The sequence below is a fragment of the Electrona antarctica genome, assembly GCF_951216825.1.
Source record: "Electrona antarctica genome assembly, chromosome: 16".
Lineage (NCBI taxonomy): Eukaryota > Metazoa > Chordata > Actinopteri > Myctophiformes > Myctophidae > Electrona > Electrona antarctica.
The window spans coordinates 40,929,730-41,073,908 of NC_136797.1; the positions used below are offsets into that span (position 1 = coordinate 40,929,730).

The 144,179-nt window shown below is 44.0% G+C and overlaps 2 protein-coding genes across 2 annotated transcripts; both read right to left on the bottom strand.

Annotated features, from left to right (window-relative positions):
- Window positions 1-25,907: 25,907 nt before the first annotated feature.
- ctif (CBP80/20-dependent translation initiation factor) lies at window positions 25,908-99,749 on the bottom strand. Its single transcript, XM_079524196.1, has 14 exons — window positions 99,668-99,749; window positions 82,941-83,128; window positions 79,367-79,438; window positions 77,932-78,060; window positions 77,676-77,758; window positions 75,241-75,345; window positions 73,042-73,120; window positions 55,532-55,608; window positions 43,273-43,858; window positions 41,110-41,274; window positions 39,992-40,126; window positions 33,949-34,104; window positions 28,128-28,181; window positions 25,908-26,699 (listed from the first exon to the last, which is right to left on the bottom strand). Exons 2-14 carry the CDS (start codon window positions 83,115-83,117, stop codon window positions 26,475-26,477), a joined length of 2,043 nt encoding a protein of 680 aa, XP_079380322.1. The 5' UTR covers window positions 83,118-83,128; window positions 99,668-99,749; the 3' UTR covers window positions 25,908-26,474.
- A 4,916-nt stretch (window positions 99,750-104,665) lies between these two features.
- On the bottom strand, window positions 104,666-106,534 carry setd3 (SET domain containing 3, actin histidine methyltransferase; the record flags this gene model as incomplete). Its single annotated transcript, XM_079524079.1, has 1 exon — window positions 104,666-106,534. One exon carries the CDS (start codon window positions 106,532-106,534, stop codon window positions 104,666-104,668), a length of 1,869 nt encoding a protein of 622 aa, XP_079380205.1.
- Between the last annotated feature and the right edge of the window lie 37,645 nt (window positions 106,535-144,179).

The following is a 144,179-nucleotide window of genomic DNA, read 5'->3' on the forward strand; positions in this document are numbered from 1 at the left end:
GCTGATATATTGCACTTTTGTCTCATCCGGTTAAGGAAATAGGTAGCTGATATATTGCACTTTTACCTTAGCGCTAGGTATACTCTTGGTTGCTTGTTTTTGCAGAAAATGCACTAAAGACTTCTGGTGATTAGTAGTTTTTGTTCCCTACCTATGTTGAATACACTTATTGTAAGTCGCTTTGGATAAAAGCGTCTGCTAAATGACTGTAATGTAATGTAATGTAATGCTCTTCCAGTCTCAGACCTCACTCAGACCTTTACTGCATTGCTGTATGCTTGTTGGATGAATGTTGTGTAGTGTCATGGCCGCCCCAATGCATTTCCAATGGGAGTCACATGGTTTGACACAACATTTATGTTGTATGAGGGGGAGGGGCACAGTCGAAACACAGCCGAAAGCCATACAACAGCTTGTAGTCCAAAATGTGGACTACAAACCATGTGACTTCCATTGGAAATGCATTGGGGCGGCCATGACACTACACAACATTCATCCAACAAGCATACAGCAATGCAGTAAAGGTCTGAGTGAGGCCTCAGACAGGTCATCAGTCAATAGAGGCTATCACACCCAGACTGCTGAAATTGTCCCCAGAGGTGCCGTTTCAACAGGTCAGCAAATCACAGAGGAAACTATACTGTTATCACTGCGCTATTTGTGCCATATGCTTGCAAAGCGGCTGGACAACATGTTGATCTACCACTACTAGCGACCTAGCAGTAGCGACCTAGTAGGTCTTATTAGTGACCTAGTCGTGATTGGCTGCCTCCTAAGCCAATGGGAGAATTACCCATAAAACCCATAGTCTGAACGTTGCAACGTGAAGCCATGAGCTGATAACATTTTCGAAATAATGAACAGATCAGGGGCATTTCAAACAGTGTCAGCAGCAAGTCAGAGCACACAATAATATAATTTATTCAGCATTAACCACTGAGCCACTGAGCCAACTTGGGGACCCAACGCAAGGACAACACAAGAGACGGTCTCGGCCACACAGCCAACTCAAGGTACGGCCACGGAGCCGACTTGGGGACCCAACGCAGCTCCTCCAAGGAAAACAAACAAATTAACGGAGCTGAACGTGAATCCCCCCCACCGCCCACCCCTTTTTTTCCCCTCACTGTATATGTTTCTTTTCCCTTTTTACCTCCTTTATGATGAATTCCTGTTCTGTCTATAGAAGTGTCTATTTGTACGTCTCTAAATGTTTTGATGATTTGAACATGGTGGACCCTATTGGAAACAAGTGTAATGCTTAATTGGGTCGTCCACTCACAGTTAACAGCCTTTGTATTGAGTTTGTGCTTGAAATGTACTGTAATTCTGCAAACTGTTAATAAATTCTTCAATCAATCAATCAAAACCAATACTTGTAATGTAATTTATTTAATAGATAACAAGTACTTCAATCACAAATCTGCTTCACACAGACACTTGACATATCGTCTCTGTCGGGTGGAAACCTCATATGCCCTGAAAACTGTAACATTTCAGGATTCAAATTTGAAAGCATCAAATGTGGCAGATGTACCGAGCTCAAAACGCAGCACGAAGCCTCGCATTTTGAGCTCGTCGATCTGCTACTTTTGATGCTTTCGTGTGATCCTATAGTACGATCAAGTAGGACGTCAATTTCCAATTGTTTTTTTTTAAAAGGTTAAAATATGGAGATTTATCGGTTTCTGCCCGACAGCGACAATATGTTTCCTGTGTACAGATGGTGTAGTACGCAATTGAATCTCAGGTTTATAAACAAAATCTAATTTGTCATGTTCGCGCTGGCCGTGGAACACATGCCACCACTTAATGACGCTCCACACCAGATGGGGACGCTTACTATCATCATGTCTCTGCTTCACATGTCCTATACTCACTACCTCAGCTAGTCTAGCGGGTCACCTTGGAAATGAGGAAAGCTGCACTTGATGTCAACTGGTCTAAGAGCGTTTAAAACAGAGGACAGAGCCATTTCTACGGACAGGACAGTGCTCAAGGTCAGTAGTGGGAAAAGTACACAATTGTTTTACTTAAGTAAAAGTATCAATAATGTAATGTTGAACTAGTCCTTTACAAGTAAAAGTGTGGTATTCAAAATGTACTTGAGTAAAAGTACAAAAGTATTGGCTTCAAAATGTACATAAAGTACGAAAAGTAGAAAGTACTCACTATGCAGAATGTCCCATTTCAAGTTTTCAAATGTATAAAAATCATTTGAAAAATATTTTCAAATGGCCGAAATGTAAAGTAGTACTAGTAGTAGTACTGAAGTGCTGAAGTGGTTAATGTATATTTTGTAATAATCAGAATTGTACAGTACTTAAGCAAATGTACTTAGTTACTTTCCACCACTGTCGAGATGTGATCGAGGACTTCGAAAATCTCTGTGCCTGGTGTCTCAGACTAGTCAGACTCCTCATCAATCACTGATAGATCCAGAATTCCACTACAGTGGGCTCACTGCCTCGACAGAACAGGATCTGAATGTCCGGAGGGAGGGCACTCGCCTGGAATGCCTTCTTGTATGGGATGATAGGAGAGACTTCAAGAGAAGGCTGCTCGTGGCTACAGTAGAATCAGTGTGCTGAGACATGGACACTCACATCACAGCAGGAAAAGGCCCTGGGTGGCATCTATGGCAGTGGCTCATGGGGTAGAGTGGCCGGTAGCACGGCCGGATGGGAAAACCGTGTGGTTGTGTCAGTTCGATCCCGGGCTATCCCGCCGTGGATAAAAGCGCTTTATAAATGCACCATTTACACAACAATGTTACGAATGGCACATGATGTGACGTGGGCGGCCCACATCAGAGACGTGGATCACTACAGAGTGGAACATGCAGTAACTGCGCAAAGACTATTACTGGTAAAAGGTTTAAAAGTGTTTCAATTCAGCCAAATGGGCTATATAGATATTACACTCAATGTTCCCTCTAATTTTTTTCCGGTCTGAGCAAACACTCAAACCTCCTGAGCAGACATCAGCAACTACTGAGCAATCATCACCTTGACACCAACTATCCAAACGTTAGATAATGCGAAGTGAGCGCCCCTCACTTCACACAGGTGTGATTCTTTTTTCCCAAATGGATTTTGGTATACGAGTGAATCAATGAAAGTTACATAAGGTTGCGCAAGTTACAACATTTTTATTTTATATCAAGGTGGTAGGCTAGCAATTTTAGGAATATTCAGTTAGTATATCAGTGGTTCTCAACCTTTTCAGGCTGTGACCCCCCAAAGTAATCTTTGAATTGGGGACCCCCCACCCAGACAAGCAACAGAATGGTTCCACAGATAAATATTGTGAAAATATGGGGGGACCCACAGGTTGAGAACGACTGTTATATGAATACTCAATTGTGCATTACATGGGGGGGCATGAGAAAACGTAAAAACTTTATTGGGACACACACACACACACACACACACACACACACACACACACACACACACACACACACACACACACACACACACACACACACACACACACACACACACACACTAAGACGAGTTTGTTGGTGTGCATTTGGCCATGTGCGCGCGCGCGCACGGGCGCACCTTAGGGGGAACATTGATTACACTAATCGTATGTGTTCTTGAGGCATTTGTTTATCCCCGTAAATCGTCAGTGTGTCCAAAAATGTAGTTACTGCACTCCGGCTTTGTGAGGAAGTACAGAGACCTATACTGTACTGCAGTTCACGCACAAGGTCAGAGAGAGAAGGATGCATCAGACACCCAGAACTGATGGCAAGCAAACTGACGTGATGAGGGGAGAGAGGTGAGGCACCTATACATACGCACAGCGTTAATAACGGAGCTAGCAACACCGCAGAGCTCCGGGACCTAATGCTGGATAGGAGGGAGTTGGAGAGACAGCGATACAGGAGTCCAGAGTTGTGAGTCTGGTTGTCTTCCTGAGGGATCAGGCAGATTTAGCTATAACTGAATGTAGAAACATTTGCTTTTTGTTGTCTGTGCTTTCTCTCTCCCTCTCTCGGTTCTTGTGTCTCCACTTCACCTAACATAGCATCTTTCTCTCAGCTCTAAATCCAGTCTTCACCACCACCCCCCTCCTATAAGCCTTTGTTTTCCCCTCTAACCTCATAACTACGTGAAACCCGACCTCTGCCAAGAAGCATCTCTAAACTCATCAGCAACTTTCTAACACGAGCAAAATACTCCCAAAGCTGTCCGAGTATCATTCTCCTAAATTCTCCTATATGATGGCGCCGGCACCAATTAAGACAGGATTACGCATCACCCGGGCGCCTGTTATTACATTGGGTTCGCATCTGATACAGCAATCAGAAGGTTAACATTATTCTGAGAAACATTTCAATCGTTGGCAAAACCCTAAATCAGTCTATCATGATTTTTGTTTGTCTTTTTTTTTTCATTAGGATGTACGATTCAATTCGAGGTGGCAGTGCTGCAGAGATCTCAGATTTGATTATCCGATTTTAAACTAAAGTGTTGGATAAGATGTGACGCTATTGCATCCTAGACGAGCTATTATCTTCTAACAAGCACTATAGGCTAGTCATTGGCGTCATGCCTATTAGACCTGAAGCTTTAAAACACAAAGGAGACTCTTTGTGTCTCCTATAGAGAGATATGGGCATGGTAGGGGCGGAGCATGCCAAAGAAGGACTTGTTCCGGGCGCCATGTTGTTTAAGACAGTAATAATAATAATAATAATAAAATGTATTTATATAGCACCTTTCATACATAAATGTAGCTCAAAGTGCTTTACAGAGCAGAAAAGATAATAAAAACAAAAGCAAGAAAAAACAGCATTAAAACAGGCATGCAGTTAAAACAATAGGACAATAACGCAGTGTCAAATCAGGCAAAGGCAGTGGTACAAAGATAAGAACAGATATTTTAAAACTCAACTAAAAGCAAGAGTAAAAAGGTGAGTCTTAAGCTGTGTCTTAAAAATGTCTATAGAGGGTGCAGTAAAAGTACAGTACAGTTAGCGGTCTGATCATTGCGTGTGTGTGTGCCATCATACTCATGTGAGCACAGGACAGGTAAAGAGCCTAGCCTACATGTGTTTGGGGATGTTGTTAAGTTATTTCGTCAGCTGACACCCAAGCCATACAGCGTGTATTTGATATCTCCGACACACAGACACACTGCCCTCTCGGCCAACAGCTATAACAACAAACTAGAAAGATGCACAGATCTGCATTAAAAGAGGTCAAAGATAGTAGAGATGGAAGATCGTGTACACAGTCCGAGTTAGTTGCTTGATCGACATGAAGCATAGGACTATAGAACGTCGCAGTCCCGCCCCCTACCCTGGACCAGGAAATGATTCTCCGTTCATTTTCCTCATAGACATTTCAGAAAGTATTTATTTAAAGACGTTTACGCCGCGGACAAAGCCAACTCGAGTCGTGACAAATCATGACAACAAACACAATTTTTTGGGCCGAACAAATAATTAGAAAGAAGAAAAAAACGGGAGGTTACAACACTTTTTTTGTTGTTTTTCTTCTTTGTAATTATTTGTTTGGTCCAAAATATTGTTTGAGTTGTCATGAGTTGTCACGACTCGAGTTGGCTTTGTCCGCGGCGTAACCGTCTTTAAATAAATACTTTAAGAAATGTCTATGGGATAAATGCATTGAGATTCATTTCCTGGTCCAGGGTAGGGGGCGGGACTGCGACGCTCTATACAGCTTGACGTTTGCAAACAACATGACGCTGAAGGTGGGCTCTACATCAGGGGTTCTCAACCCGTGGGTCGCGACCCCTCGGGGGGTCGCCAAATTATTTTAGGGGGTCCCCAAATTATTTTCCAAAAAAAAAAAAAAAAAACGATTTTTCAAAAATAGCAGACCTACAAGCTCGTAGCGCGCCACTCGGTGGCGCGCTATGAGCTTGTAGATCTGCTATTTTTCAATGGCTAAATTATAACAATGCTTAAAACACCAAAAGGGGTTCCCGCCCAAAATGGTTTAAGGTTATTGTAGCAGTCAATTTATATTGGGGGTCGGGAGGGGGCGGGGCGGGGGTCCCGAGACATTGCCAAAGCATTTCCGGGGGTCCCCGGCCAAAAACGTTGAGAACCCCTGCTCTACATCACTATGTCTCGTCACTGCGCTCGTTCTCTAGACCGGAAACACAGCCGGTCATCAAAGTATTGGCTTAGGAATCTGCCTCCATGAATTCAAGTCTTCATGGGTTGTGTTAATTGATGGAAAAGAAGTCCTTTTTTGGGCGGGCTATTCCATTAATGCTCCGTTATGTGACAAATAACCGTTCTACATACAAGCTTGTGGATCGGTTATTTTTGGCACGGGACACGTCCTATGACAGAATACAAATCAAAGGTGATCTGTCAGTCAGTTTACTAACAGACTGAATGAGTGAACAGCTTCCAGCGTGCATGTTGCCTCTTGCAGCAGGTACATTACAGTACTGTATACTGTATGTATGGTCGCTGTTGGGTGGAAAACCTTGTATGTCCAGACACCTTACTTTTCAGAAGAAATGAACCTGTGTTCCAAATCCATCAGATACAGTTATTAAAGGGGAAAACCACCCATTTTCAACATTTTACTATGTCATTAATATACCTTAGAGCTGTTTGTGTGGAAATAATAAAAAAGTTCCCCCATTCTGTGTTTCCTAGAACTGTAATTATGGGGGGAAAAAAAGTGTTTCACCATGTTAATGATTTTTTTCAGACCTCTAGTTCTAGGAAACACAGAATGGGGGGACTTTTTTTATTATTTCCACACAACAGCTGTAAAGTACATTAATGACATAGTAAAATGTTGAAAATGAGTGGAATGCCCCTTTAACCTATTACGTCTACAAATGCCTTCTAAACCAGTTAGTTCAGTTCTTTGAAGCTTTTTCAAAAATGTTCAAAAATGGCAGAAGTACAAGCTTGGCAGCACGTAACTTCACCAACGTTCTACATCTGCTACTTTTGAACATTTTACACCGATTTTTTGTTGTTGTTGAAAAATACATTTTTCAAAAATGTTCAAAAATAGAAGTTCGTGGCGCACTGTCGAGCTTACATGTGCAAAAATCAAAAATAACAGATGCTTTCCCGGTTTTAATGGTATTAATTAGCCACAACAAGCTCTGTGAATACCTTTCATTGGCATTCATTCATCAAAGCCAAACACACACTTAAGCACTTCCCGCTTAACAAAACAACAAAAAAGCAAGTTTTCCTACTGTTGCACGACGCCATGTTTACTTTACAAAATAAAAACATAAAAAGTAGACATTCCGAGATACGAGTTTTCTGCCCGACAACAACAGCGACGATGTGTGCTGGCATGGATGTGTCGGCTGATCCCCTGGCCCTGCTGTAACAACACGGGCACTAGTGGGCAGGTTCTGACACCTGCATGTTAATTCTAACACCTTGCTGTTTCCTTTGGCTTTGAGTCGGGGTGCTAAGACAAACTGTAGAGGTATTAAGCCTGGCAATCACTCCTCACACCCTCACCTTATGCTCTGAGTGAGCTCACACTAGCGCGGGCCGCTAAAGCAAAAGGCTATACGAGTTGGTTTCCAGTGGAAGTCAGTCAGCCACGACGTGAAGCTACAAAAGTGCTGACACACCTGTCGCCACACAGTGGTGTAAAGTAACTAAGTAAATGTACTCCATAAATGTGCTTGCAGATCTACTATTTTAACTACTTTTGCATGATACCGGTGTAACAAAGTGTAAACTAACGCTTCACTGTATGTGGTTAATCAATTTGTTGATACATGAAAAAATCATTTGAAAAAATACTGTACATGCTTCTCGATTATTCAATTGAATAATCCCAAAGAACACAATAATCTAAACTCCCCATCTCAATGGATCCATTGTCACCTCTCCTCCTCACTCTCCTGTATCAGCCTCCGCTCCTCCTGACTCTCCTGTATCAGCCTCCGCTCCTCCTGACTCTCCTGTATCAGCCTCCGCTCCTCCTGACTCTCCTGTATCAGCCTCCTCTCCTCCTGTATCAGCCTCCGCTCCTCCTGACTCTCCTGTATCAGCCTCCTCTCCTCCTGACTCTCCTGTATCAGCCTCCTCTCCTCCTGACTCTCCTGTATCAGCCTCCGCTCCTCCTGACTCTCCTGTATCAGCCTCCTCTCCTCCTGACTCTCCTGTATCAGCCTCCGCTCCTCCTGACTCTCCTGTATCAGCCTCCTCTCCTCCTGACTCTCCTGTATCAGCCTCCTCTCCTCCTGACTCTCCTGTATCAGCCTTCTCTCCTACTGACTCTCCTGTATCAGCCTCCGCTCCTCCTGACTCTCCTGTATCAGCCTCCTCTCCTCCTGACTCTCCTGTATCAGCCTCCTCTCCTCCTGACTCTCCTGTATCAGCCTTCTCTCCTACTGACTCTCCTGTATCAGCCTCCTCTCCTCCTGACTCTCCTGTATCAGCCTCCTCTCGCACTTATCACGACACCCACACATTCCTATATCTGCCTGTATATCTCACATCCAGAATACCCTCACTTGATCAATCAATAGCATAAAAGCATTAGAAGCAGGCAGAATGCATGACAGAGGAGATGGGAGCCATCATGGTCATGTTCCACATGCAATCAATCAATAACTCTAATCAATTTGTCTGGGATGATGATGAGGATTCTAGTCTGATCCCTTGTTGACACAACTATAGCACAGCATAAATGTCAATAATGCACACATCAATTCAGAATTCCAGCACGCAATCAATTATGATATTCCTTATGTTGATTTGTTTGTCGATTGGTTTCCCAGTCCTATATTGACAAAAGGTGATGGACAAAGTATATACTCAAGTCAGTACTCAAGTATTCAAAAGTACAAATTACGATGGTATATTTTCAGGAGGCGCCATGTTATATTCATTTCCATTTTCTATATAGCCGATCTACAAGATCACAATGCGCCACGCTGACCAAGGTAAAATTTGATTTAAAGTTGCAACAACAAAAATAATCTCTTATGGGGGTCCAACCACAGTAATTTGGGGGTCCTTGAGGTGAAAATGTTGGATAGGCTTAGGACACAATATTATACTGCAGCTCTCCTCACAAGCACCACATAATCATAATGTCACCATTGTGACGTGTGGTGTCGTTTGTCCCCAGTGTCTCTGAAGGAGAGAGAGAGAGAGAGACGGGCAGACAGAGACAGACGGAGAGAAAGGCCGTCTGAATGAATGCTTCTTTGTCCACATGCCTCGTGTCTGAAGTGCAGCCATAGAGCCACTCACACTCCTCCAACGCACGCACGCACGCACGCACGCACGCACGCACGCACGCACGCACGCTCTGCATGGAAACCTTGTATGTCCAAAACCGTTCCTTTATTATTATTCTTTTTTAAAACATTTTAACATAGTGAAAATAGACGATCTATAAGATTATAGAGCTGCTATATTCACCACTACTCTTGTATGATGAAGAAGTAGGGCATTAAAGACATACAAAGATGAAATACGGACATACAAGGTTTCTGCGCGACAGCAACGATGCGTACTTTCCAAAACAAGGTCAAAGATTTTGTCTGTCTTGTTGCAAAAGCGTTGGAAAAGAAAATGAAATTTGGGGGGAAATTAACTTGCTTTGTGCTATTGAATGGCTATGAACACACAGAAATAAATAATCCCACTAAAGACTATGTCTGCTAGCCATATTTGCTAGATAGAGAGAGAGACCGGGAAGGATTTCATGAATTTGAATATTAAGGAATTTAAGATAGGATGTATGCATGCTTCTGAATGGCTGGATATACTCTTGGCCTTGTAGGTCGGTAATTGTTTTATTCAGTACCGCATCAACAATAGAGCCTTCAGCGTTGGAATGCAAAAATCTGGGAAATGACGCCAAGAGCAACATCCCGTCACCCGTGGACAGACAGGCCCGGGTACCCGGGGGGGGGGGGGGGGGGGGGGGGCTTACACCAACTTCACCAAGTGACTGCAAAAGCCTGAAAATAATTGCTCCTATTTATTTAAAAGGGCTTTCTACAAAGCTACCCACCCTAGCTTGCTTGCATTGTGTATACAGTATATATAACTATTCACTAACAGCCCATTTCTGTGGTTTCGTAAGCCAATTATTTCAAGTTGCAATGTGACATAGCTCTGTTCACAAGGCTGATTCAAGCCATATTTTGCTGATTTCTCCTGGTAAAATCCACTCCAATTCCACTCCCAGGGGCAAAAACATCATCTCCCTGTCCCCCACAGCTAGATACGGAAAGAGAAGGAAATGTACTGTACCGTATGCACTGACAGAAAGACCAAGTACAGACAGAGAGAGACAGATGGAAAATGTACACGGCCACTAGTATGAGGGACAGACAGTAAGGGGGGGGGGGGGGGGGGGACATGTGATATTGAAGGGAAAGAAAAACTTCCCACACATCTCGGCTTTCCTCTGTGTGAGAGTGTTTGTCAGATTTCACTTTCTTCCCATAAAAGACAAAAGCGTTCAGAGCAATTAAAGGTGTCAGAATTCTGCACAGAAACACACTTCACCATCATTCACACGACAGACAGACAGACAGACAGACAGACAGAACATTGGTTCCTTTAATTTGGCTCTCTGTCTTTGTTTGGGAAGAAGGAGACACTTGAAACTCCAGGTCAAAACCGAGACCCGGTGAGAAACAACCAAAACATGTTTTCTTTCCCATGTTTGTTATGACGCGGCTCTGAGTGTGGCCACAACAAATAAGTGACACTCCAGGGTGTTAATCAAATACATTGCTAGTGTCCCAGCAATTTCATCATACAAGAGTGTTGCACAAAAGGTAATGAAAAAAGCAGATCACAACGCATCGCATTATGTTGCGAGTGTGTAGATCAGCTATTTTCACTATTTTATAAACATAAAACAATTTCTGTGGCATTCCTAAGACAATAGTGATGTGGCCGTCGCCGGTCATTAAACTATTTGCTCGGGAATGAGACAAAAACTAAACATCTCCATGAATTCAAGACTTCATGGGGTGTGTTGATAGTAAATAAGTATTTTTTTGGGTGAACTATTCCTATAAGTGTTGGTCAACATGCTTGTTGACTTCACCAAGCAGTGTGTCCGTGTGCGAGTGTCGAGCGAGAAAAATGTGAAGGAGAATATCGTCTCTGTCGGGTGGAAACCTCATATGTCCAAAACTGCTACTTTTCAGGATTCAGGATACTCTAAACGGACATAGGGATGCACATACATAGATACATACGTAGGGACGGACATTGCTGGGCATTGGAGTGGCTGCACCACTCAAAAAAAAAGAAGTTTAAATATGGAGATAAGAGGTTTCTGGCCGCCAACAATGGGGAATTGGAGAGAGAAAAGGTGCAGGGGAAACGGTGAAACAACAAAAACATGACTGATTGACGCTTCACTGCGTCATTGGAGCGCTGGAAAAAAAGTTGAAGGCAGCTCAACTACTTTTTTTTTGTAGCTATTATGTGCTTCGATCGTGCTTGACCTACAGTACATAGATACAGTGTGTATTTAAGAGACTAAAAGGATGATTTGGTAAAAAGGATGATTTGGTATAAAGGATGATTTGGTATAAAGGATGATTTGGTATAAAGGATGAAAAAAGGATGATTTGGTAAAGGATGATTTGGTAAAAAGGATGATTTGGTATAAAGGATGATTTGGTATAAAGGATGATTTGGTATAAAGGATGATTTGGTATAAAGGATGAAAAAAGGATGATTTGGTAAAGGATGATTTGGTAAAAAGGATGATTTGGTATAAAGGATGATTTTGTAAAAAGGATGAAAAAAGGATGATTTGGTAAAAAAAAAGGATGATTTGGTATAAACTTAAGGGATAATGGTGGTACCCGGAGAGCCAGATATTTTCTGAGGTGGTACTTTGTGAAAAAAGGTTGAGAACCAATGCCAAATCATCCTTTTTACCAAATCATCCTTTTTTTCATCCTTTTTACCAAATCATCCTTTTTAGCAAATCATCCTTTTTTCATCCTTTTCATCCAACGTCTGGCTTTAAGAAATTACATCAGCAGCCAAGTCTATGAACCCTTTTAATGTTTGTTTAGAGAATTTTGATTAGTAGCAGACAAGTCTATGGACTTTGTTTAGAGTATTAATTAAAGGAGTGAGGTGCCCCTCACTTCACACGAGTGTGATTGTTTTTTAATCAAACATCTTTTAAAAGTTTGAACAATTTTTATTAGAATTTTTGGATTTGTTTAACACAGAGCCTGTACTTATGGGGGTGCTTCATGGCCACAAAACAATTTCAAATGGGGGTCTGCAGCAACCATAGATTAATTTGGGGGTCCTTGGCATGGAAAACCTTGAGAAACACTACATAATTACATGGTATTTTAACTAGAGAGATGTCTGTTACCTACTTACAAGTTCAAAAATGTCAGGGTAACCCAGCCGCCACCTGCAAAAAGTGATTTTGTTTAGTTATTTCCTAATGCTTCGACACACACACACACACACACACAGAGCCGGATTTACCTTGCTGAGGGCCCCCGGGCTGGAGCAAATTTGAGGGCCCCCCTTGGGGCGCGCGGCGAAGCCGTGCGTCCCGCGATTAGGCCGAGCGGCGCAGCCGCGAGGCCGAAAAAATTTTGGGCTATTTTGTTTTCATTTTGGGGTACCCAGGCCCCTAAAAAGAGAGGCAGGCAGGCAGAAGCTCTCAATGGTTTAACCATAATACAACTAAATACAATAACAATACACACATTTCACTTGAATTGGATTTCACTTTACAATTTTATAATTAAAAAAAAAAAAAAAACGGTAAGTCCGGCTCTGCACACACACACACACACACACACACACACACACACACACACACACACACACACACACACACACACACACACACACACACACACACACACACACACACACACACACACACACACACACACACACACACACACACACACACACACACACACACACACACACACACAAACACACAAACTTTCCTAAATAGAGGATTTCTAGGGAAAGTCAGACCCTGAGCTGCAGTCCGAGAGGAAACTAGAAAGTCCTATTCCTGCTTCCTGGACTGGCAGCGCAGGAAATGATGTCACGACCTGCTGACTTCCTGAATTAACTGTTTCACTGGTTGCTTTCTCCAGCTGCATGGTGTGGGGGGGTGGGACTTGCTGAGTCAGGCTCTACTACTGTAGAACGGTGAATTAACTGTAAATTAACTCAAGGATACATGCGACAAAACAACGGAAGAACAGAATTAATACTTGTATTAATTATTAAGTTAAATTCAGTGAATAGCTCCGACTCACCAGCTAGCTCCCTTAGAGGATTGGTTCTCAAAGCGTGGTGTGGGGAACCCCCAAGGGGTTGTTTTTTAGGTGTGTGTGTGTGTGTGTGGGGGGGGGGGGGGGGGGGGGGGGGCTCCTGGGGTTTCATTTTTTATTTCTTTTAACACAAATCTTCTCTTCTGGGGTCCCCTGGCAGGCTGACACAGGACATATTCAGATGGCAGGCTGCGTCAAATACCATTTGGGGGTCCTTGGCAGGAAAATGTTTGCGAACTATAACTGATTTAAAAGGTCCAGATAGAACACACATAGCTGTTGCAGTGCAGTAGGGCCTGGCTGGCTGAGCAGCAGCAGTGTGTAAGTGTGTGTGTGTGTGTGTGTGTGTGTGCGCGCTCGCTCGCTGCAGTGTTCTCACCCCGCCAGTGCCAGCAGAAACACTCCCGCTGCCAACCACAACACACACACACACACACACACACACACACACACACACACACACACACACACACACACACACACACACACACACACACACACACACACACACACACACACACACACACACACACACACACACACACACACACACACACACACACACACACACACACACACACACACACACACACACACACACACACACACACACACACACACACACACACACACACACAGGAGAGGAAAGGGCAGGTAGAGGAAAAACACAGAGAGAGAGAGAGACTTGAGTGTTTGTGTTGTAGCATACAGAGTTGAATGGAAGCAAGAATCAGAATTTATTCATGTGTGTAGGAAGACATTGTAGACGACAGTTATGTGTCACAGACTGTTCTATCAGGCAGAAACCTTGTGTACAAGTACCCTACTCCATACTTCAACTTTTTCATGTCGTCGTCCCCAGTAAATTAATGGCCTACTTTGCTACAAGCTCACAGTGTGTCACATTGATAAATGTCGACAAATCTTCTCCTATATAGAGGTCCCTGTCACAGAATCTTTTCAAATGCCGGCCCCGCAGCCAAATACAATCCATTTGGGAGTTCCTTGACATGAAAACGTTTGAGAGCCACTGCCCTCTATAGCTAGCCAACAGTTGTACCAACAGGAGCCTCTCTGAGCAGCTCATCTTATCTCTAGACTGTGACGCAGGAGGATGAACCCAGACCAGCCAGCAGTGTGTCTGTCATTCACTGTAGTTGAAACACATGTACACAATCACACGCGCACGCAGTACGCACGCACTCACGCACACACAACCATGCAACTAGTCGACTAGTGGCAGTAGTCGAGGATTTACAAAATATATTTTGATTACCATTTACAGTATATATCTTAAACAATTTTAGTAATGAGGACAAATTACATGTATGGCGCAGAAATTTGAGGACAGAAAATGACCATGCATGGTGCCAAAATTGGCCGGAGCTGCGATTGGCTGAGCATGGCATAACGGGTGTGCCACAGGGTCACAGACGGGTATGGATCACCAAGCGGGTATGGACTACAGCAGGGGTTTCTCAACGTTTTTGGCCGGGGACCCCCGGAAATGCTTTGGCAATGTCTCGGGACCCCCGCCCCGCCCCCTCCCGACCCCCAATATAAATTGACTGCTACAATAACCTTAAACCATTTTGGGCGGGAACCCCTTTTGGTGTTTTAAGCATTGTTATAATTTAGCTATTTAAAAATAGCAGATCTACAAGCTCATAGCGCGCCACCGAGTGGCGCGCTACGAGCTTGTAGGTCTGCTATTTTTGAAAAATCGTGATTTAAAAAAACAAAAACAATCTTTTTTATTTATTTTTAATAATTTGGGGACCCCCTAAAATAATTTGGCGACCCCCCGAGGGGTCGCGACCCACGGGTTGAGAACCCCATGGACTACAGCAGATATTCAACTGTGGCCCTGAAACAATTGTTCCACTTTAATACGTCCACAGTTCTCAAAGGATGTTGTGCCTTCAGTGTGACGCTCACGCAGCAGACATAACATAACACTGACTGCACATACACCCACGTTTGTCTCGTCTACAGTATCTCACATGTTCTTCATGACAACTGTGTAAATGGATGGGGAAAAAAATCACACCCGTGTGAAGTGAGGGGCGCTCTTATCATAATTACAACATCGAGGAGGGAATTCGGTATAGCTTGGAGCAGTTATGTTACTTTATTCAATAATTAGGTGATGTAATGATGATGTAAAGCAAACATTTAATCCTCTTTATTGTTAATGGCATTTAATGTTTGTGTTAGGGACAAGATGACGTCAATTTTCCCTTCATTGTCAATGGCGTTTTTTAAAACAAACATTGAACTAAACACAAACATTAAACCTGTATATAAAAAAATCACACCCGTGTGAACTGAGTGGTGCAACTACACATTTAGATTGATTATAAGGTTTTTTTTAGATCACTCTGACGTGATGTCGGTGATGTCAGTGACGTCACATACTAACCATAGCAACCATGCTCACCCATACAGGCACAAACACACACGGGTACTAACAAAGCCAGATTGATTATAAGGTTTTTTTAGATCACTCTGACGTGATGTCGGTGATGTCAGTGACGTCACATACTAACCATAGCAACCATGCTCACCCATACAGGCACAAACACACACGGGTACTAACAAAGCCAGTTGTTGGAGTGGTTTGCACCACTCAATAAGATAGGTGTCCACGACTAGTCGACTACCCTGTGCTAGTAGTAGCAGCACACTAGCCTGGACACGAGACAAATCTGCCAAAGGAGTCTGGCACTCAGTTTTCGTTCACCCCAGAGTTGTGGGTGACCAATCAGAGCCCACTATTCAAAGGGAGACTTTTTTGCTGTGACGTTGGAAGCTGTTTAGAACCGCCCCTTGGAAATAAATCTCCCACACCGAAGTCCCAGACGAATGTCTACGCAGTGATAGTAGTCTGGCCATGCCAGGCTAGCAGCACACGCACGCATCCACCAACACATGCACAATGCAGACACAATCGTAATTAAGCCTAATTTGTTGCACTACGTCTGCCGTTTGCAGTTTTAAGACCAGTGTCGAAATGGAACCATTTATACACTCTCAGACCCCTTTTCCCACCTATATTGAACCATATGGAACTAGTACAGAGTGTTTCCACTGAAAATGAACTGGTTCTGAACCGTACAAGAACTGGAACCAAAAAATGGCCTCCGGTTCCGTGAAAGCACCAAGGTTCCAAGAATCTAGAACGGAACCAGTTCTAGAAGCACACCAGACACCCACCAGTGCACCTGACGTCTTTAGTGTTGCTATAGGGCTGTGAGAGCTTCCACCTAACGACCGACCACGGTTGCCCAACGGGGCGAGTGTCACCGTGACGACGAGCGTGGCCCTAGTACTAGTAGTAGTTGCTAGGCAACCTCAACTTCCGTGACAAAATAGTCTGGAAGTTTGCGGAGAGAGGAAGAGATGGGAGAGGAGAGGAGAGAGGGGGGGGGTGGGCAGTAGACAAGAATGTGAATCAGTTTCCCCCTTGAGAAGCACCAAAAGAATACAAAATTAATACAAAGCCACACCACTCTCTCCTCCTTCTCTGAAGTTCTCTCACTCTGTCCCCTGCTCTCTCTACCCCTCCCTCTCTCTCTCTCTCTCCCCACCTCTCTACTTTTAACGGAGCGACCGAGCGAGACTCCCACGCGTGCCACGCAGCCTTTGATGTGTGCGGTTGGCGTGCTGCGCGAGGAGGCGCGGTCCCGGTGCGTGTGTAAACACACGGCACATAAAAGAGCTTTGCAGCACACACACACGCAGGGCGCGCTGCATGCACGTGCTTCCTGCTACAAGCTAGCCTACTGCCTTGTCTGTGTGTATGCTCCTCTCTACCTTATGTCAGTGGTTTCCAAACGTTTTTAGCCCATGACCCAAAAAGAGAAACGCTAAAATTTGTAGACTTTGGTCAGGCCTTGATGGCGTCGTGATGGCTGATTTTACACATGGCCGAGCTACTATTGCAGATCTGCTATTGTCTTCTCTTTTAGTTCTTCTGGATCTCTTCTCCACTAGTACCTCAATAACAAATAGTCTAGTTTTTATTCATTGACAAAATTGAAAATATATTTTAGTCTTAGTCATCATAGCTTAGTATTTATTTAGTTTTCATAAGGTGAAAAAAAGGTAGTCGGCGAACATTTTTCGTCATACGAAATGAACACTGGTGTGTCTTCGTCCCCCACACTACCCCCGTCTGTGGGTTATCATCAAGGCCAGCTGAGCTGCAGTCTGCTTTTGTGTGACGCACACAATGGATAACACTGGCCTGATAGGTCACGACACACACACCCCCCTCCCCCCCCCACACACACACACACACAAGTTTAAAAAAATATAACAGTGCTGTCTCGCGCTTCACTTAGCATTTATTTCTCGCACCTTTCAGAACTAGAGCTTTTACTATGCCGTTTCGCTGTAACTTACTTGAGATCAGTGAAAATAAGGGTCTTTCCTTCCCATCGCTGCAGTTGTTGAGGTTAAATAAAGGTTGAATGAATGAATAAATCCTTCTCCCTCTCTCCACGGTCTGTCTCTCTCTGTCTGCTTGGTGTTTTAAGCATTATGTTATAATTTAGCTATTGAAAAATAGCAGATCTACAAGCTCATAGCGCGCCACCGAGTGGCGCGCTACGAGCTTGTAGGTCTGCTATTTTTGAAAAATCGTGAAAATATATATATATTTTTTTTTCAAAAATAATTTGGCGACCCCCCGAGGGGTCGCGACCCACGGGTTGAGAACCCCTGATGTAGGCTAATCACAAGGGGGAAGATTGGACATGAAACAAAATCAGTGGTGGAAAAAGTACTCACATGTTTTACTTAAGTAAAGGTATCAACTGCAATGCAGAAGTACTCTGTTACAAGTAGTAAAAGTCCGGAATTCAAAATGTAGCCTAACGTAGTACAAAAGTATTGGCATCAAAATGTACTTAAAGTACAAGAAGTAGAAAGTACTCATTATACAGAATGTCTCTTTTCAAGTTTTCAAATTGATATTTTTTGTTGTTGAAAATAGCAGATCTACAAGCTCAACTCACAATGCGTCGCTATGCGTGAAGTACAAATACCTCAAAATTGTACTTAAAGTACAGTACAGTACAGTAAAGTAAATCTTATTTACTTTCCACCACTAGGCTAATCACAAAGTGGTCGGAATAAGACGACAATTAATACGTTCTGCGTCTCATACCATCTCTCTCTGCAGTGTTGATTTCGCCGACTAAAAGTTATGATGAAAAATGTCCGTCGACTAGCTTTTTTTCATGAAAAGTAAACTAAACAAAAAACTAAGATGACTAAAACTATAGATTAAAAAAATATTTCAACAAATAAAAACTAGACTAAAACGTTAGGGAGGGACTAGTGGAGAAGAGATCCAGTAGAACTAAAAGACATACAAGTCATTGTGGTTGCATGCTGAAAATAGCAGATCTACAAGCTCACAGCACGACGCGTTGTGAGCTTTGGATATTTTCAGCATGCAATCAAGTGTAAAATCAGCCATTAAGACGTCATCAAGGCCTGCCAAAACACATTTTAGTCGACTAAAGTGGGGTGGGGGTTTAGCTTGGATATAAAGGACGTTTACATGAAGGTTTCCAGGGACTGGAGGGGAGCCCCAGGGTGAGGAGATAAAGCCCCAGCACCCTGCTCTCCTCCTGGGAGGGCCCCGCTGCCGGGGTGCCCCAGGCGGAGGGCAGGGTTCCTAACAATGGCAGGACAAGGACATCCTAGAACAGCTGTATGGGCACAAAGGCAATCTCTCTCTCATATCGTTGCTGTCGGGCAGAAAGCTCGTAAATGAACGCCCTTCTCACACTGCAGTGTCACACAAAAGCATCAAAAGTAGCAGATCTGCAAGCTCGAAACGTTTGGAGCTTGTAGATCTGCTAATTTTGAATTCGAGTCAGTTTGGACATATTAGGTTTCCACCCGACAGACGATATACACACGCGCACACGAGATGTGACTGCATCCCACAAATGGGTCCCGACCCAGTGGGTTAAGGCACATCACCTTTAGAGGAGTGTGTGTGTGTGCGCGCACACACACAACATACAAATGTTCTGTACATATTACATAATCATGTGCTAAGATTAGTTCTATAGGTTCAGAGTAGAGATGGATTGAAGACAGTAGCAACAACGCAGTTTATGTCCTCGTCAATTTTAGTATACATGATATTAAAACCACAATCAACTGTCTGTATGTATTCATGAAAATAAAAACAAACCGAGAACACATCCACACATTTATCTGTCATTTTCTCCACCCCCCGTTAGGATTATTTATTTTCCAATTGCTTAGAAAAACAAAGCAAACAAGAGCTCACAGACAACCCTCCTGCAAATCTACAGCTTGTCTTTGTGTGGACTGGATCCTCCCGGATTTCATATATTCATGAAAATATGCTAATGAAGGCGTGCCGCATTCAAACTTCGCACTTGACCCGGGCTACGGGGTCAGAGGTCGCACTGGATGGGGGTCCAGTGTGGTACGAGTTAAGGGGGGGTCCTACACCCAAAGCAAGCCTCTCTTTGCATAATGGAATTGGCCGATAGATAGGCGTGTCTTTTCTGTATGAACTAAAACATGGCAATACCCACTCACACGTTTACCGGCAAGCTAGGCATCACTAAAGTTTCAGTTGATTTCAAAAGGTGGTTTAAGTGACATTTTGTTGGGTTAAAACCAAAAGTGCTTTGTTAAAAACATATAGCTCTATATTGTGATTGTAATCATTGCTATTGTGTTCAGCAACGGCTGTCTCTCCCCGTCTCTCTCCAGCTCTTTACTTAAACATGATAAAATGCATTTTTATCAGGAGATGGTACCCATTCATCAGCTCCCAAGTTCTAGTGTTTCAGTTCCAATTTTGTCTGCTCTTTTCTTCGTGTCATCAATTCCAATTTCAGAGCTGGAGACACCCTGCTACTTAACAAACACCCAATGATTACTATCAAAATATAGATCTATTAAACACTTATTTTAACCAAAACATATCAGGTACGGCACCTTTAAATTGGTGAGTATATATACTGTATATGCATATATGTCACCATTTGAGCTAAAATTCATAGAAACCTAGAGATAAAAACAAAGCAAAACAAATATTATAATAACACAATGGAATCATAACCTCATTAGGCAGTTTGCCATCCAACAAAAACAAAAGAGGTTCAATGTCAACGTTCAAACACAGCCCAATATTCATGTAACTATTCCTTCAGGGCGTGTTCAACTACACAGGATCCTGGATTCTTGATACAAGATAAGAGAAAATTATAATTACAAATAATACATTAAAAACTGCCCAGAGAGAATCAATGGGAAAACTAAATATAATTCATATGCATGTGTCGTGTTTGTGTGTGGCGTGTCACAGTGTGATTGGAAAACCAGTCAGATTGAAGGTGCACTCGTTTTCACCGACAGAGGCGCGCCGCCTGAAGGTGACTTGAGCTGCGAGAGGCACCGCCGCACAGAGCGAGCTCAGGCAAGCGAGTCGCCGTGCCGAGGGTTGCGACGTCGCCTTCAGTAGACTCAGCGCCTTCCGAATTATGTACCCGAGAGGGACAGAATCGGAAGTCATCGTCCCCCCACACCCATCCCCCTAGTCTCGGTACGTCCAAGACGTCATTTCTTTTTTTGGAGCGGGGGAGGTCAACTCGAAGAAAACGTGCACTCCTTCAATCAGACTGGGTTTTCCAATCGTACAGTAACATTATGCATGTACACGGCAAAACCCTCAGTGTTTCCGAGTGTACAAATGGAACCAAATGTGACCAGATTTGACTGAGAGACTGCCATCGCGCAAATTCCAGCTTTTCACCAGGAGAATAATTTTTTTTTTCAAAAAATGGGTTTATAGCACAGGCAGACTCACATACTAGAGCATGTCTGAAATAAGTGTCAGAGCTGAAATCGACATGTAAATATGAAATAAATGCTTAAACATGTAGCTAGGTGTAATGTTAGAGACCACAGAAGTGAACATTTCAAGCCTGTTTTCTCAACTCGCTGTTTTCTACAAGACATTACTCTATAAGCCATATCTCCAAAACTGGTGGGTCAAACTGAACAACCAATATGTCAATTTGAAGCTATGATTCCCATGCTTTCATACGACATGAAAAAACGAAAATTCAAAAAAATCCAATGGCAGTCCCTCAGTCAAATTTAGTCACAAATGGACTCGAGTCGTAAGGGTCCATTTGTACACTCAGTTAACGCTGATGATTTTACTGCGCGAGAATGTGTGGGATGACCCCTCCCCCCCCCTCCAAGCAATTTAAAGGCATTATAGTATGCAACTGTGCCCTGTTTTACAAAACAGTAAAGATGTTGTAATGTTCTTTCCCTCTGGTCTATACTGTAGTGTGGTGGTGATTACTGTACTCTGGTCTATACTGGAGTAGTGTGGTGGTGATTACTGTACATGCAGGAACACACTGTCCTCTCGCTGTACTTTGGCGCTTGTTTTGGTAGACGGGGACGTTTTAGGCAACCAAAACAATCCAAAACACAGCATGTTTCTGCAGGCAAAATATATATATATATATATATATACAGTTTTGTTATGTAAATACAGGGGAAAGTTACATGCTATGCCTTTAACATAAGATAATGCCTGATAGGAGTCCCGATTCCTTAGACCAAAATGGTACAACGGCCACTCTTTCGGAAGTTCGTGAAGGCCACCTTTTCTACAGCCACACAATCCAATATCTAAACTAAACAGCCCTCTGTGTTGCATGAGGCCCTTTCCTACATAACCGCCCTCTCAATCCTTTTTTTGTTTTCCTTTTTAAACACTCGCAAATATACTGCAACTGCATGATGGATTAGACACGGAACTCATTCACAAACGGTACAGGATTGATTGGCTTGTACATCGGTATCATAGCACACACGTCAAATTAGCAGCTCAGCCAGAATGACGCTTCCGACTTGCGCTCCGCCGCACGGCGGTGGCCCCAGCCGAAAACAACCCATTTACAAAGGTTTACAAATCAACCGTTTTCGGCAAGCGTCGCCATCATGCGGCGAAGTAGAAATCGGGGCTTGAGAATCACACAGGAGTAGCTAATAATGCTCATAATTATTATAACAAGTCCTCAAATATACACAGGTTAATGCTTTTTCAGTTCTCCCCCTAAAAACAAAGCAAAAAACAAAAAATGGGTTATACGGTCAAAAAACAAAAAGACTTGCAAAATGTCCACTGCAAGGAATGGCTTGAATAGAGAGAGAACAACTTGGGGAGAAGCGTTTCACTGTGTCTTGTGGGCCATGCTTTTTTTCTTCTTTTTAGCATTTCTTTTTTTTTGCTGGATTTTTTTGTTTGTTTTCCAGTGAGCACAGTGTCAAAGAGTACGTTCTCAGCCAGCCCTCCCCAAAAAACAAGGATGCTCGTACAAATATGGGTAGTTTAGACAAGGCCACTAATCTCTCACACGTCAAAAACCTTCGCTACCGCATGTTTCTCACAACCAAGGTTTTTCCTTTTGAAATTCTATCTCACAACCACCGTTTCAACTTTCAATACGATCTTTTCTTTTTGCCTTCTTTTCTTTGTGTGTGTGTATTTCCAACTTTCAAAAAGCAGAAAGCCTCATAACAGTGCAAAACAAATCAATTCTGTGCAATAAGGCCTACTTCTAGAATATCTCATACGTACTTTTTTTGTAAATCTTATAAAGATGAGTTTCACACATAATCATAGTAACACGTTGACAATAGAAACAATACATGATTTAAAAAAGAATATAATAATACAATAGATAATGAAGATAAAAGCGTGGACAAAGCACGGAGGAAATTAAATGCCTCCCCAAACCCCACCGTAGCTAATGAACAAAAACAAGGAATCCCCCAGAGAGCTGTGTGTGTGTGTACTGTATTTGTTATACTTGTGAGGACCAAATGTCCCCATGAGTATAGTAGAAACAAAGCAGACATGAGGAAAATTGACCTGGTCCATGAGACATACCAGAAATGGTTTGTTTTCTGGTTTAAAAAAATATCGTATTTTATTAAGATGAACAATTAGGAAAAGATTAAGGCCGGGTTAGGATTTAGGTTATTTATTTTTTCATTTAGGTTAGGTTTAGGGGTCGGGATTAGGAGTTTTCCCTATTTTATATTTAGTTGTGTGGCGATGTCACTGGGGCTATTTTCAGCCATTTTCAATGTTGATGTCCTCAAAACATGCGAGTGTAGAGTAAAAGGTCGAAGAGTTTGTCGGCTAAATGATTGATAGTTAAGGACTCTTACCGGCCAGTAACTCTGAAACTGTACAAATGGAACCAAATGTTGTACACTCTCAGGAGTTATGGGGGTAGCACACTGGGCTCCTTGAAATTAAAAAGGTTGAAAAATCACTGGATTAGATGACACACTGGGTGGGGCGTTAACAGGAGTGTGTCGTCCCATGGGGGGCTCCAGTCGCCATCTGTCACCCTTCCCCTGCCAGCCAGAAGCCCCCCAGCCCAGCCCAGCCAGCGAAGGCCAGACCAGCCATGGCCGGGCCTACAGGCCCTCCTATACTGTCTCAGTCCCACACAAAGGACTCCGTGCTGGGGGGAGGAGGACGGGAGGACAAAGGCTGCTCTGGAGCTCAAGGCCCTGGCAAGCGGGGGACCCTTTGACCTGCTCCGTGGCCCTGGGAGGGCAGCCCCATGTCTGCTCTCTCTTTTATCAGCCACACAGACGGGACCCCCAAGGGCCTGGATGGAGAGAGAGGGAGAGAGACACAGGCTGGACGAGGGGACAGAGCGAGGAGCGCGGGGGGGGGGGGGGGGGGGGGGGGGTTGTCAGATGAACACAAAGGGACAGACTGACGCGGAACACCCCCATCCCTTCATCTTTGAGGGAAAGATCTCCCTCTCCTCCCTACGGACATGCTGACCTCCGTCCCCTCCCCGTCTCCCACGCATGTCGTGACCCCGCTGTCGTCTGCATAGCCCCCCCCCCCCCCCCCTTTCTGTCCCGTCTCCTCACTACCCACACAGTCACTGTGTGGTCAAGGGTGCCCCTACTGGCCATGGGTGAAGAGTGTCTGTTCTTTGAAAATGTCTGTTTGATAGTTTTAAAAGCCTCTATGCAGATAACCACCGATATACAGGTAAATCACACATCCACGTATTGATGATCTTTGTGCATTGATTATTTAAGATGTTGTTTTAGTTTTAAATTCTTATTTATTTTGAAGAAGGCTTATTTCATTAGACCGAGGCAATAAGACGACATCTCATTGTGGGATTTTATTTTATTTTATAAAAGCTATTTAAATAAAATGTTTTACACTAATAGTGTTTACGTATGTTGTTGTGCGTATTTGCATTTAACTTTTTGTTTACGCCAAGAACACACCAATTCAAATAAAAGTTTCTTCGAAATGTAATAAATGATTGAATCTGGAATCTCAGAGCAGTGAACCCATGTACTGTACGTGTAATAAGCGTCACCGTGGCATATCGTGTATTGCACTTTTATCTTTAATCTTGTGGAAAGGGTAAGGTTTCATGTGAGACGAACCACATTTTTTAAGGTGACTCCCAGCATCTTTACTGATGGGGTGACGGGATGTTTCCTTACCCTGAGGTGTTTATACATCACACTCCATGCGTTACGGGGGTCTGTGTTCAAATGCCTAGCAAACTGGAGGTCCTTGAAAAAAGAAAAGTAAAAAAAAAGAAAAAAAAAAAGCTTGAGAACCACTGCTCTAGGAAGCTCCGTTAGTCCGTTCCTATGCGGTAGTGGTGGTGGAGGCGGGCTTTCTGTGGTAGTCCTGGCTGGCCAGGGCCCTCTATAGAGCGTTGCAGTGCAGTCCCGCCCCCTCGAGAGACCCGGAAAAGAAATCGCCGTTCATTTTCCTCATAGACTTTTCAAAAAGTATGTATTTAAAGACGTTTACGCCGCGGACAAAGCCAACTCTTGTCGGACAAATCATGACAATAAACACAATGTTTTGGGCCAAACAAAGAATTAGAAAGTAGAAAAAAACGGCAGGTTACAACACTTTTTTTGTCGTTTTTCTTCTTTGTAATTATTTGTTTGGTCCAAAATATTGTGTTTGTAGTCATGATTTGTCACGCTTATAAGGTCTTTAAATAAATACGTTTCGAAATGTCTATGGGAAAAATGCATTGGGAATTATTTCCTGGGCCTGGCGTCGTCATGAAAGGGGGAGGGACTGCGACGCTCTATAGAGGGTCTATGAACAGCAGCCATTTTGGAGAGAAATTGGGCGCCTTCCACACTTCCTTCACAGGTGTTACCGATGATACTAATTAAGGCTCTGTTCCATTCTGGTCTGCTATTATTGTGCATGTTCGCTCACTGGAAACACTCTGCTACACCAGTGGGCCTCAAAGTGTCCTTGCGTGGGTTCCAAATGGCCCTGTACAGTACAGGGCCATTTGCTGTTACTCCATCCATCGGAGTACAGGCTGTACTCCGAGTCAAAAAAATCATACACAATCAACTGAGATGGCAGATTCAAAGTGGAAAGAGATGCGCATTCTCCAAAAAACAAATCATGCAAGGAGTCTTCTAAAACAATTCCTGGACTGGAGTTATGTTTTGAAATCTTCTCATAAAACAATATCGACCTACCTACTACTCTATGGACTTTTTATGGCTGAATTCTATGAAACCTCTTCTATAAAGTAACATTCCTAGAACATTCCACATGGCCTTTGCATGCAGTACTTATCAGCAAGAGTGTACATGTTACCAAAAAGATCCTGTATGTACCAAGGGTGAGCCAGAAAATAGCAGCCAGGAGAATGACACTAGCAGGACAACTGCCAGTCAGCAAATTGGTGCTGTGGAAACCAACACATGGGCATCGATCAAGAGGACATCTTAACAGTAACATACGTGGATGTACTCAAGAACGATGCAGGAGCGCAAAGCACCAACGAACTGGGCCAGATGTATGGAGAACCGAGATGACTAGAAGACGACCTAGAGAGAGCCTTTAACTGAAAACGGATCACTCAAGCGTGCTTGGAACCAAATGGTTCCATTTGTACACTTTCAGAGTTATGGGGGTCCTTGAAATTAAAACGTACACTAAATGGAACAGAGTCTTAATAAGGAAGCAGAGAAGGGCCACCATATTCTCTCCAATGCGGCTGCTGAGCACAGAGCCTATTGGGGGGGGGGGGGGTCCATGGTTGGCCCTATGCGGTGGGTTTGGTGAGCTTCTGGATGGTGCGGTTGTAGTACTGCGTGGTGAGGGCCTCCAGCGGGGTCCAGCGGTGCGCATGCAGCTCGATGACCTCCATGAGGAGCGAGCGGGTCAGCTGGGACTCGGCGGGACACAGCATCTTGTCGCGGGCCGCCGCCAGCAGCTCCGTCATCATCTCCGGGAGCTGCTCCTCCAGAAGACGCCCCGTGCTCTGCAACTGGAAGAAGAAACCGATTTATCCCGTTAGGACCCGAAGGTCGATTCTACAAATGCCTTCTAAATGACTAGTTCTCAAACCTTTTCGTAATTCTAAAGTATTCAACATTTTTCAAACACTTTTTCAAGATTTTTCAAAACATTTTTTCAAGATTTTTCAAAACATTTTCAAAAATAGCAGACGGACAAGCTCGCAGCGTGGACATGAGGATACTGTAAGCACCGCACCTGCTTGAGTAGCCCTCATTTGTCTGCATGGTGATTCTTGTCATGTGTGATGTTATTTGTATTGTTTTGTTCCATTATGTTGTGATTATATTGTACTCAGGGCATCCTTGAAGGTCTTCCCTGAGTAAATAAAGGTCAATAAAATACATTTTCTTAAAACTTTCCAGAAAAAGGGAAAAGGACCAAAATGAGAAATGTAAAATGGATTAATTTGAATTAACTTTAAATGTCTCCTATGAGTAAGTACCTATAGTTCTTTTCATTGCTTTTATACATACAGTAATATGTTTCGTGTACAGTATATACACAATCTAGTTATTTTAATTGTCTATGCTGCATGAAATGTGCAGCATACAAAACATGATTGACTTATACATGTAACAGATGTACCGACGAGACGAGTCATCCCAATGACGTTGAACTGTGAACACGTTGGGTGTGTGATTGTAGCGACACAATCATGTGGACAACGTCAGCATGGCTGACACCCCGTCTGTCACCGTCAGATAGACTGTAGACGCGCGCCAGGGCTGTCACCATTATGACATTTTACTTGACGTTTAATTGTCGCTCAAATAACTGCGACGAGCGATTTGTGTTTCCGTCGCTGAACATTATTGTAACATTGAAAATAATTGTGGTTATGTAATAATTGTGCCTTGGCCATCAGTGTGGTACGTGCGTGTACACTGCCTGCATGTGCAACCAATATGGCGAGTCAATGGTCGCATACAGTATGTATAGTAAGGGAAGAGGAGCTGTTTGCTGACATCTGCCATGTTTTTCCTCTAATCCGTCGAGGGAGGTGACATTAATGTTTAACGGCAGCACAGATGATGGGTTTGGAAGAGATCCAGACCCATGTGTCTGTCTGGCGTATGTAGTACTGTATGTGTCGGATCACAACATGTTATTTCGAATTTTAGATAGCATATTTTGTTTTGTTTTTAAAGATAGATGCTAGAATAGGGACTAGGGAATAAGGACCTGGCATCCCAAATTTGGGCACTATAGGCAAAACATTTGTATTATCTTCCTTTCAAAAGCAGTGAAAATAGCCAATCTGAAGGCTCACAGGGGTAAATATGTGGCAAACAAAACAAGAAATGTGGAGATACAAGGTTTCTGCCTTTTTGATAATGAAATAGATTATGACTAATATAAGTGATATTAAATCATAATGACGTGTGTGCGTCCATACCTCAGATGAACAGCAGATGACCGCGTCTTCCTTCACATCTGTGGACTCCAACAGCTGCAAGTTGACAAGAAAGGACACCATTTTAAAACGACAGATTACACAAGGCGACAGACGGAACCCAAACCAAACCTTGTATCTCACTTTTGTCCCGTAAACGAATGCCCTACATCATCATACGATGAGTGTCGGGGGGGGGGGGGGGGGGGGGGGGGGGAGTGGTGAAAATGGTTGTAAAACTTTGAAATTGCAAGGTGTCCCCTGAACTCTGACAGTATACAAATGGAACCAAATGGACCCGTTGTATACCGTCAAGAGTTACACACCTGTAAAGGGTTCATTTCCCTGGAATCCACTTTAGCCGATCTACAAGCTTGTCGATTGGCTATTTTCACTACCTTAAAATATATTATTTTTTACAGTAATAAGGAACGGTTTCGGACATGCACGATTTCCATCCGACAACGACATCATAACGGTCCTAACACGGTGCGTGAATAAAGCTAATAAGCTTCGGAAGATGTTTTATTGAAACACATTTGAATGGATGCCACATGAACAGGATTAGACACATGACTAATGCTGCTAATCCTTATGATAAATATTATTTTCCTGCAAGACATCAAACTGGCATGAAGGCAGCACGCCAGGCGTTCGGCCAGGGGAAAGAGCTAATCAGCAAGCATTTAAACCCTTCCTTAATTCTGTATGAGCAGTGTTTACACGCACGCACTCACCCCAAGCTTCTGTATGAGCAGTGTTTACACGCACACACTCACCCCAAGCTTCTGTATGAGCAGTGTTTACACGCACGCACTCACCCCAAGCTTCTGTATGAGCAGTGTTTACACGCACGCACTCACCCCAAGCTTCTGTATGAGCAGTGTTTACACGCACGCACTCACCCCAAGCTTCTGTATGAGCAGTGTTTACACGCACGCACACCCCAAGCCCTAAAACCTAAACTCTAATCATAACCTCTAAATGTCGAATGTTAGCCCAAAATCGAACCCGAATCTTTTTATAATTCTATGTATAACGGCCCAAATCTATTTTCCTTATAGGACCAGGAAAATGGTCCTCACAATCTCCATTTCAGAAATTCTACTAGACTTGTTGGGACATTTGGCCCTCAGAAATACAAGTAAAAGTACACGCACACACGCACTCACGCACAAGACTCAAACAGCCAAGTTGTTCGTACCTACTCACTTCCCTGGATGCTGGTGTGCCAGATAAACACAGGACTAAATAATACACGGCTTTGCCAGAAAGGAAAACCCCATTCCCCTGTAGAACAGGTTTAGTCTTCATCATTGTTTCTCAGAGCGCTGCTCTGCCAAACCTAACAAGCATTGGAAAACATGCGGTGGATTTCATATTTTTTTGCAACGCTTGCGTGTTGTGATGTGGTTCCAAAAATGCAGAAATGCTCAATGCACGTCCAAAACCCTATGCCTGGACATGAATTGACTCTATAAACGATGTACCAGATCGGCATGGTACAGCATTGACTCTTTCATCCCCATTTTGGGCAAATTTTAGAAAGAAAATAAAAATGTGCGAAAATATCCAATCTACAAGCTCACAACGAGTCACATATGTGACGCGTTGTGAGCTTGTAGATTGGATATTTTTTGTTATTCTTTTCCAATAAGGCCCACACTTCAATAAAGGAGCACATCACCCATTTTCAACTCATCTTCATATAACTGATCCTCACTATAATGTTCTGTTCTGCGTACCAGTGACATTATTTTTTGCCAGGTGCTTGAAAAGCGCCTGGACTACATTTACATCCACCACTACTGACAACGTAAAGACGACTTTAGTGGCGACTTTAGTGACGACCAATTCCTGATTGACTGCCTCCTAGCGACCTTACTAGCGACCTAGTCATGATTGGCTGCCTCCTAAGCCAATGATAGTCGGAACGGCATAAAAACCCATACTCATACACCGCAACACAACTTATGAGTCATTCTTGTTTTACGAGCAATAACTTCCGTTTATATAACTAATAAAATCAAATATAAAAAAGGATGTAATCTTGTTTGAATTTGAAATGACCAAACCTGCCTACCAATGATGTCACTGGTAGGCAGGTTTCTTAACTGTCCACAGCCCTCCGCCGAGACGCAGACAGAAATAGTACTACCATGAGCATTATTGTGGAACAGTATATGAAGATAGGTTGACAATGGGTGAAGTGGCCCTACTGTAAGTGGTTAAAAGCAGACATGCTGTACACCAACTAAAGCATGCTAAATATCATCTCCAGTCCAGTGCAAAATCTGTCGTCCGCTCCAGTGTTGATTTTGACAGCACATTTTGATTTAGTTTTAGTCATAGTCTTTTGGATAAAATTCAAACTCATGTCGGGACTACTCTGGGGGTCCCGACCCACAGGTTGAGAACCACTGCATTATAGGAGACCAGAAATCCCACATTAATCCTAATCACTGCTGTTCACCAGGCAACAACAAAAAAGGTAGAATCTAAAAATGGTGACGTTTCATTTGAATGGTGACTAATGTCTTCAATGCGATTGACATGGATTTTCTCAATTAAAATCAAGCTCATCTAGAAATTGCCCTAATCTTAATGCAAGCTTAATGTTTTGGACCATGTTGATGTGGAGATGTCTGTTTTTATCTAGAAGCTAAAGAACATGATTCAAATGGTAACATTATATGGGCAGTTTCATAGCAACAGCACGAACAGATGTAGTGTTAGTGTTTGTGTTAAGGCTAATGAATGTGTTGGGATTGTGTGTGTGGGCAGGGAACAACAAATGAGCGGATCGCAGTTGAAGAAGCCCAGTTACAGACAATGACAGTACTATTACTGTAAATGTTAAAGTGAACATTCTTAACTCAAATCTTTGCTTCTGGGGTCCCCGGAACAAACTAAATATTTTGAGATGTGGATCGGTGGCCAAATACATATATCATTTTGAGGGTCTTTGACATGAAAAGGTTTGAGCACCACTGATATAGCATCACACGTTTTTGAGAAAACCGTTACCTTTTAGAAGACATTTGGAGAATGGTCTAAAGAAAGAAAGGTAGGTGCGCTTCCTCTGGGTGCTGTCCTAAGTTTAGGCAGTGGGTACTCAGCTATAAATATAACTTCAATCATGAACCATCAAAGTGGAAAAAGCGGCACTCCAAAATAAAAGATGCAAGACTGGCTCAGATGCCGTTTCTCATTTTATTGAGAACGCAATCAGCCTTTCTCAAATCAGCCTTTCTCAATCAGCCTTTCTCAATCAGCCTTTCTCAATCAGCCTTTCTCAATCAGCCTTTCTCAATCAGCCTTTCTCAAATCAGCCTTTCTCAATCAGCCTTTCTCAATCAGCCTTTCTCAAAGCAAATGAAAAAGAAGAATTTCTAGAATCGTCCTCAGCTCTTAATAGGTTAATGACAATCTCCTGGTTAGCCGCATTTAAAAGATTACATTAAAAAGAAAAAAGAGGAAGGCACTGTACTAATGCTTAGTTACAGTTTTTGATCACTATATTAATTAGGATAACTAAATGAAATGCTAATTCACCATTATAATCGAATAAAATTGAGGTAATCGACAGTGGATTGCCTCAATCAAGTGTGTGTGTGTGTGTGCAACTGTGTGAATTTCTGTTAGATACAAGTACAGAGTGTGTGTGTGTGTGTGTGTGTGGGGGGGGGGGGGGGGTGGTGTGAGCCAACTTGGCAGAGACGTAGGCACAGGTGGTAAAAACTTCATGGCACGTGGCCTCCGGCGTTAACGATTATCATCACCTCTATAAATGATATTTCAACCACGGTCTGATTTTCTCTGCTCACTCACTGTGCCGTCTCCCTGTCTCCTCTCCTGCTCCCGTTTCCTGTGGCTCAGGTAAATACATTAGCCACTGTAACTCCACTCTGCTGCGCAGAGAAACCTAACTATTTAATTTAACACCAAAGACAGTACAAATGGACCCGTAATTGGTTCCATTTGAACTCTCTTCGGTGGTAAATTCTTTTTTCCAAAGCTCGTCTTCTCTAATAATCTCATCTGTCGGAAACATTGTATATTTTGTGGATATCGTCGCTGTCGGGTAGAAACCTTGCATCTCCAATGTTTTATGTTGTTTTTTTTCCGTAAATGAATGCCCTACTTCGTCATAAAAGAGTCATTTAAATAGTGAAAATGGCAAATAGTAACCTACTGTACACATGTAAACAGAGCTGCTACTTTTACACACATGGCTTGTTTTGTATACCATTTAAATCGTTTTGAGAAAAAACGCTGTCATTTTTACCAAAATGACTGCAAAAGATCGATGCAGTTTGTTTCAAAAAGCTTTATACCTTCTATATAACATGTGACATACTGTAGCGCCTTTGAATTGAAAATAGCAGATCTACAAGCTCGTTTGTAGATCTGCTATTTTCACTATTTTCAAATGCTTTTAAAGATAATTATAAAAAAGGAACTGTTTTGGACAGTGGACATACAAGGTTTCCACCCGAGTGCGAGTGACAACAGATGGGAACCGAACAGAGAGTCCGGTGCTTTACCGTCTGACTGTCTGTCTGTCTGTCTGTCTGTCTGGACCACCACCCACTGCGGTATCAAAACGTCTAGACTGGCTTTGACCAAAAAGAAGGAAGCGTGTTTCTTTTAAAAAAGGGAAGTGAGCCGGGTCATTGTGGTTTCAGGTTTCAGGTTCATCTGTCCGACATCTGTACGCGGCGAGTAGAAAGGGAACCGGTTTGTAGGTGGAGAGGATCCCCATACTGAAGGCTTTGAAGATTTTTTGATATACTAAAGAGAAGTGAGTATACAGCACTAAACGTCAACTTAAAAAAACCACAAACCAAACGATGAACTCTGAACTTGGCACGTACTGTAGATGATCGTGTAGATCAGAGGTTTTACTGAAATGAAGCGTTCACACTGGCAGATACAAAGCTACGGTTTCCCCATCCATTGTCGATGGAAGCCAGCGACATGAAGATGCAGTACAAAGACACAGCTGACGTTTGGAGCTGCTACAATGGCCAATGGCTGACCAGTTTTTATAGTGTATTTGTTGATTACTTTTGATGCAGTAATAGTCTTTACTTTACCGTCGTCCCAAAATCATGTGGGGACGACCCACAGCTTGAGAACCACTGACTAGAGTCTAGTGTGTGTGTGTGTGTGTGTGTGTGTGTGTGTGTGTGAGAGAGACTTTCGGACATTGTGAACACCAAACTCTCGTAGGCAGGTGTAGTAGTGTACTGTAGGTGTGTGTGTATGATATTCTTGTGACATCGAGAACACCAACCTCTCGCAGGCAGGTGTAGCTGTGTGTGACTTTGGGACATTGAGAACACCAACCTCTCGCAGGCAGGTGTAGCTGTGTGTGACTTTGGGACATTGAGAACACCAACCTCTCATAGGCAGGTGTAGCTGTGTGTGACTTTGGGACATTGAGAACACCAACCTCGCGTAGGCAGGTGTAGCTGTGTGTGACTTTGGGACATTGTGACATCGAGAACACCAACCTCGCGTAGGCAGGTGTAGCTGTGTGTGACTTTGGGACATTGTGACATCGAGAACACCAACCTCGCGTAGGCAGGTGTAGCTGTGTGTGACTTTGGGACATTGTGACATCGAGAACACCAACCTCTCGTAGGCAGGTGTAGCTGTGTGTGACTTTGGGACACTGTGACATTGAGAACACCAACCTCTCGCAGGCAGGTGTAGCTGTGTGTGACTTTGGGACACTGTGACATCGAGAACACCAACCTCTCGTAGGCAGGTGTAGCTGTGTGTGACTTTGGGACACTGTGACATTGAGAACACCAACCTCTCGTAGGCAGGTGTAGATGGGACAGACCAGCACCCTGAAGGGCTCTCCTGCGATGCTCCTCATGGTCCCAAACACCTCACACAGGAAGGTGATGAAGCCCAGCCACCTCTCCACGTCACGCTGCTGCAGCTGCTCCCGACAAGAGAAGTCCTTCTGTTGGGGGGAACGAAATGCACAGGCTCAGTCTGTGTCTGTGTCTGTGTCTGTGTGTCTGTGTCTGTGTCTGTGTGTCTGTGTGTGTGTGTGTGTGTGTGTGTGTGTGTGAGAGAGAGGAGATGGTGTGTACGTACGTGCAAAATGAGTAACAAAGTATGGATTGAATGTGTTTTGGGATAGATGTGATTTACAGAAAACAGCTTTTGTCATTATGCAATGTTTGACTTGTACAGTAAGCGGCTTGGATCTACAAGCTCATAGACGTTGTGAGCTTGTAGATTGGCTATTTCTGTCATTTCATTTTGTTTATTTCTTGTCTATAGAGCGTCGCAGTCCCGCCCCTTACCATGGACCAGGAAATGAATCCCAATGCATTTTTCCCATAGACATTTCGTAAAGTATTTATTTAAAGACCTTTTAAGCGTCGTACGAAGCCAACTCGAGTCGTGACAAATCACACAATATTTTGGACCAAACAAATAATTACATAGAAGAAAAACAACAAAAAAGTGTTGTAACCTGCCATTTTTTTCTTCTTTCTAATTATTTTTTCGGCCCCAAAAATTGTGTTTGTTGTCATGATTTGTCACGACTCGAGTTGGCTTTGTCCGCGGCGTAAACGACTTTAAATAAATACTTTCTGAAATGTCTATGAGGAAAATGAACAGAGAATCATTTCCTGGTCCATGGTAGAGGGCGGGACTGCGACGCTCTATAATGACATGCTCAAAATAAGAACGCCAGGTTCAAAGTACTACTTCACTTAGACAATACATATCATCGCTGTCATGCGGAAACCTTGGATTTCATCATATTAGAGTGTCGCACGAATGTAGTGAAAACAGAGGATCTACAAGCTCACAATGCGCCTTATAGGATATTTTCACTATATGAATTAATTTAGTTTTTTAATAATAAAAAAGGAACGGTTTTGGACATACAAGGTTTCCAACAGGGCACGCGCACGCACGCACGCACGCACGCGCGCGCACACACACGCACGCACACACGCACACACACACACACACACACAAAATAGAGCCCAGTGAGGTTGTAACACTGGGGTGAGAAGCATCACACACACTTCTTACAGGGAAACTTCACAGGCCTCACACACACATTCAAAACAGACAACCGCCGTACTTGACAACCGGATGACAACTGCGCACGCACACACGCACAGGCAGAGACAGAGAGAGGTAATGATCTGTTTAGCGGATCATTACCAGAAGCAAAGACAAAATGGGATTGAAAAATGTGAAGGATATCCCATAGCCTGCAGGAACATAACCGTGACAACCGAGTCCTGAAGTAACCACCAAACTCTGCAGAACTCAAAAACTATATTTAAGTTACATTTGTGAAAGTGGAAAAACAGGCTTCGTCACTGTCGTATGGCAATGGTGAATGCCTGTGTGTTAGTTTACATCGGATGGTGAAACCACTGAGGAGAAAAACGTATTCGGACAGACAGAGATTCCTTCATATGATAGGATAGATAGGATGAATGTTGAATTGTAAACTTTCTCTTCTGTTAGACCTGCTGTACAGCACCTCCCAAACAATACGCAGGGGGTCAGGGTCTAATCCCCCCCCCCCCCCAGAGGGATAGGAGGGGTCTGGGTAACAAAATGCATCTTTAATGAATCCCACTTCTGCTGACATAAAGGTTTCACACATTGACAGCATTCACACTGGATGTCAAGAGGAATCAGGGGACGTTCATTCATCCCACTGGGAGGAGAGAGAACGCAAGACAGAACAGGTAGAGTGTGGCTGACCACACTCAAATCCATATAGCGTTAGTTAGGACAAAATATCGGCCATTCTTTTTATTTTTGGTATAGTATCGGCAACTATGCAAATATGAGAACAATTACAGCAGAAAGGGAAGGCGGTGAAAGGGTTAAAGTGTGGCAATGCAGCAGGTGGGTTAACATTTGAAGTCTGCGTGTCATCAGAAGGAAACCAGCGGCATTGTGTGTGTGTGTGTGCGTGCTAGGGCATTAAGAAACTAGTCGACTAGTTTACTAGTCGACTAGTAAATCCACTAGTCGACCTTGCTGGTACTAGTCGACTAGTTGATAAGAAAAAAAAAAAAAAAAAAAGTTCATTTTTTATTTTATTTTTTCCCCGATTTTGTAGGCCTCAATATCAGGTAGATTATAGTTATAGGTCCTCATTCACAACGGCGTTTACGCTCATAACGTTACGTAACGTGAGCGGAGCGTGAGCGGACAGGCATTTACGTGGATTCCCACATTACGTGGGAATTCATGAAGTTGAACGTGAACTTGACGGTGACGTTGTTTGGTCGGAAACTCCGCTATAAGCTGCGCCAGCTCAGAGGGTCGTGTACTGCTTGCGTAGATTTATTCAGAAGGCTTTAGTCTTCATGCTGACTCAATTAAAAGTCCCCAAACCTCAGATAAAATATGTAGGCATGTGTCAACATTGGTCAGCACATAAAAAAAATGATAGCTTATATAAAAGCCAAGTATCACTTGTATGCCTAAATGCAAGCATTCTAGAGGCAGGTTAGCCTAGAGTCCCATACAGAAACTGCCCCTGCAAGCCCGACACCTTTTTATTTATTTATTAGGATATTTCTATCATGCGCGATTGCGCTGCTCACTTGACAGCTTTCTACTCGCAGTGCAACGCGTTGTGAGCTTGTAGATCGGCTCTCGCGGACTCGCGCTGCATGTTAAAAAACAAACTCACAATTATTATAAGAACATACACTTATCTGCATTCTGCACTGTACGAATCCAACGTTGTTTAGTGTAGTAATGCCTGCAGTAGGCCTATTGAAATTGTTTTGTTACGGAGCTCCTTTGAGTCACACTGTCGGTGTGTGTGTGTGGACAGTCCAATCTGGGTGAAATTCACATTGGAAAATGAATATAACGGCGAGACTGGCCCGGACAGAACAGATTATTTCTATGGTTCACAGACATGCCGGTCTGACAGACAGACAGCAGTCACGAGGGCTAATTAGCCCTATACAAATATAGAAGTCCACATTATTGCATCAGCGCGTGCAATTCGGCCAGTCATAGTTTTAAGCCAGTGCACCTTAATGAATTATAATATGGGGAACTTATAGCTAGGCTGTAGGCTACTACATTGATCTCATCATGAGATCAATCAAGTTTGGTGCCAAATGTCCCGTGAATCATTTTAATATGACGACATCATGAAATGAACCTGCACTTAGATCTGACAAAGAGGAGGCTACCCGCCGTATATGGTTGAAAATTTAAATAGCTATAGGCCTATGCCTACGTGTCCATGATCAGAACAAATCCATTCTCCACATGGCATTCAGACAGATGACAGTGAGATGATATTAATCTATTCCCCGCATGAATCAATGCAGCTCTGATAAAAATATCGGATATATGTTTTACCTCTGCAAAGGTGTGAGTGAGAAATTGTTCAATAGAAAAGAAAAGGCTTTATAATATAATTGCCAAGTATAGGCTAGCTTGCTGCCTTGGTCCCGAACTTAAATAAATAAATGGCCAAGCTGCATTTTATACGGTAAGTCAGCTTGCCATTGCTGTAGCGGTGCAGACTCGAGCAGCGTTCACCGTTTTGTAAGCTTGGGAAAATGATTTATATAGTTTAATGGTAGGCTATAGACAATATAAAGAATCACGCACAAATGTAATGGTATATGGATGTAAAAAAAAAAGAGACTGCAGGTGGTGGTCGTCGCTCCGGCGCTTGACATGGTCAGATCATTTTCTTTTAATTTCCTGTCCTTTGATGGATTGAGTGTCAGTTTGTACAGTTTGTATGGTAGGCCTATAGTGGTATACTTTATACAATGGTGCAAAAACTTGTTTGTGGTCCTGTGGAATTATGAAATTAATAGAGGGCTATATTCATGATATATCTGCACAGCACTGACTGACCGCGGCAGTATAGCCTAATTTCTTTCCAGCAATCATTTTTATTTTAATTTGTGAAGCCACTATACTGGAAAATATCATTATTTTGTTGCATTCCGTCAGGAGGACCTCTATTTCGTTTGAGCTGTAAGGCCTATAGTTCTTTTTTGTTTTTTTTACTGCTGTCTGCTGAGTCATGCTTGCCGCCTTTTATGGTGTGAAATGGGGCGTGGATCAATGCAAATGAAGTTATCCGCTGATTTTCCGATCATTTGGCACCCGCTCGCATTCACCTGCGTACCTCACAACATACACCTGCGTACCTGTGGTACACACCGCTCTTTGAATTGCACGGCAAAACAACGTTGCGTGATCGGACGGAATTTCCCGCATCTGTTTACGCTTCCGTTACGCTTCCGTTACACTCTGGTGTATTTCTCCTTTGTGAATGAGGACCATAGTCACCAATATACACAGTTTTTAAATGTACAAATATTTTTTTTTTTAAACATAAAAGGTGGTTTAACAACTAGTCGACTAGTCGACTAGTAAACTAGGCAACTAGTCAACTAGTAAAAATGACTAGAAGTGAATGCCCTAGTGCGTGCGTGCGCGCGTGTGTGTGTGGGGCATAGCTGGAGGCCATCGATATTGTCCTTTTCTTTTTGCTGAGGTTTGCGTGATCTGCGCAAAAGGACAGTTAACCCATTTTGGGCGGGAACCCCTTTTGGTGTTTTAAACATTATGTTATAATTTAGCTATTGAAAAATAGCAGATCTACAAGCTCATAGCGCGCCACCGAGTGGCGCGCTACGAGCTTGTAGGTCTGCTATTTTTGAAAAATCGTGATAATATTTATTTCAGAAAACTGGAGGATTTAGAAGGATTTTGTAAAATTTTGAGGTCAGGCCTAAATGGGTCAAATGATAAGGGACAATATCGGTGGCACCCAACTGTATGTGTGCGTGTGCGTGTGTGTGTGTGTGCGTGCGTGTGTGTGTGTGGGGCATAGCTATCTATCTGGCATTTAGAAAAGAAGTGAGGGATGAGGGGATAAAGGAAGGGAGGTACTGAAGGGAGCGACGGAGGCACTGATCCATGCCACTCTGGGTGAGGAGCTGGGAGCAGGATGGGAGCAGGAGGTGGAGGAGAGATGGCAGATTTACAGTCGGACACGCAATCAGTGTCACGCACCGTCACCCGTCCTGACGGCGCGTGACACTGATAAATATAAATCAGGGCTAAAGGGCAGCTGTGGTGCTTGAGTCCGTGTTTTCATGACCGATTTGTGACTGGAACTTACCGGTATACCTTAACCCATTAAGACCTGCTGAGGTCGCTTCTACAAAATGCCCCTTTTCAAACACCTTCAAGATTTTTCAAAAATGTCCAATAGCAGATGCACAAGCTCGCAGCGTGGCACAAAGTGATCTACAAGCTCACAACTAACAAGGCCTCCCGTGTGGCATTTTCCAAGCCCAGTTTTGAAATAAGTCTAGTCAGTGTCTCTCAAGCCACCGTTCCAGGGCTTCTTCATTAACCCACTGACATTTAAAAAGCCACACACACACACACACACACACACACACACACACACACACACACACACACACACACACACACACACACACACACACACACACACACACACACACACACACACACACACACACACACACACACACACACACACACACACACACACACACACACACACACACACACACACACACACACACACACACACACACACACACACACACACACACACACACACAGCCGCATGCATGAATGCATTTAAGCACGTGCACGTGCGTTATGGCTTTTTCTGAAGATTTATTGAACATTAACCACTTTTCAACCCGGTGTTGTTGTTTTGTGCATGTACTTAAATCCAACTCACATTTTCAAAAAATGAAAAAATGAAAACAGCAGCTCTGCTTGTAAGCCCCCACCACCACCCTGTGTCCCATGATGCATCTCACCTGCAGCATGTTGAGGAGCAGGGACCTGAACTTGGTGCCGTCCACCATGAAGAGCGCCATCTTGTCGCAGAGCCGGGCGGCGGTGGCGGCGAAGCTCCGGTCCGACACAGCTTTGGAGTAGATGGTACCGACCACCTGCACAGAGAAATGGAGTAGATCAGTAGCAGTATACAAATGGAACCAAACGGACCCGATATATACTGTCGGAGTTACAGACTTCTAAGGGTCAGTTTGGAAGCCCCTCAAGGACCACCGAGAGTCCCTGGACCTGCACTTTGAGAACCACTCGAGTAGATGGTGCTGACCACCTGCACGGGTCAAAGCTCACATGAAATCTTTACAACGGACACCACTGCCCCTCACACACTGACACCAGGGCTGTAAATAAGCAATTAACGCAATAAAGTGTGATGTTGTGTTAGCCATACAGGGCACAGGCCCATACCAGTTGAATGTTGCGCTGATAAGAGCAATGGTCACCGAAGTATGGCCGTGCTGGCGAGCAGCACCCAGGTCCACTGTGATACCTGTGTTCAGGAGGTAGGGGGTCTATGACCACTTCCTGGTTTAAAAAACCCCCCTGAAGTGAACAGATCCACTTCCGGGTTGCACCATTGAACTTCAACACAGTGTGTGTGGGAGAAGTTCCAAGGCAATCTGACAAAACCGCAAGGAGGACGGAATAGCTCAACGTAAAGTGGCTAAAATGAGTGTGTGATGCCGTATGAACACATTTTCCTGAGGACCCCCTGGAATGACATGACAATTTAGGCATTTAGCAGACACTCTTAATCCAGAGCGATTTATAGTAAGCAAGAACACATGATAATAAAAAAGACCCTACCCAAAACCCTAACCGCACGCTGTAGGCACAGTGATATTCTATGACTGATTACACCTCAAAATCAATGATTACATCGCTGTACCCACACTGTACGTCATTTGTTGTTCATATATTTGAACGGGTAAGGACTATTACGCCTGTAAGGTCATCGAGGCTAGGGCAAGTGCTGCGGTAAGTGCTACAGGCTAAGATGGAGTCTGAAGAGGTGGGTTTTCAGACTATGGCGGAAGACAAGATGAGATAACATGACGGCTGGGAGGGGGGACGGACGCACCTCGGACAGGGTCTCCTCGGACTGCGCCTCCCCCTGCGCCTCCTCCATGAAGGAGGCCAGCTGGCGCTCCACGCCGCTGCCGTTGCTCCGCATGATGTTCAGCAGCTCCACCAGCCGGTCCATGCGCTGGGGCGCCGCGCTGGCCCGCTCCGCACCCGCCTCCTCCTGACCCAGAGAGAGATAGAGTTAGAGAGAGAGAGAGTGAGTGAGTGAGTGAGTGAGTGAGTGAGTGAGTGAGTGAGTGAGTGAGTGAGTGAGTGAGTGAGTGAGTGAGTGAGTGAGTGAGTGACAGACAGACAGACAGACAGACAGACAGACAGACCTAACGTCAGCGCAGCGACACGCCCCCGACGCTCGTACGTTCCCTTCCGTTCTATGCATGGAACAGTAGCCAAGATGGCACGGCCCCTGTCACAGAGAAGCCAGACTGGAGTGGAGAGAAGCGATCGCGTACGCGAGTTACAGTCTGCGCGGTGCGTTTTTATGAATGAAGACCCAGCTACAATCGGATCCGTGTGGAGAAGAGAAACCTAAGAAGTCAATCCTTGGGGCGTTTTCCACTGTCCGTGTGCCTGTCTTGTCGTCGATCAGCAACGGAGCTGCTCTCTCACTGACTGGTATCTGCCCCCCCACCCCCCCATACATGCTCATACACACAGTCACACACAAACACCCTGTTGCCTCGTTCTAATCACCCCGGTACAGGCCATGGGATTTAATTTGTTTTCTTTTGGGTCTAACAGAGGTATTCATTCATTGACTGACATTTTTTGTACTGGGTACTGAATATATATATATATATTAGTGTCTGTGGACGCTACTACTGTCTGTGGTTCCTGGGAAACTTGACTGGATTTTGGGTGTGGGCTGGAATCGTCAATACAAACAAATCAAACTGAGTTCTTCTGTGTGAATTTACTGATTTACTGTTGTATTGAGTGAAGGTTTGCTTTTTGGGTAACCTATCCCTGGCTATATGGTTTACAGGTTCATGTGGTACGGCTATATCCATGTAAAACCATTGTAAGGTTGACAATTTGGTCCAAAGTGGACCAAATTGTGTTAGGCATTTGCCTAACTGGCACCCCAAAACAGAGTAACATCAAGTCAAACTGTTACATTAGAAGCTCACAACGAGTCACCTTGTGATGCGTTGTGAACTTGTAAACCCGTCTATTTTTGGCGAGGTTTGGTGGTCCGTCTCCGTCATATTAAATTAAAAAAAAATATATATATATATATATAGTGCCTTTATCCAAGGCGCTTTACAGAGATTATGCATTACATTCACCCGTTCACACACCAATGCCGGAGGAAAACATGCAAGGCACCAACGTGCACATCGGGAGCGATTAGGGGTTCAGAGTCTTGCTCAAGGACACTTCGACACAAACTCGGGGGGAGCCCGGGTTTGAACTGGGAACCCTGCGGTTCCCATCCGGTCACTCTACCCCTTATCCATTGCCGCCCCCTGGACTTGCGGCTCCCACTTTGGGAACGTTGTTCTGTTCTAGTTTGAGAACCACATGCCCTACTAGGTCAGCTGGGGGGCCAGAATTACCAAATCCAACCTGGTGGTTTAAGGGTTTGCAGTGAGAAGTGAGGAAGCTAACAGCAGGTGGCTAGCTAACTTAACACACCAAGATGAAAACATCAAAGACGCTTCAGCTACTTTAGCTCCTCCGTGGGAACACCTCTACCCTCTTCATGCTAAAATACACAATCTGTGTGTGCGTGCATGCGTGCGTGTGTGTGAATAGTAACACAATGAACAAAGCAAAGATTAATGTTTGATGATCTGAGTCTGCATGTCTGCTGTGGGTGTGACTGAACATAATTCAGTGGAAATGCATATTTTCACGACTACTAAGACGTGTGTGTTGGTTGTACGCAAAAATAGCCGAACTACAAGCTCACAACATGACGCAGCGCGTCGCTTTACGAGCTTGTAGATCGGCTGTTTTGGGTGCCCGACATCGGCAACGCAACTAAACCCAGGCTTTAGATTTGAGGATTTAAAAAAAAAACGGCATTTATAAAATGTCGTTTTTTTGATGTCCTCACAACTACAGTAATATAAAATGTGTGTACAGTACTGTGTGTGTGTGTGTGCGCTGACTGCAGTAATGCAGACTGACTCGCAGTAAGCAGCTTTCCTCCTACCTTGTCCTTTAGCCTGCCTCTCAGCCTCTCCTTGGAGGACTGCAGCAGGCTGATTTGGGGCCGGTCCAGCTGGCTCTCGCCCGCCTCCCTGTTCCATGGCGGGCTGGTGGCGACACACTCCTTCCACTCCGTCGATGCGGACGTGGGCGACTCGCCGGGACCCCTGACGCCGCCGCCGCCGCCGCCTCTAGGCTCCCGCGGAGGCGATGGGCCGGGGTCCTTGACATTCTCGCCGGTCTCTTTGGTGGTTCTGGGGGTTAGTCCTTTGTCACCAGTGAGGTGCGTCTGTCCGTGGTGACCCTGTCCTTTCTGGCTGTGGTGCCAGGTGCGGCGGTTCTGGCTGTAGCCGTGGTGCGGCGGCGGGCCCCCCTGGCGCCCCCCGCCACCACGAGGGGGCCGTCCGCTGCCGTTGTTCCGGCTGTCTCCTGGTTGCTCCGGTGAGTTCTGCTGCTGTTGTTGTGGGGACAGCTGTTGGTCCCTCTGCTGCTGCAGTGATGGTTGCTGTTGTTGTTGTTGTTGTTGACTCTGGTTCTTGCCTCCATCTCCTCCGCCGCTCTGCGTTCGTTGTTGTTGTTGTTGTTGTCTCCTGGAATGAGAGTGGGTTTTGTTTAGCCATGCGGTCGAGTGGCACTCCATGGCGTGCCCTCTCTCTCTCTCTCTCTCCCCCCTAGCACACTCTGCTCTGAACACAGACATATGGGTTTTGCGCTCCTTCTCTACCTCTCTTCCTGCCCCAGACCATTTCCGAGACAAGCTAGGAGTTAGATGTTGTTATTTCACTAACATACTAATATTAAACATTAACAAATACCAATATCATGGATATTTCCACAGTGGTAGTACTCTGCTATTATACTCCATTACGCTCCAGAAGTACCTTTTGCACCCAGAAAAGGCAATAGACCACGTACACAGTATGTGGTACAGCAGCAAGGAAAACCAGTCCAATCTCAAAACCACATCGCACCAACTTTAAGTTAAAGTATTGTTAATTTATAAAGGAGAGAAAGGTTTAGTCTCATGCCATAGCAAAGTATGGAAATTGAATAACTATTTCTTAACCCGGTCGATGCCAAACTTTGCACACACACTCCCTGTATGCCAACGATGAACCTCTGCCCCACATTTTCCAGAACGGCCTGTTATAGCGCCACCATGAGGCAGCTTTTCACATTTTTCCCTAAAACTGCACCGATCTGCGTGAAACGTTGCATGCACACTCCCTAGAGGCCAAGGACAAACCTTTGACCTGTATTTTCCGCATCTGCCTTTTATAGCGCCACCAGGAGGCCGACTTTTGTAAAACACATTTTTTGATATTACTCCTCCAGATTCTGTCCAAAAATCTCACAAATCGTTACACAGTATCTCTATGGTCATGTGCTCAAGTTGGATCTGTCCGATATTTCATATTCCATCCTAATTGGCTATAATTGGCTTTCAGTTTGCAAGAATGCCCCGTTTTGAACAAAAGCCTCAAATCATGAACGCAGCATGCAATTTACGTGAAATCTTTCACACATTTTCTTACTAGGCTGAGGAATATATCCCACCCTTTTCACATTGGCCTGTTATAGCGCCACCAACAGGTTGATTTTTGCAAAACACATTTTTGGAACAAAATGCCTCAAATCATCCAATTGCCATCAAAGGCGTATGAAGAAATGGCAATCGGTACACATGATCTCTGTAGTCATGTGATCAAGACGAGTCTGTTGGATTTCTCAGATTGTACACTGATTGGCTAAGATTGCCTTCCAAAGTTTTCAGGAGTGGCCCGTTTTGTACAAAATGCTGCACATGTCCTGCTCATCCAGAATTCTATCCTTAGAGATGCTATGAGTGATCTGGCTCTGCATTTCCTCAACAAAATGAAGAAAATTATTGCAAAAACAAATAAAAAAAAACATCCCCCCAAACATTTTGCCAAACATCACACACACTCCTATCATCCTGGTGGAGACCTGTGCCCGGAAGGGCACTTTTTCTAGTTTCCCCTCGTATACCCACATGCACGCCAACGGGCACAACGGGTAGGGTACCATAACAGCGGGTACAAGGAGTTCCCTGACATAACAGGATACAATGGGTATTGCAACCGGAGGGGCACGTGTTGCCAACAAGCATTCAGTTAGTTTATAATAAAATATTGAAGAAATATGGAGATACAAGGTTTGTTCCAGACAGAGAGAATGGTTTATTATAGCGTTGCCATCGGGCAGAAACCTTGTGTGTTTACAAAATAATAACAAACTCAGATCATGTTTTTTTTCTCAGATCCGATTCCGATCCCGTGATTTTGAGTATCTGCCGATACCAATTTTTCCAGATCCGATATTTATTTTTATAGAACACTTATGCCATATCAAAAACAGTACAATATCCAGTCTAATATCATGCTATGGATATAATATTGATACTATTCGTCATAGAAAATGTCCCCTGGCCTGGGCCGTGGCTCAGCGGTCCAGGCACCTTGGCTGGTAATCCAGTCTGGCAGTGTGCCGCGGGTTCGACTCCCGATCCCGACGGCCTTTACTGCATGTCACCCCCCCATCTCTCTCCCCATTTCCTGTCAGCCTACTGTCTGTCCCTCCATAAAAAATATAAAATAAAGGCGAAAGCCACACAAAAAAAAAACATTTAAAAAAAAAAAAAGAAAATGTCCCCTACGTGTCTTTACAGCACAAGGCGCTGAGGAGGGTCTTTCGCACTGCTGAGAACATCCCTAGGGTGTGAGCTGCCTAGTCTGGAGGACGTCCGCCTCAATAAATCCCTGGGGATCGATAAAGACCCCACAGAAAGCGTACAAAAGAGTGAAGGGATACAGGATCCTCAAAGCGCACACTAAGGAACAGTTTGTTTGTTTTTTTCACAGGACATCAGACGGTTACATAACAGCTAAAAGTGACTGGGCAATAACTCTCTGTACTTTGCACTATGCACTTTCTTTGACTGATAATCTTGCCCTGCTGTGTTGGTTTTAGGTCATTTTATCATGATTTTTATTATGTTTTGATTGGAGCGTCCGAGCGCAAGTATATATAATCTTTTTTTTTACATGTATGTACCTAAACAGTGCATCTAAGTGACAAGAAAAAAAATCTGAATCTATTCTTTGTCAATGTTTCATGCATCATGTGCCAGCTATTGTCAAACAATGTGAAAATAGCATATCTACAAGTTCAAAGGCTTGTGAGCTTGTAGATCTGCTATTTTCATTATTATTCTGAGCTTTTTGAATCTTGCTAGACTACCCCATAACGAATTGAAACAAAAAAAAAAAAGAAAAAAAAAAAAACTAGAAAACTAACAAATTAAAATGTAAGCGTGACAGAAGTCAAAAGCACATAAAAACTAATAAAAATGGTAGCCTTGATTAAAGAAGGTGGAGGCTGAAGTGGAAAGGTGAAAATAAAAACTAAATGGATTGAACACACAAGAGACCACTTTGCTCAGAGAAGGAAGGCCAACGTTCTGCAATTTGTCACCTTCTGAAAAAGTCCTTTCTTTGAGTGAAACTTTAAAGAAAAAGTGATGTAAGTCATGCATTTGAATTAATACATAGCCTTGTGAAATAACACTGTGTGGCACTACTTTTCTAAAGGTAGATTACCGGTAGGAACAAAACTAAAAATGTAAAATGTTCCTTAGGCCAGGGGTTCTCAACCCGTGGGTCGCGACCCCTCGGGGGGTCGCCAAATTATTTTAGGGGGTCCCCAAAAAAATATATAAGCTCGTAGCGCGCCACTCGGTGGCGCGCTATGAGCTTGTAGATCTGCTATTTTTAAATAGCTAAATTATAACAATGCTTAAAACACCAAAAGGGGTTCCCGCCCAAAATGGTTTAAGGTTATTGTAGCAGTCAATTTATATTGGGGGTCGGGAGGGGGCGGGGCGGGGGTCCCGAGACATTGCCAAAGCATTTCCGGGGGTCCCCGGCCAAAAACGTTGAGAACCCCTGCCTTAGGCCACATAGAGCTGAGGTAATCGTCATATCCAAGATCACAAATCAAAGCTCACTGGTGGGCTTTAGAGATATTGGGTGTGGACAGTGGCGTATCCAGGAATTACGTTTTGGCCAGGCAAGATATGTTAATTGTTGTCTCCCCGCGCACAATCGTAGCACTAAAGGTTTTCAAAGAGATATACCTGCCAGACGAGTGGGATACAAAGGCTGAAAGGCATGCATTTACATTCCAATGGGTGATTGAGGGTCGCACTCTACCGCAACGGCCAATCAGCTGTCCATTAATAGTTCTCAGGTCTTGTTTTTGTCCTTTTTTTTTCTCATTGTATGGATTTTGGCCAGGTCAGAAATGGATTTGGACAGGCGGACGCCTGCCCTCGCCTTATTGTAGATACGCCTCTGATTTCTCGAGACAAAGGGTTCCAAAACCTTTCAGTCCGTGATCCCCCCCAAAAAATAATCATACCGTTATTTGAACTGGGGAACACCCCACCCCGACAAGCACGTGGAATTGTAGGCATTACATTTAGTTTGACTGTTCCACAGATAGTGAAAATAGCCGAACTACAAGCTCACAACGCTCACAACAAAGAGTCTCCTTTGTGTCTCCATAGGGAACCACCGCTGGTCATCAAATTATTGGCTTAGGAATGTGACAAGTATGAATCCAAGTCTCCATGGGTTAAAAAAAACTGTCATTTTGGGGGTGAAGTACTTTTTATAATTTTGAACCCAGAATTTTGTAACCCATTTTCACCCCTGTGTCAATTATCTAATGTGATCCTGGGCTCTACACACCCTCCACTAACCGTCCCCATATATGGGGGACATGGGGAGAGCAACGGACTTGAACTCATGCTTCTGTACTCCTTTAACTTGGGGAGAATGGTCCGGTTGGGTGTTTTAGAGACACTCTTGGTCTTGTTCTTACTCAGCTCTTTTGAGGAGTGGCCTGAGGGAGGAATTGTGGTAGAATTATACCTTGTATTGTTATGTTGTTCACCTTTTTTTTTACCCCATCTGATATCATGTATTAAAGCAAAACCACCACCACCATCTTGACAAGAGAAACCAAATGGTTGTACTTCCAATACGTTTGCAGTCGTACTGGTTTGTATGTTACTGTTCCCAGGCCTGCACGGACCACCTGTTTTCCACTGACCTGGCTGAGACTTGCCGTTTCCCCCCGGGGCCGGTGGGCAGCACTACGGTCAGATGGTCCCGGCTGAGATGACCACTCGCTCTACAACAAGCAGAAGAGGAGGGCCATCCCACCATGCGAGATACAATGGGATGGATGGAAAAAAAAGAACATGGCGGAGCAGAAAAAAACACGACGGAAGCCGAAGGAGGTTGAAAAACAATTACGAGGAGGAGATCAAAAAAGAGAAGACGGCAGAGGAGGGAACAGGAAGGAGGAACAAGCAAATCAAAAGGAGAGGAGCAGAGAGAAAAAAACAAAACATAAAAACTCAATCTAGCAGTTCAGCAGCTACACAATCCATTCTACATGCATGGGTCTACAACAGTGGTTCTCAGACTGGGTCCAGGAACTCTTAGGGTGGGTTCCAAATGGACCCTAGGGATGGGACGATAATCGCCAATAAAACGCTCGCAATAATCGTATTACAGAGATTTGACTTTGTTAAATAGGATAAATTAGCTTTTGTTGAGCTGCAAATTCAGTACCACTTAAACCCTCTATACTAGACCTGTAAAGAGTGCATTTGGTGCACTCTTATTTCAATCTACACAAATTCATCAAAAAGAGCAGATCTACAAGCTCACGCATTGTGAGCTTGTAGATCAGCTTTTTTTTGTGACAACGTTCTTCCCAGAATAGGTTTGTTCAAGTGGTTAAACAAAAGCTTTAAGCATATTTTGATTATCGCGATAATATGGTTCATCGCAAATACTTTTGCCACAATAATCGTGACACTTTTCATATGGTCCAATCCCTAATGGAGCCTCACTGGTCTGTAACTCTGAGAGTACAAATGGAGTTCATACTCTCTCACAGTCATGGAGATCCTTGATGTTAAAACGTCTGAGAACCACCGATCTACAAGAGTGAAGAATGCCATGGCAACTAAAACAGTGAAATGACTGGACGGCTGTAACCATGGGACGGGAAAGGACGGTGGTGATTGGTGTAACCATGGGACGGGAAAGGACGGTGGTGATTGGTGGACGGCTGTAACCATGGGACGGGAAAGGACGGTGGTGATTGGTGGACAGATGTAACCATGGGACGGGAAAGGACGGTGGTGATTGGTGGACGGCTGTAACCATGGGACGGGAAAGGACGGTGGTGATTGGTGGACAGATGTAACCATGGGACGGGAAAGGACGGTGGTGATTGGTGGACGGCTGTAACCATGGGACGGGAAAGGACGGTGGTGATTGGTGGACAGATGTAACCATGGGACGGGAAAGGACGGTGGTGATTGGTGTAACCATGGGAGGGGAAAGGAAGGTGGTGATTGGTGGACAGATGTAACCATGGGACGGAAAGGACAGTGGTGATTGGTGGCTGTCGTGATGGATGGGACGGACACCCACCTGAAATTCGCTGTCCCGAGTTGACCATTTTTGGGCCGCAGACACATTTACCCATTGTAGATCTGCTATATATATATATATATATAATCATAATGTATGCAAAAGTGTGAACTAAACGTGTATTGAAGTCATGTTGCCCAGCAATAACATCTGCTATGTGGAGCAGCAATCACAGTACAGTAGGAAGAGACTTTGAAAAAGGTTCAAATGATCAATTCACTCTTTATTTTATCACCAGTTCTTTGAAATGGTTTCTTTATCCTGTACATCTGTTCACTCTGACACACACACACACACACACACACACACACACACACACACACACACACACACACACACACACACACACACACACACACACACACACACACACACACACACACACACACACACACACACACACACACACACACACACACACACACACACACACACACACACACACACACACACACACACACACACACACACACACACTTTTGTGGCCCAAAGTGCCAAGCATGTATACTGTAGATCTGATATTTTCCGCAAGCAACCAACTGTAAAATCTGTCATTACGACGCCATCAAGGCCCACCAAAATACATTTATGTTGACAAAAACAACTGTAGATTAAATCGACTAAAAACACATATTTAGTTGACTTCAGACGACTAAAATATGACTAAAAGAAAATTACATTTTATTCAAAAGTCTATGACCAAAACTAAACCAAAATGTGTGGTCACAACACAACACTGTTTCTGGCCCTGATCTTCCTCTCTCTCTATCTCAATGTCTCTGTGCCTTGCGGCATGAAGGACTCGTCAACCTCTGTGTGTGCCTCTCCCTGGAGTACGGACGGAGACAGGAGGTTCTATAGGCTTCCCTGAGACATATTGTTACTGTGGAAAAGCAAACCGCAAGAACACAACTGCAGCAGCAGTCTGTTATAGCCTGGGATGCTCGCTGGGGCTGATGTTTGCTGATGTTTATAGCCTGGTGGGACAACACCATCAAAGCACACACATTGTTCTTTTGGACTACGGAGGGGAACCCGGAACGGAATCTTTGAACTTAAGAGTCCAAGCCGCTTCTTTTCAGTTTTCACCTGACAGAGGGGAGTTTCCCCCGGTAGGACACGCGTGGAAAGAACGTAAAAAGAACGTTATTCCTACCAGTTCCTTTCCCCTCCATCAGGCGCCCCTGCTGGCCAGGGGGAGGCAGTATAAAGACCAGGATTACTGCATGTTTTTTATGAGGGTACCTACCCTAGGGGACACGGGGAGAACATGCAAACTCCACACAGACCCAACCCCACCTAGGGTATGGGCACTGATGAGGAGAGAACACGCCCCCGGCACCCACAGCGTCCCCTGCAGGAAACGAACCCAGGACCTTCTAGCTGTGAGGCGACAGTGCTACCGACCGCACCACCGTGCCCCAAAACACCACAGTTAAAGATGGAGTGCCACAATTTTTGTATTTTTCAAGTTTTTCATGTGTCTATGAGGTGACAGTACTTCATTAGACACCCTGGAGTCGTTTTATGTGCAATGGTGTATTAACTTTGTATTTAGGGTTTCTTCCTGGAGGCTGAACCCTTGACAGTCAAACGGGCCAATGAAATAAACAGTAATATAGTGACATCACACTATCAGCCCATCCCCTAACCCCTTCCCCTTTATCATACAACTACAGCTGTGGGTGCGGCTTCAGTTCAGGTGGATCACCAGTCACCACCCATCACCTCCCATCAGGCAAACCAGGCATACTTAATGAACTGGTGGGCGTGCCCACATAAAAGCATGATTTTAACAAATACTGTACACTTTTTGGAAAAAGTTCCTCCTCCTTATATTATAATAATACCTGATGATCATGTTTTAGGGTGGAAAACAAATCGTGGCTCCATCTTTAAAGCGAAACTCCAAATTAGGTTTTGAAAACCTTATCTGAAAGCCAGCTACAGTATATGAAGCTATACATCTCGTATGGAAACAAACCCTGAACCTGTATACTTTACGGTTTGCTTGGTTCTTGTGAGCCAGAAGGACAGGTTGCACTCCTGCAGGGTCAGGAGGAGGACCAGAGGTGGAGGGAACAGGCACACAGTGGCCAGGAGTTTGGAGATGGAAAAGTCCCCGCTAGTTGGCTAAACCTTTAGCGATATTTCACACGTCGTCGCTACTAGTCGGACAGGAAACCTTGCATGTCCAAACCCGTCGGTGCGTTCCTATATGGATCCAATGTGGTTATCATTTAGTCACAAGCTCTTAATACCTTTCATTGGTTCAGGATTTATTAAAAAGAAAAAAATCACACCTGTGTGAAGTGAGGGGCGCTATATATATATACACACATCCTTTATGACGTAATTATCAGACAAAACAAACATTAAACTCGTCTTGTCAATGGCGTTTTCAATGTTTGTTTAAGGAAAAACAAACATTAAACCTGTATATAGGAGAGGCTAGCGCTCCTCAAAAACACACCTGCTGTCCTGATTTGGGGCATGTCATTATAGCTGAATATTTTCAGAAATGTTGATTAAAAACAATCACACCCGTGTGAAGTGAGGGGCGCTAACATATTAAAGTCTAACTCATGCTGTATATAGGATGGGCTAGCGCCCCTCAAAAATAATAATAATACGTTTTTTAAAAAATTGTGAAAACAGCAGAGATCCAGATCAGATATTTTTGCTACTATTCCGTGACACTAGCATTCACTAAGGCATTCATTTATATAAAAGATGAAAATATGAAATATGTCGATACAAGGTTTCTGCCCGGCGGCCACAATTTCACACATGCATGCACACCTTCTCGCAAACATGGACATATAGGCGCACAGACGTGCGCACGGCGCACACGCGCCGTGCGCACAGAACATACAGTAGGTCAACCCAAGCAGCTGAGAAGTTGCCCTTAACCACTTCAACCCCAACACCCCCTATTCTGGAGGCAACAAAAATAGCCTATATCTAAAAGCCGATCTTATAGATTGGCTATTTTGGGGCGCCGAGATTTGGTGTATGTAGAGTGAACCAGTGTACCAAGTATGGTTACAACTCAGATCTGTTTCACTGAGAAGAGGTTTTTGTTAAAGGAATCATTCGATCATCATGCGATGCGACGCAACGTGAACTTGTAGATCTGCAATTTTCAAGATATTTGTATAGATTTGAAAACTTGAAATGCCACATTTCATTTTTTTTTGTATCCTTCATTTACCCAGGGTAGTAGCTGAGCACAAGTGCTCATTTTCAGCAACACCCTGCACATAGAAACACACACACATTAAAACCTGGGAGCTGACCAGTACAACCACAGTCTTATACTGTTGGTCACTAAGCAGCTCCAGGGGGAGCAGTTGGGGGTTCAGTGCCTTGCTCAAGGGCACTTCAGCGGTGTTGGGTGAGCGATGACAATCACTTCCCCACCCAGAGTTTTCCTGCCCGTCCAGGGAATTGAACCGGCAACCTTTCGGCAACAAGGGCGCGCCTCTAACCCTTAGGCCACCGCTGCCACATTCTGCACAATGAGTACTTTCTACTTTTGGTGCATTGATACCAATACCTTTGTACTTTTACTCAAGTAAATTTTGAATTGCAGACATTTACTTGTACTTGAGTACTTCTACATTACACTATTCATACTTTTACTTAAGTAAACAAATTGAGTATTTTTTTCCCCCGACTGGTCACAGTGACGACTCAAAGCCAGGGTCTACAATAACTCATGGCATAAGGCAAAAACAAAATGTCATGACTGAAAGTTTCATGACGATGTTTGGGTATCATTCTTTATGTTGCTGCTGTTGTTTGTTGTGTAATTCTGCTGTTCTACTGTACATACAGCAAACCAGCTGAAGAAATCACAGATTATTATTATATTTCTGTTTAGAAGCATTCATCTTAAAATAACAGATAATAATAAAAATCACACCCGTGTGAACTGAGTGGTGTAAGGTCTTATATAGCCTGTCTGACGTAATGAAATCATGTCTGACGTAATGAAATCACACCCGGGTGAACAGGGTGAACATAGCAACCATGCTCATTTTTTCTGCACAGACTAACAAAGCCAGTTGTAGGAGTGGTTTACACCACTCAAAAATAATAGCTGCAACACGTTGCGAGCTTGTAGATCAGCTATTTAGGTGTGATTTTTGGTGAAATTCTATGGAATTCACATGACTGAAATGACAGAACTTTAATTCATGATAATAACTGGTCTCGTCATCAATGTTTTCCTACAGTATGTCCTTCCGTTTGATCCATCCTATGACTGGAAGCCATTGTATGTTCAAAACCCTAACGTTTCAGGATGCTTCCAATATACTTATTTAATCACAAGCTTGTTAACCCATTCAGGCCTGACGTCGAAATTTAAAAAAAAAAGTTTTCTAAATCATGACAATTTTCAGAAAGATTTGAGGCACATTTTAACGATTTTTCAAAAATAGCAGACCTACAAGTTCATAGCGCGCCACTCGGTGGCGCGCTATGAGCTTGTAGATCTGCTATTTTTCAATAGCTAAATTATAACATAATGTTTAAAACGCTAACGCTAACGTGACATGGATGCGTTCCAGGTCTCAATGGATTAATACTTTTCATGGTTTAAAAAAGGTATAGAACCCACAGACAGAAAACAGTAGAACACTGTGAAATAAATAAGGCATTCATTTACCATACAAAATAAAATAAATGTGGAAATATCGATACAAGGTTTCTGCCCCGACAGCAATGATGTAATTCTTGAACACGAAAGTCACCACCAATTATACTTCTCACTTACAAAACGGAGTCTACAAGTCTCTCTTATGGCTCAACTTCTTTTGCCTTTTCATCCACAAAGACAACCCAAATATTTTTCTTTTGTGTCTGTTACTTAGCAACCGAGGAAATATTTTCCAGTGACGTCGGGAGAAATGGCGAGAGAATGAAAGAGAGAGGTTTTCTCTTAAATATCAGGAATTTAAAATTGGCTTGAATGAAGTCACATTTGGGTTAAAACTGACATCTTTAAAGGCTTTCCAAAAGACGTTGGAAGACTTAGCCCCAGTTGTAATGGATGAAAGCTAGTGCTTTTGGGATTAGCCTCATTTGTTTCATTTTTTACACAACAAGATCTACAAATTAGGAGGAACATTATGAGCAAATAAACGTTAATTCACTAACTGGGGGAAAGAATTTCCTTTTGTGGCAACAACATAGTGAGTGCTACAAAACAAATCCTTTTTTTAGTGGAGCAGCCCCGTTAAATATGAAAAACTAGCATTCTCTGGTCCGTCTTTTTTTGCCCGTCTATGACGCAGTCTTACATTCCTGTCTTGACGTTGGCTTGGGAGAAGAGTTAAGACTCTAGGCCTGGCACTGTAGTGTCTGACATCAACATGGAAACAACATGCTCTCTCCCCGAGGTGTGTCTTTGTGCGTGCGTGCATGGATGTGTGTGTGCGCGTGCATGCTTGTATTATTATACTTGTGAGGGCCATAGCAAGTATAGCATAGTATGAGGACAAATTTTAAATTTTTCTACTATTATTTGGGGGTTAAGGTTTAAGTTAAGTCTGAAATAGCCGATCTACAAGCTCACAACACATGCTTGTTGATGGTAGTGTGCTTGAAGATCGGCTATGTTTGGGTTAGATGTTTTTTTTAAATGGTATTCACCATAGTTATCACAAGTACATTAATACAAACGTGCGCACGTGCGTGCGTGTGTGTGTGCATGCTTACCGTCGGTCATTCCTCCTGCGTCGGAAAAGCTTTTTCGTGTGTGCAATCTCAGCCTCATTAGGTAAGGGTGGAAAGGCCTGTGGAGAGGAAGTAAAGAAACAAGAGCAACACGGTTATTATTTTTTTGTGGAACAATTCAAAAGCGTATGCTGAATTTACACTTCACAAGCGCACAACCTGTCGAAGTGACGTGTTGTGAGCTTGTAGATCTGCCATTTTTACTAGTTTAGGTCACGGGGAGACATCAAATTTTGCGGTCACAGGCTAAAACGTTTGGGAGCCACTGCGTTAGGCGACACTCTAAGTGTCTTGCTCAGGGAACATCTCGACACATTGCCTTGGCCAGGAATCAAACCTCTCTACCCAACCCATTCACCTAACGTCGACCCATAACATACTGAATGGCTTTGGTTTCCACTGAGCAAAAGTGCAGATATGTGCCAACAGTATGTAAAACTGACACGTGTGACTGGAGTTGTTATTTCGCTAGAAGCACGATTCATCCATTAAACATCAGGTCTGTCAATCAAGCAGTCCACGCCTCCCCGCTCAGCATCCCACTGTTTGTTGTCTCCATGGTTACCGTACAATCGTACATACAGCATAATTTGTGTAGAGGCGTGGATGTGAGAGAGAAATGAGTGTGCGTGCGTGTGTTTTTAAGCTTCTTTACCAGGCAAAGAAAGATTAAGAACAAAGTTTCACATATTTTATAACTGCAAAGCCTCTTTAGGGAGAGGGGGCTAACAGAAAATCAACATAAAAGTCCTACTATTTGTCACACACATTGATGTATGTGAAAGTTGTTCTCCGCATTTGACCCATCTCTTGGAGCGGTAAGCCGCAGCCACGCTCGGGAATTATTTGTAGTTGATCTAACCCCCCAATGCAACTATTGATGGCGAGTGCCAAGCAGGGGGGCATTGGGTCTTTGGTATGACCCAGCCTGGGAACCGCGACCTCCCACTGTCAGGGCGGACACTAACCACAACCACTGAGCTAGTAAGATTCACGTTAAAACAATAAAAACACCACAATATACAACAATGCAATGTCATAAATTACACAACACGGTTAACACATTGAGAGCCCACGCAAAACTGCCCAAAATCACTTTCACCTAGAAAATCCATTCACATTTTTTATAATTCAGCTGACTGTGGAGACACATGCTGGAACTTTTTACTTTGAAATGTTTTATAGTTTCTGAGTTATTTAATTTAAACGCCAAATGCATTCTCAATGGCGAAAACAAACTTTGGCACCACGTGTTAAAAAAAAAAGAAAAAAAAAGTGTTTTGATTTGTCTTAATAAAAAAAAAGAAAAAAAGAAAAAAAAGAATATATATATATATATATTTTTTTTTTTCAAAGACGTCCACAGACGTCTTGGGCTACGCACGTGCGGTAATACCCAGGACGTCCACAGACGTTTTGTGCACAAAATGTGTTAAAATACACACAATAAAACGGAGCCGAATAAAAGAGCAGAATGAAACTGGGTTGAGGGACAGACTGTCTTTAAGAATGTCAAGCAGTTAGATAATAGCTGACGTAGAGATGGAAGTGGCCAGCTTTAGAGTTTTTTCATAGGTCATTCCAGTCTGTGGCTGCAGCGAATTGAAACTACCGGTACAACAAACTTAGCACAGAGAGAGAAAAAGGAGCACGTCTTTTTGGCAAAAATAAAGTGGCAGTCAGCTTGATAAAGGATGTGTGCCACAACGTGTAGGTGTAAAGAAAAAATAAGAATTCTTGCCATGCCTTAGCTACAATAAAGGCTTTTTAAAAAACCTTTTCAATATCGCAGGGGTTCGCTTTTGAGACCTTCAACAGAATCAAAAGGGGCAGATAAAGTATATAATAGAGTATTTTAGTAAGTCACAAAAGCTGTAGAAGCAAGACTGTGTGCATGTCTCTGTGTGTGGGTGTGTGGGTCTGTGTGTGTGCATGCGTGCGTGCGTGCATGCATGCGTTTGTGTGTGCGTGCGTATGCTGGGGGCTGCAGAATTCAGGGAGCGAGGGAGGGAGGGAGGAAGGGGGAGATAGAGAGTGTCACAAGGTGAAGCAGACAGCCAGCATCCATCCCAAACTGTGACAGCACACTGCAATCACCTGACTGAAGGCTGAGCTGGAGAAGGTCAGCTGAGCTCTAATCTGTCATGAACAGATTCCGAGCTGCGCTACCGAATCTGTCGGCAGGGGCATTCAGAACGTGTGTACATTGGGGTTTAGTGGGAATGAAAACATGTGGGCCAAAATCCTGTCATCCCCATTCTACTGGGATGTGCCCCCTCCTCATTCTACTGGGATGTGCCCCCTCCTCATTCTACTGGGATGTGCCCCCTCCTCATTCTACTGGGATGTGCCCCCTCCTCATTCTACTGGGATGTGCCCCCGGAGGCAAATACAAGAAACAAACAGCAGAGGACTCTTTTTGTTCCTTTTTTTGCTGACAGGTTCCCAGATTGGCTGAGCTCTGGCTGTCGGCTCACTCCAGAGGTGAACAGAACAACCACCAGTGACCGATCAACCGGGCCTGGCAACAACAGTCTGCAGAGGTTACTACAGCTCACTGCTTCTCAAAGTTCCTTGGGTCCTTGTGAGGGGGGGGGGGGGGGGGTACCCGTGTCCCTTTTATGTCCATTTATGGAGATCTCTGTATTCTTCGGTTTAATTTTACTCTCATATACTACAGTATATGAAAACCCTAATGTCATCACAATATACCAATACTATTGGAATGTCTATTATGGTCATATTTGTCGGATCGGTTGTCCTGGACAACTGGATATCCGAACGTAACCTAACTTAAACGGCTGTGTTGTCTCTGGCACCTGAAATTCCCTTCACAGGATCAATAAAGGTCCTGTTCCACCACGTCGACTTAATAAAGAGCAATTTTTGCAAGGTCCAGACAGCATGCAGGACCTAGCACAGTAAACATACACCCACACACAGTGATGTAAATAGGTTTTCAATGTAATGAGTCAGGGATGGTCTTTTAGATGTCCCTTTTTATGAGTCCCACTTCAACGACGTTATGAGTCATATTTTACCATTTTTACAAATTGCATGGTTACAATGTGGTCATATTAGCTTCCCGTTGACTTAGCTGTTAGCGCGGCAGAAAGAATGCCTCGTCTCTCCTAAGGGGGTGGGGGGGTTCAGAGTAAAAGCGGCCATGGCTTTCCGGAACCCCAGAGCTCCCATTTTGAAGGAATTCCGGGAATTATTGTGTTAACTATAAACTGCATTTTGGGATGCAAAATGCACCCCATTTTAATCTCTGCACACATATGCAGAAGCAAGTTGATCTATGATCACACATACAGTAATACAGTATATATTAGGAGAAGAAGGAGGTAGTGGTAGGGCTGCCACGGTTACAAATTGAAGTCGACGATTAATTGTCACACAAATCATTGCGATTTAATTGTGTTTTTTGTTTTTGTCATTGAACATTGGAACGTTACAATTTGCATTTTTTGTTTGGAAACTGATGATTATGCAAAAATAATTGTGACAGGGCTAGGCAGAGGAGAGGGGTGACAGACAGACACAGAAAGACAGAGAGAGAAGGGCGTACTGTATGTTTTTAAGGGGCCAAGCCCTTAGAGACTTTAATCCCTTATTGTATGTGTTTCTTCTCCCTTCTTCTGCCAAAAATAGCAGTTCTGGCATAACCATTCGGTTTTCGCTTGGCTTGGCAATATGGTTGAGGGCTATGCCAAACGGTGAGGACACGAAGCCCATTGGCCAAAGGGTGGTGCTATAGCACTCAATTGCAAATGCAAACTTTTAACGGGCATAGCTCATGAACCACTTGACCGTCAGCAATACAACTTCAATACACATATGCGTCTCCTCATGCCAACAACTTTCTGCAGCCAGCCAGCGGGTGTTGTTGAGCAGCCTGCACCGCTCAGTTCACACGGGTGTGATTTTTCTTATTGCTTGGCCCCGTCTTATCGCTATATTGTTAGCATTGTTTTCCTGTAGATTATCAGTAGCTGTAATTCTGCCTCAGATGGTTATCATCAGCAGACAATCTATGACTGCTACTGTACATGTCTGCACACGCACGTCTGCACACACAATCTATATTTCTCTCTCAAAATAGCAACCTTTCTGCGAGTCTGCTCTTCGAGAGTCTGATCTGATCAGCACAGCTGATTTTAGGTGTGCCGTCATGCTCGTTTGAAGCATGCTGTGCTGTCATGCTCGTTTGAAGCACGGGTAGATAGCTATTTCAACCAATCAGACTGCTCCGTTGGAACTACCTGTTGTATAATAAAGTACAAAACATACAGACTTACTTCAAAAATAGCACTTATGCAAGCCCTCACAAACTGCTTGACTGTGCACAGCATGCTATAATGCCAAGTTCTGCTAATCCCAAAGCTATAGCGTTTGATTCACTGTATAACGTTTGGTGTTGGTGCCATCTGCTCCTCTGATGCACAGCAGTGCTTGTACTGCATCGTCTGTACATTGTCTAGATCAGGGGTTCTCAACCCGTGGGTCGCGACCCCTCGGGGGGGGTCGCCAAATTATTTTAGGGGGTCCCCAAATTATTTAAAAAAAAAAGAAAAAAAAAAGATTTTTTTTAAATTTTTATTTTCACGATTTTTCAAAAATAGCAGACCTACAAGTTCATAGCGCGCCACTCGGTGGCGCGCTATGAGCTTGTAGATCTGCTATTTTTCAATAGCTAAATTATAACAATGCTTAAAACACCAAAAGGGGTTCCCGCCCAAAATGGTTTAAGGTTATTGTAGCAGTCAATTTATATTGGGGGTCGGGAGGGGGCGGGGCGGGGGTCCCGAGACATTGCCTAAGCATTTCCGGGGGTCCCCGGCCAAAAACGTTGAGAACCCCTGGTCTAGATGCTGCTATACGCTGTTCAGTTGGACACCCTCTACTGCCGAAAAAACTAAACCGTAATCCAAAGAGAAAACAATAGTTTTGTTGTTAAGCGTTTTCCTCGCTACAGAAGCACATTAGGGCATTTAGACCTGAAGCGCGTTCTAAATCCTACGTTTTCAGAAAAACTTTATTTACTGGTCTTGGTCTTCCTTTCTTTTTGTTTATCCCACAATTTTGTAACCCATTTTCCCCAGTTTTTCACCCGGTGCCAACGCCTAAACTGTAATCATGGGCACTACTCTCCCTCTGCCAACCTGGGGAGAGCCCAGAACTGAGCTCATGCTTCCTTGAGGAGTGAGCAGGCCGCTTCTTATCACCTGACAGGGGGAGTTTCCCCAGTAGGACATAGCAGTGGAAGGAACATGTTATTCCAACCAGTTCCTTTCCCCTCCATCAGGCACCACGGCTGACCAGGTACTGTATAGAGTATACAGTATAGTATAGAGACCAGGATTACTGCATGTTTTTTGTGAGGGTACCTACCCTAGTAGCCTCGTTCCCAGCCTTAAGGGCCTTTCAAACAGGAAGCGAGGAACGCACATGTTGCCTGGATCAATGAGAGGTCTGCTACAGGTCTTCTCAAGAGGGGCGCGACAACACAAGCGTAAAAAAAAAGCTAAACCGAATCCAGGTCTGGTGAGTCGTGGGCGTGTGCACGAAACGAGCACGCACGCAACAAATTCACAGGACCGCGCTCACGTAAATACGCTTGTGTTGTCGCACCGCCACTGCTCCGCCCAAAAACACAGGTCTCATTGTTAATCAACTATAGGCACGTTAAATCGCTTCACATTTGAAAGGCCCTTTACTCATCTGCGAAGAGAAAAGCCTGGTCACGACCTAAGGCAGAGAGTCGGGCCTTCCGTAAGATGTATTTCCCCTGGTTACGATATTTTTCGACCAATCACAACACTTTTGTGATTTACAAACAGATTTGTAAAGCATCAACGCTCGATTTCCTTGAGCGATACTTCCGGTAAAATCCAGCACTTCCGTTTATGCACTCAACAGTGTAGGCCAAGCCTTGCCCAGGACAATGCCTTGGCCAATCCCACCTAGGGTATGGGCGGTTGGGCGCTAGCCGATTCCCCGGCGGGAATCAACCCCGCTACCTTCTAGCTGTGAGGCGACAGCGCTGCCGACTACACCACCATGCTCCCCGCTTGCCCGGTCTTAACACATTCAGGTTTGTTTCCGGCACAGAGTGCAGAGTGCCGTGCTAAGAGCTTGTAGATCTGCTATTTTTTTTTAATCATGAAAATGTGGCACAAATCTTTGAATATATATATTCTTTCAGAGCGAACATTTCTAACATGTTTTCAGATGGGGGTCCGCAGCCAAATACAGATAATTCTGGGGATCCTTGACATGAAAAAGGTTGAGAACCACTGATATACAGGATTTAGAAGACATTTTTTAGATTCGGCCTCAGGTCTAAATGCGTTAAAAGTTAACAGCTTATAGTAATAGTGTACTAAACAGAAGAACCCACATTTGTCCATGCCAAGGACAGCCCTGATAGATCAATGAGGAGATAGTGTGCACATCTTTGGTACCCGTTAGGTAGGCAAAGTGCTCGATGACCAGGCAGAGATCATAGAGAAGTTAAACTATCTGGATTGTAAGTTTAATGAAAAGGTTTCTGGCACAGGATACAATCCTCTTCACCAGACTCAAAAAACAAACTATATAAATTAAAATAAATTGTGACGTCCACAACCACATAATCCCACATACATATAAATCCCACATTTTCATCCTTCTTGTTTTTTTTGTTTTTGTTTTTACAGTTTAAAAAAAAAAGAAGCTAAAAGTAAGCTTAATCCATTGAGACCTGGAACGCATCCATGTCACGTTAGCGTTTAACCACATTAACCATTAACCCATTTTGGGGCGGGAACCCCTTTTGGTGTTTTAAACATTGTTATAATTTAGCTATTGAAAAATAGCAGATCTACAAGCTCATAGCGCGCCACCGAGTGGCGCGCTATGAACTTGTAGGTCTGCTATTTTTGAAAAATCGTTAAAATGTGCCTCAAATCTTTCCGAAAATTGTCATGATTTAGAAAACTTTTTTTTTTTAATTTCGACGTCAGGCCTGAATGGGTTAAAAAAAGTAAAGTAAGCTCCCAAACAAATTCATTCAAAGTCGCGACCTTACTGTAGCTGTAGATCATTTAACTTAACCCTGAACGGCCATAGCCTCTGGCTGAGGCTCCCCTATTGCTGATGTTTAACCACCTGAACACCAGCCTCCCTATTCTGTGGGGGGGAAACATTCGCAAGGTGGATAGTCTATTTTCGACGCTCAGCGAGAGCGAAAGCATAAATCAGCCGCTAACGTGCCTAGTGATGATGTGTGGTCCTCCAGGCATGCAATGCGTGTCTCATTTTGACGTACAGAGATCAAAAGGCCAGCGCCACAGCGGAGTATCAAAGCCCTCGTACAGAGATGTCTATACCTATAGGAGACAGTGCCGTGGTAGGATCAAAGAACCAGAGAGAGAGAGAGAGAGAGAGAGAGAGAGAGAGAGCGAGGGGGGCTCCGGTAGTCTGTCGTCGCTGTCGGGCAGAAACCTTGTATCTCCACATTTCAACGATTCATGTTTTTGTTTTGTGAATTAATGCCCTATACTTCCTCATAGTACAGTGTCTCACAAAAGTAGCCAAAATAGCCAATCTACTTGTAGATTGTTTTTTTGTTTGTTTTTTAGATTATTTCCACACGACATCGCAGTGGCAACATGATCACAGGGCAGTTTCTGGAGCAGTAGGTTGCAGATGAGTAGTGTGCGTGCGTGCGTGCGTGCTTGCGTGCGTGCGTGCGTGCGTGCGTGCGTGCGTGCGTGCCAAGCCCCCAGTAAGGCTATCCAACGTTGAAGATGCCACTACCTACTGGCGAAATGAGGAATTGCAGCACTTTAACGGAGGTGGACGGACGTCACGTGCGTAAGCCCGGACCTAGGCTAGGCTAAACTTCCGCTCGCTCGAGCCATTGAGTTATAATTATACTTCCGGCAGTCTTCCGTGTGCTTCAAAACGCCACTGAGCAACTTCCACTGAAATGAATATCGGGGGGGGGGGGGGGGGGGGGGGGGGTCTCTATCCTTTATAGCTCTATGGTGCGTGCGTGCGTTCAAACACTGCTTGTGAAAGACAGCGAGAGAAGAGGTTCACCACACTGTAGTTTATAATACTACACTGACAGTCTGCTCATCTGCTCTATAGGACAGGGGTTCTCAACCCGTGGGTCGCGACCCCTTGGGGGGGGGGGGTCGCCAAATTATTTTAGGGGGTCCCCAAATTATTTTCAAAAAAATATATATATATTTTCACGATTTTTCAAAAATAGCAGACCTACAAGCTCGTAGCGCGCCACTCGGTGGCGCGCTATGAGCTTGTAGATCTGCTATTTTTCAATAGCTAAATTATAACAATGCTTAAAACACCAAAAGGGGTTCCCGCCCAAAATGGTTTAAGGTTATTGTAGCAGTCAATTTATATTGGGGGTCGGGAGGGGGCGGGGCGGGGTGAGACATTGCCAAAGCATTTCCGGGGGTCCCCGGCCAAAAACGTTGAGAACCCCTGGCATACATTACACTTACTACAGACCAGCAGTGGTTCTCGACCTGTGGGTCGAGACCCCCAAAGGGGTCCCACACGCTTGTGAGCTTGTAGATCAAAGGACCCTTAAGCTGAGATAGAGATGAAGCAGGGACCCCCCCCCCCCCCCCCCCCCCTACATTTTGTATTAAATTGTGTTGCCGATTAAACTTTTTCATAGATGTCATAGATAGCTTCATATCAATAATAATAATAAGTCTCTCTTTCTCCGTCTCTCTCTCGCACTAACTAAACAACTTAAACTTGGGAAGAAAAGAAAAGCGGTTGCCTAGTAACAGCAGTACAATTATAGTTTTCTCTCCCAGCGGTATGTGACGCAGTGTGAAGCACAGTGCAACAGTTTGGAGGATGATTGGAACTACTTCTGATAGTTTGGCTATTCTTAGCACTGCTAGTCAGTGGTTGGAAAGTGACTAAGTTCTACCTCACTACATCTCAGATCGTATTGGATGTAGGGTTCATCGTCCGGGGAGTTTGAAGGTGCACTAGGCAGCACTGGTGGAAAAGGCACTTTAAATAAAAGTACTGGAATGCAGAAAAACTCAATTCAAATGTACTAAAGTACAAAAGTTTTGGCATCAAAATGTACAAAAAGTCCCAAAAGTGAAAGTAGTCATTATGCAGAATGTCCCGTTTCAGGTTTTCAAATCGCAATCTGGGAAAAGAATCCGAGATAAATGCTTTTTTGTAAATCTATTTACATTGAGACGGAGGCAGACTTTTCACGTCCGGTTCATTTCTGGGTTTATCACACTCCTCGCAACCTAGAGCAGGGGTTCTCAACGTTTTTGGCCGGGGACCCCCGGAAATGCTTTGGCAATGTCTCGGGACCCCCGCCCCGCCCCCTCCCGACCCCCAATATAAATTGACTGCTACAATAACCTTAAACCATTTTGGGCGGGAACCCCTTTTGGTGTTTTAAGCATTGTTATAATTTAGCTATTGAAAAATAGCAGATCTACAAGCTCATAGCGCGCCACCGAGTGGCGCGCTACGAGCTTGTAGGTCTGCTATTTTTGAAAAATCGTGAAAATATATATATATATTTTTTTTTTAATAATTTGGGGACCCCCTAAAATAATTTGGCGACCCCCCGAGGGGTCGCGACCCACGGGTTGAGAACCCCTGACCTAGAGCCATTCATATATTGGCAAAGTAGCGCAATCTAACGTAATCAATGAAAACACTGACATGATGAGTATACTCGTCAATGACAGTGAACCGTTGGATTTCAAATGACGAGTAGCTAGGTGTAATGTTAACACCGCGATCATTTATTGAAAAATTAGGATCTAATTCACGCCAGCATTTTTTTAATTTGAGCTCTTATTTTGAAAAGCCGCCATTTCCGGTCCACAACCGGTAGTCCTACGTTAGGAGTTTTCACACAGCTGGGTGGGCCTTGTTTACAATGTGAAACCAGGCCGGAGCTCCGGAGAGCTCTAGATTGTCAGCTCTGTGCCGTCAAAGAAACGCTGTTTTGACCAAAAATGCCATCTGGGACAAGGAATAGGAGTTACAGGCGATTGAAAGAAATGGATAGAATGGATGCTTATGGCGACGACGATCTAAGATGGGCGATCCAGTGCTGCGCTAACAACACAGCTAGCTAACCGGCTAACGTGAGTAGCATTTTGGCTCGAGCAATCGAACGCGCTATAAAAGCTCAATTGCCGAAGGCCGTCGGCAATGGCGTTAAGCGTCAGTATCAAAATTAGGCTTCAATTGACTTTAATCGTCGGCAATGGCGCGGAGGGTGTTAAGAGGCCACAGAAGTGAACCTTTCAAGCCCGTTTTCTCAACTCGTTTTCTGCAAGACATTACTCTATAAGCCATATCTCCAAAACTGGTTGGTCAAACTGAACAACCAATGTCAATTTGAAGCTATGATTCCCTGCTTTCATACGACATGAAAAAACGAAAATTCAAAAAAGTCCAATAGCAGTTCCTCAGTCAAACCCAACAACCTTCCAGCTGTGAGGCGACAGCGCTACAGACTACGCCACCGTGCCACGCACACGCAGAATTAGACACCAACGGACCGACATGTGGAAACAGACGCTGCTCCCGTCCTTGCTTAGGCTTGCTTAGGGTTTGAGGAAGGTTGTCGGTCTAATGACAGTCGGACCAATAGTATGTCTAAACTAAAGCATGTACCAGCCGCCGGGACTTTTACTTGTAACAAGAGTTATTCCCACATTGAGGTATTGATACTTTTACTGTAAGTACTTCTTCCACCACTTGCCAGAGAGCAGAATCCTAAGGAGTCGTAGGGCTCAGAGACAATAGCAGGAAGGAAGTAGCTACAGGTCACCTCGACCCCGCTGGACATTGTCCCGCTGCCCGCCAATCCCCCCCCCCCCCCCCCCCCCCGGCCCCCGCTGTGACACGACAGGGATATGGATGGATGGCGGAGAGAGAGAGAGAGAGAGAGAGAGAGAGAGAGAGAGAGAGAGACAGAAGCGGACATGAGGTAGTTAAGTACAACATAATATAATACAACGGGAAATAAATCTCAACCGTGATGGATCTCCTGTGACGTGCACATGAGAATGGGCGCGCGTGTGTGTGTGTGTGGTGGGGGGGGGGGGGCCTATATTTTTTCCTACATTTAAAAAAATGTAAAAAAAAAATAGCAGATCTACAAGCTAACAACAAGGTAGATCTGCGCTTATGATCTACAAGTGCTATTTCACTAGTTTGGGTCCTGGGCAAATATCTAGTTTCTCTTTTGGGTCTTGAGCTAAAAAGTTTGGGACATATATATGACATATCTACGACATATGACTCCACATTTGGGAAAGGCTTCAGCCCAATCAAAGCCAATAGTTAAATATTAAAAAAATATTTAAAACGTATTTGGACACACACACACACAAGCCTATGACACATGTCTTGGAATACAGCAAGAATGTCACTCAGCAGCGTGCGTCTCTGATAGCCATATTCGTTCACACGACGGTGGTCAAGACTAGGCTTAGTCTCTGTATATGGTGGCATAGACAGTACAACAGGGTCAGTAAAACACCTCGCAAGTCCTTCTGCCTCATCCTCTGGACACTCCAAGGTGTCGAGAGTTCGAAACCCTCCAACAACTGTCTGTGGACATGTCCCAGGCTGGACCATCAGAGAAAACAGAGCCAGCAGTCTCACACCACCGCCCGGTGACAAAGCGTACTACTGTACCTACTGTACCTACTGACAATGTGCACAACAACTTTGCAGCTGATCGGTCCAGTGAGATTAGCTCTGTACAAACAGACAAAATTACAGACTGCTAGCTCCCTGCAGAGCCAGGCCGTCAAAAAATAGACGGTGAGAAAAGTGGTAGAAAATAAAATTCAATTAGAGAGGTGAAGAAGAGGCAAGGTACGATTAGTGCACTGGTTCCCAAACAGTGGGTCGGGCAGCACCCATTTGTGGGTCGCGGACACGGTTGGGTCCCTTTATTTTTTATTTCCTAAATTTTGTTTTTAATCATTATTATTTCAAAACAACAAACAAAATACAGAAGTTTATAATTAATTTCATGAATTACAAACAAACTCAATGCTATTTTTCAGTAATTTCATGGAGAAATAAAAGAAAAATCAAAGAAATTCCATAAATTAGAAAACAATTTTTTCTTTAAAAATAGCCGATCGTGACGTGTTGTGAGCTTGTAGATTGGGTCCCGGGGAGACATCATATCTCTCTTCTGGGTCACAGGCTAAAACGTTTGGGAACCTGTGGATTAGCGCACAGATCGGAGGGAGGAAGCAGGTCTCGAGTGTGGGACACGGACACAGCATAAACCCTATTAGGGGGCAGTTCTCAAGAGGGAAACCCCAAAAAGCCTTGGGCTCCGCCCAGCCCCCTCCACCAGCAGAGTGCTGCTGTGGAGCACGTAGGCTTGGAGACAAAGGGGCCAAGCCGTCTGAACCGTCTGGCCTCCAGACTCCAGCGTTCTTCCTCTTTCGGTTTGATTTAACCACTGATCACAAGATGGGATGTTCATTCTCTCTCCCCCTCGTGTTCATTGTTCAACCCCCACTTCCCTCCCCTCAACAGCACCGTGAATGGGAAATGCGGTATATAGCGCCGGTCTCTAAAGTGCCACACACACACATGAGTAATGAGTTTTTCTTCGTTTTCCTACATTTAAAATATAGGCCTACTTATATATTATTTAAAAAGATTTATGTTGAAACAACAAGGTAGATCTGCGCTTATGATCTACAAGTGCTATTTCACTAGTTTGGGTCCTGTGCAAATATCTAGTTTCTCTTTTGGGTCTTGAGCTAAAAAGTTTGGGACATATATATGACATATCTACGACATATGACTCCACATTTGGGAAAGGCTTCAGCCCAATCAAAGCCAATAGTTAAATATTAAAAAAAATATTTAAAACGTATTTACACACACACACACACACACACACACACACACACACACACACACACACACACACACACACACACACACACACACACACACACACACACACACACACACACACACACACACACACACACACACACACACACACACACACACACACACACACACACACACACACACACACACACACACACACACACCAAGCAAGGCGCCAACGTGCTCTCCCGCAGCAGTTAGGGGTTCAGTGTCTTGCTCAAGGACACGATACTGACCCAGGGGGAGCCAGCGAACTGGGAACCTTCCGATGGATCACCAAATAAAAACCCACAAATAAAAACTAGTGGAGAAGAGATCCAGTAGAACTAACAGACAAGTCATTTTATGTTTGGTTGAGCTCTGAAAATAGCTGATCAACAAGCTCACAGCATTGTGAGCTTGTAGATCGGCTATTTTCAGAATGCAACAAAGTGTCAAATGAGCCAATACGACACCGTCTAGGCCTGCCAAAATAGAATATAGCCTAAAATGTAGATTTAGTCGACTAAAACTTGACTCGGAAGTGGAGAAACATTCTTCTACCGTATATTTCCCGTTAAACCCTTTCTAGTTGAATATGCATTTTGCAGCCATTATCATAATTATATGGGAGCGCAACAGGCATGCTGGCTCTGTTGCAGAAGAAAAATAAAGTGAGAAAAAAAAAGAGAAAAGAAACAAATGGGCTGCTGATCCCTGGGGGAAACGTTGAACGTGATCAAATGCAAGCAGGAAACCTACTGAACTGAACTGGCTCCAAAATGACTTCCGCACATAGCAGCCAAGTGGCATAAATAAAGTTACTGGCTGCTGTTGCTCAGGATGTCAGCCATACAGACGTCTCGGCCTCTCTCTCTCTCTCTATGTCTCTTAGTCTCTCTCTCTCCAACACACAGAGTGGTTGCCATAATACATAACGTTCATACTGATATGATATTAGGCTGATGAGCTTGGCAGGCAGTGAGTTAGTGGGTCAAAACACTGATCGACTGAGGAAGGGAACAAGTGTGCTGTAGACAAGAGTTATTACTATTGTGTTACAGTATTATATAGTGTATTTTACAGTGCTTTATACATGTCCAATTATTATGGTTAGTATAATTATGATTGGAAATTATACATGTGATTATTGTTATTATTAGTACATGTATGATTAATCAATATTACATGAGGGGGTGGTTTTACTTCAGGCGTGCATTAATGACGTTAAACCACCCCCTCGAGTGTAATTATTATTAAAAAAAAATGAATGACAGATGTAGTCACTACGTCCACAAATGTCCCAAGAAACTAGCTAGCCTAGGCACCGAGTTTGCTGCGCTCTGGGAGAACAGAGCAGCTGAATTATTTGCTTTGATTAGGTGGAGTGGTGCTCGTTTGAACCACGGGTAGAAGGCTGTTTCAACCAATCAGATTGCTTCCTCGAAACGACCTGTTGTATAATTATTATTAATATTTCATTGTTGTCATGATTCATTATTAGTGAGCTTTTAATGACAAAGGAAGGCAAGGCTGGTCCAAGTATGGATCCATGCACACATACAGTATATGTACTGTATGTATCTGTCAGTGTATGGATTTAGTACAAATCAATGATTAGGTTTCTGGCCTGCTTTCCTTACAATAGGACACGGGGTGGAGGGTCCAGTGGAAACGGTGTGCACAAGTATTCCACAGAGGCCATTAAAGAAGCCGTTTGCACAGGTCAATCTTTCTACCGTCTTCCTACAACCTCCCAAAGTCTCAACCTCACTCACCGGGAGGAAAAGGAAACCCAGTTTCCCCTCAAAGCAGCTAGCTTTCCCAGGCAGCGCACCGGAATAGAGCATTATTATGCATGTGCGCGTGCACGCACACACAAACACAACAGTACCTTCGGCTTTTTTAATATCTATTCCTCAGTTTGTAAAGAAGACAAGACGTGTGCACGAGGGAGGGTGAGTCGGTCACCAGCTGAATTAGCTACATGAAATATAGCATCACAACCACATAATGCATTCAACCATATTTGAATAGGCTACTATTCAAAGAAGTTAGAACACTGGTGAATCGACTTGACAAGAACCACTTTGAGTATTTGAGTCTTTGAGTCACTGAAACTGGTTCATCATTTTTGTGGAGCACTGAATAGTAGGCAAATGCTCTAGTACTTACGGACTCATAGAATTATGCAATGCCTATATGTTCTGACAATGCCTTCTCACTGCAAGTACATTGCGAACCACAACAACATTTACAACATTAGTCTGGGAACTAAAATAGCTCCTGGAGGTAAGAAAATGTGCTCCTTCAATGGCAGCAGGCGTCTCAGAATTCAGTTAGGGTATTCTACCGAGTGCTGGCTATCATTCTCTCCATCATAGATTCTTTGGAGCCGTGAACCCAGAGAGATTGTCGTATTGTTCATGTGTGACTGAAGTTGTGCTCACATTCCTTCTAGTTTAGTAGGTTGGCAAACCGGTGACCTTCCGACCTCTCAGACGTCATCTCTGCCCTCTCAGTGGGCCGAGAGATGATGATGATGATGATGCCAGTGCAACATTTATGCTGTTGTTGTACGACAGCGCCACCAGTAGAAAATAGTGCAAGTATAAGCATGTCGATCGGCTATTTCCAGTGAGCGACACTTTGTATAAAGGACTATAAACACAGTTTAATATTGTACAAAAGTCAGACAGGGTGATTTATTTGTATGAGAAAAAAAGAACAGAGAGAGAGAGAGAGAGAGAGAGAGAGAGAGAGAGAGAGAGAGAGAGAGAGAGAGAGAATGACTGCGAGCGAGCACATCCATGGGCTTTGGCATTCCCAGCTTTGTGTTTGTGACCTCCGCTGGATCCCAGTACCAGCCCACATCCTATCCAAAGTACAGACCAGACGGACCCAACTGACCCCCATCTTCCATCCACCTTCTATCTGAATGAAAGGAAACAGCTCCGTTGGCTGCCAGACCATTAAAAAGGAGGAAGCCATCTTGAGTAGAGCAGCAGCTAAGGGGCCTGCTTTGGCCGAGAGATGAGGAGAGGTAAAAGAATTAACAACAGCAGCAGGCAGCGCGTCTCTGAAGCCAAGAGGGGAAGGAAGGCGGACAACGTCGCGGTTCAAGAGAAGCTGGACCCAGAAGCTTTGGAAGGAAGAGGAGAGAACACCTACGCCATCCAGGTAACCTCCAACAACCCTGACCGAGTTGCATAACAACCAGGACAAACGCAACGCTGGAGTGACAACCACACCTGACATTAGAGACTATCTGCTACAAACTTAACTATAGAGCTACTGCGTAATGACAGATTATTTTCAGAGGATTTTGCACCAATAATTCTTAAACTTGTTTTAATATCAAGGACACAGACCCCCATTTGATATGTTTGTTTATCTCTGGGAGCCCCAATCGACCCTGAAAGATAATTTACTCTGAGAGGGTACAAACTGAACCAAATTGACCCTTACAGGTTCCATTTGGTTCCATTTGTGCAGTCTCAGAGTTACAGACAAACCAGCAAGGTTTAATTTGGTTCCTATATGCCTAACTATCAATCAGTTTAGCTGGGGACCACCTGGAACACCCCAAAGGACCCCTGGGGGGGTCCCCGGAACCCACGTTGAGAACCACGGTTCTACAGAAGTCATGGACGTGGAAATACTACGACAATGAGCTCTAAGTCCAGCCTGTTGTAGGTCACAAAGACACACCAATAAAACTCATTATTTTATGTGCTATACATTCATCATCCATACACCTGAGAAATATGCCGACACCACGTTTACCTGCGACTGCTGAGCTGTACTTCAATTCCTTCTCCACATAGGGAGGGGGCAGTATGGCCCTTTCTGGCCATTCAGCATGGAACTGCAACACCTCCGTCTTACCACTAGGTGTCACCAGTGTAACACGGGTTGTATGTGTATCACAACAGCGAGCCACCAGCATAGACCCTCATAACTGTTCTACAGTTCTACACATTGGTGAGACCTTACTACTACTTACAGGGCTTAAAGCCAAAAAACATCCCAAGACTGATTTTCTTTTTTTTTGCAAATCTGCACTGATCTCATTAAATGACCCCCATGAAATCCTCAGGACTGAAATCCGTCCCCAGGACTGAGAACTTTAAGCCCTGTACTACTTACCCTACCCAACTAGTACGCACTTCATGCCTATTTTCTTGCATAATGACATTGTGTTGGGCATTGTATTATAATATAATTATATATATATATATATATATATATATATATATATATATATATATATATTCGAGGATAACACACATACATGAAATGTATGTGTAATCACTTATAACTTTTTTGTTCCTGTATTGTTTTCCTTGTGCCACAAGAGAGCGCTCTCTGAAAACAAACTGGATGATTGTGTTGATAGTTGTTCGTCTAAGAGCACTGTGCTGCCTGTCATTCCAGTCCAGATTCATGAGACATTTTTTTATACAATTACAAACGGAATAGATTACAGAATAGACTCAAATAGATTGGAGAGTATAGGTTGCGAAAGGGTAATGTTTAGGGTTTAGATTGTGACTTACCGAGTGTAGATGGGGGAGAAATCTCTCTATGTCGTTCATGTCTATGCCATCGTCGTCATCAACTTTACTTTTAATCACCCTGAGACAGACAGACAGACAGACAGACAGACAGACAGACAGACAGACAGACAGACAGACAGACAGACAGACAGACAGACAGACAGACAGACAGACAGAATTAATAGGAACATTCACTATCGACAAACACAGGCAGACGAGATCAATCAATGTCAAATAGAAAAACAAAAGACTACAGGCTGCAATCAATTGCAACGCATTAAGGGAAAGTAGAGAATGGATACTGATAAAGAAACATGGCTGATGATGCTAAATGTAACATTTAAAAACAATGAATAACAGGACCAGAGAATAGATGCTTGCTGCAGTCTGGAAACCAATACTGGTAGCAATACTGATCAATATGTCACATGCAATCGACCGTTATGCATGCATAAATATTGACTAGTCTGCAATTAGTTCTAGAATTGAACGGTGTTAAATCCATATGCTGATACTCAGAACTGTGTCATATGTAGCAACAACAAAGAGAGCTTATTGGTTGACTAAAGTAACAGCATGTTAGCGAACACATTATGAACTAGTTTGCACTGAGAAAGAATATGTTTTACCATGTTGTCTGGAAGAAGAGGTTATGTAACTTTTTACTTGGCTATTGAGAGCCTTGGCCAGAATACAGATTTATTTCAATACTTCAATTTAAACAAATGCCAAGTTGAAAAAATACTTAACTTTTTAAACTAGAAGCTCTACAAGCTCACAATGCATCATATCGCGACACTTTGTGAGCTTGTAGATCTTCCGTTCAAATAGCTGACGCATATAGGTTTAAAGTGCTCATGTGGCCTAGTCGCTTCTTTTGGGCTTGTTTTCATAGACCTGGTTGCTGGTATTTCTCTCACAAAATCTGACAACACTGAAAGCCAGTTGTGGAAAATAACTAAGTACATTTTAAGTACTGTAGTACATTTGTACTTTACTTGAGTATTTCCAATTTCCAATACTTTTACTTCAACAAGCTTGATGTGCGGCTCATAATTAAAGCGGTCGTGATCGTGGTTACAAAATGGGTGTTTTGGGTAAATTAAATAACATTCGCAGGACACGTTATTCTTCACTTCCGGTCGTCTGTTTTCGAGCGGCTTTCAAAATGATACTGTCTACCGTACACTTTACATTGCTGCCGTGTACGGGAACGTTTCCAGCCACTAGATGGCACTGATGGCGGCGAGTGAGTTAAGTAAAAAATGTGACTCCTTTTTCCACCACTGCTGAAAACGCCCACGGGGACCACCCGCTTCGAATGTTATCACCCCATAATCAAGAGAACGTTTGTGATCAGCAGCTTAGCATACAGACAGAATGTGATAATCACACATACTGGGAAACTTGGAAGTGAAACTATGGGAGCGTTTTTGTGTCCATGACGGAGGTGCGCCGTCTCTGGTGGCCTTGAGCCACGTGAGGCACCGGCGAGCGAGGCGCTAGCGGAGCGAGTCGCCGTGCCGAGCGTTGCGACGGCCACCAGAGCCGACTCAGCGCTGTTCCAGTTGCGTCCCGAGGCAGAGAATAGTAAATATTATGCCCCGACCATAGAGTTAGCCCCGACACGTCCAGCAGGGGGAGTCGTTTACCAGGCTATGTCTGCACCACCCTGTATGCATGCAGTCCGGGTGAACACAGCCAAACACCACAATATCTAGTATGCCAGTATGGCCATATTCCAACGTCCTGATAACGGTTGATTTTTGTGAATTTAATGCAGTGATAACATACAGCAGGGGTTCTCAACCTTTTTGGCCGAGGACCCCCGGAAATGCTTTGGCAACGTCTCGGGACCCCCGCCCCGCCCCCTCCCGACCCCCAATATAAATTGACTGCTACAATAACCTTAAACCATTTTGGGCGGGAACCCCTTTTGGTGTATTAAGCATTGTTATAATTTAGCTATTGAAAAATAGCAGATCTACAAGCTCATAGCGCGCCACCGAGTGGCGCGCTACGAGCTTGTAGGCTATTTTTGAAAAATCGTGAAAATAAAAATTAAAAATAAAATCTTTTTTTTCTTTTTTTTTAAAAAATAATTTGGGGACCCCCTAAAATAATTTGGCGACCCCCTGAGGGGTCACGACCCACGGGTTGAGAACCCCTGACATACAGTATGAATCCGTAAGGCCTTACCCCTCCTGGTGGATTTGTGGCAGGTGTTTGGCGGTGGCTTTGTAGTGCCTCCTGTGGAACTGGCTGAAGTCCAGCTTCTCTGGCTGCACGTCCCATCCTGCACCGCTAAACACAAGGCCACACACACACACACGCACTGTTACAATTTAGGGATTATTTAGCAGACGCTGAATCCAGAGCAGTAGTTCCCAAACTTTTAGACCGTGAACGTGCTGTCTCCCCGGGACGCAAACTAGTGAAAATAGACGATCTTAGAAGCTCACAACGCCGTTGTACATCGGCTATTTTCACTACTTCTTAAACATTTGTTTTCTAATTCATGGAATTACCGGTACTTAGAGTTCTCTTTGATTTCTTCATGAAATTACTGGGGAAAAAAATCATGAAAACAAATTCTTTGCTTTTTTTATGTTTTTTGAACCAAAATGTAGGAAACCAAAAAATGAAGGGACTAAGGACCCATAGAAAATGTGTCTGCGACCCACAGTGGGTCCCGACCCAATGTTTGGGAAACACTGCTCTAGTCTAGAGTGTGCAAATGCATAGAAATAGTTATCTAGGGGTCATAGGTAAACCAAGAACCTATCATCAGTCTAACAGTAGAATATCCAAAGAAAATCAATAATCTGTACATTGAAACTATAAACACTACATATATATATATATCTATCTATCTACATAACATGCTATCTAAATTAGGTTTTTAGATTTTGGATTTAAGCCTGCAAGGTTAGGGAAAGTGCTACGGCAAGTGCTAAGGTGGAGTCTGCAGATTACGGAGGAAGATCGGGAGTGAGTCAGCAGTTCTAACTGCAATAGTTTGGGAGGGCAGAAGCGAGAAGAGTCTTGGACGTGTCGTGTGGATCGTTGTTGCAGATGTTTTAGCAAAGGTACCGGTTCTGCCAGCTTCCCTGTGTTAGCTGATCTGAGCGAGCGGGAGGGGTTGTAGGGTTGGATGAGGCTTTGAAGATATGGGGGTGCCATACCTGATTTGTAGGTCAACATCAGTGTTTTGTACTCTGAGGGCTTTTGTACTGTGCAGGCAGTAACACACAGAGACACTGGCTTAGAGAACAGCTGATAATAACGCAAAGCCAACATGGTCATTCTGCTTTTTGTTCTGTTCCTACTTTGACACACACACACACACACACACACACACACACACACACACACACACACACACACACACACACACACACACACACACACACACACACACACACACACACACACACACACACACACACACACACACACACACACACACACACACACACACACACACACACACACACACACACACACACACACACACACACACACACACACACACACACACACACACACACACACACACGGCTAGACCAACTGGCCGAGCAATGGTGTAACTCAGTGGTTCTCAAAGTGCAAGGCACCAACCTGCTCATCGGGAGCAATTAGGGGTTCAATGTCTTGCTCAAGGACACTTCGACAATAACTATGGGGGAGCCCGGAATCGAACTGGGAACCTTCTGGTTCCCAAGCGGCCACTCTACCCCTGAGCCAATGCCGCTGCCAAAAGGTCTGTAACTCTGTTCTGTGTTGGCGCTTGCATCATCCAGCCATGAACAGCTCCAGCATCATGCGTCTGAGAGCTCATCTGCCACCGTGGCCGGAACTACAGTACGGGAGAGGCGGTGTTGCCTTGCAGCAGTTACCATGGCAACCAGTCTCAGCCTCCAGTCACTGACTCACTATTCTACACTGCCATTTTAAAAGAAACCTATAGAGTTGTACTAAAGTCAATACAGTGTTCCATTCAACGAAACGTCTAATACTAGGTCTACTACTAATAACAATATCCAGATTAATACCTATCCACATCCTAGTAACATGGCATGTTGTACATCGTCTACTGTCTTTGTCCCGGGATGTCACATCACATCCTCCAAAATATATTTCAAGAGTCTGCATTTATTTATAAAAAAATCTTGGTGCAAACATTGCCAATCATCAGCACTATGCTCTGCCAAAGTCTGACTCACGACAGCTTGTACTGAGTTGAATGGGCTTGGACCAAAATGAAAAGGCAGAATTATAATACCATGCTGGTATGCCAGCATTGACAGGACATTTGTCAATGATTGGTTTAATAGTTAGCCTGACAGTCGTTTCACTCCATTATTCAGCCTGAAAGCCCTCTCGGCGCAGCAGTTTTCTGAGATGGGGGCGTGGCCAAAGTGGGACTCTTTGGCGATTGGTTGCTGGATTATCGCGACCAGGCCGGGCCGCCGGTTAGATTTTCAACCGAGAAAACCCTGGCTTCTACAGTGTCACCATAACCATGAATGACAGTGTAGCGATTCAGGGGCTGGACCCAGGCTATTTAATAGTAAAAATAGATTAGCAGCGGACAGACAAACACACACACACACACACACTTGGGTACCTACCCGTGTGAGTCCATGGTGTTAGCAGCCCAGATGTCTGTCCCAAGGATGTCCAGTGAGCCCTCTCGATTCCGTTCCGTTCCGTTCTAGGAAACAGACAGGAGTATTATGATTAGATAAGTACATAACGGCTTCCGCCGCAATCGGTGTATGAATGTGTGTGTGAATGGGTGAATGTAATGCACAATCAATGTGTGTGTCGGGCTCTAGCCGCCTTCTCTGTACACCGTGAATAAAGATGCGTGTAAACAATATTTACCTGTACTTTGGTAGGGCCCTTGAACTGGTTGTTTCGGCCCCTGCTACCAGAGCGCGATCCAGAGCCTGGTCTAGAACCTGAGCTGGGTCTGGAGCCTGTACTTTCATTACTGCTGTGCTCCCATTCATCCTAAAGAGAGAGAAGGATAAAGAATGTCAAGGAGTAAAACAACTTGACGGTGCTCACATTCACCCTAGACTGAGTGAGCCAGGGAGAAAGACCGTCAGTGAGTAGGCCTGTCATGATCATAACAATTAAAGGAGCATTCAGTGATTTGGGTGATTTGGAAAACCACCCAGTCCGCCCCGGTAACAAAATGTGCACATGCACGCTCTACAGTGGGGGGAAGTGCAACAGGCCAACAGCATGTGCACCAATGCCCGCCCCCACTCGATCATGATTGGAGGAAGGCCCCTCTCATCCTGATTGGATGAAGGCTTTGCCACCCGCCACCACAACTGAAACTAGGGTTTTTTGACCCCAGGGGCTCACTGGGGACAGGGAGGAACTCCTTATATGGTCAGCACACTCTATAGTAGGGAGGATTATCCAGAAAAAATGAAAAAATAAGTGATATTTGAATTAAGTCAAATCACTGAATATACCTTTAAATGCATTGTTATAATTGTTAATAATGACTTAATTGTGTTTTGGGGATTCAATATTGCTAACATTTGTATAACATGCAAATCTTATAGTCAAGTCAAGTCAAATTGATTTATATAGCACATTTCATAATATAACAAGCATAGACCCTATCTATGTGCTTCAAGATAAAATAAAATAAACATCAAATGACACAAATAACACATTATGCCGGTAAGACAACCAAATATAGCTTACAAATTAAGACATAAAAATATATGCTACAAATTAAGACATTCAAATTTTAAATATAGCCAGCAAATTAAGACATGTAGACGTATAGGGCCAAACAACAGCAGTCTGTGTCCAGTTTGTTGCCTCATTAGGGCAGTGATTCTCAACTTATATCATTTCAAGGACCCCCAGTTTGACATGCATTAGGCCACGGACGGAGATTTCATATGGAGTTTTTATTTATTCTACTAGTACACTGTGCTGTGAATATAACTTGGCAGTGTATACAAATGGAACCATTAGGCTCCAGTACACACACACACACACACACACACACACACACACACACACACACACACACACACACACACACACACACACACACACACACACACACACACACACACACACACACACACACACACACACACACACACACACACACACACACACACACACACACACACACACACACACAAAGTAACACCATGCCAATGGATGCAGTGATAGTCACAGAGGAAAGCATGTGTACACACACACACACACACAAGCCTGAGGGAGGACGGTCAGTCCAGTCCAGATGCCCCCCCCCCCCCACACACACACAGTTACGTACCGGTTTGGATGAGCCACGTCCCCATGAAGATGACCAACTTCCTTCTTTTCTGTCATTGCACTCATCTGTCCACTGAGAGAGAGAGAGAGAGAGAGAGAGCAAAATATCGCTAGTGAATGTGGGTGGAGGGTATAAATGGTCTGAGGATCCCCAAGGATCCATTGGACAGTCCTAGGGGCCGATCTACAACACACCATATCAGCACCATTTCCGGCCACCACATTTTCTTTTATTTATTATTATTATTTTTTCTCCTTTTTTCAACTCTAAAATATATCTTGGCGAGAATGCGATATGCATAATAAGAGTAGGCTACTATGTTTGTTCAGGTGTGTTTACATGTTCATGTTTAGATGTTATTAATCAGGGGGGTACACAACCAGTGCGCAGGCATCAAAATGTTTTCTGCGTGGTAGATGCACGGCTCATTTGCGCACCAACAGCTGAGATAGTTATGTAGAGAAATCTGACAGGCATTCAAAAGGAACTCAAATGAGATGTTAACGTCCTGTAAGTAGACTTAGAAATAAAACTAGTGTTGACTAATCATTACATGTGGCTCTTATTTTGAAGAGGAAGTTAGTGCACATGAAGTCTGTTTCAGTTGTAAACAAGCTACTATGACCCAAAGTTACGTGCTCCTCTCATAGTGGTAGTCGTCGCTAAACCACGCGACAATCATTATAATTTACAATATAAAAACCATGCATCTTGAGGTGATTACTTTTATCTATGTTGGACGTTTGTTTTGGTTTCAGGGGTTGAGCTGCTTAACGACTACCCTGCTACAAATACACTATCTGTGATCTTTATCTTTTGCATCTGCCTGTGTGTGTGTGTGTGAAGCATAACATTGTGGCAGAGTAGAAACGTCCGTAAACTCCGTATGCACCCCAGCGAATCATCTGCCTCCATCTCACCCTGTCCTCAGCTTCTCTCATACCAACCAACTTCATGTTCTCTTTCACCCCATCCATACATCTCCTCTGGGCCTCCTGTCTGGTAGTTCCAAGCTCAGCATCCTTCTACCGATATCCCTTCTCTGAGTCAAAACCATCTCACCCTGTCCTCAGCTTCTCTCATACCAACTAACTATCCTTCTACCGATATCCCTTCCGAGTCAAAACCATCTCACCCCGTCCTCAGCTTCTCTCATACCAACTAACTATCCTTCTACCGATATCCCTTCCGAGTCAAAACCATCTCACCCTGTCCTCAGCTTCTCTCATACCAACTAACTATCCTTCTACCGATATCCCTTCCGAGTCAAAACCATCTCACCCTGTCCTCAGCTTCTCTCATACCAACTAACTATCCTTCTACCGATATCCCTTCTCTGAGTCAAAACCATCTCACCCTGTCCTCAGCTTCTCTCATACCAACTAACTATCCTTCTACCGATATCCCTTCCGAGTCAAAACCATCTCAGTCTGGCCTCTCTGACTACAGCAGCATTGTGTTTTCTCTCCGAGCTATTTAGTGAACGCACAGCTGGCACTGTCACCCCAGGGGGGTAAACTAACCCACTTACAGTTGCCCTGTGTGCATATATATAACCTTTGATTCTAAAAGGTAGGGCAACGGGAAAGGGACGAGTGTCGGAAGTAGCATTGTGTACATGCATACTGTAATGACTGTTCTTTGTACAATACTTGGTACAGGTACACTATATACATTGTAAATGTCTAGCTCTAGCGTTCGAGAACCAGCTCTAGTCTATTTGCAATGTCTAAAAGCTATTGAATCATTTTGAATTATGAAAGTGTGAGAAGTGTGAGAAGTGTGAGAACTACGGACTTAGAAGGAATTCGTAGAATCGGCCTCTAGACTTAATGGGTTAAATATGAAATTAAAAGCAAGTAAGTAGGCTTGGGAAACCCACGGTTTGTGAGCCATGGTCGCATGAAGAAGCTTGTAGCCGACGGTTTCCAAAAGGGTATAGCTTCATATGCGTATTTCGCACATCACAACTTAGGACCAAAGGCTTGAAGACATTGCAAGTGGGCGTAGGCACCCAAATATTTGGCAAATCAGTACTTTTTGCAGCGCGACGCGTTGTGTGTATTTTTGCAATTTTCAGCATGCATCCAATTTTAAAATCAGGCATTACCACGCCATCAACGCCTGCCTAAATGCAATTTCGTGGACTAAAACTAGACGAACTATAAAACATTTCAGATGACTAAGGGGGGATTCACACTATGGTCCTGGGTGCGCCTTCGGGACCACTTGGCAGATGTTGTGGTAGTGTGAATACTGCGTACCGTTCCCAGGAGCAGTTCACCCAACCGTACCCGGGACCACATGGAAGTAGTCTCGGGAGCGATTGAAGTGTACTCGGATACGGAATTACGGATCGGTGCAATGTGAAAGCATTGCATACAGTTGAATCATGAAGTGTACTCGAGTGCGGAAGAATCAAGGCCAATGTGAATCATGGCCAGCAACCGTATTCGGGAACAGTTTAGAATCAAACAGACTCAGTCCGTCTCAGTGTGAATCCCCTATAAATGACTATAATAGTGGTGGGCATATATTCATTTTTGTAATCGCGATTAATCTCATTGCAATCCTGGAGTTAATCGCGATTAAAATGGCTACCTAAATAATGACCAGAAGTAAGTCCTTGAGAACGCGTTTCTCAGGCCAGGTGGCCCATTAGACGAGACCAGGTGCCCTAATAATGGATATTAACAATACAACTAGCCTATTAATACCTTATATTTCATATTGTGAGCTTGTGGAACTGTTCACAGTGTTGCCAAGTCTAGTCATTATAAGCTACTTTGGACTTGTTTATCTGTGAAGTTTCTTTAAAATATTGGTGGTTCTTGAGATGAAAATGTTTGAGAACCACTGCTCTAAAACAACATTGGACAATGATGTTTGACAGTAAGCACTATAGTTGCTAATTTTAAACTTATTTTCTGACTTTTTCGGATTTTCTGACTTGATCTGGCCTGTTAACATTTTCATAGACCTGGTTGCTTGTTTCTCTCTCAGTCACGAAATGTGGCAACCGTCAAAGCTAGTCCTATAGAGTTTGTTTTGGTTGTGATGCATGGATGATGGCATCATGATGCTACCGCACAGACCACACAGACTACCGCGGACCCCCACGCAGACTATCGCGGACCCCCACGCAGACTATCGCGGGTCCGCACCGACCTCCGCGGGGGTCCGCGCCTCCGCGGTAGTCTGTGTGGGGGGTCCGCGGATAAGGGGGGTCCCCGCGGAGGTCAGCGCGGGGTAGTCTAGTCCATTTGTACAGATTTGTACAGTTTATTTTTAGAAAAGGGTCCTTTGGTTCCATTTGAAGTAGGCTAAGGCTACACTCGCAGTTACAGAGACCCAGCTCCCAGACCCAACTTTGAGAATAAATGAACGGCGATATTTTTTAATAATCGCGCGATATATATTGCACAGTGCATATATGACAAATAACTCAAATAAAGCACCGACATTTTTTCTTTCCAAAACAAATGTTTGAAAATGGATGGACATTTTTCAACATGGAAACGATTGACGCTCATGCAAAAAATAATTGCAATCATCTCAAATGTTTGTACAGTACCTGTGGCATCTTGCTGCCGTTGTCCTCCTCCAGCTCGCCATCGGCCTTGTCTCCCAGCAGGCCTTGCACCTGGTACTCCAGGACGTAGCTGTCGATGAAGCGCTCCAGCTCCTCGATCTCCTGGGAGCGCGAGCTGCCCGCCTCGGACGACGCAGACGCCACTGATGAGTTCTCCATGGCAACCAGCCCTGTGTGTGATGATGATGGGGGGAGAAAATACGTTAGTGAGCTGAAAACAAAGTATGACAAAGAATTGAATAAACACCCTTAAAGCTGCTATAAGCAATACTTTTTTTGTATTCAGACAGCCAGCAATGGGTAGAACGCTCCCCAAAAGAATTTGTCTCTGACACATCTAGGGGCCGCAATCTGCATTTTGGGAGCGTTCTACCCATAGTTTGCATGTGCTCCCCATAGTTCTGACCTCGATTAGTCGAATAGTCGACTAATCGATCGGAACGGGTCTCAGTCGACTGACAACCTCTCAGTCGATGTTTTTTTTTCTCACAGATTTTCTCACATTTTTTATTGTGTTTTTAAAGTTACTAAAGTATGAAGAAGTATGAAGAAAATGTGTTACACACTTTTAAAAATGATGCGAAAGTAGCAGATCTACAATCTCCCAATGCATCACGATTCACTGCCATTGTTTTATAGAATGCAATGGTAAATTATATTGAATACACACTCATACTCCATACACCATACAAACTGTAACAGCTGTAACATTATTCCATTTCTTAATATCTGACAATGTTCATTTCAAATTAAATTAATTTTAAAAATCTATATCCATTATGACAAACCATTAGTATATATATATTTAGGCTATTGTATGATCTGTCAGCGGTCAGGGATGGATTAACCCAAGCATTATATGTGAAGGGTGTGCAACAGGGCATACAGTAATTAGGCAACTAATGCTAGAAAAGCCATATGCTAGAAACGTTCTCACAATGACTGGTATATCCTAATTGTAGTTCGGGGCAGGGGGGTGTTCAGTCGACTATCAGTCGACTAACAAATCCTTAGTCGGGGACAAAAAGCCTCCCCATGTCCCCTAGGGTAGGTAGGTACCCTCACAAAAAACATGCAGTTATCCTGGTCTCTAAACTGCCACCCCCAGGTCAGCATGCAGGGCGCCTGATGGAGGGGAAAGGAACTGGTTGGAATAACGTGTTCCGTCCACACGCTACGTCCAACCGGGGAAAGTCTCCCCCCTGTCAGGTGATAAGAAGTGACCTGCTCATGCATTGAAGGAAGCATGAGCTCAGTTTGGGGCTTTCCCCAGGTTGGCAGAGGGAGAGTAACGCCCAGGATTACATTTTAGGCAATTGTGGGATTAGAAAGAAGTTAGAAAACTATAGTTAATCCTTGGCTTTGATCATGGAACCTATTAAACTATGTCAATTTTGAAATTACTCCATCCAAAATGAATTCTATAAATTACAGCACATGCTTAAAGGGGGGGGGGGGGGGTGAAAGTGATACTTTGCTGTTAAAACAAGTGTTAAATAGCTCTGTTAACCAAACGCCCGGGGTTATTTAATCCATTAAATCAGAGCGCCCAGCGATTTATAGCAGTGGAGCACATTTAGCGACGGACCAGGCGCTATCCCGGATGTAGCTGAAGTAGCTTGAGGCGATCGACAACAACGGGAGTTGTGTACAAATAAATGTAGTGGAGTAAAAGTACACATGTTTGAGCTGAAATGTAGTGAAGTAGAAGTAAACGTATTGGAAATTGCAAATACTCAAGTATTGGACCGCAAATACGTACCTCAAAATTGTACTTAAGTACAGTACTTAAGTATATGTACTTAGTATTCCACCACTGCATGTGACCCAATCACTGCCTGTTGCTGCTATAAGCTCCTTTACATCAATGCTTGATCACCAGCCATGCAAAGAGGATTTACCCCTGGAGAGCACGTAGTAGGATGGTACCTGCAGATTGCTGCCTGGGAACTCACTGGGGAGTCCTGGGATTTTATATCCTACTATACCACTGAGATAATGCTTTGTGGGTCGGACGGTTGGACGTAGAACGTGGAAGGAAAACGTTATTCAAACAGTTACTTTCCCCTCCATCAGGCACCCCGGCTGGCCAGGGGGAGGCAGTATAGAGACCAGGATTACTGCAGAAAAGGCCCTTTTGCCAACCACACCTAGGGCATGGGCACTGATGAGGAGAGAACACGCCCTAGCGCTGAGCGCTGACATCATCCCCAGCGGAAATAGAACCCAGTGCCATTTGGTGTGAGCAAACACCGTGCCCCCGATAAATAGCAACTTGAACCACATTCAGCTCCGTTTATCCGAAAACAATCGATTAACTGGTGATGCATCTCTGAAAAGCATTGTGAGCATGTAGTTCGGCTGATTTTGGCGCACAGCGAGCAAAGTATAAATCAGACTTTGTCTTGCTTTAGGCCACTGGCCCATTCTGAGGTCATGACAAGGTGCTGTATCACAATAAGTACTTTGATTATGCCTGCTTAAAAAACATAGTGTACTAATTATGTTAAGTTATTTATTGGCACACATTAGTGTTGGGTTTCCCTGCCTCTGCCTCTCTGTCTATCAATTATCATAGTTTTCCATCATTCATCCAGTCATTTGCTACTTCAACTCATGCAGTAAGTCTCGTCCCTACACAGTTTCTTGTTTTGGCCAACGGCCAATCTGCTGACTCCATCAACCTCTGTAGAAATCACCAGCAAAGCTAGGTTGTTCTCCCTACCTAGACACACATTACACATTTACTAAAAGGAACATACACCGATATAATATCTAACTAATCATTTTAGTAATTGTGTCCTCCATGGTCTCCATGGTAACGGATTGGTGTGGGTCATTTGATTGGCCCCCGCTGATCCCAGAGTTGTATTAATGCTGACTGTTTGTCAGTTCTGCTTTATGCCTGATGAAGGTCTGACGACCGAAACGTTGCAATAAAAACCAACCGAAGTGAAGACAGTGTGCGGGATTCTCTTTTTTCTACCTAGTAATTGTGTCCTCAAAATGCGAGGACGGAATTGGCGCCCTTTTATGCCCATAAGAAGAGAGAAGGGGGAGAGAGAGAGAGTAGGGGGGAGAGAGGTAGGGATTGGGTATGTCATATTCCTGAACGGGAATTGGCCAGTCAACCTAAGATTTGTTCCAAAAGAGATTGCAATAGTAATCATTCATGTTTTTTTATGATCCTTAGGGTCATCCAAATAACATATTAAAACAATTGTGAATTATATAAAGTTTGGATCATGGTAAATTCAGGGTTTGAAAGTTGGGTACCATTAACATCCTATATAAGGCAACAATGTCTAATTTTAATTATGCTTTAAGTTGCATGTAATGTGCCAAACTAGGGGTTATTCATGATTCAGCATCCATTGCAAGCATTAGTTTTGCACGAAAAACACTACGCTAAAAACGGCCATAGCCGTCATCATAAATGTGATGAGGTCAGCACATTTGGGCACATTAAGGGCAAGTGGTTATGTTTTTAGCACAAGGAGTGTTTTTTGTGCAAAACTAATGCTTGCAATGGATTCAGAATCATGAGTAACCCCTTGTTTGACATGTTAAATGCTACTTAAAGCATAATTAGAATTAGACATTTTTGCCTTAGGATGTTAACATGGAGCCCGCCAGAACCGTAGCCTACGTTTTTCCATGTTTTGATCCGATCGACTCGTTAGCTGCTTCTCGTTAGCATAACAGTCAAAGTGTGACAGTGGCATTTTGAAGATGCGCGCGCAAAGCCGTGCATCCACTTGCACTCTATGTGCTGCTTTCAATGGCCTGTATCTCCAAATCGGCACAATGAATGTTTCTGGTGAAAACAAGGTTTTTCAACGGCCGACAGCAGGTGCTGCGATACTCGCGGTCGGGTTTTCACCACCGACCGAGAGAACAACAACCGGTCAAGACACCACACACACAGCATTTTGTCATTGTAACATCCGGTTACGGATATTTGGCTCTTCAAAAAAAGGGTTGCGCGTGATAAAACCTTGACAATACGCGATAAATAGATTAATTAATCCTGGCGGGAAATGGGTTGGTACCCAACTTTCAACCCTTGAATTTACCATGATCCAACATTTATATAATTCACAATTTGTAATGTTATTTGGATGACCCTAAGGATCATAAAAACCTTGAATGATTACTATTGCAATTTATGCAATTAATTTATTTTAGATTGACTGGCCTATATGAACAGTAATCACACGCATACATATTACATACACACATGTCTTTTACCATTAGCCTTGCAATCGTAATTCATGTGACTGACTATACTGTATCTGTGTTGCTCTACATCTGGGAACATGCATATATCAATTAAAAAAATCACACCCGTGTGAACTGAGTGGTGCAAGGTCTTATATAGCCTGATCAGCTGTGGTCTGACGTAATGTCAGTGACCATGGTAACCATGCTCACCTGTGCACGGACACGTACACAGGTACACAAACATACAGACAAAGCTGGTGTACCTGTGCACGGACACGTACACAGGTACACAAACATACAGACAAAGCTGGTTGTTGGAGTGGTTTGCACCACTCAAAAAAACTGTTCACAAACCCTCACTTCACACGGGTGTGATTTTTCGTTTGTTATAGTTAGTGATTAGAAGTGCCCTTTAACCCATTTAGACCTGAGGACGCATCTGTGTCATATTATAGCTTTTAAAAGCCTGCAGACAAACTGATTGATGCAGTTTGGACAACACAATACTTATTACCACACATCATTATCACATTGCAAATGTGATATTTCAGTCAGTCTTTGTGCACATTCAGGGCACACACACACCACTCTCTATAGCTGGCCATTTGGTTTTAATCTGATCTCACATGAATAGTTTGACTCACTCACAGAGATACTGTTGTTCATGTTCGAACTAATCAATTTAATTGATTCAACAAAATGTATGTTTAGAATAGAATAATTGCTAAGAAAATAATTGAGAGTTGCAGCCCTAATATCAGGAAGTCTGCCTGCTGTCCAGCTGAAACTCAGGCCAGGTTTCAGGTTAGACAAAAACCAGAACAAACTTATTTTCCAGCAAGGCTCAAAACAGCTACAGTCCCTCTCACTTATCTCTGCCATAGCAGATACAATCAAATATTTTTTTAAAGAAAAAAAAAGAAAAAGAAAATAACTTAAATCAAATACTTTCAACCATGTTCATAGGGTAGAAGAGATTGTACAGACATTAGTGACAGTCAAATGGCGCTACAGTATAACAGCACAGGATCTTCAAGAAGCCAGTAGCACAGTGCATGTAGTGTCGTTGTAATTGATGTCAGCGTGGTTGTGATTATCTCCAGCACTCTGGCTAATGTCACAATATCACAACAGTCAGTGGTGACTGGTGATGCAGTAAAACAGCATTTCCGCTCATCATATCCCATTGTCAATAGGCCCATATCACTGCCTTTGCATTGCACATATTAACCATACAGAAATTAATTATTAATTCAGCCCTAACTGACATGACTTTTGAATATGATAATGTAATAACTGGCCCAGCCAAACACCAAGGCAATGTAGAGAAGGAAGGGGATGTGGAAAATGGACAGTGGACATTACACTAGTATTTAGGTATCTAAAGAGCAAAGAGCACTTTATTTTATTTTATATCCCACGATTTTGCAACCCATTTTTTCACCCAGTGTCAATTATCGAATGTAATCCTGGGCGCTACACACCCTCTGCCATCCTGGGGAGAGCAACGGACTGACCTCATGCTTCCTTGAGGAGTCCAAGCTCCTTCTTTTCATCTGACAGGGGGGAGTATAGTTTCCCCGGTTGGATGTAGTAGCGTGTGGAAGGAACATTCCAACTAGTTTCTTTCACCTCCATCAGGCACCCCGGCTGGCCAGGCAGTATAGAGACCAGGATTACTGCATGTTTTTTGTGAGGGGACCTACCCTAGGGGACACGTGGGAGAACATGCAAACTCCACAGAGAAAGGCCCTTTCACCAACCCCACCCAGGGAATGGGCACCGATGTGGAGGAGAGAACACAACCCCAGTGCCCACATCGTCCCAAATGGGAATCGAACCCAGGACCGTTTAGCTGTGAGACGACAGTGCCACTGTTTGACTATGCAGTAGGTATGGACTGTCTTCAGTTGGTGACAGCATGTTGACCAATTCTCGTGATGACAGCCCATACTAACCCAGTCAGAAAGACACTGTGCTATTTGAATACCTCAGCAAAAGCATAGTCTATAAACGTGCACATCGAAATACAAGAGAACTCAAAACGACATGTGATGAGACTTATTTCCCTGAACCTACCTATCAGCTGACAACGGTTGCAATCATTAAAACATATATTGTTTGTTCATAAGCTGGTCCGGCCGGCTCTCAATGACTTGAATGAAAATGGATTCCATGGAACCTCTGTCTCCAGTTTGACTCCCCGAGCATCAATGATGGCGCCATGGTGTCGATAATTTCCCTTCCCTCCTTACATAAGCCTTGCTGAGCACTGAATAAGTAGCAACTCTCTAGGGGTGGGTTCCATTTATCGATACAGAAATAATCGTATGGTATTCCTTGCCGATAAATCCAGCGCAGCAATAGTTCATTATAGACACAGAAGGCAGGAGCTTATTCATAATTATTTCTCCCTGAAACCCCCATTCCTTCGCTAATAGTTATTAATTGATATATACTCCCACTAATCAGTCTGTTTCTCATTTGCTGCAAGCTAACTCACTGTCTCACACCCACAATACAGTGGGTATTGTGGGTGTTCTAGTTCATTCTAGCTGACACAGTGGTTGTTCAGATGTCGGCGTTCAAATTCCATCCACCTCTGGCATATTTGCCGATACTGATATGACCCGATATGACAAATAAGGGCCGATACCGATACTTTTCCGATACCGTATCGGGACATCTCTAGTATCTATTTCTGTTATGGGTGATTCCGTGATAATAATGTAATGTATGGATTGTATTATGATCATGTGATATGTACTGTATCTATGTGGTATATGGAATGTATTGGAAGTTATGTTGTTCATGTAATATATTCTTCCTCCATCGGTGGGGGAATCTATGTAAAGCGCCTTGATAAAGGCACTATATAAATGCACCATTTATACTAAATGCAATAGCTTTGCAATAAATGTTTAATGGTCAATCCTGAGCTGACGGAAATGCTGTGTGTGACGCGGCTTTAAAGAAAACACATCAGCATCAGTTTCTACCCAACACATAATTACGATAGATTATGTGACAACCAGGTATAGTCTGGTGACCACCGGAGAGACGGGTGACAGCCGGAATGTAGACGGCACCCCGGGAGCAGTATGGGTTGGCACTACAGCCTGCATCCTCCGTGAGGAGGATGAGGTCTTTAGGAGGGCCATTCGAGCCGCAAGCGGAGCCTGCAGTACCACCGTTGCCCAGGTGGAGCCTGCAGAACCATTGCGGCTCAAGAAACCACCACTCCTGAATGAAGTGTCTGGTGCTGGGAGTCTGGTTCAACGTACAGGTCCTAGCTGTACTCCTGGCGAGAGCAGGATTGGACCTGGTGAGATGTAGGAGGGGCCCGGACAGGAGTCAACCCACAGAGCCTAGTCCCTCCACATGCCAGAATTGTACCTCCAGGTCCCGGCAGAGGGACTGGGAGGTACAGTGGGTCTGATCGAGGGTAGCTACTGGGACGTAAGTCGGGACTTGATCAACCCGGCTGGGTCACCCGAGTGAGGGCTATGATGTTCGCGAGACCCGAAACCCTGATGACCTTGGGATACATCACTAAGGATACGTCCCAGGTGCATCCAAGCGATGTATTTTCGTTCTGATATATATGATAAAATCTTTTGCATTTATCTTTTCAAAAGTAACATATACATACATGGGTATGGCCAAGTGGTCCAGGCGCATGCTACATATAGGCTTTGGCCTGACAGCGCGTCGCATGTTTGAGTACCGTTCATAACAACCTTTGCTGCATGTCTCAGTCTCACCCCCTTCTCCCTCTCCCCTGTCTCTCTTCACTTGATACTATCAATAAAGGCAGAAAAGCCAAAAACATATATACATATTTGTCAAAACATCGGCGGGCTAGAACTCTGCAAAACTAAATTTAGTAGGACACACGGTCATTATTCTAAAACCACACGTATCGCGATACATATCGTATCGTGGCCTCGGTATCGTGATACGTATCGATCGTGAGTTTGTAGACAATACCAAGCCCTACTCTCAGTTATCAAGCCCACTACATTATTATTACCAAATCAATATTCTCAAACAATAGACAGATTTTCAGTAATCCAACAAATGCGAGATTAGCCAAATTAAGCAATAATGCAGCACCATGTGAGTGATTCCGATGTCCTATAAGTGACCTTTAGTAGACATTGAAATAATGTCCGATGCCATTAGTAGACTATTTTTGCCGGAGGGAAACTGCTGCCAATAACTATTGACCATTTCACAAATACAACCCGTGTGTGTGCGCGCGACGCGTGCATGTGTGCGTGTGTGTGTGTGCGTGCGTGTGCGTGTGTGTGTGTGCATGTTTCAACTCAGTCAACTCAGTGTGTGTATTGGTCAACTCACTGAGCTGGACAAACCAGTAAATCCCAAGGTTTGGTCATATAAGGTCAACCTAAATGACATGATTAACAAGTGCCAATACACAGCCTCAGTTGCAAGTACAGGCATGACCCGTTATGTTGGAGATGGGACTAATATGCCCTACTATTTTTTTAGCTTAGCTTCACAAATAATAAAAAGCGTTTCACAGAGCATCAAGGATAGAAACTAAAGAAAGATTGTGTGAGAAACAATATGAGGTAATCTGCCAGAACAATCAAAGCGCCTACAAAGATAAGGATAGAAACACAAGTGTAATCAGGTAGTAAAAGCACGTCTATAAAGTATCCATCCTTGTAGCTACTGTATAAACAACCACAACAGAAGGCTACATTCATAACTTCCTCTACAACTCATCTCCAGACGAGTTGTAGAGCTCAACAGCTCTATTGTCACATCACATATCACAGGTTTATTGGTGTAAAAAAGAAAGTGGGTGAAATTAGTTTTCGTGCAAACGCCATCGTTTTTGTCATTTCCAGAAAAGGAGTCCAAAGCAAGTCCAAATTAATTTGTGTACATACAGTAAGTGATCCGGCCAGTCAGGACTCAGGAGTTTATTAGTGTATTTATTTATTGCATTTAAAGTAGGTTGTATTTTGTCAACATTTAAATGTTTTGGTTAATCACTATAATAATCAGTGTCGGTTACATTATAAAAAAGATTACATGCGAGTGTGAGGAGGGATTTCAAACAAGATGCTGAATTAGCTGATCTCAGTGTAAATGGTGTTGACATGACATATACCAGTCCAGTAGGTCTACTGTATGGTAAAGAAACTGATAAACTAGTCCCACCAACCTTTTGCAACCCACCCATAACACAGCAGTGTCAGTAAACAAGAGGAGAGTGTGACGTGAATCTAGGTCGGAGTCAGAGAACATACCAATAGAAGACACTCGCACTTTTAGTGTTGTGTACAGTATGTGTCTCACAAGCACTGTTGCATTTTGTTCAGAGGAACGTACAAAACAAAACTATAATATTGATTGACAATGTATTTGCAGAATTTGACCAAGTTCACAATAAGGAAAAACATCACTGCCGTTAATCACATGACACAATTATGTCATGTCAGTTTTTTCAGAAAATTAGTCTTATTCAATTTGGCAAAAGCCTCACTGATTTCCTCTACTAGTAGGCCTACACTTTAGCCTCAAACTTGACCTGCATGTCCATAGAATCATTAGATCTTATAAATTGTAGATATGTCCCGATACTGTATCGGGAAAAGTATCAGATCTGCCCTTATTTGTCATATCGGGTCATATCGGTATCGGTGAATATGCCAGTCTAACCACCGATCCGACACAGGGGTAAGGGGTTGACAAACTTGACACTATGGCAGGTAAATAAAATGTTGGGACATGTGGAGTTTGCTTTGGAGTTGCCCAAACTGCAAGTGCACATTTGAGTGAGGAGTCTGCTATAAACACAACACGAGATATATAGCTAGATAGCTATAAACACAACATGATGAGATCACGACACTGGTATCGGTATTCGGTATCGGTTAACACAGAAATTGAGGTATCGGGATCGGACCGGAAGCGAAAAAAGTCTATCGGGACATCCCTAATAAATTGCATTGTGGTCGTAAAAAACCTAATTACCTGGCTGAGTACTTCTGTAGTCTAGCACAGGGGTTCTGAACCCATGGGTCGCGACCCCCCGGGGGTACATAGTACACATTGTGCATACATAAACTTTCCTTAATGATTATATCTGGTTTCAGTATTTTTATTTATGATGCATTTTCTCTATTATTAAGGTTACTATAGAGGTCAATTTGTATTGGGGATGGGGAGGGGGGAGGGGTTCGCGAGACATGGCCAAAGCATTTCCGGGCGTCCCCAGCCAAAAACGTTGAGAACCCCTGGTCTAGCACTATGATGATAGTATTTTTTATAAAATCCCAGATGACGACTGCTCATTTATGAGCAGATGTCACTTGGTGTTAATGACCTGTGGAGAGAGAGGAATGCCAGGTATGCTCCCCAGACATAGCAGACACAGTAAACTCTGTCCCTGTGGAAGTGCTGCCAGGTTGGGGGGGGATGTGTGGAGGGGAAACACTGAGGGATGAAAGCACACAGGGAAGCAAGCAGACGGGAAATAAGACACACGCTGTTGTGAAGGGTCATATGACACAGCTGGGCAGAGGAAATTGGATCTAGCTCTACAGTAGAAAAGCAGCAATCTCAGCAGCAGCAGATAGAAAGTCAGGATTTACCCATTAGGAGCAGGTCATCTACTGCAGTGCTTCTCAAAGTGGGGTCCGGGGACCCCACTTTGAGGTTTGGGTGCTGCGCATCAGCACCTTTAGTTAAACATGCAGAGTGATGCATTACTTTACCTGGGTTACATCATCTTACTTCAATATGTTTTGACATGAAATAATATAGTGTAGTGTTTTGTTTCATTAGCGCGAGTTTCATTAACGAATATGTTAGACAGATAGTCACCACCCATGCTGGAGAACAGGAGCCCCTACTCTCAACAGTAAAGCGTCGCAAACTGGCCTGGTATGGTCATGTCACAAGGCATACCTCGCTGGCAAAGACCATCCTACAGGGGACAGTGGAGGGGAAGCGGAGAAGAGGCAGGCAGAGAAAGGCCTGGATGGACAACATCAAGGAATGGACTGGCTGCAGCTTACAGACCCTGCTGCGCACAGCTGAAGACCGAGAGCGCTGGAGATCCCTGACTGCCCAAGCATCCACCATGACACCCCTACGGCCCCCTAGGCCATGGGATGAGTAAGTAAGTAAGTAAGACAAAATAGGCTGCAGCTTGATATTGTTCTGCTGCTGCTGCTGCTCTGTCTGAACACACGGTAACGTTAAAGATACCAAGGATTCGAAAGTGATGTCACTGTTATGCTACGCAACACGGAAGTAACACGGACTCGAAGCAGTTTGTAAACCAGTCAGTGGTGACGAATCCTTGGTATTTTCATTCCGTAACAGGACAGAGTCAACGTTTCACCGCTGTTTGGAAAATCCTGTTGACGGTCGGGAAAACTTGGAATTCCCTTCTCTCGTACCAGTGGGACATGTCCCGTGGACCGACCGGTGGTTTCGAACCTCCATGCCCTAGGGTAGGTACCCTCACAAAACACATATAGTAATCCTAGTCTCAATACTTCCGCCCCATGTCCAGCCTGATGGAGGACGGGGAAAGGAACAGGTTTGGACGGTTCCAGTGTTGGGTGTAACAATGTTAAAATAAACAGCGTTATGTAACGAGAATACTTTTTCTGTAACGTAGTAAACTAACAAGTTATATTTGATATTAGAGTAATCCGTTAACTACCTTTCCTAATCCCGTTACTAGTACGTCAGTGTTCCTTTGCCCCGTTTCGCTCTGTGATTATGCAGAGCACAAATAAACTTCCAATACGTTTTCATTGACTGTAACATGATGCTACTGTAATACTGTATGCTGGTCATTTATTTTGGAAGCCGGGGAAAAAGACTCATTTTATGTTTATCTATTGTAGGTTACCCTCAATATCAAACTAAAACTAAAGGAACTGCTAAACTAGTCCGACAAACCTTCTACAACACCCCCCCAGTGTCAGCAAACAACTGGGAGCTCAGTCTGTCTATGAGAATGTATCAATAGACCTACACAGTACAATTATGCTCGATTTAAACTTGGTTACACAGAGTTGTCTTGCACTGAAAATAGCCGATCTACAGCTGTAGGAGCTTGTAGATCAGCCGTTTCCGGTGCGAGACACGGCATGCAACCAAGTATAAATCAAGCTTTAGTAATGAGGGCTTGTGGCGGATGTGGGAGAGAGCACAAGGTTGTGTGTGGCTGTGTGCGTGCGCGCGCATGCGTGTGACCATGTAAATAATAGTCCCATTGTCCCCCCCACCCCCTGTGCTACTAGTGACGTGATGGAGAAGAGCATAGAACATGTCTGTAGTCCAACAACTCCATTCTGTCCACACACACACACACACACACACACACACACGACAAAGGCCCAGGCGACACAGCTCACAGGCTTTGGAACATGTATGGACCATATAGGTGCGGTGGTCATTCTGAGGGTCAACTAAAGAGGCCTGCTGACAACAAAGGATTTGGTCACAGCACAGCTGAAGCCTGCATCCCAGCCTGCTAGAATGGAGAGCTATAGCCTAACTGTTGACCTAAAGCCAGTAAATGAATACATTTAAAAGCATAATAGTATGCAACTTTCCCCTGTGTTTGCAAATTAAAACAATACTTTTTTTTTACCAATATTTTTCCTCTATACCAGCAGTTATCATTCTCTAACTGGAGTAGCATGGGGCTGTTGTTTTGATAGACAGCAACGTTTTTGGGACAACCAAAAAACAAATGGTGAAAAATGGTCAACGGTGTTTCTGCATATTAACACAACCACACTACTTCAGTGGCTGATACCCGCTGATATAGTGCGAATTTATGGGTAAGAAAATCTCACACACACACACACACACACACACACACAGTAAATGAGGACAAGTTACATAAAATGCCTTTAAGCACTTTGCAATACTTAAGTCAAGAAAAATGACAATGCCACCCCACACATGGCCAAGGTACTATAAGCTATCTTACGCTCACACAATATGACATGTGTGATCGTGTGTTAACTTGTATTTCATTATTATTATCTCTCTGTCTCCGAGCTCACGTATACACTTCTTGACAATCTAATCATAATGAATAGCATGTCCCACTGTAATAAAGACTTACATTCTGCTATACAGCCTGTGTCATGTGTATCAGTGTTTACAATACACCCCATACTGTAAATTATGTCATGTGCAGCTGGCCACTACTGTACATATTATCAGTTTGTTTTGGTTACTTACTGTAGGCTTGTTTTTTCTTGACTGACTGAATGTTCAAAACGTAATTTAGATAGCATGCTATTTAGACTATGCTAGCCTAGGTTAACTGTTTACCTGCTGTCCTATAGCTTCAATGAATGTAGGCCTACAGATTATTTTTGATAGTATATTGTTTAACTAAGCCGAAACAACACCAATGATTCACCATGATGCAACTGCCTGATTAGGTTCTTGGTTTACCTGTCATCCTAGGATACTGAGGCACTAACTGTCTCTCTGCATTTGAGGTTGTGTTTACCTGCTTGCTTATTTTTAAGTTGCTCTGGAGTGTCTGCTAAATGATGCCTAAATTGTAATTAAATGAAATAATGAAATAAATAATGTTGGGGGTCCTACCGTCCTGAGTCAAGGTTTGAGAACCACTGATATAGCATAAAACTGATTTAGAAGACATTAGAATCGGCCTCAGGTCTTAATGGAGGTCATAAGGACAGTGGTTTTACAGTGAGGAAGGAGGCGACTAGGCCTGGTCTAATGACCTGCAGTGTTTGTCATTATTATTGATCTCCTCAGTCTCGGTCATCTCTCAGAAGACTTACCAGGGCAAAAGGTGGAAGCTAAAGATTATGTTGAATTTTGAGAACTCTCGTGAGATAACAGTCTAAAAAAGTACTAGAGTATTTGATAACAGTTGACAGTGCCATTGTCCCCTAATAGGCCAATACCCCAAGAATGTAACCGCCAGTAAACAGTCATGCAACATACCGTACTACAGTCAGTAGTAGTGTCCGAATCAATACTAATTGTGCATCAATTAACAAAAATATAGGTGACACAAATATTGGAGGTAAAATCTCTGAGGTAAAATGTAATGTAACAATCAGCAAGTTACATTAGTCCCAAAGAGGTGAATGGAATGACCAAGCTAATCAAAAGATCATAATCTTGGTCCAAAGTGGAGTCTGGTGGGTGGTTATGGGGGAGTTGTTAAATTTATGTTAAGAGTGTTTTCTTCATTAAATATTGTAAAGTTCACACCGAAAACAGCAGATCTATAGTACAAGCTCGATGCGACACATGGTGAGCTTGTAGATCTGTTTTTGTTGAACTACACTGTCACACAATTAAGCATCGGACGGCCTATATGATTTTATATTCAAGATATGCAGGCTCAGCAAAAAACTCTCAGACAAGCTTGCATGCAGACACACAGATTTTCTTCTACATTCTAACCTAATAATTAGCCATGTCGTGTTTTCCATATCTGAATCTGAGAAACCTGGCCTCAACCAAGCCAGGAGGAACGGTCTCAATCGTGAGAAGAAAAAAAAATCATTGGTGACTTGTAGTGGCAAGCAGACATTCCTCGACTTCACTGCCGTCACTCTGATCTCATCTATATTTGAACACCAAGAATCCTGAGCATGTCATGAGTAACTTTGGACTGTTACTGTCTTTAGGGAACAGTCAGACCATACAACACCACCTTTGTGCCTCTCAATGGAATGGTGCAAAGAGCCTACAGGTTTGGCAACTAATTTAGCCTAAAAAAAAGCTTGTTCTGGTGAATTCCTGCAAATACACCCTGCCTGACACACAAGTCCCAAAGAAGCTGCACTATAAGAGGATGGCTTGGTTGTATGGTATGGAAGCATTTGCATTTGTTACACTAGACCTGTACGTGCCCGTCAGCTACCGGCCTACTTGGGAACCTAATAATACCGGTTGTCAACTTGTCATAGCACCCGTTTTAACTACGTGTATCTGTCTGTATACCATTTGTGCCCAAACTGTATATGGAGATCTCTGTAGTATCAATACCCGTTGTCATGGCACCCATTTTAACTGTCTGTGTCCCACATGGAGATCTCTGTATTTGACTGTCTGCCTCTGTGTGAAGAGTGCAAACTGACTGTGAAAAGTGGACTGGTTAAGTCATCAATTGACAGGTGTGGGGTTGCCATGACAATCAATTGGCTGAGGCAGAGGCTGGAAATTGCACAGGTGAGGGGACTTAGGCTCATTAGGTCCACTGGCAGAGCCTGACCAGAGCCTTTTGTGGTGTTTCTGGACAACGGTGTGTCCCACAGACTCGAGTCCGGGCACTGCACTCCCTGGTGGTGTGGAACGTGTGTGTCGAAGTTGAAGTCGGTGGGGCAAACGGTTCTCGAGTTACGTGCATTAAAACGTACACACACACACACACACGCAGACAGAGACATGGCACATTTATAGTTAGATTTACCCACTCAGTTATTCAGGTTTTACCCTTTAATGTATCACCTATCTGCAAGTAGCCTCATGCATAGGTGGAGCCTACTAGAAAATAGTCTAAAATGTAATGAATCGTCAGTGTTTTCATTCTGTCATGTGTACAGTATGTGTAGACTAGAGATTCGGTGATAAGCAGCCATAGTGTAGGTGACTGGTCAGAGCAGAACTTAAGGCTGCTGGTTTGCAGTAAAGATGATGAGCTGCCTTGTCTTGCTGTCATCTAAATGTTTTTAGCCACAAATCATAAACCAGAGCGGTTTGCAGACTGACCACGAAAACCACACGATAGTGCTTCTTCAACCAAGAAGTTACAGTATAATAGAACTTTTCACGCCTCTAGCACTGAACTGTGTACCACCACGCCCAAGATGCCTGGGATGTTGTACACATTCTTTATATCATAAACATTCAGTCTAATATCAAACGCGTCCATATCGTAGCAGGGTTTGTTGTTGTGCTCGTGTCGTGTCCAGCCCCCCCCCCACACACACACACACACACACACACACACACACACACACACACACACACACACACGTCCGCTGGGCTGGTGCCTCTCCTCCACGCCCTACTCTGGATCTCCTCTCTCTCTTTCTCTCCCTCTGTCTCTCTCACTCTCCCCGCCGTTAACAAAGGTGACGCAAGCTGCACTGCTAAACTTAGCTGGAGCTAGCGTTAGCTTGCTTGGGGAATAAAAAGTCGAATAGTTGCACCGCAGACAGAAAAGCCTACAACGAGCAGAGTCATTGTCCACTGATGGTGGGGAAATATAAATGACAACAGGTTTATCTCAGACAGTCAGACACGCACACGCAGCGCCTGGTTGGCCAGGGTCATCACGCACATCATCATCCTCCACACAACTTGCACACAACATCCAGCTCATTGTATGGATCCTGTTACCCGGCACACACACACACAGACACACACAGCTGACCAACAACAGCTTCATAAAGCTTTAATTCATGCATCCTCACCCTTTGTGTGAGACCTGGACTCCCGGTGAGCCTGGGATCAGCTCCTGGTATCAGATCCGCCGTGTCATGGGTTCTATTTTATCCAGAAATGATGAGAGAAGGAAGCTGCTATATGTTGTGAAGAGAGAGAGAGAAGATTAGCTGCTTGTTACGTCGTCCCAGACTCAGACAACAGGCGGAATGCAGGAATGTGACGTCCGCACTGACACGTGTGTGGACGACGGACTGAGGCATTGTGGGACTTGGCGTTCGTTCTCCAGCGAGAGAGAGAGCAACTGATGTCCAAAGAAAAAAAAATCCGTCACGTGATTCACTAATTTCACTTCGATCTCAAATAGTTCCAAACTCTGGTTTAGTTGTGTGATGACATTAAATTGTATATTGCACATTGTAATAATGTAAATAAACACAGTAGAATCAAATGTAATTTACAATTGATTATTATTATTATTATTAAATAAGGTGAGAACTTGTGAAAATAGCCGATCTACAAGGCAAGCCCACAAGCTTCTGCTATATTTTCACAATATCTGTGGAACAGAGTCAAACTAAATTGAATGCCTCATTGCCTCAACTCCAAGTAGGCCTACTTATTGTTGTGGGGTGTCCCCAGTTCAAATGATTATTTTAGGATTTTAGGGGGTCATGGTCACGCTGCTAAATAAATTCCTTGGAATGGAACTATCTCTTACCACCCCTTTTGGGAACTTCCTCCTACATATGTATTATTTATGCACTATGCACACATATAGCATATAGTATATAGTATACGGGTAATCATTTGTCAGGTTGGTCTGGTGTCGTGGTGCTGAATGAAAGGGGACATAATGGCATTTTCTTTTTCCATCATGGTATAATAAACTGTCAGCACCACCGCTAGGGGGAGCTATACGTTTGGTGTATGTGGCTATAGACATTATGGCTCCACCTTGTGTCTTCAAAGTGGCCACAAAACATTTGAAATCACCCTCCACAACTGATAGTTAGATATTCACTTTTCTTAGACTGAAACACATACATTACATACAAGATATAAATATAACACACATATAACACTCATTATTGAATATAATTCGTTTTTATAATAGAATGTAGAAACATTGTAAAAACTATAGCATTTTAAAATGCTTCTAAAAACAGTAACATTCTAAATAGAATATATGTAAACACATACAGTAACATTGCACCCTCAATAAAAGATCAATGTTGTCAATGTGTCTTATTGTTACAACCTGTTTACATAAGAGTCCATTTATTTTTGTTCTGGTTCCTCATACATTGTAGCACTAGCAGCAACAATAAAACATATAAATAGTATATAATACATAAACAACAAAAAGGCTTGCACACTGAAAGATGAACATTTAGGCTCTTTGCTAAAAATGTGCTAAAAATGACATGGTGAAATAAAGTGATACAGAGAGTGGACGTTTCCGTCCTCCGTGTCACTGAATTAACAATCTGGTCATTTATGGACTTTCATGCTGGCCGCCGTGCATGCGTTTACAGATCTATTGTCTTGTACAATTTACTGACTCCACTACAATTGCTTGACAGCTTTAGTGACTAGTTACTTTGAAGATTTACATCATTAATAGAAAACATACATTAACTGATAAATGATATATCATAGGTTAATGATAATCCACCTCAGCTTTACCAGCTGTGACATTCAAGTGACGAACACAGCTTGAGCTTCTACAACTTGGACATTCCGGGCGATGTGGGGTGACTCCTGGCCAAGACAGTCAATTTTGCATAATCACCAGAGTCTTTTCTATTCACCCGTATAAAGCAATCTGGTGGAAAAAATACAAAATGTAATGCAAGTTTTTGTGCATCTTATCGTAGCTGGTCCAAATGCATGGGTCCTCCCCTGTGGGTATGTTTCCTTGGGACGTTTCATAGCTCAGTTGCATTGTCCCTCACAGAAGATATAAGTTGGGTTGCTGGCCTTTCCTGCCCCAGCTGCTGTCTTTCAGGGCCGCCATGCTGTCTTTCCAGCCATCGAGCGAGCCACACCATTCGTGGTGGACATCCAGCCATTTTGAGCATTAGATACACTTTGTGATGCATTTATTTAGGTTACATCTTCATTCTTCAGTGATAGTACCATATTATGGGGTCATCTGGTCTTTTGGAACATTCAACTTCAGACTCCCTCGCCCAGGCGACCAGACTGTGAGTGATCAGTTCCCAGCCATGTGTCCAAGTAGCTTTCAGCCATGGCTTGTCCCTTATGATCCACATCCATCTTGAGGCTCTCAGCTGCCTCTGAAGCTCTGCTGATAGCTTTTCTCCTATTATGTATTTAAGTCCGACGTCATTTTGTAGTCCTACGTTACGTCCGGGTCCAAGTGGCACCAGCTCCCGTCCGCATCTCATTGTAAATAGAATATCTAAACAAGTGAATCTTTTCACAATGACGTTATTTTTCAGAAAGGAAGCCATTGAGGGTTAAAATGCGTCTTAATGCTTCCAACTCGAGTAGAATTATTAATGTTCTGTACAAGTGTCCATGACAAAGAAAATATATGATGTGCAGACAATAAAGACTATTATTATCATTATTGAAAGTGGTAACAGTCCATTTGCTCAGTACAATATTGCGGGGGCATATTTAGAATGTGTGCAGGGTTGAGTATGTTGAATCTAGTTTGCATTAATGAGGATTTAGTTGACACAATGAAATAAAATGGCGATAGTATTCAGTGTGGGGCAGACGGCCTGTCACAGCCAGATTTGTGAGACCAGTAGCTTTGTTGTTGCAAGGAAAGCGGTAAAAGGAGACGTTCGTGGTTGTTTTCGTCTCAGATTTAGTCAGACGGAGGGACACAGTATAACTCTATGGGGACACAAAAGTGGGACCCGGAAGTATCTCTGGAGGGAGCGCTCACGTCACAGCTAAAATACTGAATATGCCTGTTGCAGGCAGCCAACCTGTCTGGTCGGCTGGCCAGACAGAAAGACTACATTACACAGAGACAAACAGATAACACACTGTACAAGCAGACAGACAGACCACCGTCTGATAAGACCGACTGATAGACGACCAAAGTTCAGATCTCCTGCATGGGGTGTCCTGACATCTCCAGATGGCCACATACCCATCCATAGCTGTCACAGTCAGAGGCTAATTAACTGACATAGTGTGATACACGCCTCATCTCCTCCTTAGTGTCTCCCCAAACCTGCAGCCTCATTTACCTTGTAAAAAGAGGCACACAGATTTTTGAGGGCATGTTGATGTTTTCATCCCACTGACGGAAAAAAAACCGTATCACAAGATGTATTTATATCAGCAAGATGACATGATCTTACATCATCATTTACTACCATAAAAAAACATTAACGTCCATAGACTTGCCTGGGAAAGAATTACATCATAACTACCCTAAACAAACATTAAAATCCATAAAACATTAAAGTCCATAGACGTGGCTGCCACACGTAATCTCCGAACAGCCATGCATTGAATTAGAATTTACGCCACCCAAAAATGAGCAAGCCCCCAAAAATCAACATGCACCCTGTTGTTTTTGCCTGGCCGCGGAGTTGTTAAACTTTGAGTAAAATACTTCGCTTTGTTCTGACCTATGAGAATGTCAACGCATTGTTGTATCAAAAGAACATTTCTATAGTTTTATAATGAATGAAAATAGTGTCCTCATATCACATAGATTTTACAAGAGGGGAACTATCCCCTCCAAAGTCTGGCTTTTGAAATTACGTCATATGGGAGCCAAGTCTATGGACTTTTTTTTAAGATTACCTTTTTTGGCTTTTGTGCCTTTATTGATATAGTTAAAGTGAAGACAAACAGGAAAGAGGGAGAAAGAGAAGGGAAGAGACGCGCAACAAAGGTTGTCTTGAACAGGACCACTAGGCCAGCGGGCACCCCCAGTCTATGGACTTTTAATGTTTGTTTAAGGCAGTAGACCTAAACGTCATGTCACATCATGTGGTACAATATACCAGAGCCATAGAGTAAGACAGAGTTACGACAACTCCGTTCACTTCATGGCGATAGACTTCTATTGGCGAATAGGGACACCGGAAGTTTACGGAATGCATTGGAGTCTATAGGGCTCGCACGAGTACATGAACCACGTGACCGGGCTGTTTTATGCCCCCTCAATCTCGCAACTCTGTCTATACTCTATGGCTCTGCAATATACCAAAGGAGTGAGGCGCCCCTCATGTCACTTCACACAAGTGTGATTTCTCAAATTATTTCTAGAATGTGTGTCTGTGTGTGGGTGTGTGTGTGCACGTGTGTGTGTGCGTGTAATAAAATAGTATCAAAAAAAGAAGATTTGGCAGTGATGTTGTGGACAGTACATCCGAAATACATGTAACACGACTGTCAACTCAAAACGCACCTGACATGTATGATTGAGTTGATGAACTGCAGCAATAAACTGACTGAATTCAAATAAAGGAGTAGAGGGATTTTGACTTTCAGCATACAGAACAGTTCAACGTATTCAGTTGTTCACAGTGCCTGCTTCATGCTTGCTTGTGTTTGTCTTCTGTCTTCAGTGCGTGGGTGTGTGAAATGTGAACTAGTGAATAGCATTTAAAACATCCAAACAAGGGCTAGGAAAAAAATAAAGAGCTCTAGTGCACATCCATGACCACTGCACCAAACACTGGATGTTCTGCTAATTTTATAGGTAACATTTATTTCCATCTTTATATATTTATGAATCATTTACTGAGACTTGGGCTGTGGCAGTAAAGGTATTGATAAATCTATGATACATCTCTTTGTGGCAGCGGTGGCCGAACGGATTGCGGAGCGTTCTTGATACCGGAAGGTCGCCAGTTCGAATCAGCGGTCCGACACGTTAAAATTACCACCGCTGAAGTGCCCTTGAACAAGGCATTGAACCACTACGATGAAATGTTCTATGAGCAGGGCCTGGCTGGAAACAAGTTCTTGAGCTTAGCCCAGATACCCTGGGTAAATATAGTAATCATTTCATTTCAAACATTTCAATCGGCACTTAGGGTGACAACTATAGCTTGGACGTTCCGGGTTGCGTGTGAACTTTTAATTGTGTCCAAAGTCAAGTTAAATCCTGGCATTTCCTCCTCCTTGGTCGCCTCTTTATCAAACAACTGCGTGGGGTAAGTGTCATCGTTAACATCTCCATCTGGTGCTGCACTGGTTCCATAGACCGACTTCCCCATGTCAAGGAGCACAGGTTTTTTCTGCAGTTTGTTTTCCTCCTCCTCTTGCGCCTTGTTGAAGCTCACCTCCTGGGAATCCTCTTCCACCTCCTCCAGCTTGTGCGGGAGAGCTGGAAGCTTTCGGTACGCCTCCGCGCTCTCCCTCACCGAATTGGCGCCTTCCTCGTATCGAGGCAACGGGGCGCCCTCTGCCAGCTGCTTCTGAAAATGCAGCCTCTTGGCCCGTGCACTGGCGGATGCCTTCTCCAGAATCAGCTTCTCGGCCAAGCGAAGCTTGATAGCCACATGAGAGTGAGGAGAAAGGTCTGGCTTCTTTAATGTGGCGGGGTCTTCCTCTGTCTTGTAGGTTGTGAGGAGCAGAGTGGCTCGTGTTTCAAGGTAGCTCCACAGCTTGATCTCGTTCTTCCAGCTGACGGGGAACGCGCTGTTCCCCAGTGTGAAGATCTTGCCGATGGCACGCTCCCCCACCAGGTAGTCCTTCAGCTCTTCCGCCGTCATACAGAAAACGCGGAGAAAGGCAAGCAGCTGGGCCGAAATGGGAGGCTCGTTGCATTGCAAAGTGCAGACGGTAGACGCCGCGATGCCGGCGCGCGTCAGCACCTCCGCCTTCATGGTGTAGAGCCGTTCGCTCTTACTGACGCCCAGCTTGATCTTCACTCCGTCGTGGCTGTTGTCCTGGAAGAAGAACCCGTTGTGCACGACGAACTCGGCGTTGGAGCGCGTGCCGTAACAGATGTAGATCTGCTCGTCCTTGTCATAGCCCCGCAGGGCAGTGCATTCACAGCGGTGGGCCTCCAGGTTGTAGCTCGTCGTGATCGCCCCACCGGTGTGGTTACACATGTCCCAGAGAGGGATGAGGGCCAGGGTCAAACCGCCGCCATCCTCCGTGGGGATCCGGTTCTGCCGGGTCATCACGGAGGACACGGCCCACCGGTAGTCGTCGTACGTGAAGGCGTCCTTCAGGGGCAGTTTGCTGGCGGCGGGATGAGTGTGCACCTCCCTGTAGATGTAGGCGTACTGCCGCGCCGTGTTCTTGTACTGGCTCAACACGTCCTGCAGCGCCTGCGTGCCCAGCAGGTGGTGCACCTCGCCCTCCTCGTAGTAGAGGGGCGTATCATAGTGCAGCGGAAGGCTCCTGATGTAAGGGGCCCAGCGGGAGGAAGGGTTGGCCCGCTCGCACAGCAGGTGCAGCGCCAACGTCACGTTGCCCATGGCCTGCAGCATCCGGTTCTGACCATGCAGGGCACAGAGGACGGGAGAGTTCTTGGCCGACTCCACGGTCATGAGCATCTCCCTGGGGACCCAGAGGACCAGCTCCTCTGCCTTGATTGCCCTGGTGGCACGGAGGCCGTAGCCCTCTTCTTCAAAGTTGGCTATGTCGAAGCCCTCTGTGGAAGCGCCACACTCCCGAGCCCAGGACATCAGCTCCGGGAAGTAGTCCTCCCTGCTGCCGTCAAACAGCACGGAGATGCCCTTCTGTCTTTTGCGTATCTTCTCGACCAGAGCTCGTATCTGGACGTACTCGTCCCACTCTTTGCCTGGGGAGGGCGCCACAGTGCTGCTGCATCTCTGCAGGAGTTGAGAGATGAGGATCATCATCTCTTTGGGGGAAGCGATGACTGTGGCTCCTGTCCCCAACCTCTGGGTCTTCACTCGGCTCTTCTTTCCCATAGCGAACGGTGCTGACGAATAAAACAAGGACTTTTCTGTGTTTGTTGCAGCTCCTCTGTCACTCTGGTCAATCCACTTGACCCCTCTCTCTCCCTCTCCCTCTCTCTGTCCCACTTCCAGTGCCAAAATGATCGTGTAACTCTGCCTATAGGCCAAGGCCTAGCGGGCCAGGTAGATGCTTTATATTGTGGAAATATCTAGATTTGTAACTTAAAATTTATACTGAAACCTTTCCCAAATATGGCGATGACTGATGTCATAATACTGTGATAGTAATTGGACTACTGATGTCTTAGTTTAGCCACGTGCAGTCTGAGATCCACATGGATCATGTTTTTGCCCCTCCTATAAACAGCTTTTGTCCCCACACGTCTCAAGGGGAATTCAGGTCAAATGTCAGCTTGTCCACAGACGTCTCAAGATTTGTCATTGACAAATGACAATGAACGGAGAAATTAAGTCAAATGTCTGCTAAATATGACGTAAATTAAACATCAGAAGATTAGACACATTTTTGACATTGAAGGGAAAATGTACGTCATATGTAAACGAGCAAATCAGCTAACCAATCACAGGCAACAGGCATTCTGATTGGCCAATGAGATGATGCATGATGATGTATGATGATAAAAGCTGATAATTCCGCTAAATATGATAAGAGTGCCCCTTAACTTTGCACAAAAAACACTCCTTGGGCTAAAAACGGCCATAGCCACTTGCCCAAATGTGCCCAAAATGTGCAGAGCTCATCACATTTCATCACATTTGTGATGACAGCTATGACCGTCATTTAGCCCAAGTGTTTTTTGTGCAAAACTAATGCTTGTAATGGATTCAGAATAATTAAAACCCCATAGTTTGACATGTCACATGCTACTTAAAGCATAATGAAATTTTGACGTTTTTGCCTTAGGATGTTAACGATAACATATATATATATATATATATATATATATATATATATATATATATAGATTCAAGAATGTACAGTATGTATATATACAATATTTTAGGCCAATAAAAAAAGACTATATACCAAATGTCCCACCCCACAAGCCCGGGTGCCGGACTATGGCTACCAGTTCCCACCTGATGTCATGTGGGAGTTCTGATTGGTCCAGAGCGTACTGCTTACATAACGTATTAAGACTAGGACTCAAGTGTAAGACTCTTAAGATGATCATCAGAGATTCTGTGTATTCTGCTTTATTTCCTCCAAAGAAGATGACACAACAGCACATACCATACATTGGACAAGGTCCTTGAGCTCAACCTTCTTCCAGGAGAAGGTCTCTGGACTGAATTTCCACAGATCATTGAAGGTCTGGTTACTGTTCCAGTTCCAGCCACCAAATATGTACAGCTCTCCATTGTAGGAAAATGCTGAATGACCCTTGCGTCTTTCTGGAAGAAGCTGTGCAGAAGATGTGTTCAGCCAAGCGTTGATCTCTGTGTCAAACACTCTGATGCTGTTGTAGACCCCGCCCCCGAATACAAACATCTTTGTCCCCATGATGGTGGCAGAGTGACTGCATGAAGCATGTGGTGGAGTTCCTCTGGTGTTGATTAAAGACCAGGCCATTGTGCTGGTGTCCAAATTGTCCAGTCAGCTTGGTCCATCCTCCATGGATCTGTGGGCATCAACATCAAATGCGTAAAGCACATTGTAGTACTTCCCTCTCCAGAATCCTCCCCAGATGTAGACTGCATCTTCAATCACCACAGCTGTGTGGGCACAGCGCATGGATGGAACCTCCAGGTGATGATCTCCTCTTCCATGTTTCACTGGAGGAAACTTCTTCCAGCATAAAGACACTGTGTTGAAGACATGGGCATCCATCTGTTCCATGTTATTGTAGGTCCCTCCATCATACTCGCCTCCAAAGGAATAAGGTTTGTTCCTCACTGCTACAGCAGCGAGGAATAAGGTTTGTTCCTCACTGCTACAGCAGCATGATGGACTCACATTGGTCCTCTTTCTTTGGAAATGGTCCAAGACAACAGTCTGTCCGTCCGTCCGGTTCTGTCTGGTTCTGTCTCTCTAGATCTCTCTCACGTCTACAGTCATTTTCCACACGGTGCATCATCACACGCAACACAAACTGTTGCCATGCATGCCTTATGAGGCTCAGACGAGGTGATATGAGGCTCAGATGAGGTGGTATGAGGTGATATGAAACTCAGATGAGGTGATATGAGGTGATGTGAGGTATGAGGTGCCGGTCCACAAACATTTTATGAACCGTCAGCCGGTCCGTGACAATACAAAGGTTGGGAACCCCTGATCTACAGCAGGGGTTCTCAACGTTTTTGGCCGGGGACCCCCGGAAATGCTTTGGCAATGTCTCGGGACCCCCGCCCCGCCCCGCCCCCTCCCGACCCCCAATATAAATTGACTGCTACAATAACCTTAAACCATTTTGGGCGGGAACCCCTTTTGGTGTTTTAAGCATTGTTATAATTTAGCTATTGAAAAATAGCAGATCTACAAGCTCATAGCGCGCCACCGAGTGGCGCGCTATGAGCTTGTAGGTCTGCTATTTTTGAAAAATCGTGAAAAAAAATGGGGGAAAAAATCTTTTTTTTTTGAAAATAATTTGGGGACCCCCTAAAATAATTTGGCGACCCCCCGAGGGGTCGCGACCCACGGGTTGAGAACCCCTGATCTACAGCATGGCTCTGAGTCTGTGCATGTTCGGTCTTCCTTTTACTAGATAAAGACTTACTCCATCCCACTCTGTTTCTCTCTCTCCATCCAGTTCGATGTGAACTCTCTCCCACACTGGGCTGAACTAATAAAGTAAGACCACCACCATGGCAGACCTCATAGACTTCACATATTGACATGTCGTGGACCACCCCGTTTATAAAAAATAAAAAGCACATAATAACAGCTCGCTGGCCAGTGTTGTTTACAGCACACCGTTGCTCTCAGCAGCCACAGGAGGGGAGAGTCTGGGACTTAACAAGCCATAGGGCCTGTACTGTCTAATTCTATGTTTATGGTTTTTGCCTTTTATAACACACACAGACGGAGCTGCCCAGGCCACAAGCACACGGAAATATCATCATGCACCCTCTCCGCTGCTAATTGGTGCCTTGATACAGCCCCTCTGGTGAGGATTCAGCTGTGTGCAGGCAGCTAGGGCGACCTGCCGTTGAAAGCCTACACTGTGACATTCTGAGTGATACTTTAACTCTGAGAGCGTGCAACCGGTCATGGACCATTTGGTTACATCTGAGTTACAAATGAACTGTGAGGATTTCACTGTGTAACTCAACTCCCCCACCTCTCCCTCCCTCTCTCTCCCCCACCCTCCCTCTCTCTCCCCCACCCTCTCTCTCTCTCTCTCCCCCTCTCGCTCTCTCTCTCGATCTCAACCCAAGAATAACAGCAATATTTGGCAGAAGTAAAGTTATGTTATGATCAGCCTACCTGAAAGATACTTCAGTGTCAAAAAGCTAAAAAAGAAAAAAGAAAAGAAAAAAAAGGTAAAAAAAAAACATTGAACTAAAAACAAACATTAAACCTGTATATACTGTAGGAGGGGCTCAAAAATAAGAAAAAAAATCACACCCGTGTGAACTGAGTGGTGTAATATAGCCTGTCTGACGTAATGAAATCATGTCTGACGTAATGAAATCACACCCGGGTGAACAGGGTGAACATAGCAACCATGCTCATTTTTTCTGCACTAACAAAGACAGTTGTATGAAATCACACCCGGGTGAACAGGGTGAACATAGCAACCATGCTCATTTTTTCTGCACAAAAAAGCCAGTTGTAGGAGTGGTTTACACCACTCAAAAATGTAAAAGAGATGGTAAAAATATTCAAATTTGATGGTGCTTTAAACCTAAAAGCACATCTCCAAAAAAAAGTAATTCATTCATTCATTCACTCACTCACTCACAAAATGAATACACATACAGTACACTGCATATTGAATTGAGGTTGGCAAATGCTCAATTTGTTGAGGAACAACAGCATACGTACTGAATAATTATCTTTCTAACCAGCAGGTGGAGGCAGTAGACAAATCCCAGTACCATACGGTTTCAAACAGCTCTACATTAACCACTGAAGCCCTATCATATCATATACCGGTACTCTGTTGGAGGATTCAGACAACACAGTGTAATCCAGACAACACAGCGTATGGGTGTATGGCTGTATGCTCCATACGTATATATGGAATGAATGTCAAGAAAAGTTAGATGTTAGAGTTAGATGTCCTTGTTTCGTTTGCTATTTTTAAAAGACCTTTAACTGACGGTACTGACCTCATACTGGAAGAAGGCTTATGCACCTGCTATTTATTTTTATTTTTATTTTGGGGGGAGGGGGGTGTTTTTGTATTCTACCTTTATGTACCTTGTTGTCTATGTTCCTTTTTTGTACACAGGGCGCCATTGAAAAAGAAACCTTGGTCTCAATGGATTCCCCTGAAATAAAGGTTTCAAATCAGTGTAGAGACAACACTTTACTGAGAAGCTACATGGATGTGATTCATGTGGTTTCGATGGCAAGTTTCCCTAGCTCCGAGACCATTGTAAATGAAAGGAAGCAAATCAAGGCCTAACCTTGCCAATAATGTCATCAGGTGCTGAGGGTCTCTAGAAAAACTGGAAACATGAAAACATAAAACATAAAATATCTGGAACGCTCCCACTGTGTGTGTGTGTGTGTGTGTGTGTGTGTGCGTGCGTGCGTCTGCATGATTGGAGAGCACCCGTTGAGTAGGTGGGTCAGCTGGAAGGCAGAAGGGGCAGATGGAACACAGAGTCAGTGGTGGAAAGTAACTAGATACATTTGGATACTTTAAGTACTGTACATAACTACAATTCTGAGGTATATTTTTACTTTACTTGAGTATTTCCAATATTTTACTCCACCACGATACGATACGTTAGTTACTTTGAAGAACTAAAATGTACATTAACCAGCCATATACTTTGGCTATTTGAAAATAGCAGATCAAGCTCACAGCGTGTCACCTTGCAACGTGTTGAGAGCTTGCAGATCTGCACTATTTTCAAAAGATTGTTTGTTACATGTTGAACTTGTGAAATGGGACATTCTGCATAATGAGTAATTTTACTTTTGGTAGCCTACTTGCATGTCCCATACATACTCAGTTTACATATGCATTTGCACTCAAATTACTACAGTGTTCATACAGTAAGCTCTAAGTGTTAAGCATTTTATCCTTTTGACTGATAAGTAGTATTAAAAAGTGCTTTGGTGAAAACCTCCTAACTCCACTTGAGCTGGATTTCTTTATTTATTATAATTTTTTTGAGTGGTGTAAACCACTCCTACAACTGGCCTTGTTAGTTTGTCTGTCTGTCTGTTCGTACCAAAAAATGAGCATGGTTGCTATGGTCACCCAGTTCACACGGGTGTGATTTCATTACGTCAGACATTACGTCAGACCACAGCTGATCATTCTATATAAGACCTTACACCACTCAGTTCACACGGGTGTGATTTCATTACGTCAGACATTACGTCAGACCACAGCTGATCATTCTATATAAGACCAAACACCACTCAGTTCACACGGGTGTGATTTTTATATTAACATTTTGGAGTTAGGTGGTTTCTTCCAGACAGCAGAGATATGGCCATCATGCATTCCCAAAAAAAACATCATATTCACAGTAAACAAAACATATTCTGGAATTTACAGTATTACTGGATTTCCTACTGCTGGCAGCGTGCACAAGAAATGTGGCACTGATAGGTCCAGTGCTTTTCAAGATTAGTCACCAACACACACACACGCACACACACGCACTCACACGCACGCACGCACGCACGCACGCACGCACGCACGCACGCACGCACGCACGCGCAGACACACATACCCTGTTATTGGCTCACCTCCTAGGAGCCACGGTGCAAATAAGGCAGAGAACAAGTGAGAGTAGAGGGGGAATAAACGGAGTGCAAGCGAGGCTGACGTGACAATGATGGAAGGACAGACAGACACACATGAGGGAGGTGAGAATGGTGTCGGGTACCACAGGGAATAACTGCAGGAGAGATACAATTCTGAGAGTTCCGTTAAGTCTGAGCAGTGGTGGAAAAAGTACTCGCTTGTTTTACTTGAGTACAACACATCAACACTGGAGTATCAATACTATTGATACTATATATATATTGGCATCAATATGTACTTAAAAATGTACTTAAAAGTACCAAAAGTAAAAGTAGTCATTATGCAGAATGTCTCATTTCAAGTTTTCAACCGTATCTTTTGAACATAGCAGATCTACAAGCTCACAAAACATTGCATTGTGACACATTGTGAACTTGTAGATCGTTGTGTGTATGTTTTGTAATATAATTACCCAATGTAATACCAATGTAATATAATAATGCATATAATGCAGGGTAATCAAGGGTAGAGATGAGGGATGGTATTTTGACACCTCTGACCTTTAACAATGGTTTTATGGATAATAGTATAGTGGCTACTTACCGTACTTTCTTATGGATAAAATTAGAAATGACACTACCATGTCAGAGAGCGAGAGAGAGAGAGAAGCAGAGCCTCAAGGTATAGCCGCTATTAGCTGGACAGGCATAATTGTCTCCACCAGGCAAAAGGCATGCAGGGAGAGTATGTTTTGCACTACGTCCGTGCGTGCGTGCGTGCGTGCGTGCGTGCGTGCGTGCGTGCGTGCGTGCGTCTGTGGACAGCTAATCCCCGGCACCGTTGGCTTGATCGCAGCCATACTCTGCACACACTCCCTGAATGCCACAGCTGATCTGCCCCAAGGTTTTCACATTGGCCTCTTATAGCGCCACCAGGAGGCCGCTTTGTGCAAAACAATTTTTTGGACAGTACACCTACAGATTTTGTCCAAACATCACGCAAATTGGTACACAAGCTTTCGAGAGCCATTCAACGAAACGGGTCTTTCAGATTTTTCAGACTCCATCCTGATTGGCTAAGATTGTCTACCAAAGTTCGTAGGAGTGCACGGTTTCAAACAAAATGCCGCAAATCATGAACACATTGTGTGATTTCCGTGAAATTGTGCACGTACATTCCCACTAGGCCGGGGAAGAAATGCCACTGGAACATTTTCAACTCAGCCTCATGGTGGCACTAGAACTGGCCAATTAGTGTTTTTACCTCTGACTGCACAGATCTGTGTAAAACTTTGTATGCACACAGAGGCCATACACAGAGGCCAAGGAAAAACCTTTGTCTGGAATTTTTCACATCTGCTCTTTATAGCGCCACCAGGAGGCCGACATATGTAAAACACATTTTCTAATATTACTCTTTTTTACTTTTATCCAAATTTCACGCAAATCGGTACACATGCTCTCCATAGTCATATTATCAAGATGGGTTTGTTTGATTTCTCTTAATCCATCATGATTAGCTACGATTGGCTTCTAAAGTTTTCAGGAGTAGCCCGCTTTGTACACGTTTTGTACAAATCGCCACAACTCCTCAACGCAGCGTCCAATTGCGGGGAAACTGTGCATGTATATTCCCACTAGGCTGAGGAAGAAATGCCACTTGACAGTTTTCAAATCAGCGTCATGGTGGCGCTACAACAGGCCAAATCGCATCATGCGCGCGCACGCGCGCACGCACGCGCGCGCACGCACGCACGCGCGCGCACGCACGCACACACGCACACACACACACACACACACACACACACACACACACACACACACACACACACACACACACACACACACACACACACACACACACACACACACACACACACACACACACACACGTTTATATTAATCTTAAACATTTTGCCAAACATCACACACACTCCTATCCTCCTGGTGGAGACTTGTACCCAAAAGGGCACTTTTTCTAGTTCATCTCTCATATAGGGCACACAAAAGAACATGATGCATACATACATTGTGTGCACCCGCACTGATGACAGTGAAAACCTAAATGCGGGGTTTGATCACTGATGATGAGCTAGTTGCCATTTGTGGAGAAGCGAGAGATGTTGAGCATTTTATGTAACCACAAGAACCCTATGTATCGCCATGAATGAACCAATATTGTCCATGTATCGTAACGTCAACCTACATCGTGAAGGGAATCGTATCGCTGTTGAAATAATGAAATTGTTCCACCCCTGCTCTTTAGCCTACATACAGTTGGAGGCCATCGATATTGTCCTTTTCTTTTTGCTGAGGTTTGCGTGATCTGCGCAAAAGGACAGTTAACCCATTTTGGGGGCGGGAACCCCTTTTGGTGTTTTAAACATTATGTTATAATTTAGCTATTGAAAAATAGCAGATCTACAAGCTCATAGCGCGCCACCGAGTGGCGCGCTATGAGCTTGTAGGTCTGCTATTTTTGAAAAATCGTGAAAATATTTATTTCAGAAAACTGGAGGATTTATAAGGATTTTTTAAAATTTTGAGGTCAGGCCTAAATGGGTCAAATAATAAGGGACAATATCGGTGGCACCCAACTGTAACCACAATACGTCCCTCATTGCCCCCATCTGTTCAAATGTATAAAACAGAACAACCTTTCTGTCTAGAACGTTCTTCATGACAGATGTTTGTTTACGTCAGTCAATAAAACCGTAACCCCCCCTACGCAGTGGTGGAAAGTAACTAATTACATTTACTTAAGTACTGTACTTGAATTTTTTATGTGTTACTGGAGTATTGCCAATTTCCAATACTTTAACTCCTACTCCGCTACATCTCGGATCTAAATATTGTACTTTTTACTTCACAAAACATTTATTTGAAAACTGTCGTTACTATAGTAGCTAATGTGTAGATTTTGATTATTAGTACAAAACAATACATTAACCACTCCAGCCCTATAAACATTTCGGCCATTTGAAAATAGCCGATCTACAGCTCACAATACGTCATATCTGCTTGAAATGGGACATTCTGCACGAGTACTTTTACTTTTGGTACTGTAAGTACACTTTGAAGCCAATTAATACTTTTGTACTTTTACTCAAGTGTCTTTTGAATTCTGGACTTTTACTTGTAACAGAGTATTTCTACATTGCAGTATTGATACTTTTACTTTTACTTGTTTAAATGTCAGTACTTTTACCACCACTGCCCGTACAGTACGTGTCACTGTCTGGACCGGGGCTGCTTTATAGAGTATCTGGTCACACATGCTGTCTGTCTGGACATGACAAACAACACGTGAGTCACAGCCAGAGCTGCAGAGTCATTCACCTCGTCCACTGGTGCTGTATAACTACAGTAAGTGCATTCACTCAAGCACCGTCACTTAACCACTTCAACGCCGTATCTCAAGAGTTAAAGATCTATTAAGGGTCCATTTGGTTATACAATCTTCCCCACCATTTTAGGTGGGGACCACCAGGCAGCCAGGAACCCCTCAAGGACCACTGCATGGTTGTCCCCCGGACCACTGGTTGAGAACCACTGCTGTACATGAATTAATAACTTATAAGACTTCTTAGTAAAATGGAACCGAGAATGCAGCTGTACTTGATGGGTCCTTTTTCGATCTATAGATCGAGATATGTACACCATATGTCTTTGCCAAAAAAGCCAATTGTGACGCACTGTGAGCTTGTAGATCGGCTATTTGTGGTAACCCCCCCCAGCATAGGGATGCTGGGGTTCATGTGGTTAAGAGCAGAGAACAATATTACTCTCTGCCCACTAACTGGCCTTGTGTGAACCATACAATAACACTCTCACAATGGTAGTGTGGGGATCATAGATGGGGTGTTAAAAATTACCCAAACGTGGGTAGTGTGTGTGTGTGTGTGTGTGTGTGTGTGTGTGTGTGTGTGTGTGTGTGTGTGTGTGTGTGTGTGTGTGTGTGTGTGTGTGGTCGGGGGGTGGGTGAAATTGAAAGGAGTGTGTCTGGATATGTTTTTGCAGCATGGCTCAAGCCAAGCTGCCAACCCACACAAAGCTGTGAGACTGTGGGATTTTTCTGGCCCCTTTATTTTAATTAAAAACTCCCCACTTGATGTACATGCGACTACCACACATTATTTATTTCTTTAAGTATTGATGCTTTCATACAGGTCTGTGCGTGCGTGCGTGCGTGCGTGCGTGCGTGCGTGCGTGCGTGCGTGCGTGCGTGCGTGCGTGCGTGCGCCTCAGCAAAATTTGTCACTGTAGCATCACAATCATGTTAACCACTTTATCCATTTAAGCTATATTGGCTATTACAAAATAGCATCTACAGCAGATCTAGATCTGCTACCTTTGATACTTTTGAATTTGAATCCAAAACAGTTTTGGACAAATGAGGTTTAAAAGTACAATATCTGGCTCTGAGATTTAGTGGAGTAAAGAGCATAGAACATTGGAAATACTCCAGGAAAGTAAAAGTACCCCAAAAGTAACTTTTCACCACGTGATTGTCTCCACGAACAACACTTAAATATTTTACATTTTCTTAAAAAGCGAGATAATCCTGTACCGGAGACGGTTCTAGCCAACTGGGAACTAAAGATGAAAAAACTGTTGAAGCGACAGCACCTGTGAGGCGTCGCCCCCGACCCTAACCCCCTAATGATGTGTGTGTGTGTGTGTGTGTGTGTGTGTGTGTGTGTGTGTGTGTGTGTGTGTGTGTGTGTGTGTGTGTGTGTGTGTGTGTGTGTGTGTGTGTGTGTGTGTGTGTGTGTGTGTGTGTGTGTGTGTACACGTATACAGTTTGGGTGTAATGACCCATTCCAATGACGACGTTTATCTGTAGGAGGAAGGAGGAGCATCTTCCTGGATCCCTTGATAAAAAAGTACATTTAATATTTATGTATGAATGTTTGCATTGATTGCATTTCTTGATTATTGCCGAAAACTATGTTTTATGGTGATGCTGCTGGTGTAGTGATATTGGACACAAAATATGGTTCCAGGTGACACAGAGGGGTCAAAGTTGAACAAAAGTACTAGGGCTCAGCCCTAGTATCTGCCTGACAACGCCTACTGATTGGCAAAAAAATACTTTCTGGCCTTGACCGCCCATACTGTACATCCAAACACAAAAGTACTATCTGATTGCATTAAACAACGTTACACAACGTTAAACTCACTTTGCCACTCACTTGTATGCACTATGCACATAGTCTATATGGTGGGAGACTGTGGTTTGATCCCCACTATCACTACATTTGCAACTACAGTGTACTATATTATTGGCAATTATACAACAGGTCGTTTCGAGGAAGCAATCTGATTGGTTGAAACGGCTTCTAGCCGTGGATCAAACCAGCACCATTCACCACTAGTCTTGCTTCAGTGATGCTTGCGGAACTCGACTTCATCTCGTTCCTTACCGCATCACTGTCGTGGCAATAATCACGTTAAGCCACACCCTCTCGTGTAATATTGCAACTAACCCTTTCACTGTTTATGACAAAAATAAACATTTGGCATTTACTGACATCTTTTATTCCTTGTTTTATTTCAGGCAACTAAATGCAGACTTTAAGATGAGGGAACAGAAAGCGCCAATACGTCGTTAACTCCTTTGCAGTATTTAGGACTACAAACTTCAGCCCTGTTGGGAGTTCTCTTGTCATGTTTACTGATACAGCACAGTGCATACATACATACATACAGATATTACATAATGAACACAAACGCATGGACATGTTTTACAAATGAATACACTGCCAAATATTTGCTTTGCTTTTAATTAGTACTGCCAAAATCCTTAGCTCCTAATGTGTGCACTGCAGTGTGTGCTTGTGCATGTGTAGGCGTAATTCTGACTCATGTTGGCACATGCCAGTGTTAACGTTAGAGATATGGCTTTGTAGTCAGTCACGTTCTATTTGCTGGCACTTCCATCATTGTCTTTATCGCGTGCGCGCGCACACACACACACACACACACACACACACACACACACACACACACACACACACACACACACACACACACACACACACACACACACACACACACACACACACACACACACACACAGTTTAAATAAGGTCACACCTATGATAACAATGTACTCACCTGTATAGTTAAACACTTTTCTTCAGGCGTTCTTTTACCCGTGCCATGCAAAAACTACAAAAAAAGGACTCAGAGGACCCTGTGATGTGGCTTGTGAACCGGAAGTGTTAGCCGACCATGTTTCGATCGCTCGATCTGACCCTTCGCTAGTATTAACAACGCTAATATGCTAACCGGAGCCTCGTGCAATTTTTTTATTGAGCTCCTAACATTGTTATCGCCACCATTACAGGAGTCTATGGAGCCGCCTCTTGGTAAGGGCATAACAAAATATAAAATAGATGATTTATACTATACTATAAAGACTGGAAAACGTACAACGTGGGATTGGCATTAAAGTGCTGGGTTTTATAGACCGTACATGTACGGTGATGGCTCGAAATGTGTTAATGCGGACATGCTGTGTTATGAATAAAATCTTAAAGGTTAACACACTTAAACCCAATATATCCATTTACAATGCAAATAAGCACAATGCTAATTATAACCCAGTTTTGTGTGCAGTTCTGGTGGCCAAGTCATAGACCGTGATGTGCAATAGGCTATACCAACCCGGTCTCACCCAACGTGGTGAAATAACACGGATTGGAAATTCCGTACATACACTACTAGAAAACCCCAAACTCTGTACATATTACACTGAAATCCTCCCCATTAACCGTTTCCGAGTAAAAGAGGCCATGTCTTTCCGGCACCCCAGAGCTTCTATTTTGAAGGAATCCCAGCACTGATTGTGTTAACCACCCTATAGTTTTAGACCGTGATGGAGGGTTGCCATCTCAAGCGAACTTGAGCAACGAGAGCTACCACCGAGCGAGCGAGTTGCCGTGGTGAACGTTGCCCGAAGTTCGATTGAGCCTTGTCCGAGTTGCAAACTTGCAACCCGACTGAGATAATGGGGTGAAAGCCACATCTCCATCGCGGGCAAACCGGGATGCCGGGACAACGCTCCACACGTCTTCTCTCTTCATGGCTCGAAAACTATGTAATACCATTGCAATTAGAACTGCAGACTCACTCCCAATCTTCCGCCGTCGTCTGAAAACGCACCTCTTCAATTTCCATTTAAGCCCGTAGCACTTGCCGTAGCACTTGCCCTATAGCCTCAGCGACCTTACAGGCGTATGCAAAGACTAAACTTAATAGTTACTATAGCATTTAATGTAGACATAGCACTCTATAGTGTACGTATACGGATAGCTTCATTACATAGATTCCACAGCTTATACATATAATTCATGATGATTTTTTTAGGCCAGCGGGCCTAATGGTGACTAGTTTTGATGTATTTGATGTTCTGTGTGTTTGTTCTTGCTTACTGTAAGTCGCTCTGGATAAGAGCGTCTGCCAAATGCCTAAATTGTAAATTGTATGTAGGGAATTGTCAATCCGTGTTATTTTACCGTGTTGGGTGAGATCGGGCACTGTATGCACAAGTGTCATTCACGCCTGTGCTTTCTGGCCGTGATACGTCACTGGCTTCCCCTCTGCGTTTTCAACCTCTTGGCTATCACTCACACCTAAGACACACACAAGACACACTTGTGTGTTCTGTGTGTCCTGTGTGTCATGGCCGCCTCAATGCATTTCCAATGGGAGTCACATGGTTTGAAGACACAACCTTGTTGCATGGGGGGGAAGAAGACAAGGTTGTGTCTTCCAACCATGTGACTCCCATTGGAAATGCATTGAGGCGGCCATGACACACAGAACACACAGGACACAAGTGTGTCTTAGGTGTGAGTGAGGCCTTAGTACACTACTGGCCAATCACAGCGGGGCTCCCTCTCCCTGTGTGTGTACTTCCCCTACCTCTCTCTATCCTTGCTCTACTTCACCTCTCTCTCTCTCTCTCTCTCTCATATTCACAGAGGAAAAAACAACAACACGGTCAGTGGCCAAAGACACATCACTGTCTGGCTTCATACAAAATACGCTTTGTGTGTGTGTGTCTCACTGTGTGTGTGTGTCTCACTGTGTGTGTGTCTCACTGTGTGTGTGTGTGTCTCACTGTGTGTGTGTGTCTCACTGTGTGTGTGTGTCTCACTGTGTGTGTGTCTCACTGTGTGTGTGTGTGTCTCACTGTGTGTGTGTCTCACTGTGTGTGTGTGTGTGTGTCTCACTGTGTGTGTGTGTGTGTGTGTGTGTGTGTGTGTGTGTCTCACTGTGTGTGTGTGTGTGTGTGTGTGTGTGTGTGTGTGTGTGTGTGTGTGTGTGTGTGTGTGTGTGTGTGTGTGTGTGTGTGTGTGTGTGTGTGTCTCACTGTGTGTGTGTGTGTGTCTCACTCGGACACACGATATTCACAGAGAAACAACAATAACACGGAGTGCGTGGCATTAGACGAAATCCTAGTACAGTACACTCTACGACACGCACAGACAGATAAACTCACACACGCATGCAGGCGTGCAAACACACACACACGCACGCACGCACGCACTTGCTGAATTTATTCTCAGAGTGTCCCTCCCTGATGACCGGGTAGGTTGTCGGCAGAGCGGACCAGTCCAAGACATTCTACAGTTGATTTACTGTCCTACCACTACTGTGTAATTATACACACACACACACACACACACACACACACACACACACACACACACACACACACACACACACACACACACACACACACACACACACACACACACACACACACACACACACACACACACACACCAAAATGTCTTCAAAATGTCAGTTCGTGCAAGCCTCTTCCTCTTACTTTAAGACAATTAACTATGAATACAACAGGATTCTGTTAGTGATTCTTTTTTCTTACTACTACACAGCAATTACTACACTTTTACTAATACTACAACTAATTACTCCACTATTACTAATTAGTAGGCCTAACAGTAATTCACAACGTGTTACTGAAAGCGCACAGTGGTTACATCTGTGTACACTGTCAGAGTTAAACTGAGGCTGTGAGTGATGGTGTGTGTGTGTGTGTGTGTGTGTGTGTGTGTGTGTGTGTGTGTGTGTGTGTGTGTGTCTGCCTGTGCCTGACTGACTGACTGACTGACTGCTCCGGTCCGATTGGTCCCGTCTCAAAACCTGCAATTGTATTCAAGGCCAAATATAGGGGTGGGAATGCTAGGGTGGGCTGTCTCTGTGTCACACAACAAAGCTACACACAAGGGTGTAGCCCTCTCCCTAGCATCCTCCCACCTAACCGCCCGGCACTGCTGAAAACACTGCTGTGTGTGTGCGCATGTGTGCGTGTGCGTGTGCGCGTGCGCGTGCGTGCGTGCGTGCGTGCGTGCGTGCGTGCGTGCGTGCGTGCGTGCGTGCGTGCGATGAGGTGAAAGTTCTCCCCACCCTCCCTCTCCTTGGGGTGAAGTTACAGATGACGCCCTCTCCTCTCTCGCAGACTGTACAGACTCGCTGTTTTGAGCGTTTTCTCAGAATCTCTCCCCTGCTCTTCCTCCTCCTACTCGTCTGTGTCTCTGACCTTCAGCGTCTCTACTTTTATCTGTCCGTCTATCCCTCTCTTTTTGTTCCTTATCGTCGCCACCGCCGGGGAGAAAGCTCCCATGTGCAAAAAAATGGCCAATCTACAAGCTCACAACGCGCCGCGATGCAACGCGTTGTGAGGTTGTAGATCGGCTGTTTTAGCTTTGGTTTGAAACTGCAAGGTAAAGTCTGTCCGTGGGTTTCAGAATTATTGAACCGATGATTCCAAATGTGTATATGATGTTTGCATATAGTATTGTACACTTTGTCATTATTGTTCTGATGAATTGAGTACGAAGGACCTCAATGGAAACAAGCCATAGTGCATCCTTGGGTTTTAATTCCTCTTAGCAGACCTTGTGTTGAACTGTACTTCCCCGTGTTTTGTTTAATCAATCAATCAATCAATCAAAAGTATTAACAAAAGGATGTGACTAAAAGGTTGGTTCTTTTCTCCCATTTCCTGAAAAGTAGCGTGTATGGACATACAAGGTTTCCACGTGACAGCAGAGCTATCTTGTTTATGTGTTCATGCCTAAACGCTCTCTCTGTCTGTGTTGTGAATGTTATTATCAATTTCACTTCACATCCCAAACCTCTCCTCTAACCCTGCTTTAACCCTGCTTTATAATCCTGTTTTTCTTTTTTTCTTCTTTTTTTTAACTTTCTAATCTATTCTAATTTCTAGACGTGAATGTAAAGTCACAGAAAAAACTTCTTGGAATTCGAGTTGTGGAAGTATCTTTTTTTGGAAAGAGGCTATAAGCTACGGCGGGGGAAACGCCAGGCGTTTGATGATGGCCATGTGATTTGTACTGGAGTTACAAGCTGTTCGTGAGGCATGAACTGGAAGTTCCCTATTATTACATGGTACGAAAAAAAAGAACGAAAAAAAAGGGCCTTTAATGTTGAGACATGGAAAGGGACATGATTATGGCTCATGTGCTGCAGGGGCATCCCGATGAAATGACCACCAAAACCCAACGCTGAGTCACGGAGGTCAACATAGGATGTGAATGAAACTGAGATATATACACACACACACACACACACACACACACAGAACCACTTCAACCCAAATAGCAGCCCTATGTTCTGGAGGGAGAACATTCGGGCAGAAATATTTTATTTGTTGCCAAAGAGATTAGGTGTGCGTGTGTGTGTGTGTGTGTGTGTGTGTGTGTGTGTGTGTGTGTGTGTGTGTGTGTGTGTGTGTGTGTGTGTGTGTGTGTGTGTGTGTGCGCGCGTGTGTTGGGGGGGGGGGGGAGCAGACGAAGTGCAGAGTCAACTTAGTATTACTTTCCTTATTACTGCCCTAAGTAGTGCAGAAACTGCACTCAAGGTAAAACTGAGATACAGTAATTGGCTTTTAAAGTTTTTCAACTGGCCAGCCAACTGGCTGATTTGACCCTTGACCCCCAAAATGTAGTTACTGCACTCTGCCTTCTTAAACAAAACAATATTAAACTCTGAAACTTTGTCACGAGGTAAAACAGACACCAACGCAGGACTTTTGCTCATGAGTTGTGACAGAGCATTTCTACATCATGGTATATCTGTGGAAACTGAGTACTTCCATTGCACACAAGCACGCACGCACGCACGCACGCACGCACGCACGCACGCACGCACGCACGCACGCACGCACGCACGCACGCACGCACGCACGCACGCACGCAAATATGGGAAGGTGTATAGGGGGAATAGCGTACGGTTTCTGCTTTAATTTGCAGATGGTTTAGTTTGACACACCTAAACCCTATTAACCGCTGTCCCCCAGGGGTCAATACCAAAGCCCCCCCATATTCCTTTTCCCCTCCATCTAGTCTACTCTACACCAAATCTCTTTACCAGGAATAGCAGATCTACAAGCTCACAACGTGTCACAATGTGAAACGCATGGGAGTGTGTACTAGTTAACAAATTTCTACGGACATCCTCTGCAGAAGTTTGCAGTTGTAGTTTGAACTGAAGCTCTCGGCATACACACATACACACGCACGCACAGTGGTGGAACTACATAGATTTACTTAAGTACCATTTTGAGGTATTTGTACTTTACTTGAGCTTTTATTTATTTCTACTCCACTACATCTCTGATTATTATTAGAAATCATACATTAACCACTTCAGCCGTACTGTATATACCGTACATTTTGGCCATTTGAAAATAGAAGATCTACAAGCTCACAATGTGTCGCGATGCGGCGCATTGTGATCTTGTAGATCTGCTGTTTTCAAAGGATTTTGATACATTTGAAAACTTGAAATGAGACTTGTAACTTGTTAGTATTTCTTTCGAAATTGCATTGTTGGTACTTGTACTTAAGTAAAATAATGTAGTATTTTTCCACCACTGTGCGTGCGTACACACACACACACACACACACACACACACACACACACACACACACAGACCAACAGGTCTCGTGTCACCGTGCGTGCAGCGTCACACAGCGTCCACTCCCCGCCGAGCACAATGAGGAGACATCAGGCTAATTTGTCTGATGAGCAGGGAGGCACCTGGCACTCCCTCCACCCCGCCATGAGCAGACTCCTGAAATATGCAGCGTGTGTGTGTGTGTGTGTGTGTGTGTGTGTGTGTGTGTGTGTGTGTGTGTGTGTGTGTGTGTGTGTGTGTGTGTGTGTGTGTGTGTGTGTGTGTGAGAGAGAGAGAGAGAGAGACAGCAGCTACACCTGTGAGTCACCTGTGTGTGTCCAAGCCCCTGACACGTCCATCATCTGTCACCCCCCGCCCCCCACCCCACCCCACCCCCCCAGCCCTGCGCAACACACACACACACACACACACACACACACACACACACACACACACACACACACACACACACACACACACACACACACACACACACACAGCAGTGAGGGTATAAGATGCAGGGTGGGGAGATGGTGGGTGGGGTGTGGTGGGCGCCAAGGTGCAAGACACCACCTGCCTGCTTTAATTTTCACCTCCCCACCGCGACTCCTGCCACTCGTGACACGCGTGACCTCCCGCTGGGCTCCGGGGCTCCTTTTTCCTCTTCTATACTCTCCTTCTCCTTCACTTCTTCTCCCCTCTGTGCTCCTTCTGCCCTCTCCTCTCCTTCTGCCGTCTCCTCTCTCCCCCCCTCTCCCTCTCCTCTCCCATCTAACTCATTGTGCTCACCCTCCACTCCTTTACTTCATTCATTCCTGTTAAATTCCTTCCCTTTACTTCCATGTGCCTACTGTATCCTTTCCTTTCCTTTCCTTTCCTTTCCTTTCCTTTCCTTTCCTTTCCTTTCCTTTCCTTTCCTTTCCTTTCCTTTCCTTCAGTATGCTTAGCCTTTTACAGTATGTTCCTTTCCCTCGTCTTTCCCTTATATTATTATTTTCCTTTCCTTTCACTTTTCCTCCCCATTCGCTCCTCCTTCTATTCCATGTAGTATTTATTGTCCTCGATATGAAAAATGCTTGGTTCTCATTCTCAAACATATTCACGTCACGAAGTCGAGTCGGCAACCGGGTGATGGACGGATTTGACCATACTGTATATTAAACGTTTGAAAGGTGAGTAGCAAAGTGAGTTTAAAGTTGTTTAACATTGTTTAATGCAATCAGATTGGACATTTCAGTTTGGATGTATGGGCTATTGCACTGCTCGTGTGCTAGCAGAAAGCATGCATGGGGGGAAAAAGTGACGTCCACACACACTATAGGCGATTTAAGATTGGAGGAGACCCGAGGCTTTCTTCACCCTCCCAATGACTGATTGTGGGGGTTAGCAGAGATGGAGTACTTGTAGAGAGGCTGGGGAATTGGGAATTGGCTATACTAAATTGGGACTTGAAGGGGAGAAAATGTTTTTCTTTTGTCTTGAAGGGGCATGTTTTGCACAATAACAGTCTTTTCATTATGTCTGCCCACGATCTCTGATTCATACAGTAGAGTAGGCTATGTTTGTTTACCTCAGTCACTGATACTAAAATCTGATATTTTATTTTTATTTTTTCTATGAACCTGTGACTTGACACCCATACTGTTATAAAACGGAAATAAAAAGATTTTGAAAAGAAGATTGTGCCAGGGACTCCCATGGAGAGAGGTGTCCAGCATTTTTCGAAAACACCTCCCAAAGAACCCACAAGGGATTTAAATGGTTAAACCGTTCCTCATTTTGCTGGGGACCCCCTGGTGCCCCCTGAAGGCCCCCTGGGGGCGCCCCCAGACCCCACTTTGAGAACCAGCGCTATATAAACTAATGCATTGCAAACAACCAGAGGGGGCGTCATAATGGTGCAGAACTGGCCTGCATCCAGTCCACAGACTGCAGTGGTCTAAAGTAAGTACATTCATTAAGTACTGCACTTAACTAGAATTGAGGAATTTGTACTTTACTTGAGTATTTCCAATTTCCAATACTTTAACTTCTACTCAACTACATCTAGGATAAAAATATTGTACTTTTGCTCCACTACATTTATTTGAAAACTTACTTCAAGTTACTAGTTAGAAAGCATACATTTAACCAGTTCAGCCCTATATACATTTCGGCCATTTGAAAATAGCCGATCTACAAGCTTTTCATTGGTTATTTATGAATGGTGCGGCAGTGGCTCGAGAGATAGAGCGGCGTCTTGGAAGGTTCGATTTCCGTCGCCCCTCCTTGAACAAGACCCTGGACCCCTGGCCTGTGAGGCATACCATTTAGACCCCTAGCCTGTGAGGCATACTATTTAGACCCCTAGCCCGTGAGGCATACCATTTAGACCCCTAGCCCGTGAGGCATACCATTTAGACCCCTAGCCCGTGAGGCATACCATTTAGACCCCTAGCCCGTGAGGCATACCATTTAGACCCCTAGCCCGTGAGGCGTACCATTTAGACCCCTAGCCCGTGAGGCATACCATTTAGACCCCTAGCCCGTGAGGCATACCATTTAGACCCCTAGCCCGTGAGGCATACCATTTAGACCCCTAGCCTGTGAGGCATACCATTTAGACCCCTAGCCTGTGAGGCATACCATTTAGACCCCTAGCCCGTGAGGCATACCATTTAGACCCCTAGCCCGTGAGGCATACCATTTAGACCCCTAGCCTGTGAGGCATACCATTTAGACCCCTAGCCTGTGAGGCATACCATTTAGACCCCTAGCCCGTGAGGCATACCATTTAGACCCCTAGCCTGTGAGGCATACCATTTAGACCCCTAGCCTGTGAGGCATACCATTTAGACCCCTAGCCTGTGAGGCGTACCATTTAGACCCCTAGCCTGTGAGGCATACCATTTAGACCCCTAGCCTGTGAGGCATACCATTTAGACCCCTGGCCTGTGAGGCATACCATTTAGACCCCTAGCCTGTGAGGCATACCATTTAGACCCCTAGCCTGGACCCCTAGCCTGTGAGGCATACCATTTAGACCCCTAGCCTGTGAGGCATACCATTTAGACCCCTAGCCTGGACCCCTAGCCTGTGAGGCATACCATTTAGACCCCTAGCCTGTGAGGCATACCATTTAGACCCCTAGCCTGGACCCCTAGCCTGTGAGGCATACCATTTAGACCCCTAGCCTGGACCCCTAGCCTGTGAGGCATACCATTTAGACCCCTAGCCTGGACCCCTAGCCTGTGAGGCATACCATTTCACGTTTATGATCCGGTCGGAAGCGGATGATAACTTAACGTCATATTGGTTTGTGGTCATCAGGCCGGAACCCCCAAATCGGAATCAGAATTAACCCAAAATAATTCCCTGCATCACAATTTTTGGGCCTACCCAATAGAAGCCTTGATGTATATATGAATCCGACAAGTTTCTAAAAGTACTTCTTGGAATAGTTCGTTTGGTACCGTATTATCCATCTTTTATTCCAACTCGTAGCGACTGGCGAGACTAAAAACAAACAGGTGGGACCATAACTCTATTGGTGGGGGGGGGGGGGGGGGGGGGGGGGACCAAAACAAAGAGATGCTAAGGTTTTTATTTTGTTATCATCCGGTGTAAACCACGCCTAGACCGGATCACACAGGCCATGTAGTAACACAGACCAGGCTTTCCTCCGAGGAAGAAAGTCTGGTGACGTGAGGTTACTGGACCACTGCCCCCGAGGAGCAGGTCGGCGCCTTGCATGTTTTCCTCCGCCGTTGGTGTGCTGTGAACACGTGAATGTGAAGTATAATTGTAATGTAAAGCGCTTTGGAGAAAAGCGTCCATTTAGTCCAGGGGTGGGCAACTTTGACGATGGAGAGGGCCACTATATTTCCACACTCACTCACTAGGGCCATATATTACTGTCGTAGCAAAAATAGCCGATCTACAAGCTCAAAACGCGTCGCACTGCGACGCGTTTTGAGCTTGTAGATCGGCTATTTTTGCTATTTTCAAATTGAAATCTTGAATTATTTTTGTTTTAATTGGAATCCTGAAAATTAATATTTGTATGTCATTTCAAATGCCTTTAATTATACTTGTGTTGACCATTGAGCTACTAATTTAGACTGAAGTAATTAAAGCGGGTCATGTTTGCATGTTGTGGAATTGTAACAGCTGAAACCAATATTATATCAGTATTCTGACATTAACCTGAGGGCCACATTAAGTGAAGGTGGGGGCCGCATGTGGCCCCCGGGCCGCCAGTTGCCCACCCATGATTTAGTCTATTTACCACTCACCATTATAAACACCATTCACATTATAAAAACGAAAAACGAAAAAACGGCCTGAAAGCTCGCAAGCTTGTGAGCTTGTAGATCTTTTTTGCTACTTTTTTGTAACATTGCATGACGAGAAGAAAATAAAAATAGTTGAAATATGGACATACTGTACAAGGTTTCTGCCCTATTCTCTTTATAATACTGTATTCCTTACTTTTCCATTCCTCCTCCTCCTTGCCTCGTCTCCTCTCCTTCTTGCCTCTTTAGTCTCTAGTGTAAAAAGTTGCTGCTGCATGCATGCCATGCGTTGCTGCTGCACAATGCACGCCATTTAGGATGGCCTCGTAACATCTATTGGGGCTGCATCTGTGGCCTTCTGTGTGTTTCCTTGAGTGCATTATTATTGAGTCGTGTGTGTGTGTGTGTGTGTGTGTGTGTGTGTGTGTGTGTGTGTGTGTGTGTGTGTGTGTGTGTGTGTGTGTGTGTGTGTGTGTGTGTGTGTGTGTGTGTGTGTGTGTGTGTGTGTGTGAGAGAGAGTGACCACACATGCACATGCTTGCCTGCAGATAGACGTGTCCGTGAAACACGTATGTGCACGCGTGTTCATATACTGCGGCACTGGTGTGTTTACGTGCGTCTGTGTGTCCAATGTTGTCATGCGATGATCCTCTTCAGTGGTGCGCACGCACGCACGCAGGCACGCGTGTGTGAGTGGGTGCGTGTAGTGTGTGTGTGTGTGTGTGTGTGTGTGTGTGTGTGTGAGCGAGTCTCATCAGTTGATGAGGTGTTTACTAGGTTCTGTCTCTAGCCTGGAGGGAGCCCCAGCTCTCTCCCAGCCACCAGTCACCACACACACGAGTAATTGGCCTTTTCACACACACTAGCTAGCTTCATTACCCGTGCACCCTCCATTTGCAATGCAGAACATTAACGCTACCCTGCTTGCCACACACACACACACACACACACACACACACACACACACACACACACACAGTATATGGAATGAATGCATAAACAGTTCTTTTGGGTTCAATATTCATATGTTCGTGGAGGAGGAGGGTGGGACGGGGGATTAACCCATTTAAACCTGATACCAGATTCTACAAAATCATGACAGTTTTCTGAAAAATCTATGTTTCTACGTACGTCAGTAGTTCTCAAACTATTTCATGTCAAGGAGCCCCAAAATGATATGTAATTCTTCATATGTAAACCTCCCAGGTATGAGTTAAAAACATTGGCTGTGACAGAATATATATATACACGATACATTTGCATTTTGCACAGATTTTCAAGATTTTTCAACAGCAAAAGCTTAAAATAATGGATAAAGTGGTTAAACAGTAAGATGACACAGATGCGTCCTCAGGTCTAAATATGTTAATATTGCATTTTAGTTTTGGGGGGGCTCTGGTAACAGCGCTGGAATGTTTCCAACATCCAGCACGGGAGCCATTATGCTATCATATACTATACTGTATGATATGATGATGATGATGATATTTTGTAGCATGGTTTTTAAGGGGGCCCGTTAGTAAAGTGTGATTGCTTACTGTGGATAGCTGGTGAGTCAGACGCTTCTCTCTGGAAGTTATTGTCATCAGTCTTTAATCATTAGGTTAGTTGGTCAGTCGCAACTTGTACTAGTCTGTCTCTCCCACACATTTTCTCAGATTTCTATTCAAATAACAAATGGGAAGTGATGTTTTCCAAATTGCTACAGTGTATATACGATAAAATGTGAGGGAGCACAGTTCCCCGGTTCGATCCCCATGCAGCTACTCCTGGTTTTGTACCAAACTGTCCTTGAGCAATACACTGGACCAGGGACATGCAGAGAAAGTTAGAGAGGAAGGGGCTGACATTTTGTGTAAGGGCACTTTTAATGGACAAAAAAAGAATAGCTCACTTGTAGTGTAGATCAGCTAGTATTTTCTGGGTGCGACCATAGAGTATATATATAATAGAGACTGAACTAGCGCGAAGCTCCGCCCCCCCAGCTATTCATGTCAGTGGAAGTTGCTCAGTGGCGTTTTGAAGCACCCGGAAGACTGCCGGAAGTCCCTCCCAGGACCTCAACTTTGAGGTCCTGAGTGACGTAGGGCAACCGAGCGCTCAACGTTAAAGCCCAGCTGCACGGGGTTTCCCGGTCATGAATCCACGGGTCCGCCTGTAGTCCCTCGTCCTACCACTAGGACCTAGAGCTTCAACGTTGGAAAGCCTGCCTGCCCCCTTGGGTGCGACCCGCACTCTTTAGCTATGCTGCGGAGTACGACATGGATTTATACACAGAGGACACCTTTTTTCAGCGTAAAAGTTCAGGAGAGTTCTCAAAAGGCAATTCTCCTGAATGCTGCCTTTGGGTATGGCATGGGAAGGAAAGGAGGGGGGGGGGGAGGGGGGGGGGGGGCATTTGCAATTCCTTCGCCATAGTAAATGCTGCATTCATGGTCTAGAATGGTGAGCAGGTTGGTGTCTTGTATGGTTTCCTCTGCCGTCTGTGTAAGTGAATGTGTGCATGTTGCACGCATGACGCAAGTTATAATGCAGACATCATAGAAATGCAGCCTAAGGCTTCCACTTCCAAACCTCCCTCGTCCTAATTAATATCAACTGACACTAACGGAAAACATCAACACCATGAGAAGCGCTAATAGCCTGATTAGAATGCATCTCTAGCTCCAACCAGCCAGAGAGGAAATGAAATCCAACTTGAAGCATTCACACCTAATGTTCACTCTTCAGGACACTACTGATGCGTTTGTATGTGTATGTACAGTGTAACATTATCGTTGCTGTCGGGCAGAAACCTCCTATCATCATATTCTAACATTTGTGTTATATTCGTAACAAAAAGCCCTACTTGATCATACTAACTACAGCGTCTTACAAAAGCATCAAAAGGCAGATCCTGCATGGCCCGGACCACCGGCCTAGCAGGCACCTATAGGTTCACTAAACTTAACTTTGCTATCAATAAAGGCATTAGAAATCCCCAAAAATAAAGCTTTAAAAAACAACTTTGCAGATTCACAAGTTGGAAACGTGGCGCAAAGCGACACATTCTGAGCTGTAGATCTACATTTGATGCTGTTGAATTAGACATATGAGGTTTCCACCCGACAGAGACGATAGTCGATATCAGGGCTATTTTCTTTTTTAAGATATTTTTGGGGGCTTTTTTATGCCTTTATTGATAGGTAGCCAGTAGTGTGACAGCAGGGCTGGACTGGGACAAAAATTCGGCCCGGTCAGTTTCGCGTGAATTTGGCCCAGACCGGCCCACCACAACCAGCGCGCAGATAGCAGAAACTCTACCACCCACTCCGTCGAGGCACACACAAACAAACAAGCCTTAATACCACCACTTTTACAACAACATAAATGATACAAACCAACAGACAACTACACAACCCTTTGTAGAGGGTTTATTTGTCACTCACTGATACAGGTACAGTGAAATTATCATGATGGCACTGGCAGAATGGCAGCACGCCCGGACCTTTCCTTTTTTTTAATATCATGGCGGCCCCCTACGGTCGCGGCCGACCGGGAAAATGCCCGGTATGACCTGTGGCCAGTCCAGCCCTGTGTGACAGGAAATGGGGAGAGAGGGGGGGGGTGACATGCAGCAAAGGTCGTCAGGATCGGGACTCGAACCCGCAACACACTAGGCTGGATTACCAGCCTAGCTGCCCGGGCCGCTAGGCCGACCCGGGCCATTAGGGCTATTTTCAGCATGCAACCAAGTGTAAAATCAGGCATTACGAGTTACGACGCCATCAAGGCCCTCCAACATTTTTTGTCGACAAAATAAAATGTAGATTTAATATTATGATATATAGTCGACTAAAACTAGACTAAAACAAAAACTTTTCAGATGACTAAAACGTGACTAAACCTAAATGGAATTTTTATTCCAAAGACCACTATGACTAAACCAGATCAACACTGGCACTCGTGCATGCGTGTTTATCCTACCAAACTTCTCCTATAATAACTCTCCTAATTCCAGCATGCAGATTGTGCCTGGGGGTTGCCCCCTCCTTGCTCCAGACAGCATGGTCCCTGTGCAGTGTGCATCTATCTGGCCACCGCATCTCCTTCTGCTCTAATGATCTCTCCGACGTCCCACGGTCCCAAACAGACAACCTGCAGTACAGCGACCCCACCTCCATCCATCTGTGTGAGCCAACTCAGAGTATATGTGACCCACCGACCACCGTGAATGGCAGACAGCAGTGGCGTGCACAGATAGACACTAGGGGGTGCTAGAGCACCCCCTGCCCTTTTGGCAATGTGCCCTTTTGGAAAAAAATAAAAAAAAAATAAACCTTTTTTTTTTCTTTCTTTTTTTTGATTTTTCAAAAATAGCAGACCTACAAGTTCATAGCGCGCCACTCGGTGGCGCGCTATGAGCTTGTAGATCTGCTATTTTTCAATAGCTAAAGCATAACATAATGCTAACACCAAAAGGGGTTCCCGCCCAAAATAGATTAAGGCAACCGGCCGGTTCCACGCGCTGCACAAGGTGCCCTTTTTTAACTTGAGCACCTGCCCCTCTAAATGTCTGTGCACGCCACTGGCAGACAGTCATTGGATTATTATTCATTTTAATTTTTTTCATGTGTCATATGAAAGCAGGGAATCCTAGCTTCAAATTGACACATTGGTTGTTCAGTTTGACCCACCAGTTTTGGAAATATGGCTTATAGAGTAATGTCTTGCAGAGAAACAGCGAATTGAGGAAACAGGCTTGAAATGTTCACTTCTGTGGTCTCTAACATTACACCTAGCATTTATTTCATATTTACATGTCGATTTCATCTCTGACATTTATTTCAGACATGCTCTAGTATGTGAAGAGTCTGCCTGTGCCGTTAACTCATTTTAGATTAAAAAATAAATAAATGCTGTTTTTCTGTGAAAAGCTGGAGGTTGCTCCATGACAGAGGGAAGGGAAAGTTGTTCTGTCAAATTTGTACTTGAGTTAATGTACCAGCGTATTTGAATTAAAAATACTTAGTAATATAGTAAATACTAACTAGAAAGGTCGCAATTTAAAAAAATTGCAAAGTGTGGTTGCCACAGTGGCTTACATATGCCCCTCCCACTGATATTGCCAGCCAATTACAATGTCGCGTCACCCCTGCGATCATGCGTAAGTAATTCGGAGGGGATATATGTATATGGATATATATATATGGGGAGATGCGTCATGACCCAAGGTTTACAACCTATGGTTCAAGAGTTATAAGCCAAAACATAAAGTGGGCTTCCCCATTATAAGTCTATGGAGAACTAATTAATTAATCATCAATTAAACTATACAACGGATCTCTTAGCAAAATACAAGCACACGATTCCCGATGAAGCCGGTCGATTTGACATATGGCTCGAGTGTGTGCGGCAAAAACTGTGGGAGGAGTAGTGTGCCAAAGTATCCAAATTTACAACAACAATAGTCTGGTTGCCCTGTTAGGGCAACCACACTAAATTGTTTCAATATTTTCTTTTAATATCAATGCATTGCTGAATAATAGTTTTTACATTTCAACGCCAAAATTCAAAGATATTCCAGACATTTTCCAAAAGTATCGATTATAGTGAAACTAACAAACTGATCTACAAGCTCACAACGTTTCATGAGGCTACAGGTAGTGAGCTTGTAGATGAGTTGTTTTCACTATATTTAAAATATGGCTTAATTTGGTAAATTCATAATGCACCTTTTCCATGCCAAGAAATGTCAAAGTCAAAAGTCAAATATGTGTCTTTGTAGGAGAAAACGTTCGCACACCTAGATTCTATTGCTTTCAAATATGTGTCTTTGAAATGTAGTGAAGTCAAAGTATCGCAAAAAAGAAAAGAAAAATACTGTACACCACTGCCTATTACAAAGATACCCTTTTTGAGTGGTGCAACCACTCCAAGGAACAGCAATGTCCTAACCTATGTGACTATGTTTAGAATACCAGTAGGGGCAAAAGTGGCGCTGTTGTGTCAGAAACAGAGAGAGAGAGATAGTGTTGCACTGTTGCCTGCTAATTACAGAAAGAGAGAGAGTGAGAGAGAGAGAGAGAGAGAGAGAGAGAGAGAGAGAGAGAGAGGCAGGGGGAGAGGGGAGTTGCACCACTCAGTTCACACGGGTGTGATTTTTTTCCTTTTTTACAGTTAACCAAAAATACTAATTCTACACCTATACCTATACAGATCTACATGTCAGTCTTGTTGTCCAGGAATATAACTGCAGTTTGGCTCGTTCAAAATAAGAAAGTCCTGTTAAAATGAACACATTCATGGTGAAAGCTATCTGACCCCTCTGTGGGACACTTGGACCTGGTCGTGGGCAGGTACAATCCTCACATCATTCTCTTCTCACAGTCACATTCTAGCTATCATAATATCATCGATGTCGGGCAGATACCTTGCACTGTATCTCTATATTTTGACTTACTTTTTTCACATAATAAAAACATAAAAACTACATAAGAGCACTGTCACACAAAAGTAGCAAAAATAGCTGATCTAAAAGCTCACAGCGCGTCACAATGTGATGCGCTGTGAACTTGTAGATCAGGTAATTTCATGCAAAAATCAGTTTTAGATATACAAGGTTTCTGCCCGACAGTGTTGTTCGTTATTATGACTTTCAGCTTTCTACTAAATGAAAAGTGTCTCCAGTAGAGGGGTGTTTAAACAACCTTGGACCAAAGGAGTGAAGGCTGACTTCACTCCTTTGTATTTGAGCCAAAGCCTGTTGCACATCGCAGGCAGCCGTTATATATATTTCAGCAGTGTCTTATCTTCTTAGTGAAAAAAGAAGCTAATGGCACAGCCCACACGCCGGCCAGGTCACTGCTTTTAAAACACTTCGTTGGAACATAATAACGTATCGGGGCGCCCGTGGGTAGCGGCTCACGGGAAGTAACAGGCTAGATAAATTCCGGGGAGTGTCTTTGAAATGTTTGACTCACATAATATGAAATTGACTTATAGTGCCATGCAGTGTATGGTAGCTTATTATACTGTTTTCTCTGCCTTGATGGCAGAGAATTGACACAATATTTGATACTTCTGAGCTGCCCAGCAGCACATGACTACAGTAAGTGGAACACGACTAAAGTGTGTTATATGTTGTTGCCTTTATTCTAATGTCTTTTGTTTATGATCCGTCAATATTTGATAAAACAAACAATTAAATAAATACATAAATAATGGAACATTACTACAAGGTCAAATTGAAAATCCAGGTTGGAAGGCACTGAAGTTGTGACGGTGACAATAACCCACTGCTATACGCTATTGGTTTTTGGTAAAAGTCATGGGTTAGTTGGGTGGGTTAACACAATCTGTGCCAGGAACGTTTGGTTACATTTTAGCAGCACACCCCACCTGCAGCCAGAACGTAATATTGCGTTATTTTTAAAAAATTGGAATATATATATATTAATCGTGACGTGCACACGGACACACCCACGCTTATTTATTGTTTATTTGTCCTTATTCTCTGGCACCTGCACAACATTTCTGTCCAACAGGTGGGACAGATTGTGTTGGCTCATAGAAGGCCTGATGCAGCTATTCCTGAGGCTGGACAACAAGGACAATGATGTGCTTCTCATTTAGCCATGTTTATTCAAATAGCTAATTATAACAAAACAAAGAAATAGCAGATAAGTTCACAACCCTAACACTTTGTGAGCTTGTTCTGATATTTCCGCTAATACATTGTACAGCATGTACTGTATAGGTCTTAGTGGTTCAATGAAATACAAGTGAATCTATCTCAATGGGGGTCCACAGCCAAATGCATATCAGTTATGCATTTGCATATCGGGTCCTTGATGGGAAAATGTTTGAGAAGTTGTCATTCATAAGGTTCCATCAGAGAGTAAACACACAGCAGAACCAAAATGCACGTTATTCCGTGGTGTGGGGATGGGTTATTTCAGTCTGGGTTGGGTGGCTTGCGTTGCCTGGCCGTGGCCGTGGCGTTGCCTGGCCGTGGCCGTGGCCGTGGCGGCGGCAGGCCGGGCTGTGAGAGAGCAGGAAACGGAGGACTCTAGGTCAGTGTCTCCTGGGTGTGAGTCTGAGGTCGTCACCAGTGATGTGTGTGCGTGTGCGTGTGTGTGTGTGTGTGTGTGTGTGTGTGTGTGTGTGTGTGTTTCTCAGGCTGCAGAGAGCTGGAACAGCAGCCGGGGCATGGGAGCGGTGCGAGGATGAGGGCATGGAAATAAAACTCTGCTCTGCTGCATGGGGAAGAGTGTGTGAGGGTGTTGGCCCGGTCGTACACACACACACACACACACATTGAGTGTGTGTGTGTGTGTGTAAAATCCTTAGTATTGAGTGTGTAAAATCCTCAGTATTGAGTCTCTCTCAGAGTTACAAATAAATTGACACTTAAGATTTTTACACGTGTGTGTGTGTTTGTGTATCTCTGTGGGCGGGCAAACACACACACACACACACACACACACACACACACACACACACACACACACACACACACACACACACACACACACACACACACACACACACACACACACACACACACACACACACACACACACACACACACACACACACACACACACACACGTTTCCTCTTGTGAAGTCTAGTCCAACAGGAAACAAAGGAGGAAGTGCTCTTGCGTCACCATGACGATAACCTCAACTGGTTCTTGGTTCCATGGCTGCCATGGCAACCACCGAAAGGTCCCACGACCATGCCACACACACGCACGCATGCACGCACGCACGCACGCAAACACACAGACCCAGACGTGTTAATACACCGCTGGCCTTGATTAGCGATAAATATAGAAGAAAGTCTTTGTTCCTACTCTCATCTATGGTCATGAAGTGTCATGACTGAAAGAATAAGATGGTATTCGAGGCACCCTATAGGTGCCGTGACGCAAGGATGACGCAGGACACTTAAATCCTCTATACTTATAGTAAGACAGACCACCAAGACCTCCTTACCAAAAAACAGCCGATGTACAATCGTATTTTCTCATGTTTTCCTCGTGACAAATGAAATGAAATGAAATGAAATGATTACTATATTTACCCAGGGTATCTGGGCTAAGCTCAAGAACTTGTTTCCAGCCAGGCCCTGCTCATAGAACATTTCATCGTAGTGGTTCAATGCCTTGTTCAAGGGCACTTCAGCGGTGGTAATTTTAACGTGTCGGACCGCTGATTCGAACTGGCGACCTTCCGGTATCAAGACCGCTCCGCAATCCATTCGGCCACCGCTGCCACAAGATTTACATATTTACGCACCGTAGTATGACATGAATAAGGTTTCATAAAGTAACAGTGTAATGAAAACGATATTTACAGGTGTGACCTGAGACAAAAAAAACGCTTGAGAAGCACCGCCCTAGGGAGGTCCTCTAGGCACGTCCCACTGCAGAGAGGAGACCCCCTGGGCAGATCAAGGACCAGATCGGGGGATTATATCTCCTCGCTGGCCTGGGAATTAAAGCCCCAGCATCCCCCAGGATGAAGTGGGAGAGGGAAGTCTGGGGCTCTCTGCTGGAACTGTTGTTCCTGCGATCTGATTCTGAATCAGCGGTTGAAGATGGATGGATGGATGGATGGATTGTAAAAGAACATTTAATGTAATGTAGACCTTATTAATCCCACAGGGGAAATTCAGCTATACCCCCAGCTATTGGCTACTCAGGTGGTCATATTGAGCGCTCAGGGGGAAGTTACGGTGGTGTCTTGCTCATGGACACCCTATACACATAGCTGAATCAAACCTGGCTGGGACCTTCCATTTTCCAAGTTGCCTCTCTACCCCAGGGGTTCTCAACCCGTGGGTCGCGACCCCTCGGGGGGTCGCCAAATTATTTTAGGTGGTCCCCAAATTATTTTCCAAAAAACAACAAAAAAAACACGATTTTTCAAAAATAGCAGACCTACAAGCTCGTAGATCTGCTATTTTTCAATAGCTAAATTATAACATAATGCTTAAAACACCAAAAGGGGTTCCCGCCCAAAATGGGTTAAGGTTATTGTAGCAGTCAATTTATATTGGGGGTCGGGAGGGGGCGGGGCGGGGGTCCCGAGACATTGCCAAAGCATTTCCGGGGGTCCCCGGCCAAAAACGTTGAGAACCCCTGCTCTACCCAATCAGCTATCCCCTATAAATTAAATTGTTGAGCACCAAATATGCAATAAGCAGAAGAAAATCATGACACATTAATGACGCAGATAAACTGTGTGTCACAAGACTAATACAAAGAAAAGCATTTTGTAAAGTCATTTCAATGGTGCTCACCAATCCCGTTTCAAATGCCCCTGCATGGACACTAGAGACCAGAATTCGCCCCCACATGTGCACGCACATGTGTGTGTATACGTGTGTGTGTGTGTGTGTGTGTGCGCGCACACAGGCTGACTGCACACTTTCCTTTATCTAATCTAAAGGGGCCATCACATTTGTGCCTTTAATGTCTTACTCAGAAATGAAGATTCACACAGGGTACTTTACACCACCCCTCCACATGGAGACTGAAGAGTTTTCCTCTACTACCCCAACATGAAATTGGAGGGTTTGCTATGAGAATGTTTAGTGTTGCATTCAGTGGTGGAAATTAAGTACATGTACTCAAGTACTGTACTTAAGTACAATTTTGAGGTACTTTTACTTTACTGGAGTATTACAATATACTTTTACTCCACTATACAATTATTTGAAAGCTTTACTAGTTACTTTGTAGAGTTTGATTATTATTACAAACCACACTACTTCAGCCCATTATATATTTCAGTCATTTGAAAATCGCAGATCTACAAGCTCATAATATGTCGCATTAATAAAATATTAATAAAATATCTTTTATACATTTTTAACTAGTGAACTGGGGCACTATGCACAATGAGTATTTTTGTTTTACTTTTGCTATACTTTAAATGAGCATTCAGTGATTTGGGTGATTTGGAAAACCCCCCCGGTTCGTCCCGGTAACAAGATGTGTACATGTACGCACTATGCGTACATGCGTACATTGGATGAAGACTTGGCCACCTAGCCAAAAACGAAACCTAAGGTTTTTTGACCCCAGGGGCTCACTGGGGACCATGAGGAACTCCTTATATGGTCAGCACACTCCATAGTAGGGAGGATTATCACAACAAAACAAAAAAAGAAGTGATATTTGAATTAAGTGAAATCACTGAATATACCTTTAAGTACATTGTTATGCCCCCTGATGTGATGTCATAACTACTCTGTTGTTCTGCACCAGGCAGGACGACTGCATAAGGTGTATACCACTTGTATTAATATTTGTTTATTGGTGTTTTTAATGTGATGTTACTCTTCTGTACCTATACAGTACTATACTTTTAGCATCTACTGTATGCCAGAAGAGGGTCCGGAGGGACCGAAACGTTAGCCTGGCGGGGCCAGACTCATAGTGAGGATTCACTGACGCTGAGTCTGGCCCCGCCAGGCTACCCAAACGTTAGCCTGGCGGGGCCAGACTCATAGTGAGGATTCACTGACGCTTCCTCCCGGAAGCGTCAGTGAATCCTCACTATGAGTCTGGCCCCGCCAGGCTACCCAAACGTTGCCTTATTCAAAGTAAAAACTCATGTACCGAGCAGATACTCAGGGTGCGGGTCTTTCTTCTTATCATTGCTGTCCACTGGCCTACGCACCTGTTCATACGTCTTATTTCTAGGTGTGCGAAAGCTTTTTCTACAGTATCTAGCCTACTGTATCTAAAATGGTAGTCTCTCGGGACAGACGTTGACTCAAAAGAGGGCGATGTCTTTCCTTTGTTTTGCCAATGGGTTCCCAGATCGATCTAAATGGTAAATAGTGCCTTTATCCAAGGCCATCCACACACACACACACATTCACACACACACACCGATAATGGAGGAAACCATGCAAGGCACCAACCAACCTGCTCATTGGGAGCAATTAGGGGTTCAGAGTCTTGCTCAAGGACACTTCGACACTAACTCTGGGGAACCTGGCCGGGATGGAACTGGGAACCTTCTGGTTCCCAAGCGGGCCATTCTACCTCCTATCTGTATCTACACATTAAGGACCCTCCTTTTGACATGCATTATGCCACAGAAACCCATTTGATACCTTTCTTTATCACCGGGTCCCCAATCTGCTCTGTAAAATCTTCAGTGTTAATTTAACTCTCTCTGGAACGGGTCCATTAGGGTCCATCTGTACACTCTCAGGCCTCACTCAGACCTTTACAGCGTTGTGAGTGTCATGGCCGCCCCAATGCATTTCCAATGGAGGTCACATGGTCTGTTGTATTAGCCTGGCTAATAAGCCAGACCGAATCAGCCGTTGGCAAGTGTGATTTGAGTCTGGCTTATTAGCCAGGCTACTGTTGTATGACTTTCAGCTGTGTTTCGACTGCCCCCTCCCCCTCACACAACACAAATGTTGTGTCAAACCATGTGACCTCCATTGCAAATGCATTGGGGCGGCCATGACACTACACAACATTCATCCAACAAGCATGCAGCAATGCAGTAAAGGTCTGAGTTCAGCCTCAGAGTTACAGACCCCTAAGGACTCAACACTAGAGATGCTTTTACACATCTTTCCATAAACCACAGATTGTGACATCATTCTGAACTTCGACTGTCAAAGTGATGCCCACCCTAATGCTGTGTCACAGTTAGGCTTGTCACACTTATTAAATTATTGCCTGCCTGCAATTATTTGAACGAATGGCAATTATTTTTGCAAAGTCGTATAAAATCACCTTATGTAAATTAACAGAAATATCATATTTTCATCATTATCTCTTTTAAACTACGTCCCTATTTTGGGCATTTAGGGAAAATAAATGGGCCTACAGTATATTGGCCCTTGTACATTATTTATGTTTTTTCATTTGTTGGCACCGGTCAACATTGTCAGTCATTGTACTGTATATTTGAGTAGTATGCTTTTAAATGATCTTAAAAATGAAGTTAATGTAAAGAAATTACTTTTTTGTTTTTAAGATCTTGAAAAATTAGTTTTCATTCACCGAATAAATAAGAACTTTAGTTCCACTATCCAAGGCGGAAAACAATCGATTGAACAATCGATCCTTAAACGTGCTCTGAAAACAGCAGGAAGGCTAAGTTTTCAGATGGGTTTTGGTCAGATGGGTTTTGGTCAGATGGGTGGGCCGCAAACGCCTTTGAGATGTGGACCCTGATCCAGAACCATCCGCAGTATAGCTCATCAACACCAGTGAACGGCGCTGACAAGCTTGATTTCACTCAGCTGAGTCCTGCTGCTCCATGGGAATGATGGATCTAAAACTCACATTGAATCCTCCCATTACCGTCTGGTATACAGCAATGAATAGCAGCTATTCCAGACGATGACACTGTTCATCGTGCAGGAACTGGCCTGGCACTATAGGGCTGTCACGACTACACATTTAAGTTGACGATTAATTATCACAAAGAAATGTGATTAGCGATTTAATTGTGGTTTTAGCATTGGAAATTGGAACATTATGAATAGAAACAATTCTGTTTGCCCTTTAGATACATTTTAAAAAAGCGCACAGGGCAGCAATAGCTGATCTACAAGATTACAACGCGTCACGAATTGACGTACGTTGTAAGCTTGTAGATCCGATATTTCTACTTTTTTATATGTATGAACATTTTTCAACATGGACACAATAATGACGATTATGACAAAAATAATTACCTCAAACGATTGCAATTAGACGATTATGTAATAATTGTGACAACCCCATGGCTACGTGGCACCTTGCTTGACCAGCCGTCAGAACATCCAACCCACAGAAGCCCTCAGAACATCCAACATCCAACCCACAGAAGCCCCCAGAACATCCAACATCCAACCCACAGAAGCCCTCAGAACATCCAACATCCAACCCACAGAAGCCCTCAGAACATCCAACATCCAACCCACAGAAGCCCCCAGAACATCCAACATCCAACCCACAGAAGCCCTCAGAACATCCAACATCCAACCCACAGAAGCCCTCAGAACATCCAACATCCAACCCACAGAAGCCCCCAGAACATCCAACATCCAACCCACAGAAGCCCTCAGAACATCCAACATCCAACCCACAGAAGCCCTCAGAACATCCAACCCACAGAAGCCCTCAGAACATCCAACCCACAGAAGCCCCCAGAACCTCTACATATCTCACTACTGTATATCCAGACTGATCAGGTGACCACATTCAAATTCAAAGAAATGATAACAAGCTTTCTGTATCACCATGTATGATCTTGTCTCAGAGGAGCAGTAGTTTTCCCTTGACAGATAAGGCTACTGTACTGTACTGTGTGTACACACACACACACACACACACACACACACACACACACACACACACACACACACACACACACACACACACACACACACACACACACACACACACACACACACACACACACACACACACACACACACACACACAGCATTAAAGGTGTAGTTTTTTCACACTTTTAGACCATATCCGTGGTCATCATATGGGCATACCTAACAATGGATGCCAAGAAAATGGGCAAATTCTCATTTTTGTGTGTTTTTATATCAAAAGTCCATACAAAATATGTTTTATTACTTCCTGAAAACGAAAACGTGCTGCGTGATGATGTGTCGAGGCCCACATCGATAAAAGCGAATACAAATGAAGCTCACCCGTTTAATTCCCCATATCTCCGCAGCTGCTACTGATTACAGAAATCTTCCGTTTTTTATTCCCATTCAAGATAACATCCAGACAGTGTATTACTCGGTTTCAACTTAATCATCACGCTAAAATATGTATATGCTCGGTCACCAACAAGCGACTGTGTGTGCGTGCATCTCTGATGTACTCCTCCAATGAGCTCCATGATTCCATGTTCTGTCAGGAGGACTACTATAGGAATAACTAGAAAAAGTGCCCTTCTGGGCACAGGTCTCCACCAGGAGGATAGGACTGTGTGAGATGTTTGGCATAATGTTTAGGATTAATATAAACATGTTTTTGAAGCATTTTGTTCCAAAAATGTGTTTTGCAAAAATCAACCTGTTGGTGGCGCTATAACAGGCCAATGTGAAAAGGGTGGGATATATTCCTCAGCCTAGTAAGAAAATGTGTGAAAGATTTCACGTAAATTGCATGCTGCGTTCATGATTTGAGGCTTTTGTTCAAAACGGGGCAATCTTGCAAACTGTGAAAGCCATTTATAGCCAATTAGGATGGAATATGAAATATCGGACAGATCCGACTTGAGCACATGACCATAGAGATACTGTGTAACGATTTGTGAGATTTTTGGACAGAATCTGGAGGAGTAATATCAAAAAATGTGTTTTACAAAAGTCGGCCTCCTGGTGGCGCTATAAAAGGCAGATGCGGAAAATGCAGGTCAAAGGTTTGTCCTTGGCCTCTAGGGAGTGTGCATGCAACGTATCACGCAGATCGGTGCAGTTTTAGGTAAACAATGTGAAAAGCTGCCTCATGGTGGCGCTATAACAGGCCGTTCTGGAAAATGCGGGGC

What these genes read in the sequence shown, in the direction of transcription:
- ctif (XM_079524196.1), bottom strand. Translation starts at nt 83,117, where the DNA reads ATGGAGAACTCATCAGTGGCGTCTGCGTCGTCCGAGGCGGGCAGCTCG. An exon ending in AGGGCCCTACCAAAGTACAG is followed by an intron (nt 77,759 to 77,931) that starts GTAAATATTGTT and finishes TCTGTTTCCTAG; the next exon opens with AACGGAACGGAACGGAATCG. An exon ending in CCACAAATCCACCAGGAGGG is followed by an intron (nt 73,121 to 75,240) that starts GTAAGGCCTTAC and finishes TGTCTGTCTCAG; the next exon opens with GGTGATTAAAAGTAAAGTTG.